This window comes from Prunus dulcis, chromosome 1 (genome assembly GCF_902201215.1).
Source record: "Prunus dulcis chromosome 1, ALMONDv2, whole genome shotgun sequence".
Classification (NCBI taxonomy): domain Eukaryota; kingdom Viridiplantae; phylum Streptophyta; class Magnoliopsida; order Rosales; family Rosaceae; genus Prunus; species Prunus dulcis.
This window is the reverse complement of record NC_047650.1, coordinates 21,853,730-21,967,948: the sequence shown is the minus strand read 5'-3', so window position 1 is coordinate 21,967,948 and position 114,219 is coordinate 21,853,730. Positions and strand designations below refer to the sequence as shown.

The 114,219-nt window shown below is 37.0% G+C and overlaps 10 protein-coding genes, 3 long non-coding RNA genes and 1 pseudogene across 23 annotated transcripts; 5 read left to right on the top strand and 9 right to left on the bottom strand.

Annotated features, from left to right (window-relative positions):
- Positions 1–4,606: 4,606 nt before the first annotated feature.
- Positions 4,607–6,901, bottom strand: LOC117614526 (very-long-chain 3-oxoacyl-CoA reductase-like protein At1g24470). The gene is made up of 2 exons (XM_034343366.1): positions 6,192–6,901; positions 4,607–5,027 (listed from the first exon to the last, which is right to left on the bottom strand). The coding sequence occupies exons 1-2, from the start codon at positions 6,836–6,838 to the stop codon at positions 4,709–4,711; spliced, it is 966 nt and encodes a 321-aa protein (XP_034199257.1). The 5' UTR covers positions 6,839–6,901; the 3' UTR covers positions 4,607–4,708.
- Positions 6,902–7,636: 735 nt separating this feature from the next.
- On the bottom strand, positions 7,637–11,339 carry LOC117616730 (regulator of G-protein signaling 1). 2 transcript variants are annotated; one of them, XM_034346128.1, is made up of 11 exons: positions 11,072–11,339; positions 10,363–10,483; positions 10,179–10,242; positions 9,985–10,069; positions 9,697–9,770; positions 9,425–9,616; positions 9,193–9,281; positions 8,854–9,092; positions 8,448–8,572; positions 8,179–8,300; positions 7,637–8,074 (listed from the first exon to the last, which is right to left on the bottom strand). In XM_034346128.1, the coding sequence occupies exons 1-11, from the start codon at positions 11,146–11,148 to the stop codon at positions 7,907–7,909; spliced, it is 1,356 nt and encodes a 451-aa protein (XP_034202019.1). In that variant the 5' UTR covers positions 11,149–11,339; the 3' UTR covers positions 7,637–7,906. The 2 variants fall into 2 exon arrangements, with proteins under 2 accessions (XP_034202019.1, XP_034202020.1); XM_034346129.1 differs by lacking the exon at positions 11,072–11,339 and having other exon boundaries at positions 10,179–10,256; positions 10,363–10,472.
- Positions 11,340–11,672: 333 nt separating this feature from the next.
- Positions 11,673–12,749, bottom strand: LOC117615109 (protein NOI4-like). Its single transcript, XM_034344113.1, has 3 exons — positions 12,553–12,749; positions 11,946–12,152; positions 11,673–11,849 (listed from the first exon to the last, which is right to left on the bottom strand). Exons 1-3 carry the CDS (start codon positions 12,559–12,561, stop codon positions 11,826–11,828), a joined length of 240 nt encoding a protein of 79 aa, XP_034200004.1. The 5' UTR covers positions 12,562–12,749; the 3' UTR covers positions 11,673–11,825.
- Positions 12,750–24,923: 12,174 nt separating this feature from the next.
- LOC117614190 lies at positions 24,924–28,170 on the bottom strand. Of its 3 annotated transcripts, none has more exons than XM_034342913.1 (9): positions 28,017–28,170; positions 27,773–27,917; positions 27,550–27,608; positions 27,182–27,439; positions 26,700–26,760; positions 26,115–26,239; positions 25,769–25,831; positions 25,552–25,676; positions 24,924–25,293 (listed from the first exon to the last, which is right to left on the bottom strand). In XM_034342913.1, exons 2-9 carry the CDS (start codon positions 27,861–27,863, stop codon positions 25,152–25,154), a joined length of 924 nt encoding a protein of 307 aa, XP_034198804.1. In that variant the 5' UTR covers positions 27,864–27,917; positions 28,017–28,170; the 3' UTR covers positions 24,924–25,151. The 3 variants fall into 3 exon arrangements, with proteins under 3 accessions (XP_034198804.1, XP_034198806.1, XP_034198805.1); XM_034342915.1 differs by having other exon boundaries at positions 27,773–27,907; XM_034342914.1 differs by having other exon boundaries at positions 27,773–27,890.
- Positions 28,171–28,496: 326 nt separating this feature from the next.
- On the bottom strand, positions 28,497–35,905 carry LOC117620941 (myosin-11). The gene is made up of 8 exons (XM_034351205.1): positions 35,349–35,905; positions 35,056–35,259; positions 31,797–34,961; positions 30,414–31,383; positions 29,641–30,293; positions 29,206–29,353; positions 29,033–29,114; positions 28,497–28,892 (listed from the first exon to the last, which is right to left on the bottom strand). The coding sequence occupies exons 1-8, from the start codon at positions 35,496–35,498 to the stop codon at positions 28,790–28,792; spliced, it is 5,475 nt and encodes a 1,824-aa protein (XP_034207096.1). The 5' UTR covers positions 35,499–35,905; the 3' UTR covers positions 28,497–28,789.
- A 1,117-nt stretch (positions 35,906–37,022) lies between these two features.
- LOC117620934 (E3 ubiquitin-protein ligase AIRP2-like) lies at positions 37,023–39,404 on the bottom strand. Its single transcript, XM_034351196.1, has 5 exons — positions 38,872–39,404; positions 38,290–38,452; positions 38,095–38,161; positions 37,750–37,984; positions 37,023–37,636 (listed from the first exon to the last, which is right to left on the bottom strand). The coding sequence occupies exons 1-5, from the start codon at positions 38,949–38,951 to the stop codon at positions 37,420–37,422; spliced, it is 762 nt and encodes a 253-aa protein (XP_034207087.1). The 5' UTR covers positions 38,952–39,404; the 3' UTR covers positions 37,023–37,419.
- A 1,463-nt stretch (positions 39,405–40,867) lies between these two features.
- Positions 40,868–42,068, top strand: LOC117615056. Its single transcript, XR_004583951.1, has 2 exons — positions 40,868–41,073; positions 41,336–42,068. It is a non-coding gene; the product is annotated as an uncharacterized LOC117615056 (long non-coding RNA).
- A 2,429-nt stretch (positions 42,069–44,497) lies between these two features.
- Positions 44,498–49,759, bottom strand: LOC117634432 (probable LRR receptor-like serine/threonine-protein kinase At1g67720). 2 transcript variants are annotated; one of them, XM_034368543.1, is made up of 14 exons: positions 49,460–49,759; positions 48,818–49,355; positions 48,197–48,708; positions 47,963–48,092; positions 47,232–47,303; positions 47,069–47,137; positions 46,897–46,968; positions 46,665–46,733; positions 46,287–46,459; positions 45,848–46,216; positions 45,697–45,762; positions 45,425–45,611; positions 45,201–45,333; positions 44,498–45,097 (listed from the first exon to the last, which is right to left on the bottom strand). In XM_034368543.1, exons 1-14 carry the CDS (start codon positions 49,539–49,541, stop codon positions 44,768–44,770), a joined length of 2,802 nt encoding a protein of 933 aa, XP_034224434.1. In that variant the 5' UTR covers positions 49,542–49,759; the 3' UTR covers positions 44,498–44,767. The 2 variants fall into 2 exon arrangements, with proteins under 2 accessions (XP_034224434.1, XP_034224441.1); XM_034368550.1 differs by lacking the exons at positions 46,897–46,968; positions 47,069–47,137; positions 47,232–47,303 and having other exon boundaries at positions 44,650–45,097.
- A 2,649-nt stretch (positions 49,760–52,408) lies between these two features.
- LOC117616787 (E3 ubiquitin-protein ligase AIRP2-like) lies at positions 52,409–54,705 on the top strand. Its single transcript, XM_034346202.1, has 5 exons — positions 52,409–52,815; positions 53,247–53,409; positions 53,514–53,580; positions 53,691–53,943; positions 54,060–54,705. Exons 1-5 carry the CDS (start codon positions 52,580–52,582, stop codon positions 54,265–54,267), a joined length of 927 nt encoding a protein of 308 aa, XP_034202093.1. The 5' UTR covers positions 52,409–52,579; the 3' UTR covers positions 54,268–54,705.
- A 3,001-nt stretch (positions 54,706–57,706) lies between these two features.
- Positions 57,707–62,388, top strand: LOC117613886 (two-component response regulator ARR11-like). Its single transcript, XM_034342496.1, has 5 exons — positions 57,707–58,082; positions 59,466–59,618; positions 59,716–60,102; positions 60,283–60,359; positions 60,895–62,388. The coding sequence occupies exons 1-5, from the start codon at positions 57,956–57,958 to the stop codon at positions 61,987–61,989; spliced, it is 1,839 nt and encodes a 612-aa protein (XP_034198387.1). The 5' UTR covers positions 57,707–57,955; the 3' UTR covers positions 61,990–62,388.
- A 338-nt stretch (positions 62,389–62,726) lies between these two features.
- LOC117614307 (protein WVD2-like 7) lies at positions 62,727–66,903 on the bottom strand. The gene is made up of 9 exons (XM_034343068.1): positions 66,498–66,903; positions 65,305–65,871; positions 64,845–65,216; positions 64,659–64,717; positions 64,463–64,534; positions 64,053–64,149; positions 63,870–63,947; positions 63,397–63,507; positions 62,727–63,218 (listed from the first exon to the last, which is right to left on the bottom strand). Exons 1-9 carry the CDS (start codon positions 66,564–66,566, stop codon positions 63,015–63,017), a joined length of 1,629 nt encoding a protein of 542 aa, XP_034198959.1. The 5' UTR covers positions 66,567–66,903; the 3' UTR covers positions 62,727–63,014.
- Positions 66,904–67,156: 253 nt separating this feature from the next.
- LOC117614273 lies at positions 67,157–69,605 on the top strand. Of its 7 annotated transcripts, none has more exons than XR_004583845.1 (5): positions 67,157–67,267; positions 67,355–67,528; positions 67,655–67,733; positions 68,138–69,002; positions 69,120–69,605. It is a non-coding gene; the product is annotated as an uncharacterized LOC117614273 (long non-coding RNA). The 7 variants fall into 7 exon arrangements; XR_004583844.1 differs by lacking the exon at positions 67,157–67,267 and having other exon boundaries at positions 67,291–67,528; positions 68,138–68,221; positions 68,952–69,002; XR_004583849.1 differs by lacking the exon at positions 67,157–67,267 and having other exon boundaries at positions 67,291–67,528; positions 68,073–68,221; positions 68,952–69,002.
- Positions 69,606–75,584: 5,979 nt separating this feature from the next.
- On the bottom strand, positions 75,585–77,001 carry LOC117615719. The gene is made up of 2 exons (XR_004584050.1): positions 76,920–77,001; positions 75,585–76,174 (listed from the first exon to the last, which is right to left on the bottom strand). It is a non-coding gene; the product is annotated as an uncharacterized LOC117615719 (long non-coding RNA).
- A 13,113-nt stretch (positions 77,002–90,114) lies between these two features.
- LOC117616478 lies at positions 90,115–90,708 on the top strand (annotated as a pseudogene).
- The last annotated feature ends 23,511 nt before the right edge of the window (positions 90,709–114,219 follow it).

Sequence of the window (114,219 nt, the reverse complement as noted above, 5' to 3'; positions counted from 1 at the left end):
CTTTAACCGCCTTTGCTGTAGTGTAGATGATTTCGTATTGATTGAGAAGTAACGTCCATTTGTCCAAACGCCCTGTCAAGATTGGTTTTGACATAACGTACCTCACTTGGTCAGCTTATGCAATTAGATGAACTGTGAACGCTTGCATGTAGTGCCTTAACTTTTGAATAGCAAAAACAAGTGCAATACATGTCTTTTCTATTGGCGTGCAGTTTAGTTCAGGACCAGTAAGAGTTCCGCTTAGATAGTAGAGTGCCTGCTCTTTATGTGACTCATTCTCTTGAGCCAAAAGTGTTTTGATTGATCAGTCTTGAGCTGCAATGTACATACGAGTGGCTTGCTGGGAATAGAAGCTCCTAATGGTGGTGAACTCGATAAGTACTTTTTTAAGCTTTCAAAGGCATTGTGACAAGCTTCATCCCAAATGAACATGACATCCTTTTTCATAAGACGATTGAACGGTTGACACCGCCTTGCTAAGTTTGAGATGAATCGTTGAATAAAAGAGAGACTGGGAATTCCTATTCAATCCAAAAATAAGAAGCATATATATGACACTTAGTCCTAGGGTTCCATGACCCAAAAAAAAGAAGAAAAAAAAAGACCTAGGGGTTCAAAAGAATACCTGCTGCTGCGTTCTACTTATGTTCTACTAAAAGAGAATTCCATCGTCAATACGCATAGTAAAGGTAAAGTCCTTAACCTAACTCTTCGCATTACTCAAAAAAGACTTATGAAACATGTTAAAACAGCTCTTCGCAACAAGATGGAGAATGAGTTTTTGGCAGATTCTATGATTGTCTACATTGAAAAAGAACTGGCTGACAGTATCGATTCAGATGTAATAACAAAAGATTTCAATTCTCTTAAGGATCGCAGGGCACAACTTGAATAGATACACTTTAAATTATGTTGTTGAACATATATTTATTTTGATCATATCAATTTTTTGTTATTGCATTTAATATGTATTTGTTTTATGCTAAATCTTATTGAAAATTAGTCATAGCTACGAATTAGCGTGGTTTACATGATTTAATGTCTATTTTTATTTTAGCTAGCCTACCTGTCGAAAAATTCCTAGTTCCGCCATTGCCTAAACTGTTGTTTGTCATGTTGGATTTTTGAACTTAATTCTATGATAATAGTTATTATCTTCAGTCAAAAAATTTCATTTATCTACACTAGCACCTGCCATTTTCCAAATTTGTACCAATAGAGTTAAAACCACTGCAGAGGACAAGAAAGAACATAAGCCACCTCCACAGCAAAGCCAGCAAGAGAAAGATCCCCTTCCAAAAGACATCAAGGCAGAAAAATCCCCTTCCACCACCCAATAGCATATATATAAAGACCTGTCCAAACTCTTTTGAACAATAAGCAGCTCAAAACTGCTAATATTTTGCTGTTTTGATTGGTGCTTGGTTTATTAAAATATGGTCAATATTTTAACATGACAATCAGCATATAAAACATGTTATGTAATAACCCAAAACAAAATATCTAAAAAGAAAGAAAATATCTCAAAAGTAAGGAAAATATCTTCTTGCAAAAAGACAAGTTTGACCTCGCATATTTTAATGGGGGAAAATTTGACTTTTTAATCAAGAAAGAATTTGGGAATTCCGCTTACGCCATTGCATAGAGCGCGGCAAAACGAGTTCGTAGACACGGAGTAGACCCAAATCGGAGCTGTAACGAAGAAGATATGGTCTAAAAATTGCGAAGGGCAAAATGGTAATTTGGCCAAAAGTCAGATTTTTATCCCTTTCTCTCTCCTCTCCCCCGTCACTTTCTCTCTCTTCTCTTTTTCTCTCCCGTCGCACCCGCGCAGTGCGACCGTTCACCTTCCACACGACGGCTCGGCCATCACAGGCCGAGCAGATCTCCGGCAAGGGTACCATCGGGTCCGCCTCCCAATCGCCTTCAAGACCTGACCGACCTCCGCCCTTGGGCCGCCCAGAGTTGATCGGAAAACCATGTTTTTCGACGGATGTTCGTCCGAATCCACCAGAACTTCCAGCTAGATTTTCTCCTTCAATTATCCACCAAATCGATCGAGTAAGGTATGGTTTCTCAGCTATTTTTCGTGTTCTAGCTGATGGATGTATGGGTTTCGATCGATTTTAGCTCTAAAGCGATCAATTTTCGACTTGAATTCTGGCCGAAACTTCGGCCGCCAAAAAATACTGTTTTTGGTCACTTTTTGGGGTATGTCTAAGAACAAAAGTGACTCCAAATGGGGTGTTTTACCTAGGATAGGAGTTTGGAGTCTTGGTTCCGAGATTTTTCGGCCACCCGAAATCGCTTAAGACACCCAAATCTGCCCGCGCGTGCTGGGGCGCGTGGGCGAGAGTGGTGAAGTAATTCTGTGCAGTTTTGTGACCCTTGTGTCGTCACGAGGGCGTAGGATTTCACGGATCTCAATTCGGAATCCGTTTGAGCCCCGAACGGATTTTTCATATCTCGCGATCCGTGGGTGCAGTGGCGTCAAATCTTCGGATCGTGCTGAATTTCTGATATGTTGGTCTACATGATGTCAGGATCATGCAGGATTCGACGGATTGCGAATCGGAGTCACGGATACTCCGGAATCGCGAACCCTGGGGCTAGGATTTAGATTTTAAGCGATAACGCGATTTTGGCCAATCCGACTATCCGTTTTGGACCAAACTCGCAGAACATGGTTCCCTCTCTGTAAGGAACTTTCAGGGAAGCCCAGATTGGCCATCGGAGATAGTGGACCCATGGGGTCCTGGGTCGGCCGATCTGGCAGTTTATCGCTTAGCTGAGTGTTGGACCTACCAAAATTGGTCCAAGTGTCTGAAAGGGCTAATGTGGGCATAGGAGTAACTTGGGATGAGATGCACGTATTTCTAGGAGCCGGGGGCAGGGTATTTAATTTAAATTCTTTTTGTCCAGCAGTTTATTAATTTATTCTTTATGGATAATCAGGCACCAGAGGTCCGGTCGAACCGCAGTCGGGACCTTCGAAGGGTCAAATTAGCTTGGACCATCTGTGAGTGGACTTTCTTTCATGAATTATTTTACATAAATGAGTTATATAGAGGATTTCTATAAACAAGATTTCATAAGTGATTTTATATTGATTTTATATAAATGAGTTTTATAAATGAGTTTATTTGAATAAATTTCCTTATTTGATATTGAGTAAGTTTTATTATGGTTCCGAACATGATTATTACAGTAATAGTTCTATAAGTCTGTGCTGCTTATTTACCAGTTATAGAAACAGAGTTTGAGGTTAGAATCAGTTGAAACCGCGGCACAATATGAGCTTTACAGTTATTAATCAGATATTTTTCTAAAGGAATTTATTTTAGAACCACCATGTACCCACTCTTTACTTGGTGATTACCCAGAGTTGGACCGATGTCTACGGACATCCAGTCCGATTTCACTTTATGTCAGTGCACTTGACTTTGCCTCACGAGTTTCGGGGACGCTCGGACCGTGAGTGCCAGGATTTGCGGCTCGGCAGACTTGGTGTCCCGAGACCTGCCAGGATTGCGGCTCGGCTGACTTTGTGTCCCCGAGACCTGCCAGGATTGCGGATCAGGCTGACTACGGTCCCCTGCATCCTGCCAGAGCGACTCGAGCTGACTTGGTGTCATCGAGGAATCTGCCGGCGGATCAGGCTGATCATAGTCCCCTGATTTCGCCAGTTTGAGGCTCAGGTTGACTGCGTGGCGCCCGAGACCTGACTGGGGAATTGACGGATATAACAGGGGTATAAATATGTGGTATTTTCAAAGGGTTTTGAGTTTTCTTTATTTAATTATGATTTTCAGTTATTTTATATCAGCTTCTCTGAATTTTCAGGCATTGATACCTTTATATATTTGTTCAGTTATGCAAGGTTTGAGTACAGAGCTTTTATACAAGTTGATTTCAGTGTTTTAGGCAATCTTTGATTTCAGTGCTTTTGTGCGAATCATAACTTCCGCGCCATCAAGTAAGGTAGAGTTTTGTAGAAAATCCTTGAAACCTTAAAAACTTTAGAGTATGCTCTGATATCTAGTATTAGTGGAAAAATGGAGTTGAGATCTGTTACTTGAGATATTCTGGCTGTTGGGATGAATTGACTGATTGTTTAACAGGTGAAAAGAATTTTGGGATTGGTCAAAATACAGGGGAGACTCTGCCGAAATTTCGGCAGTAAGTCTAAGGGAAGTCTGACAAGAATTTGAGGCGAGAAGGGTAAAAATGTCTTTTGTGCTCGACATTCGCCAGGTGTCGGACACGCACAGGACTTGGCTCGAATTCCAAAAGCGGAAATTGGGTCGGGTCCTGTCATGTTATTAGTCTATCTTTTGTAACTTAAACTTGTTGCCAAACAAAGCATGATGCCATTATTTAGATTTCTATGTCTATATAAGTAGTACTATCTTTTCTACATATTTTTATGACTTTGTATACATTTCACATGGTTTTAAAACTCGCAACATCACAAGAGCACCATTACTAATAACTACTATTTTATCACAAACCTCCCTTCCCTCACTCCAAATAACTAAAAACTAGCAAATAAACAAATACGGAGATTGGAAAATAGGCTTCCATAACAATTACAGGCAATACATAATTAAAAAGAGTTGCAATAATCTGATATTTTAATTTCAAATTTGGCCTTTATATATATATAAACAACATAGAAATTAGTAGTAATAGCTAGCTAGCTAGCTAGTTATGCATGGTGTAGCTTGGCCCTTCTTTTCAAGCCAATAGAGAGGCGCCAAGCGTCAAGAAGAGACTCGGGGACCAAGCTCCCCAAGCACCACTGAAGAGAGTGAGCCCAAAACGGTGTGCAGCGGGCCTCATACCCAATGCGCCGAATCGCTGCTTTGGCATACGCATGTGGCGTGGGTATGAATAGAGATGACCTCTCGATGGATGCCACCTTTGACACCAGCTTTGTTGCTACGTATAAAGGCACCTGACTCTGCACATCAATGCCATAACGCTTATATTCCACGTGGAGGGATCTTGACAATTGGTCCACATAACTGCATAGGGTTAAATAAACACGAAATTTAATTTACTTAAAATATTCACAATCATACTCTCTATTTTTTAGTTAAATTTTAATTAAAAATATATAAAAATTATTTTAAGAGTTTTTTTTTAAATCTTAACTCCAATTATGCTCTCTGGAAGTCATAAATATTATAACTCTTTTTTAATTGGTTCATCTCTATTATATTAAAGGTTTGAAATATTCATTAAATAAAGCAACATTAAATTATAGGGAGCCACTATGAGTCCTTTCTCTCTCCTCAAATTTAAAAGCTCCTAGAGGTCTCCCTATTTTATGAGGTGGATAGAGAGCATATTGGAGTTGTATTTTTCCAAATCCTCCTTAAAATTTATTTAAGGAGGTGGTTTAGGGAGCCTATTGTGGATGCTCTTAGAGGCATTTCCAAAGAATATGTTAACTTCAACATAACACCTTTAGCATGTAGAAAAAATAGATAAGACTCGCTCTAACCGAAATGTTAAATTCTAGGAGGAATAACATTTGTCTCTCATGCTGTTATTTTTGGCTCTTTGACTTGTGATGTTATTTTATTATTTTATTATTATTATCAATTAATGTGCCTAGAAAGTAATAAACCAATAAACACTATGTATCGCATTAAAAAAAAACTATGTAACATAGTAATATTTTAATTTGACATATCGGTGGAATGTAAAACTCTCTTGACATATAAGTCATCAAATTCAAATTTACAATGTTTGATATTAATTAACATATCCCTTAAAGACATGCTCTTATATGCGTTATTTTTTTTTTTGTTAAGTAAACTAGGAGAGTGACATTAAAATATAATAAAATATCTTTTTGGTTATTAAGTTTTTCACAAATTGGTTACTAAGAAAAAAAAAAAAAAAGGGAAGAAGCCAATTTTCACTTTATAACCAAACATTTCCATAGGACGGGACTTATTTAAAGAAAAATAACGATACGTCTATAAATTGTAAATGTTGAGTTATATACTAATTAAATGGTTAATTTTTTTTTTTCTAAGTGACCAAGTTGAAATTTTGTGTGAGGAAAGAAAATTTAACCCTTTAATAATAAAACCAATCCAATTAATTGATTATTTACACATACAAAACCCAATTAACCAATTAATTAATTATTTACCCCTATAATAATGTATGCTTACGCTTTGGTAGCGGCGTATACGGTGAAGAGAGGATGTGAGGGCACGACAATGCCTGCGCCGGACCCAATATTGACAACGGCACCTCTCTTCCTCTCAACCATTCCTCGTAAAACCGCCATGGTCACTCTGGTTGTGCCCTCCACATTCACCTTTACCACCTTCGTCCACACTTGCTCATCCACCTCATGCAAAAATCTAGCACTTGGGTACGTCACCCCAACGTTGTTTATCAAAACGCCGACGTCCAGCCCTCTGATCTCCTCCTCTAGCAGCTCACTCATCCCACCCAAGCTACCGACGGAGAAGTCGAAGGCGATGGTTTTTATTTGGGTGGTGGGATAATTTGCTTGGATTTCTTTCGAGACTGATTTGAGCCTGGTGGAGTTGCGGCTGACTAGGATTAAGTTGAGGCCTTTTTGGGCGAGTTGGTAGGCGAAGGCTTTTCCTATGCCATCGGTGGCGCCGGTGACCATAGCCCATGAGCCGTATTTTTTGAGGTTTTTAGGGGGTCTGAGGAGGATGATGAAAACCCAGTTGGCCAGAGAGGTGGCCTGTTTGAGAAAGATGAAGAAACCTAGAGATGAGAGAAGGAGAAGCCAGATGGGTTGGTTTGTTAGGTGATGAATGCATGAAGAAGAAGGTACCATATTTTTTTTGGAATTTTGGGTAGAAAGACGAGGACTTGTTGTGGGAGATTTAGAATGCTTTATTATGGGGAGTTTGGAAGGAGAAATAGAATAAGCGCTTAATTATTATGGAGTGATCATTTATGATGAGAGAGAGGGAGAGTATGTTTGTGTTATGTATAAAGTTTAAGAGTTTGATTCAGGAAATTTGGTCTTTTTATCAGTTAGTTTAACTGTTAATTTAAAGGGATGAAAGTGAGCAGAAGAATGGCAAGTTTTAATTACTGAGGTCTTGTGAATATTGTGAGGCCACGCTGCTGCTGAAAAGGGCATGGTTTGCATTTACTTGGGGCAATTTTGACGCAGTTCGATCCCAGTCACGTTGGGGAGATGAACACCATAAAGAGTATTGAATTGACAGCTAACAACTAATACAGTAGCAAGCTTTATTGTTGTCGTCTGGACAGGACAGAACCTGCTCTCTTCTCTTTTGGGACAGGGCTTTTAATTTCTTTTTCCGTCAAGTTAACGGGCTCTTTTCTAAAATTACAGTTAGGTGTTGGAGTTGTGTTATTTCCTTTTTAATTTCGGTTAGGTGCTTGGTGAATACTATTATTTAACAGCAGAAGTTGTTCCAACCCAACTGCTATAAATTAATCTCATTTACCATTTTGAGCTTTGATGTCAATTTTGCCTGGCATTTTTCTTATATTTAACATCTCCCTTATCCTGAAACTTGAACTTGGATATTTGGATATTTGGATAAAGTTCTCATGCTCTCTCTTCGTAACTTCTAGATGTGAAATGCAAAATGTTAAATACAAATCGAAAATGTCATGAATTAAAAAAGACTTCAAAAGATAGTGAAGCCCATCTATAAAAGTTTATGGGATGTCAGTTTTGAGACAATGCCCATGCCGCTTTAAATACGCTCGAGATTTTGAATGGTTGGAAATAGTGAGTTTACCTCTCTAATTCTTGTCATTTCAATAATATGTGAAAAAGTTCCCATGTACGCAAGTGACGCTAATTAAGCCCGTCTGTGAATCAAACACATTTTGATTTTGATATGGCGAGTAAAGGACAAAGTCATGGTTCTTGTTCTTGGTGAAATGGATCATCGACACCACGTACAGAACTCAACCTGGGAGTGGGAGAGTTCCAACTTGTCATCTGTTGTAGCTCATGAGATCTCAAACTGGCTTCGTCTTTGAACTTCATGAAGTAAGTGGATGACCAGTAATCGTTTGCCAAGTTCTTCAGCAAGAGGGTAAAAAACGAATGAAAACGAAGAGCTTAGAAATCAATCCAGTCAGTTAAAAAACAAATACAAGTTTGGGAACCAGAAAATTTCATCCTACCATTTTCATCAACTGTATCAGCTCATTCAATGCATCATTGAACAGATTTGGCTGTGCCAGATTGGAAGTAGTCAAAATCGCTTGCCTGCTTCGGTGAGAAATGTTCACCTCCATTGTTGCACCTGTATCATGAAAATTGAAAGACATGCCCAACACACTTACAAGACTTAACTCCTAGCTAGGGTGAGGCTAAGGTTGAAGGTAATGCATTATGCATATCCTTAAGCAACACACTTAAAATATAGGTTCTTATTGACGAAACCACAAACCTGCAGTTATGTACTTGTCGATGATATGTCGTGCCATGTAAATCCTTCTTACAGGGTCATCCACTGGTATCTTACCAAGTTCATGCACTTCCTCGTAAAAATGCACACTCTCCCCTGCCAAACAACTGTGATTAAGAAGAAAAAATAGAATAAAATAAATACATTATGTCGCACACAATCAATTATGTTATTTCTTATCTCAATAGTCCCTAAAGAAAAATAGATCCCACTGGAAGTTTGTGATAAATTAATAAACGATCTTTGAAGGTTCCATTTATCTGGATAAAAAGAATTTTCAGTTAGCTTCTGGAGAAAGTCTTCTTCTGTACTCAAGGGTAGTTTCTGCATAAAAGTTAACCTCGCAAATGTATTTTCAAAATATGAAACTCAGGGAAGAACAGAATACCTGTCTGCAAAGGACATGAAGGACTGACGGAATCTTTTGTTCATAAGCAGTTTATCAAGTGGCTCATTAGGGTCTATCACTGGTGCTGGTTCCCTTGGTAATAGTAGTCCACTGTTAGGTATACCCAGAGCCTGACCCATTGTCTCAAATGCTAGGGGTTCCCTTTTCCTCAAGCTGATTTGCGATAGAAGAGGTTGTGAACTTGATATCGAAAAGAAAGATAATACAAGAATGCTTGCCTGTAATATATACCTTATAAATGTTAGCAAAACACACAAGTTGGAAGACTTCTATACCAGTTCAAAATATGCAAAAGTACTACCAGAGGATAAATCATACCGTAACTAAGAGCGCAAATCTAGAGACAACTTGAAGCCATGAGATATCATCATGAATTTCATTCAAAATGTAAGCAGCAACCCATACTCCTGGAAGCAATAAGGAGAACCAATTAAAAGCAGGGTCAACAAGCTGTAGACCACAGTGGTGTAGAACCAATTACAGCCCTGTGATTGGAAAAATCAAAGTATATCATTTCTGAGTAAACCAAAAGAAGATCACAGTGGTGTACCAATAGAAGAGGCTGAGACAAGTATTCCCTGCCAGAGGTCTCTAAGTTCATCAAACCTGAACTCTATATGCCGAACAGCCCCTGTGAACCCAACCAAAATGGCAACATAGATTGCGTGAAGGGACACAACTGGGATGATCCACTGAGTCCCCATGTGGCATCGATAATTTAGAGGCTTCTTGATATGCATAACTATAAAACATACAAGAGACATTGGGTAACAGGCAATTGGAGTGGATATCCAAAGTATAAATTATTTCAGAGACTCTTACGTGCAGCCCCCGCAATCCATGGCAAGAGAATTAGTGGAAGGAAAATATAAGATCTGATTGGTGGTAGACACCTCCTGAAAGATTGATTGCACATAAATGGAGCACATAGGTTATCCACAATAGTCCAATACAAATGCAACCTAAATATCTTTCTGAATTGGTTTTAGTTAATATAGAGAATGTCCAGCAGCTTAAATGTCTGATATACTTGATGAGTTGCAGCCCAATTGTAATATTGAGATTTACAATCTAATTTTAAATTCTCAACTATGTAAAACGTTTGCTTACTTGACAAAAATGTAATACAGCTGGAAGGCCTGTGATATGCGACAGCTCAGTAATAAACCAAAGCCAAGTGGAGCTTCAATCCAGACTGAGAGCAAAAGATACTTTAAATAGTACACAAAACTAGAAGTATTCGCAAATAAGAAACTGGATGAGTAACTTTAAATGTACGAGTCATGATAAAGGCAGTGAACAACCTGCCCACGCATAGCAAGACTGCCACCAATGTCTCTTTTCGAATTTCAGAAAATTGACAGACATCTGCATAAAACATGCTGTGCTTTTAATGTTAACCATAGATCCCCATAACACAACTTATAGTGGTCTAAGTTATCAATAACATTATTTATGGACTATTGAACATATAAATCTATGATGTACCACAATTGACAACAGAAGGTTGAAGCTGGCAAAAATTTGAATAACTGGAATCCAAAAGCTACTGCGTTTCGGTAGAGGAATCTTGTGAATGGCAAAGGGCAAGATTAACCGTGAAAGAAGCCTGAAAGAAACAAAGCGACCAATAGGAAAGAATCAGAGTTAGTCTATTCAGAGAGGTTTTTCAGCGGAAAAGGATAATAATCAGAGAATAACTCAGACCAGATGAGAAAACAAATCAGCAGTAACTAGTACCTTAGTCTTAATTGGTTTGACATGGTTTTCCACATCAGAATAGTACAACTTAGGACGATATTTTAATACCTTTGAACATCATGTGGGAACAATGAGGTCAAAGAATTTTGCTTATCAAACTTTGAGAATCAAATTATAGTTCTTTCCAGACTTATTTATTCAGAGAAAGCTAAAGGATACAAGGACAGTGTGATTGCCCACAAATTTGGATACTCTACCAGTAAATTTCACATGGAAATTTTTAATCTTTTGTTTGAACTGAAATTCTCTCAGAGACATAAACTCAAACGGACACCCAGCAAGCAACATGTTATAAGATTTCCCATCATTAAAACCATCAGAACCTCAGAAGCCCAAAGAAAACTCATTTGCAAACAACCAAGAAAACCCATTAAACTGTGATGATTTAATCAGATGGAGACCCACTAGAACAAGAAAAAAAAAAAAAAAAACTTACAAAATGAAACAGACGGCAGATATAGCGATGGCTATGTAGTCGCTGGCACAGCCACCATCCACTGCACAGCTTGCCATTTTCTTTGCATTTGGGGAAATTTTGGGTTCACCCAGTACGTTTTAAGATCTGAAATTAGAAGAATTTAGGACGCCCGCCATCCCAAGGCATCAACTTCAAGGCGTGTCCTTTTCTGGGTCCAGAGGGGAGTTCAATCGAGAATGGCAGAATGGCATTCCCACATAATGTTTGACCAGAAGGGAACACAAGGTAACATCTGCGGTCTTTTGTTGACAAAATCGAAGACTTAAAAAGTGTGCAAGTGTACACGTGGCTTGTTAGAAATCCATCGGATCACTGTCTTAAAAGACGCACAGAACAGAAGAGAACGGACTGATAATAGTTTTTATTTCTTTTTCATTTTTCTCTGGTTATAGAAATCGTTGAATGGTGGTCTTGCGTGAAATTAATCGTGTGCTAATCAAACCATAGCTGCTACTGCTTCCAAGTAAGTGCAAATTAAGTTTAGATTAACCAATTTGAGCCCATATTGGCTATTTCAGATCATTCAGCCACACCCAATTTAAGTTGCATCAAGAAGAGATTGGGCAACCAAAAAATATATATTAGAATTTTATTACTCAATCTTCAATGTACATCATTCTCCTTGAAGGAAAAAACAGCCAAACAATCAATATTTAAAGGAAATAAATGGGGAAGGAGAAAAACAAGAACATCTCTCTCTCTCTTTCTTGTCTCAACCACAGCAAAGCCATTTGCTCTGCATCCAAAATGTAAATTACAGTTGAGATTCAATTCAATAGGTCAATTAGACCAACACATTGTTGACTAAAAACCTGTAATTAGGCATGCATACCTTTTTGGGGTACTTATATTTGTCCTCCTTTTTACGGGCATTATATTTGTCTGGTGCTGCCAGAATCAATGGAGTTCTAGCGCCAGACCTTCTGTCATCTCTGGCCTTGTTGAATATGACAGTATATCCTTCAGCTGAGGCAGGGTCGTTGACATCCCAGTCGCCAAATTTTGGTAGAGGGCGGCCTAGAGGCATGGCCTTCTCATACTGCAAATAAATAAACCAAACAAACTACCATTAACCATTGAACCATTGAGCCTAGAGGCATGGCCTTCTCAAGCAGCAGCAATGTCATTCCTTCCTGTCATGTGATAACAATTTCCTATACCACCAAAGCAATAATCTTTTTGCAATTTGCAAAATTATGCAGCAAATGTAATAATTATCAGCAAATTACATGATAGAACAAGTGGTGGTTGGTTGGCACATAAAAGTTAAGCCAAACAAAGCGAGGGAAAGTTTGCAACAGGGAGAGAAGAAAAGCAGAGCACCATTAATAAAAAAACATTGCAGAATGAAAAAAAAGGATCAATTTTTAACAAATGCAGTTGACCCAACAGAGAATATTAGGAAAGAAGAAGAAAAGAGGATAAAAAACAGAGCTTACAGAAGGCATGATTGGCAGAGAGAATACAATTGACAGAGATGGCAGAGAGAATCTGGGTAAGGAGAAAAAGATAAGTGAGAGATAAAGAGAGAGAATCCCCTCTCCTGGCTTCCATTATAAAGGCATAATAAATAAATAAACAGCGGAAGAGAACAAGGTCGAAAGACTCGGAATTCCCGAGACTGGTTCTCTCTAGTAGGTGCAATCGTCTCGGACGCGGGAACAAACCTTGCCGTTTGAAAAAGCGCGTTCTTGGTCAACGCGGCGTCTTTGTTTTCCTCATTTGATAGTTTCTAAGGTTGGTGGTGGTGCGTTGGAAAAACCGTGCGTAAGCGCGCAGCGGCTTTTGGAACTTCCAAAGTTGTATTGTAACAGAGTGTTGCTGACGGCGTCAAATTTTATATATTTATATAAATTTCATTCATTTTTCTGTGAATTTTTTACTTATTCTGCAATATTGCAGATGAATGCCATGTATGCTTCTTCATGAGCAATTATGGCACGTGTTGTGATATAAGTGAGCCAAAATTAGGATTTTCCCCCACCTCGCCATTTTTATATTCAACATTATAATTTCTTTCTCTTCTTCGTTGCTGGGGATTCTTTTTCCCTAACTTATGCCTTATTTTCATGAACATGGAGGAGGGGGAGAGAGAGATAGAGAGAGATGTTGAATGAAGGATAATTTATTAAGGCTTATTTGTTGAAATACTCTTTGTTATTTCTAAATCATTTCAGTTTGCTTCCTGAAGTTTTAAATGACTCAATCTCCTTTTTGAACTTTCATTTTTTAACCAAGATTGTCATATTCCGTTAGTTTTCAAATATAAATTGTTCAATCCGTTGAGGTGGCATTAGTATTTTAGTAATTTTAATTATTAAATATTAAAAATACTTGAAATTATTCAAAATCAAATATGTAAAATAATAAAATAACATAAAAATTAAATAAATAAAAAGAATTAACACAACCCCAAAGTTCTGCATCATCTTCTTCGGCTCTGTCGCACCACCACCCAACTGTACACCTCAACCACATCAGCAGCCTCCCACAATTAGCAAACTGATCTTCCCACACAAATCTAATCGTCACCTTTCTAATTCCAATCTCCAGCCGTCTTAACTCAACACTTTACCCCTGCTTTACGAGATCCAGTTGCCCCACCCTCTATTGAAACCCCAACCCAGCCACAGTCCCCTGTGAGATCCATTCAACCAATCTAACTAATATAAAAATGAACATTGATATGAAGAAAATGGATCTGAAAAAGATTTTGGCTTTTTCAATTGGGCTTTTGGGGGAGGTGGGAAGGTGGAGCAACTTGGTTGGTAGTAGATGCGTCAAATAGATTGGGCCGCCCCGAGCAAGACTAGCTTAAGTAAGGCCCGACAAGGCACAACTTGAATCTTTGGGCTGTGCCAAAAGGAGGTAATTAAGTTCAATGGGCCAGGACGGCCCCGTGGCCTGTATTGGGCCTTGCTGGCCTAAAATTCAACTGGTCGGCCCATTTAAAGCCTGTTTATTAAATTATATTTGTTTTAGAGAAAAATAATACATAATATTATTACATTTATATCTTAAATTCAAGTCTTTTTCTTTGATCTAATAATATGTATAAAAATTTCATGTTTTCTTTATATATAAAATAATGATTTTGGAAGTTTCAAATTTTAAAAGCCAAACAATAATCTAGTAATTTTCTATTTAAATGTACTTTAAATAAAGTTAGTAGCCTATGTTTTCAACAAATAATAAATCTTGTTAGTATATACATAATAGAAAATTAGTTAAATATCCATTTCTAGACATAAAACTATAAAAATACCCAATACTATTTAATGTATATAAACACACCCAAAATAAACCCAAAAATCAACAGCTGTATATTTTTTTAATTTAATTATTAAGATGAAATACCTTTATTACCCTTTTAACATAAAATTGGAATTCCTAATAAACACTAGATCAGAACTCATGACCTCCAGTCTCTCATCTTCATCTTCAACCCCAATTTTTAGTTTTTGTTCTTCCACCTCAGTTTTGACGATGAAATCATAAGCTCTGTTCTCAAGTATCTCTCTCTCTCTCTCTCTCTCTCTCTCTCTCTCTCTCAAAAAGAATAAGAATGATGAAGTCATATGATTATGATCTTTTGGATATAGGAAAACTAGGAGACCCTTTTCCAAGCCCGTGGATCAAAACTTTGCAGCCATCTCAATTTAGGGAACATCAAGCAGTAATGCTTTGGAAGATGGAGTTGACGAAGCCTCTGCCTTCAATCATGTTAGTCCAAATGGCACGACAGAAGCTGAAGTCAGAGGCACTGTCACTGGCAATGGCATGGCAATCCATTAGATGCTGGATCTGTGCAAATTTTGGAGGATTTGCAACATGAGCAAATGGACAATGACTTGGTGGATTCAGGGGATGAAATGGCTCATGGTGCATTGGTGACTTGGCTCAGTATAAAATCCTATTCGATCTGCAATCTTCGATTTTGAGGTATTTGATTTTTTTATTTGAATTCATATTCGATTTTATTGTAGGCTGATTTGGGTGATTTCATGTTCGATTAATTAAGTTGCTGGTTAAGATTTCATAATTTTTGCAGTTTTGTAGTTTATATTTGAAATGTAGATCCAATTCTTCTTGATTTTATATGTTTATTTTTGTTATTGTCGATTTGGAGATAAGCCATTGGATTTTCTGATTTCGTTCTAATTTGTATTTAGATATTCGTTTGAGTTTTAAATTGTGATTTTAATTTCTTTTTGTTTATAATTTGGATTGATTCCATATTCGGTTTGGTTGTAGATTTGCTTTTGTGTTTTGGTTTGAGCTGCGGTTACAAATTTGTGATATTTGATTCGGTTATCACATGAGGTATGTTTTTTCAATTGAATCTGAGTATATTCGTGTTTTTTCTGTTTATGCACTATTGGTTTTTGAGTCGACTATAATTTAATATTAGGTAGCAGTGTTATTACCTTATATTGGAACTTTACAGACATGCATTAGAAATAGGATTTCATAGGAAACAAACAGTGTTATTACCTTATACTGGAACTTTACAGTGGTAGACATGCATTAGAAATAGGATTTTATATGAAACTAGCAATGTTATTACCATATACTGGAACTTCACAAGGGGTAGACATGCATAAGAAATAGGATTTCAGAGGAATCAAGCAGTGGTATTACCCTATACTGGAACTTTACAAGAGTTAGACATGCATTAGAAATAGGATTTCAGAGGAATCTAGTAGTGTTATTACCCTATACTGGAACTTTACAAGGGGTAGACATGCATTAGAAATAGGATTTCAGAGGAATCTAATAGTGTTATTACCCTATACTGGAACTTTACAAGGAGTAGACATGCATTAGAAATAGGATTTCAGAAGAATATAGTAGTGTTATTACCCTATACTGGAACTTTATAATGGTAGACATGCCTTAGAAATAGGATTTCATAGGAAACAAGCAGTGTTATTACCCTGTACTGAAACTTTATAGTGGTAGACATGCATTCAAAACAGGATTTCATTGGAAACAAACAGTGTTATTACCCTATACTAGAACTTTACGGTGGTAGACATGCATTCGAAATAGGATTTTAGAGGAAACAATCAGTGTTATTACCCTATACTAGAACTTTACAGCCATTAATCAACATGAAAGTAAACTAGTAGTGTTATTACCTTATACTAGAACTTTACAGCCATTAATCAACATGACAGTAAACCAACAATGTTAAGAATCTGTATTTGACTAAATATCTCTTTCTTTTTTGAGTTGCTGAAAACTGACTATTTTATAGTCATATGCAGCTAGTCCAATAGTGAAAATTGAATATAGTTCCAAGATTTTGTCTTGGATTTGAATCTAAAATACTGTTATTACCATAGACTGGAACTTTACAGCAATTAATCAATATTACAATAAAGGTTTGGTTTTTAAATGTCTTACCTTTGAAGCCTTTTCTTGTTGAAATTGTTCTCTGAAATTTTGTCTTTGTTTTGTAGGTGGAGGTTAGTGTGTGGTGTTGGTTTTTAAAAGTAGATCAAGCTTGGTGGTAGTTATGGAGTTTTAGTTTGCATAAATGATGAAGACGGTGAAATGAAGAGACGTTTTGCAGAGATGGCTTAATGAAGATGCGTGCTTGAAGTTACGGTTTTCGAGACAGTTTTGTGTTATAATAAAATGTTTGGACTTTTTGTAACCCCAAAAAAAAAAAAAAAAGTTTGGGCTTTTTTATAAAACTGGGCTAGGCTTGTTTTGGGTGTTTTTTGAGTTTAATTTTTTTTTTTTTGGGCATCAGTGGCAGTCCTGTAATTTATAGGAACCTCAACACCAATTTCTTATAGAGTAAATGAATTTTGGGTGTGTTTCTAAAGTGCATTCCTGTGAGTTTTTTTTTTTTTTTAAATTTTAATTTCAGCTCATATTTTGGATATATTAGTGAAGCTCCCTATACATAATTGCAAAAAAAATTAAATGAAGTTATAAAAAAGTTACAAAAACAAAAATGCAATACATAAGTCAAATTTGGTGTGGGCCCATCTCAGTCTGTTTATTGGCCCAACATGAGCACGACCCAAGACCATATTGGCTTGGGCCATGGACCCGAACTGGGCGGCCTGGCTTGTTTGACACTTCTAGTTGGTAGACTGGAATGTGGAGTGGCGACTGTGGTTATGGAGTGGTGGGAGAGAGAGATAAGCAAGGATGGATCTAAAAAAGATCTTATCTTTTGCTTCCCTTTGTAGCAATTGGGTTGTCTTCTCTTTTCAATTTTTTATTTTCTTCTTCTTTTTTGAATTAAATGGCTGATTAGCGTTAGGGGTGGGCGCAGTCCGGTAAATTGGTGAAAAAAATTTATGAAACCAATCAGTCCGGTTTTTCTAGTTTTGGACCAAATTATATATATATATATATATATAATTTTTTAATTTACAAATTCAAACTAAAATTTTATTTTTTGGACTTAAAAATTTACAAATGACCAAATTTCATGCAAAAATAGATGATTGGGCCTAGAAAAGATAGGTGCTTTGAAGTTGGGCTTGGAAAAATATTAGTTATGAGATTAGAAATGTAGCATTATACTTAAATAATTTTTTTTTAAATTAAAAATAAACAACAAGTCCAGTCCGGTTTTGTAAGGTGTGAAACCAATATCGGAACCTATTTGAATCGGTTTGGTTTGGTTTGGTGCCGGTTTATTTACTTTTTAGTCAACACTTTTTTTTTCCAATTTTTTCCATCCGATGAGGCTTGGTATTCCCATTTTTCGGTCTTGATGCCCACCCATAATTAGCGTAAAGCGTAGGAAGATACATGTGGAGTGTGACAAAAGCACTTCGATTTTAGAACAAATTCTGATAATCAAGTGTTCTAAGAGTTGTTTGCCATTAAGAAGAGTGGGGGAAGGGGTGGGACGTTGGAGCAATGAATGGGGAGGGGAAGGTGGTTGTTGGCGGTTGGGAGGGGCTACTGGGTTTTTATGTTTTTTAAAAAGTTAATTTATTTTTAGACATTTAAAATAATTTCTCCAAAGAAATTTTTTTTTTTTTTTAAACTACTCATGCCACGTTAGCAGAATTGACACATCATCCTTAAAACAAAAAGATAATTTACTCCTAATTAAAACATTAAAAAAAGCACTAACTGAACTAATCGGAACTTAACTTACCATGATGTAGAAATTGGTTGTATTTTCTTCTTCCTTTCTCAGCAACTTCTCCCCAGAAATCTTACCTCTTCATAATAATATAATTGCATATTGATATTGCTTCCAAAACAAGGTTATATCTAGCTATCCCCATTGCTATTTTCTCTATTAATTTTGTCAACGGGTCAGCCATCTTTTTGGGGGCACAATTTACCTTTTAGAAGTCTACAAGCTCATGGGCGATATCTCCAGATTCTAGAACACCAAATATTGCGAAGATATGTGTTTACATAGGGCTTTGGGAAAGGAAAACTTGGTGAGAGTTATGACTTTAGAGGGAGACATTGCAACGAAAGGAGGAAGAAAAACAAATTTGAATATACAACCAACAGAACGTTAATACCTGCAAGTTTCTTGAACACAAAAAAAAAAAAAAAAAAAAAAAAAAACCCTGCAAGTTTGATGGGTAGGTCAGTGTCTTCCTCTTCTTTTTTTTTTTTTTTTTTTTCTTCTTCTTAAATCAATCATGCGCCTATACTACTTAAGTTTGAATCCCCATCCATGTAAATTAGGTTCATTTATCCATAAAAAATAAAAATAAAAACAGGCGAGCCCGTGTTTGGTTTTTAGAAACAATGTGTACGTTGATATTACTTGGGACATAATTAAGACAAATAGTTTATCCCTTCTCCATAAAAGATTGGGCAACTTATTTTGTTATGAAATTGGGGGTTTTTTTTTTTTTTTTGTTTGTTTGTTATTTCACTCTAGGCATGGTTGAGTTGCAAGTTTTTTGGTCATGTAAAGCTTGACAATTGGAAACTAGTTTTTTGGATAGATATGGGGTGGTTTTGGTAAATGTAATCGTGCAGATGGTTGATGTTATTCAACTTTTGATATTGAAATGCAAATTAAAACTTAAGAGTTTATGGTTGTCTCTCCACGTGAAAACTTTTATGTTGGCACTTTTGTAAAATCCTTAAGATGTAGACTTTATACTTTACTCTCATTTTCATCAACATTCAATACAAAAAAATAATTGCTCCAAACTTGCAAACTTCATACCAAAACATAGTTAACATATTACAACACCTATTACATTGCAAAATACATGTCGTCTTACATCCATAAACACAACCATATTACATCCATTAACACATCCATATACCAAAGCACAGTTAACATATTACAACACCTATTACATTGCAAAATACAATCATCTTACATCCATAAACACAGACATCCATTAACACATCCATATTCTCCTCTCAGTTTCGAATCATCTTCATGCCATGATAACAACACATGTCATCAACCATGATAGCACAAGAGTAGCAACCAGTATTCTTGATTTGAGTTGAATATTTGCATTCTCCTCTTCCAACCTATCAATTTTCCTTAGCAAACCCAATATCACTATCTTGGAACGATCACACATTTCATCATCAACCAACTCCCAAAAACAACATCCTTCTGTTAACTCCTCCCTGCATCAACCACCATGCACATTTTTAGTGGTCTAGCCCATTAACAACAAACCCTAGATTTGAATCAATCCAAGAATTTATAATTCTTAAATTTCACAATGGACAAACTTGAAATCGTCTTCCTAGGTTTGAATCAGTCCAAGAAGTTATAATTCTTGCCACCTTTTCACAGTAACATCGTGATGCCTACCTTGCTTCTCCCACTTCCATATCTTCTTCAACTTTTTCAATTGAAGTAAAAGACAGATTCGTCGAAAAACAGACAATTGCCAGCAATGAGAACCCCAATTTTGAGCAACGAAGACGCCAATTTTAGGGATCTCCAGTTACTTTGTTTCAAGGGGAACTAGGGTTGTGATTTTGGGAACAATTGGTGGAAAATTGGCGGGCTCGAACGGAATGAAATTTTCAAACCCCTAGCCTAATAAATATTACATAATCTCTCATGGGTCCCACTAATAGCCACGTTGGATGCCACTTTCTGATCAATTTTTGTCACGTGATTAATGGTATGGGGCAACCTTAGTAACGAAATGGAAGTTCAGGGGGGAATTTGAGCCATTATAAAAATCAGGAGGCAATCTGAGACAATTTGTAAATTACAAGGGGTATTTGAACAAATAAGCCTAATTATTATGTACAGTTGTTGGTAATTATGTACATATACATCTCACGTTCTACCTAATACACATGGTGATCTTGCTTGTGATGCAAATAAGGCATCTAGTGTTGAGTCTGGACATTGCATTTTCATTTGTTTTGATTATTATATTAAGGCTTATTTACATCAATGTCTCCTAAAATTATGGTCAAATCTTACTTTGCCCTCTTAAACTTAAAGTGACCCACTTAACCCACTTGATAGTGATTTGGTGACCCACTTTGCCCCATGCCGTCAACTCAATCCAAAAGTATGTTAATTATATGATGACGAGGCAAGGATTTTTTGTAATTTCTTACATATAAATCATTAACCACTCATTGAAGGGTGACGAGGCAAGTGGAGCCCACTTCCACATAGATAAAGATATAATTAAATATTATAATTATTAAAACTAATTAAAATAATTAAAATAAAATATTTAAAAAGGGTTTTAATTTCTCTCTCCCTCTATCTCTCTTCCTTTCTCTCTCTTCCCCCCTATCTTCAAACATCTCCACATCCCCATCAATATCATCGAAGGCTTCACAGCTTCGGGGAAATCCAATGGCTTAATCGGGTCACATACGCTGACCTATTTCAAAACCTGGTCATGGTGGTCGTCATCGCCGAAGCCAGAATTGAAATGCTCGTGCTTTCAACATAATTTGTAATCGGATGACCAATGACATATATTTTGATTGCCTTTCTCTACATGCTAGAAAGCAATGCACCATCTCATCCCAAAATGTCAAACTGATCCTGGAAAAAGAAAAAAAAAATCCACATCTCATAATTAATAGAAAAACATTGTGATGCGACACAAGCATAAAAAATTTGAATTTCCCACTTGAATTTAATAAGCATAACCACACTAATTGAAAGCATTTGAACAAAATTCCTACACAGTAGTTATCAAATTCAAAACCCAATAATTAAAGAGATATTTAGTCATATACCTAATTTTAGCATTAATAATATAGATAAACCCAACACCATTTAATTTCTATAAACAAACCCAAAAAAGGGCAGCTAACCCTATTGAATTTAATTTTGATTATTAAATTACTTTAATGCCTTATTGAGTGTTTTGGGTATTTTTATGAGGTTTTGAGGTTGAGTTTATTTTAAGAAATTGATACCAGTTTTATAATTTATAAGAAATTAAAAACCTCTTTGTTATGTTGTAAATGAATTTTGAGTGTGTTTCTAAAGTCCATTTCAAATAGTTTTTTTAAATAATTTGGGCCCCTATATTGAGTATAATAGTGAATCTCCAATAATTAAATGAGCATCATCAACTGCAAATCATGATTAAACCCAAAATATTGAAGAAAATAATACCATGGGGTGTCGTAAAGCTGATTTCTTATCGGTGAGGCGGGTCCAAGCGACAACCTTTCCAGAGGGAAGGTGCTTAATTTCAATGGGAAGACCGACGACGTCGATGATGTGCACCGTATTGCACAGCTTCTTCTTCCACTGAACCTCAGCCGATCTAGGGTATGCTACGGGCACTTGAATGTTGCTGCTGCCATTATTGTTGTACTAGTCTCTATTGTAATCCATCGAGCATTTGATATTGAAACGGCCATGCAAAGGCTAAGTGGTTGTGGCCGTTGTTGGAGGTTGTGGTTGGGAAAAATGAAGGAATTTTAGGGTTTGGTGGTGATACGACTCAAATTACAACCATGGTATAGGAGGCAAAGGAGAGGCAGAGGCAGAGGCAAAGAGAGAGGTTTGGTTTGTGGGTAAGAGATTTAGTTCATGGGAGTAATTGGAATATTAGTTAGAAAATGGGAGCAATTTTACCCACTATCTGGGTTGGTGGTTGTTTGGGCACGGAAAATGTGGCTTGAGGAGGGACAGTTATGGCTGCTAGGAGTGGGTTGGAAAGAGAGAGATTTTTTGTAGTTATAAATTTTTTAATGTTTTATTTTAATTTTAATTAGTTATAAATTATTAGAATATTTAATTATATTTTTATATGTGGAGGTGGACTCTACTTGCCACGTCACCCCTCAATTGGTGGATAATAATCCATGCGGACGAAATTACAAAAACACCTCTACCACGTCATCATAGTTAACAGACTTTTGGATTGAGTAGACGGCAAGGGGTAAAGGGGGTCACCAAACCATGATAAAGCCAGGTAAGTGGGTCACTTTAAGTTTGAGAGAGCAATGTGAGATTTGACTGTAGTTTCATAGAACATTAGTGTAAATAAGCCTTATATTAATTACCTTGTTGAGGTCAAGATAATGATGTTGAGAGTAGTTGGTCGCAAGATTGGGCTTCGCCGCTTGATTTTGCTGAATTTTTTTTATCCTTTCCTTCAGAAATATATTACATTAATATCTGACCTATTCACAGATTTTTTTTTTTCCTTTCCTATAGGTTCACTCTAATTCAAGCTCATTTCCGTATTTCTGTCAATCCATGTTTATTTTGTATATAATTTTATTGTGAAATGTTGACTTTAGTAGATATGCTATGGCTTTTTCTTCTTTTTATCGATTTTGCTATATGTTTGTTATCTGGGAAAATTGAGCAAAGTAGCTGGAAAGGGGGAGAAAATTTAGGTCCTGTTTGGTGTTGGATTTGAATCCAATTTTATAAACTCAAAAACATATTTAAGTTAAAAGCAAAAAAAAAAACCCGTTTGGTAGGCCCATTTTTAAAAACTCAAATCCAAAATAAACTAAAAAACACCAAGAAATTAGAAAACAGAAAAAGTCTATTTTTTCGAATTTTTTTTTCTACTTGTCTCATCGCTCGAACGACGGTTGCTCTAAACTCCTTCTGGTCGAGCTCAAGCTTCAAGCCTCCATAGCAGAAGCTTGAAGCTCTATTGCTCCATCTTTCTCTCCATCTCTCTCTTCGTCCTTCTCTCTCGTCAATAACTTTTAGGGCTGGGCATCTGAGCACCACCCTCGCCACCTCCTCTCGTCTATGTGATTCTGTCAGTTGAAGTCTTGACGTTGAACACCACCGAACAAGCGTGGACTATGATTCATCCCTATGCTTCGAAATTAATTTGTTCAATCTCTCTACAATTATCCCTATGCTTTTTTCTTTTTTCTTTTTTCTTTCCAGAAATCATTTTACCTGAGCTATACTATTCTGTAAATTATTTTTGCAAATCTTGACTAGGCCTACATATAAATATACGTACATTACTGTGTAAATCCTTAACAAAAAATATTAACAAAAAAGGTAAATAGATTGTAAAGTAATCAAATCTTGATTAGATATATACAGTCCCGATCTCTTGGACCACAGGAGTCCAAGAGATTGTGGTCACCCACCGTTGGATATTAATCCAATGGTTCAAAATGATATATATAAATGCAATATGACATAAATGATTATTACCCGATTCAAGTCAACCGTTGAATTTACATCCAACGGTGAGTGACCATAAATCTCTTGGACTACAGGGGTCCAAGAGATCAGGATATTGCATTATAAAATCAGTCTATAACCAACCAAATAACAGAGAAAAGAAAATGTCAATAAGTAATTAGAAACCAGGGTTTTTAGGTTCAATTGTCCTTAAATTTTGACTTGATTCGTATTTTGGTCTTTTAATTTCCAAAATTGCTTATGTGGTCCTTCAACTTCAGTTCGTTTGGACAAATGGTCCTACCATTAATTTTGTTAACCTTTTCTGTTAAATTTGAGCATGTGCATGGCATATAATGTACAGTTAAGGGTTAAAATTGAAAATTGCTTCACTCCTTGGGTACATGGGCAATTTCTGGCGTACCCAAACCCCACACCCACTCTCCCACTGCTGCAACTTAACTCTCCCCATCCATATATCTCCCTCCACTCCATTCCCAAGCAAAGCCCATTAAAACCCACCACCAATCGAGGAATGATATATCTCCTTTCCTCCAATCCAACAAAGCCATGAGTGGGATGGTGAAAGTGAGGGTGAGGAAGTCTTGGTGATTGTTGTGGGTTGTGTGTGTTTAGGTGGGGTTGGGTTGGAGGGGCGGCAAGGATAGGAAAAAGGCCGTTTAGTTTTTAGTTTTTTATTTTATTTTTTGAGTGATAGAAATATTCAAATAATGTAAATTAAAAATAATACAAAAATACTATTTTGCTCATGCATAAAATATAACAAAATTGACGGTGGGACCATTTGTCCTAACAAAACTGAAGTTGAAGGACCACATGAACGATTTTGAAAATTGAGGGACCGAAATGCAAATCGAATCAAAGTTCAAAGATCATTAGAGCTAAAATTGAACCAACCCTAAAATTGACTGTGGGGTTTGAAACCACTTCAATCAACGATAGAGTACGTACCACGCGGAGCACCATCAGCTGCCTGCAGCCAAATAATTGAACCAATCCTGTCGTTTGATAATTTTTAACCAGTCGTCTTGGAGGCGGGAGCAAACGGTGTCGTTTGATGAAAGTGCATAGTAATTGATTCTCGAGCTTGGCGTGGATAATTTTCAACTGTTGTTGAGGGATTTATTTGTCAAGCAAGAAGACATGTTCTTGCTCCTATAATTCTTGATCCCTATGTTTTTGTTAGAAATTAATTTACCTATATATTTTGCCTCTAGGTAAATTATTGAACTTGCAAATCTTGGTAACTTAATTTACAAATAAGTATAGGTAAGTTAATGTGTAAATTAGTGTAGTTTAGAATATTGTTTGTAAAAAGAAAAACATAAGGTTGATCAACTTCTACATTGACTTCACTAGTTTGAAGTTGTAGGCTTCCAAGTCACAAAAAAAATTATGTACACTTGTTGGCAAATGACAGTGGGAGTCTTCTCATAGCCGCCGCGGTGAACCTGATCGGTAGCGCCATGATATCCCTCCCACCAAATTGTTCACTGCATGAGCAGCCATTGGCACGATAAGGCTGGAGGAGACAATGGTTGCATAACCATACACAAGCCCAACAAAAGTTGCCCTGCAACACGGCAGAAAATCATCAATCACTAAGCAATATTTTCAACACACAACTTTCATGGAGAGTTCAACTCCATAAATTTATTTCCATAAGTTGCCATTATATGGCAAGCCTTTTTGCACTGTGATGTATTCGATATCAGAAATGGGAATTCAGATAGGTAAGGTTGAAAACTCATTTGGTGTTTAAGCTGTTCATATCTAACAATGGCCTGAATGGAGCATTTAAGTACTTGGATAGAGATACGAAGACAAGTACCAAATGGCAAAGGAATACTTTCGGCCACTCCCCAGGTGTAGAACACCAAAAATGATGGCGACGGCCAATGCACTCCTCCAATTAGATCCAAAAAGTGGTAGCAGTGCACCCCGGAAAAGAAGTTCCTGCCCAACCAATGCACCATGAATTAATGCAAAATGAGTTGAACAAACAAGAATGGTAAGCTACTACAATGTGACGAAATGTATTTGCTTACCTCGCTAATCCCAGGCAAAAACGCGACGATTATGTAATCTAAAGGTTGAAGTGAACTAAGGACCTAAGTTACAAGAAAAGATGTATGTCAGAGATGCAGAAGCAGCTATGGAATACTCTCACTTAAAGGGATGCTAACAAGCAGCAATGGGGAACGGAGTTACTATAATATCAACTAGGCTCTTTTGTGTCTGATTATACAAGTTTTAAATGCTGTAGAGACAGTTTCCTCAATATGTAATCCAGAAATCTAATTAGCTAGTGTTGTGGAGACAACTATTGACTGCGTATCATTTACGGCAAACTTTTCTGAGTCCCTGCAATGTGCTAGAGCAGAAAGTCGATACCTGCTGATTGGCAGCTTCGCTAGATTCTGCAAAATCTGGCCATGTCTTCAACAAGAGATATCGGCATAATGATATCACAATAACTAATCCTGTAATCAACTCAAGATACCACACCTCAAAATCAACTGCAGAAAAGGGGAGAAAAGAGTTATGCTCTTTAAACTAATGAACCAACTAATCCAGAGCCAATGACATAAAAAGCTGAAACTAAAAAGGTTAAAGAGAAGAAAGCAATGGAAAGTTGATCTTGCAGTGGGATGGGTTTTCCTCCATTATCCACGAAGTATTCAATTAATGTTTCTCATATCTACTTCTTTTTGGGGCCATAGTAATCTATATCCTGTTATAAAAAGCTTAGCCACCTATTGGTCACCTACGTTCAATATGACTTATCTATATGGCCTTTCCATGAAGTTATTTGTCCTTTAAAATAAGACTCGAGATTGAGACAACCCACTCTAGACAAATCTTGCTTATAGGCTATCTCTTTGCCAAAGATGCACGTGCTCCTTCTCATCAAAGAGAATGAAAATAAACTTTCCATTGACAATTCTTGCATCGAGAAGAGTAAGTGAAAGTTCATACATGATATGTCCAACGAGCAGTCAAAGACTGGCAATCCTTCAATTGATGCAACATGAGATGCCTGCAAGTTGCAGTTGCAGATAGGTCATGACTAGTCGATGGTCAGGGGAAAATGTTGATTTTATCAGACAATATAAACTTTAGTACATAAAATAACAGAAACAAGGACAATTGGGTCACAGGAAGAAGAGAAAGTGCAGTGCAATGTGTTCTATAAGGTCCAAAATGTATATCCAAGTCTATAAAAAACCTGGCCTATGATCCTGTTCTCTTCGTTTAAATAGTCCATCAAAATATACTGCCTAGTAGAAGAAGAAAGAAAATAAAAGAAGTTCTCAAAAAGGTAAAACAGGAAAACAAAAAGAGTTTGTTCACACATCACCATTAGAAACTAAAAAAGAGGCAAGAATGTAAAAACTATTAGGTGGACCTAAAAATTCAACAAAAAACATTGATCCAAGAAGACATTAAGTAAATCATACCTGTCGAATTATTATACCCAATGCCGCTATCAACCCAGAAGTAACAGTGCAAGCCTGAAGCACAGCACCTCTGGGAGGGAATACAACCAATTCCTCTGCAGCTAAATTATCAGAAGGGTCCACCTTCTTGTCAATTTGAACATAATCATCTTCAGAAGCAGTGCTCTTATCTGCTACTCTTTTCCGTGCTTCTCCGTCCCTCCTCAATTTCTTCACCGAATTCCGACTTGCAAAAGCTCTTGGGCTAATTGAAACTCCCTGCCAAGACAGAAACGCACAACTGTATCAATATTATAGTGAATGAAAAATCGAGTGTTTGTCTTAAGATTATAGTTATAGACCAAACAGTGTAGAAATGAAAGCCTCACACTGCATAATTTGGCAGGTAAAACCTTCTGCGCATCATAAAGGCCAATCAAATTCCCACCTGTCCAAATGTTTCAACTTTTGTACAATCAAGCAAGAAGCAAAATCATAAACGCCAACCAAGAACTAAGCAAAATGATGCACAAGATAGATAATAGTGGGTTAACTCTTAAAACCAGGAGAAATCCAGAAACATAGAAACAAAAGCAGTGTGAAAAGACTAACTGATGAAGATGGAGCTTCCCCAACTCAATGGGGTTGTAAAGGCAGCATTGTTTACTGTAGACCGCCAAAAGTTCACAGCGAGCGAACCCATTCGATAGTAGCAGGGAGGGGCAGAGTCCTGTTAAAACCAATTTCCTAAATTCAACTTCACCAGAAAACCAAGTCCATAAATTAAATTGAAGCTCGCTTAGATTATTCATTTGAACAACAGAAAAAATGGCAAGTGAAGATTAAACGAACGAACCTCTTTAGTTTTGGGTGGAATTATGCACCTCTTTGAGTGCTCCTTAAAGAGAAAAATCTATTAAAAATCCGGTGCTTAGAACTGGAAGCATGAGAACGACCGGAGCTGAAGACCCAAGATTGAACAACTAACGACTAACAGACTAACAGACCATGTAAAGCTTCGTGCTTTTTATGATTAATTTTGTTTGTTTGTTTGTTTGTTTTTTTTTTTTTCGTTTTAAGAATATACTGCTGCCACGTGGATCCTTGAAGGTAGCAGAAATGAGAGGCCATGGGTTTCTGGTGTACCCAGTGTGTTTTATGGTTTCTAAATCCAGTCATTTTGGTATGACCAAAATAAAAAAAAAAAAAATATCCACTCTCTTGGACTTATCAAAAGACAATATATTATAAAATCCAGTATTTTGGGAAGCAAATGGCAAGGCAAGGGCAGATTAAATAGAAGAGTTATGCTGGTTGGTAATTGGTGTTACCACTATAATGTAAAAAATATGCATAAAGATTGAAAGTACTGTATCGCTAGATTCACTACAAAGATTTCTGGTTCATCTGTCATATATCAAACTACGATTAAACAAAACAAATAACTGACAAAAGTGGAAAAAATAATTTCCACGGCCATAGAGCCATTTGATCCTCTGCAACCTAAAAATGTGATTGCAGAGAATTAACTTGGGGACGGGACATATATGCAAAGCGAAAGAGAGGAATGACAAAAAGGCTATGATACATTTTGCTTGCACACCCAAAATGAGAAACAATCAGACTTGGTTACAAAATGGTTCCCAGCAGCCACAGATGCAAGAAGAGCCAGTAGGCAATAAGGCCTAGCCTTGCCCTTGGCCGACTCATCAAAACTCGACCACCAGATACCCTGTATATATAGAGAATGAAGCACCTTAGTAAAGCTTTCCTGTAATGTACTTCTGAAAAAACTAAAAAAGATGACCTAGCAGGAATTGGTATTACCCATCCCTCTTCTTTATGTAATAAGTTTAAAGTTCAGCACTTTACCAAATCCCATCAATTCGATCTGCAATCGACTTTCCTTGTCTTGGAATGAGACCAGATGCATTGAGAGACGTGAATACATGACCTGGAAGAGGGCAATAAAAGAAAAATAAAAGAAATAAGTTTACCAGGCCTTAAAACTACTAGGAACGACAGACAAATCCTAAAGTGCAAACCTTTGTCCTCGTCAGTTTCAGCACTGTTGATTAAACGGGTAGATTCAGAACCAATATCAATTGAGAGATGGTCAGTTGAACCCTTCCGCATAGTTCGCACATGAGCTGCAGATGGGACGGGTGATATCGTGTTCTTCCCAACTGGCCCCTGAATATAATTGATTTACAAACAACTTCAGTTCTTACCTATGCAGGAAAATATTTTATAAAGATGTTGAAACAAAACTACTGTCACATTTCATCTTTAAAGCGCATATTCCTCAACACACAACTAACTCGATGAGCCTATACCTCAATCACCTACCGAAGTTTATATTGATTTTACCTTAAAACACATCAACTGGAAAAAAAAGGCATCACATATCAGCCGTTCAAAATAAATCAAGAGACAACTTTGCAGAAATGTATAGTGGAATCATATAAATCAATATTTACCACATCTTCAATTTCAGATATCTCGGAACCAGTAGGCAACGAAGGTGCTTCAAAGATGCCCCTTTCCTGAACAATCTCTTGCTGAGCAGGCCTTCCTTGATGTGAATCTTGAAGTACATTAACCTTGGTTGATAATTCCTCCACAAACTTTTGGCTCTCGACCAACTTAGTACCAAGTTCCTGGGCTTTTGATTTTGAATTTTCAGACTCCAATTGTAAAGCCATAACCTGCTTCTCTAATACTGATAGAAGTCCCATCACACCAGAAGATTTCTGATCTCCAACTAAATCATTACCTCCCGACATATCTATAATTTTTTCCAAACTATATATAAGCACAGACAGTTCGCTTTTCATCTTCTCTGTATCTTTTCTATCTCTGTCATAATGTTCAACCTCCTCCTTCAGTTGTCCAATTTCAAGCATCCTAGTCCCAAGAGTTGACTGCAGTTCTTCTTTTTCATGAGCCAAAAAGTTTATCTGATTCTGAAGGTTAATAATATTATCAAGAACATAAAAGAGCTTCTTTACATGAGCTGAATCATGCAGCTCCAAATTTCCTACTTCTGACTCTGGCATAGGGATTTCAATCCCTCTGATCTTGTCAAAGAGGGTTTTGACTTCAGATGCTGACAGGAGGGAGTCTTCAGCCTCTGAAACAAGAAAATGTGAACAAATGAGTCATTAAAGCACTTACAGTCATTAGAACAGCATAGTAGATATGTTCAGCAACATCGGGAAAAGGAAAAGAAAGAAAAGATTAAGATCTTTACCTTGTTCTTTCATTAGCAAAGTATTGTACAGGATTTGAGCTTCTGCCTCCTTTTCCTTAAACTTATCCTCTTTTGCTTGATAATCCTCTAGTCTAAGCGTCAGCTTGCTGCATGAATTCTGTAATGCTTCTATATCAGCATCCAACTTGGAAATCCTATTTTGTCCTAGCTCCCTTTCTTCCATGGCTTTTTCAGAAGTTGTCCTAGCTTTAGCCAGTTTATTCTGTAATGCTTCTATATCAGCATCCAACTTGGAAATCCTATTTTTTCCTAGATCCCTTTCTTCCATGGCTTTTTCAGAAGATGACCTAGCTTCGGTCAGTTTATTCTGCAAATCTTCAATTGTAGAGGCTGCCACTTCACTTGTTCTCTCAAACTGTTTAATCAAAGCTTTAACTTTTCTAATAGAAACTGACAACATTTCTGCTGTTTTTCCATATTTGCTTCCATCCAGAGCTTGCTCATGTATTTCTGTGCCCTCTCCAGCAATTACTCCTCTTTCTGGAGACAAATAATGTCTTATATCTTCAAGCTCAGGAACAGAGCTCAATTCAAGTAAATTGTTCTTGACTTCAAACTGAAGTTCTCTGGTAGCATCAGTACATGCAGAGAGTAGAGACTTGAGATCATTTTCTAAAATGGCTATTGTATTCTCTTGTTCCTGTTTATATATTTCCAGATTATTTGCCTTTTGTTTAAAAGATTCCGTGTGCTCAACCACAGTTACTATTTCATCCCTTATTGCCTTTAATTTTCTCAATAGAGTTGCAATAAACTCATCTGTAGAAAAAGAGAAGCGTTCAAAATTTTCTGCAAGAATATTGTTTCGCAACTGGAACCTTTCCACAGTCTTCTTCAAACATGAAGACACATCTTCGACATCTGTAACATTGTCCTCACCATTATCCTTTTCAACACTGGAAATACTGTCAAGACCTTCTGAGAAAGATTTTGTCACATATGAATCCTCCTGGAATAAGTAATAAAAGGAGCTCGTCAGAAAACAAAAAGAAGTCAAGTTCTTCTTGAGAACATCATCCGTTATGACAGAAAATAAGAGATCTTCACAAATATTTTGAGTCATTGGGGATAGTTCATCATATGACTTTCTAATTATAGAAGAATTTGATTTTATCAGAGCCAAAAAAAGAAAACTAATATCAAATTTGAGGACCATGTTCGATTGCCATGTCAAAGTATTGAGAACTATTACCAAACATATTCTTCCTGGGCATAAATATGAAATTGACAAAAAAAAAAAGAAAAAAGAACAGAAAACTAGAAAAAGGCGAGATCTAAATGCCGATGGATTCTGGTCCACCAATATAGAATGCACAAAAACAAAAATAAAGTGAGCACTAAAGAAGAAAACTTATTATATACCTCCAATACTTGGTGTCTTTGCAATTCTTCTAAACCCATGGAAACACAATGGTCCGATATATTTTTAAGAATCAGATCCATATCTTTCAGGCTCTCAAATTTCTTCCCAAAACATCTTTTCATAGTGGACAACAGAGTCTCATCCTTCATTAAGAGTTGAAGTTTATGAAGGTCACCACTGAACTCTATGGACCTGCTTTCTATGCTGCCATTTGTTCCAGACAACTCTTCCATGCATGCATTTAACTTGGAATTAAGTGTTAATATTTCCTCTTCAGCATTTTTCTTTCCACCTTCAAGTACAGTAATATCATTCCCTGCCTTCAGCAATGCATCTTCCAGTGATTTTATGGTTGCACGGGCATCTGCTAGCTTGTTCTCATGGAACCCAGCTTCCTCTTGGAGTTTCTTTAGCTCAACCTCTAAATCGGTTCGACCAATTTGAAAATCATTGTTTTGTTCAGTAAGTAAAGAAACATTGGCCTGTGCCTGCGATAGGGAATCTTCGAGTAACTTTATGGTCTTGTAGGCCTCTGTTAGTTTGCTGGTCTGAATATCAACTTCCTCTTTCACTTTCTCTAGCTCTGTTTCTGCAGTAGCTCTACTGACCAAAGCCCCTTCTTTTTCACTGACAAGCACAGATACATTATTTTCTGCAAGTGACAATGCCTCTTCCAGTGACTTTTTAGATGCACAAACCTCACCAAACTTGCTAGCCTGGGCCATAGCTTCTTCAATTGCTTTCTCTAACTCTTTTTCAACATTGGTCTTATCCACTTCCATTTCCCACTTTTCTTCAGCAAGTTGAGATACATCATTCTTTGCAACTGACAATTCATCTTCCAGAGACTTTATGGTTGAGTGGGCTTCTGCTAACTTAGCAGCCAGATTACTGGCTTCCTCTTTTACTATCCCCAACTCTCCTTGTGCATTTGCCTTGGCATCCTGACATTCATTCATGTACCCCGCAAGCCAGTTTACCTTCCCCACAGGCTCTTCAAAAACTGACTCAATAGGAAGAATAATGGCATCAATAGATTCAATTAGTCTCTGTAACATGTTATTGCTCTCCAGTAAGAACTGTTCAAGTTGATCCCGTTGTTCCTTCATAGAAACAAGATCAGCATCTAACTTTGTGATGCGGTCTACATCAGTAGACAAACTACTTATCTTATCCCTGGATTCAGCAAGTGCAGATTGTTTGTGCTGTAACTCAAGCCTTAACTTCTCAATTTCCGAGTTCTTTTCATCCAAAAGATGTTTCAAGTTTTCCCGGTCTTGAACCAGTCCCTTACCTTTCTTGACTGCCATGGACAACTTCTCCCTGAGCACAGTATTTTTCTCCTCTGATCGTTCAACATCTTTCTGCAGGGACCCTTTTTCCTCTTCCAATGCTACAAGTTTTTGAGATACTGCCTGGAACTCATTTGACAGATTATTCACCTCTGACCTCACCAGCATCTCCTCTTCTAGCATATTCTCATACAGCATCAACTTCTGATCCCTTACATACAGGTGGCTTTGAATTGTTTCAAACAACTCAGCATCAACCTTTGGAGAATCAAGTAAGGCACTACTCTGTTCCTTTATCTTGCCAATGCATCTGTCAATGAGCAAGGCATTGTCCAATGAAGGCTGATAAACCTCTTCATTGTCCACCACAACTCCAGAGGCATCAAGTAACATCCTGATCATCTCAGCCTTCTCTAAAGAAACCAGTTGCTCTTTCTTGACAATATCTTGGTATTCGGACGTCAGAGTGTCCAGCTCTGCTTGGAGATATTCCTTTGTCTGCAATTCAGCTGAAAGTGAATCAGTTAAGTGGTCGATATTTTTCCGTGCCACTTCCTTAGTTGCAGTAATTTCATTACGCAACATGATCACTTCATCTTTGGCCTGAGAAAATGATTCCCTAAGCCAATGTACTTGAGACTCTAAGTTAGAAAATGAAATAACTTCTGGTAGATCAATTGCATACATAGCCGCCTTCAAGCTTTGGAATTCCAGGGAAATGGCCTTGAGTTTACCATTTTCATCCATAAGCCATCGAAGTCTCTCTAGCACATCCGTAGATTGAAGTTCTTCAGGTACACCAGTCTGAGACAAAATTTCCTCGAAATTTTCAAGAATTACATTTTTTTGGGATAGTATTTCTTGCAGTGATGCAACCAAATTTTCATTTCTAAGTAATTCCTCCTTGCTTAATTCAGCAGCTTCAAGTGCACTTGATTTCTCTTGCAATTCAATGAAACACTTATCAAGCTCACTCATCTTTTCAGCAAGGGACTGCTTCAATGAGTCCCTTTGCTGTACCAATGCCTTTCCTTTCGTCACAGCCATAGTAAGCTTCTCTCTTGTATTAGCGCACCTATTCTTCTCCTGCTCCAGCTCCATTGTTGTTTTTCCTAGATCTGCACTCACTGTCTCAACAATCCCTTTTTGATTGTCAAGTTCTTCAATCAATTTCCTATTTTCATCTTCTAGATGGCTCAATCTTTCAACAAACTCTGCTTCCTTTCTTTTGAGCACAAGTAACTCATTACGGACAGTAGCAAAAATCCCCCCTAACTCCTGCGAACTAAGATCTTCCCTGGCCTCCGGCAAACACTGTCTAAGTTGTTCAATTTCAGAAAGCATCTGGGTGAACTTCTCAATTAGCATAGAAGTGCCTTCCTCAACATGTATTAATTTTCCACCAAAAGAACCATCCACCATTTTTTGTTGGTTAATTACACCCCTAAGGGAAGCCAACATCCTGTTTGTTACAACTTCAAAATGTGCATCCTTCTCAATCTGAGCCTCAGATGATACTTCCACAGACCTCTGAGCAGAATTCAAAAAAATTGCGACAACATCATTCAATACTGAAAATTCATTGACCTTCGCATTTAGTTCCTCAATTTCTTGATCCTTCTTAAACACAAATCCATCAAGCTCCCTTACCGTGGCCTCAGTCTGCAGTTGTTTTTCTAAAGCCGTTTTAACAAGCCCAAAACACTCGTTCATCAACTCACTCCACCGGGAACCAGTACCGTCATAATTTTCCCCACTTTCTGCCTCATGAATAAAATTACCACTTTCACCAAGCGATGCCTGTTGATCAGTGAGAGCCTTCAGCTGTAACCGAAGAGTAGCAACTTCTCTGGCAAAAGCCTCCCTTTCTTCCTTTAGTTAAACAAAAAACAGCAATTATTACCGAAAATACAAAAATTACTTGAAAAGCATCGATCTTTTTTTATTTAAAAAGAAAACTATCGACCTCGAATTGGCGCGCAAAACTTTCTTTCTCGTCAACTGTGCTTTCCAGCAAAGCACGCAGGCGTTCCACCTCATCCATGGCGTAATCGTCCGAGCAATCAACGAACTCCTCTTTCCCCGAGTCCTCTGTCACTTTTCCGTTATCTCCCGAAACACTGTTATCATCTTCTACCGGGACCGTTACCGGTGGCACGGGGCCTAATTCCTGCAATTAAAAAACGATACCCTAGCTTTATGCAACAGATCAAATTGAAACGAGACCGTCGCAAATTGCAATTCTCAGAATTCAATTACCTGATTCACTGGTCCAACGACGTCGTCCCGAATTGCTTTTGAATCTTCGGCTAGCCCATTTGCAATTTGGCTGCTTTGAATCCCTTGATCTCCCTGTGCCACAGCTGCAGAACCTTCCTGAACCTGCCCTGAACCACGGTTCTCAGGCATCGCAATGGCTCATACCCCAATCGATACCTTCTCCGCAAAATCCAACAAAAAACACGCTATGAATCCCTAAATCGGCAGAAATCAATCCAAGAGCTATAAATTTGTCCGGGACCGAAGTTAAAACCCTAGGAATGGAGGTTGAAGATTCGGGAACCGACACGGAATTATCAAATTTGACCCGTGGATTCCCTTAACAGTACAGAAGAAGTAGGTTTACGAATCGGATTGTGTTGGATTTGAAGAAGACGAACCACTTCCGGTCCGGTGGTGTATCTGATCTTGCAGGGACACTGCCTGAGGAGCTGACTAAAATTTCCCTGCTTTTACTCGCTCGCTCGCGCGCTCTCTCTCTTCGTCTGTCGGTCTCCTTTACTCTTCTCCGTTACTTCTTCCGTTATTTTTACTGTACAAGGACCACCGTTACTGTTTCATTCTAGCTTCCTCTCCTTTTACTTGATGCAAAATTAATGTTGGTACGGTGCGACTGTTATATTAAAAAATTTATCTTAAGATGCAATAGAATTTCTTTTTTGCTAATATTATTAATTAATCTTTTTTTTTTAAATCTATCTTTTTTTTTTTGGTTGGGAATTATTAAATAATCTTTAGTTATAGCATATTAGCATGTGTTGAATTTAAGTTATAGTTTGAATTTTATATCACAATTTACATGTGAAATATACTCATAAGTCAAGCAAAGAGGACAAGGTTACGCAAGGCAGATATCTATGCTGAGAAGACTTTCAACTTCGCTACATTTAAGTGTTCTAATATATTTACAAAAATGCTTCCTTTTTTGTTTGAGGACTTTTCTTATTGAGAATGACGATAATATACTAAACTGACACACATAACATCAGGGATGCTAGGACCCGACAAACTGCATACTTTTAAAAGGTTACAAAATTTGGAAGAAAGTCTCAAATTCAGAATTGTTTATAATTTAAAAATAAAACACATAAAAGAACTGGTGCAAACAGCCTGAAAATTTGTTCTTTTTTAATTGTCTGGTTGTAGTAGAGGAATCTTATAGACGGTACTATAATGCTGCTAACAGATAAAGGTCACGGGATTAGCTCAAGTGTTGGTTGGTATTAGTTTCCAACACAATAACGATGTTTTTGTGTTTTAAACGTTTCTGGCAGTGCTGATTCTCTTTTCTAGTATTATTATATCTTGCATTCCAAACAGACCTGGAAATTGTTTCAAATGTGTCAAGTGTTCTAGTAAGCAAATGTTAAAAAAATCTTAAACGATTCGATTCAATTTATAATTTTATATCTTGCATCACAAAGAAAGAAGATCAAACCCATTTTGCGAAATTGATGATGCCTCTTCTCCCTAATGAAAGTCAAGTGGTTCACGAAAAGCAGCACAGCTGCAGATACTTCACATGTAAAGAACTGATATATAAGAGCTTTTACCAAAAGCTATTTCAATATGGCTGCAAGTTTCATTACCTGATTCTATGGTGACTAGCTTCTGAGAATTTGCTACAGAAAAAGAACAATCATGTGCACAAACTGAAATCAAAATGGTGGCCACATTTATGACAAATCCACTCTGGCACAACTCAGATGTGAAGCCACACCATAATGAGTTTTACATGGGTTTTCTCCTCAGTAACTTTAGTCATTCAACAAGACTAAGTTACCGGATTGTATTCCCACATTAACAAGTGTATTTACATGTGCTTATTAATGGAATTTTAACAACTCAGTAAGGTAATAGAACTCAGTTCTGAAAATGAAAACTGTGATATTACTAATGATGAGGTAGTCTTACACTGACTTCTAAGTTTTAAATACGCATAGCACTGGGAACTGTTATTTTGTGTAAAAATCCAATAGAAGTTCCTTACCGGCTTCTATTTACATTTGACAGGAGGCTCTTTTCTATCTGTACACCATTCTTCGTTTTCTTAGAACAAATTAGAGTACTCATAATACACCAAGAAAAGGGCATCTGGGTAATCTTTTGGCAGGCTGTTGATATAGAGGTAGAAACGCAACAAATCCTCCTTAGAAACCGTTTCAGTATCAACCACATCTTCATTGCAAGTGAGCACCCATAAGTCTTGAGAATTAACTCTCTTTATATTACCACGACAAAAAGGGCAAGACTCTGACTTTCGATTCCTGCAATTTAGAAACAAAGCATTTCATGTGCAAAGAATAAATGAATCTTTAGAAAAACAAGCAGTCATGATAAAAGCAAAATATAAGGGATACATATGAAGGCTTGTACTTACCAATTGCGGTAGCATTTGATGCACATTGCATGACAGCAATTTGGCAAGACCACTTTGGTGCAAGGCTCCAGACAAATTCCACACTCCTCTTCTCTCTCCAACTCAGCATTGACAAGGCTACCATCTCCTCTAATCATCTTCTTTCCGGAGCTTTCCATGCTAGGATACCCTTCCTTAGCATCGTCTAACTCCCCCAAATCCCCATGAAGCCGCTGAAGAGATGGTAAGATAACGGCTGAAATTCAGACAAAGCAAATAAAGTTAGAATCAATTTAGTTGAGCACAACTAAGTGTGACATTCAAAGATATCAATTATGAATTAAAAAGTAGCCAAATTTAACATACAATAGAAATCTCTTATAGTTGCTTTCCTTCCATGGGTTGAAATTGTAGGCCTGCCATCTGTGTACACCTGTATGTATCAGATAAAAGAGCAAATAATGAAAAGGCATGCCCAAATTAGGTAGAGCAACAAAAGTAAATTCCTTTTTAGCAACCATCAAGAACTAATAGACTAGAGATTAGAGAAGAGGAAACCACCTTGTAGACCAGTATGTGGAAGAAATTTAGATATCTTGGGAGTAGACATGTGCATGAGCAATCAATCCACTGTAACAAAAACAGAAAGAGGGGAGCCAAGTGATTGTAAACCAATTTCATCTGAAAACGGGCACCGCCCTTGCCTCTTGGAATTGCAGCAGCTCTGTACATAATCCAAACCAAAATCAGAATTACTAGTATGGCACAAGTTGCCAACTTTACAATTCAATCAGATTACTCAACCATGACCAAGTCTGAACCAAAAAAAAAAAAAAAAAAAAAAAAAAAAACCAACTTCGTTCCTACACCAATGCTCTTTGGACTTGAAAAGGGAAAAAAAAAAATCCCAAATTGGCAAATAGACAAAGGGTATTACTTAGGTCTGAATATGTAATAGACAATCCCATATGGGTTTTGCTTTTTATTGCCTCAATTGACAAATTATGATGTTAATCATGAGGATCAAATTGCCTAAATAAAGAATTGTAAAATTAAAAGATAAAACTACCCACTTGGGGAAAAGGATATGCAAAGCAACTAAAACAGCAACCAGAGTAATTGAAACAAAAACAAAGAACTTACAGAGAATTGGCATGCTGTATATCAGCCTCCAGAACATTCAAGGATTCCTGGTAAGAAGGCTGGTAATATATCATCTCCATCACAAACTCTATCTCTTGGGTAACAAAGATACAAAGAACAGAGAGCAAAAACTCCCCTCTATTCTCAGACTATCAAGTAAACAAATGAACACCACAAAGAAAGTTCTCTCCTTTTCACCTTCAGAGAACTTTAAAACCAGCCCTCACCTCACCAGAAACAAACAAAGCAAAGAGAGGGACACAGAGGTTTCTTTCCCAAGGCTTTTCTCTTTATCCTTTTCTCAGAAGGGGCGGCTCTCTGAGAACGACTGTTTTCGGTGTTCTCTGCTATAGTTTATACGGTCAGAAATGGAATACGTAACAAGGAAAATGGTGTCTTTTGCTCTGAGGATGATGTTTTTTGACCCCAAAAAAAAAAAGTGATGAGGATGATGTTTTTATTAGGAATTTGGGATGCCCTCCATTGAATTTACGTTCTTATCATAATCTTTCCTTATATTTGGTGCTCTTTTTAATATTGCCAAGGTACCTTTTCTTAGCTTTCATCTGATTTTTTTAATGATATGCATCATTATTTTCATATGGTTATGATGTCTAATTTCATGTATTTTCAAATCAACCCTTGTTTATGTATATAATTTATTTGTGGTGGGTTTCTCTTGTGTGTATAAATGAATGGCTTCATCACGCAATCATCTGAACCACTCGATCAAAGGGTCCACTTTGGAAGCTTATCCATGGACTGAAACACATCAGGTGGAGAATCCCATAAGGAAGCAATATAAAATTTTGCATTATGAAAATATTATTGTGGTGGCGGGCTACACACACAAACAACAAATCCTTAAAATTTTGGTCAATTGCTTCTGTAACCTAAGAATGGGGTCTACTGTCCAATTTAAAATTAAAAAGAATGGGATCGAATCCCATTTTCTTCTTTTGGGGTTTTTTTTTTCTTTTCTTTTTGGTTTGTACCTTTTTATATCTTATTCTTTTGGCCTTCCTTCCTACCAACATTTTACATTTGTTTAATTAATTACATTGTTTTTCCCTTCCACAACATAATGAATATAATCCCTTTTTTTTTCTTTTTTTTCCGCGCCAATTATTATGGCATGGCTTAATTTAGTCAAAACTTTTTCACAAGAAAAGAGAAGACCTTTCTCTGTTTAAGAGAAAAAATATATGAAGTTGTGGAAAATTCCAAGTGAACGTCACTTTCGAAAGATACTTGGGGGCAAGTGGTGACAACACTAGACCAGTAGCTAGCCAACTCAACGGGTACAATTCTGCGAGATAACCCGCGCCACTCTGATGGACATAGGGCATTATATGGATAATACATTCACATGCCTTTTAAGCGTAGGTCTTTTTCCCATTGAAAAAAAATTAGAGATATTTAGTGATATACCCATTTTTAGCACTAATATTATAAATAAACCCTACACAATTGAATTCCTATAAACAAACCCAAAAAAAACCCAAAAAATGATAGCTAGCCTTATTGAATTTAATATTGATTATTAAATTACTTTGATGCCCTACTGAGTGCTTTGGGTATTTTTATGAGATTTTGGGGTTGGGCTTGGCAGTTTTGTAATTTATAAGAAGTTAAAAGCTTTTTTATTATGTTGTAAATGGGCTTTGGGTGTGTTTCTAAAGTCCATTTTATATAGGGTATTTTTATAATTTGGGCCCCCATATTGGGTATAATAGTGAATCTCCCAAAAAATTAAGGATTTCGCTAATGTTAATCGCCTAAGTTTGCATCACAGAGTAACCAATAGTACGGTAGCATAGCTCTTTAGTAGTATAGGATGTGATATGCATCAGAACAAGGCGGTCCCATTTTGTTTCGAGGCATTCATAGCTTTGACTTTTACACAAAAATGCGTACGCTTTTTAAATGAGGCGCGGGCTTTTGTAAACGACGTCATATTGAGTAAGGGTTTTAAAACCCCAACACGAACCCAGCCCCCAACGTGACATTCATTCATCACTTCTTACGACTCGTAGAGAAGCCGAACGTGATGCAGCTCCTTTCTGCTCCATCATCCAATCACTGGTTTTCATATTTCATCCAAGCCCATTCACTTAGCCACAAAGGAAAGCAATTTTCAGCATCTGTAGAAGAAGATTACCAACTTTCTTCAATATTTCTCTCAATTTTCGCATGCCCTAGGTAACCCACTTTTATTTATTTATTTTGGTTGTAAAATTGATGTTTTCCTTATTCCAAGTTGTAGTTTTAGTTGTTTAGTTCATATTTCCTTCCTATATTTGAGTATTTATAATGTTTATGTGATGATTGAGTTAATTTTAAAACTTGGGCAGATTTGAAATTATGAGTGGCAATAGGAAAGATTTTGTTTGGAAGTGGGTTAAGGTAATTGATGGAGAAAGATACATTAATTGTTGTTTCTGTGACAAAAAATGCACCGTAGGTAACTCTAGACTCAAACATCACTTGGCTCATACCCACCATAGCATGAAGCTTGCCGAAGTGTCCCACCAAATGTGAAACAACAATGTGTTGATCACTTGAAGACATAAAGAAACAAAAACTACGCAAAATGAAATGTTTTGTGAGATTGGGCAAGGAGATGTGAATATGGAAATGGAGTTTGAATCTCAATCGAAAGGTTATGGAATAAGTGGAAGTAGGGTTGGAAGTGTAAGTGCAGGTGGAAGTGGGAGTGCTAGTGGTAGTGGGGGTGTACCACATTCAAATGGTCCACCCCTAGGCCGAGAGGATCACTTGATAGGTTTGTAGCCAAGCAACAGTGAATTCCACATACAAAAAGGAAGAAAGGAAACAAGTGTGTCGAAAGGTTGGGAGCTTTTTTTACACTTGTGCAATTCCATTTACTGCCGTCAATAATCCTTATTAGTTGACTATAATGGATGGAATTGCCAATTTTGGTCCCGGGTTCAAACCTCTTAGTGCTCATGAGTGGAGAACTTGGATTCCCAAAGCAGAAGTTGAAGATGTTGAGAATAAAATTCCCACAATTTAGGAGATTGTATATACCATAATTGTTGTAATCCCATCACACATTGGCCAACCTTAATTCTAGCTTAGCAGTAACTTATTTCCTAGAATAGCACTTTGCTGTAGCCATATATACATATGTATCTGTACATTGAATCAATATCAATTATCGATTCATTCTCCAATTTTATTATGGTATCAGAGCACCCTCGTGGTGGCTCTTCATTTTCTGCTGCAACCTTTGTCTTCTTTCATCATGGGCAACAGCGATGAGTCTTCTCAAAGCTTTATCGTTGAGACCTCTAATCCTTTTGTTTTGATTTTTTTTTTTTTTTTATACACTCTTCATATCACCCAGGGCTCTTGCTTGTTACCAAGCGCCTTCATGGTGATAACTATCCCACATGGAAATGCTCCATGATCATTGCTCTTACAGCCAAGAACAAGATTGGCTTCGTCAACGACTCCATCAAAGCGCCTTCGCAAGCAAAGAAACTGGTTGACTTCGTGTCTCTGGGAAAGGTGTGACAACTTTCTCGACTACTCAATTTAATTGAACCCAAATTGGCAGAAGGGGTTGTTTATACTGCCTCAAATTATAAGAACGTAGGAAAGAAACTTATAGAAAAGAGAAAGAAATTGTAGTGGACTTCGTGTGCAGCCCATTGTATTGACTTGATGCTGGAAGATATCAGTAAGTTGAAAGATATCAACAACAAATGGTATTTATGTGGCTGTGGGGAAGACCACAATCCAGTAAATATGGTTAACATCATATTGCAGGTTGAGAAAGTATAAAACCCATATCATTAGCAAGGCCACCCAAATAACGAGCATGTAGGAGACATTGTAACTGACAATGGTGAGTGCACACCATAACAGTCATTCTGATGATGCTAAAGGAAAAAAGCACGAAACCCAAAGTGCCCCCAGATTTTGCTGGGTTTCCTAACAGCATTTCCATGGCATATGGCAAGGAGAAGCAAGGGTTGTTACTATCCATATGAATAGTGACCATCTTAGCAAATTTTTTTTTTCTTCGTTTTTCCTCTCATTTCCATGGAAAAAGACAATCACTATTCACATGAAATCAATTTTTGGTATTATACTTACAAGATTTATTTTCATAAGATTTTCAATTGTCATGTGTCTATATTCATTCTAAAATTCACATCTCATATTTCGAATAAAATATTCGGTTAAGATTTTCGGACACGTGTCCATATTTATTCACATCTTAGATTTCGGATATGATTTTCGGTTGCTACTATTATATTTCGGTTGCCACGTGTCATCTTTTTCTTCTAAATCCTACTATAAAACCATACCCTCAACTCACACCAATCATCCTTATCCTCTTTATTCTTTCATTTCTCAAATTTTACAAAACACATTCTGCTCTCAATGTCTAACATGAGGAGGTTGTTGGAGAGGGCCGAGTGAGAAAATGAAGAAAAATGCGTAAACGTGCTGAATAAGAAAAGAAGTGGGAAGCACATAACAATCAAGTTATTTTAGTAATGAGTATGGTCGATCAATCAAGCAAACACCACAGTGGTTCACAATCCAGCCATGGCCCAAAAGTGGACAGGCATAGACACTCTCGGGTAAGTAGCTCTTGGGAGATTACTTTATCCCAAATTCATTGTACTCTAATATTGGTTTTCGAGGGCGATATAGAATGCAGCCCCGTTTGTTCAGTAAAATAATACATGATGTTTGCAATTATGACTCATACTTCATTCATAAGTGCGATGCTGTTGGGGTTTTGGGTTTTCTTTTGGAGCAAAAACTTACAACTTCCTTACGAATGTTGACATATGGCGCATTTGCAGACTAGGTGGATGAGATTGCTAGGATGGGGAAATCCACTATCCTAGAGTGCTTAGTTAGATTCTGTGATGCAATTGAAACTCTCTACACGAGGGACTATATCCGCAAACCTACGCCTAGGGACTTCCAAAGGCTTATGCAAAAAGCCAAGGTTTGAGGTTTCCCAGACATGATTAGGAGCATCGACTATATGCACTGTCAGTGGAAGAATTGCCCAATTGCATGGCAAGGAGATTATAAGAATAGGAAGGGCAAAAAAAGTATCATTCTAGACCTGTAAAAATGATTTTTTTATTAAAAAAAAAAATATATATATATATATATATAGACCTGTAAAAATGAAACGTTAATATTATTACAAAAAATTCAAATGTTGTAAATCCATTTGATAGAAATCTTTAAAATCCATAAGTAAAAAGCAGTTTTGATAATTAAAAAAGAGGAGACACATGTCACGTTGTCGTTGAGTTACAATAGAAGGGAAGGATCCTCTCTTTTTTCGTCGAAGAAAAAAAATCCTTATAGGTCCTTAGGGCATCGTGCCTTGTTTAATAAATTACATTATTTTTCTCTTCCATGCCGGTGAATATATCCTTTTCCGTGCCATAATGAATATAACATTTTTTTTTGGCACGCCAATTATTATGGCATGGCTTAATATTAGTCAACCCTTTTTCATAAAGAAAAAGAAGACATTTTTCCGTTTAAGAGGAAAAAAAAAAAAAAAAATGTTACGGAAAATCTCAGTGAACGTCGCTTTAGAAAGACACTTTGGGGCAAGTGGTGACAACACTAAATCAATAGCTAGCCAACCCAAGGGGTACAATTTAGCGATAACCCACGCCTCAGTCCATAGTCTATCTCCATAGCTCTTTAGTATTACAGTATGTGATTGCAAAGCAATAGATAATTCGCAAGTGTAATGTAATTCTAAAACAACTTTTGGTAAAAGTTCGTTTTCTAACAGCAATATGACACGACCTGCATATACATATACATTGTGCAAAAAAGCAAGAGCATTACGATTTTCATTATGAAAAGAGATGAAAGGTCATCTGGCAGATGGGACAAGGCAACCGTTTGATATGTCAGGGCTCTCGATTTCAAGAAAGCTTGTTAGCAAAGTTTTCCTGGCGGATTGTGCTCTTGAGCTACTGCTGCTGGGAGATATTTTTTGGCTGGCTTCTGTGCCTTTCTCAATCTTCATAGCATCTTGGATGGCCAAGATTATTTCCTGCATTCTTGGCCTCGAAACTCCATGTTGCTCAACGCATTGGATTGCAACTTCCGCAATTCTCCAAATGGAATCAATTTTGACATTTCCTTGTAGAAAAGGATCTATGATGCTTACCACATCCCCTTTACGAATTAATGATCTTGCCTGGAAAAAGAAAACAATAGTTTTGAGTGATTAGTATGGTGTTTAACAACTAATCCTAGACTGCAAGAAGATTAATTAGCATTTAAGTGAATTAGAAGCAGACCCAATAAACAATGTTCAACTCATCACCAAAGTCTTCTGTTGACACAGCCTTTTTTCCTGAAATCAGTTCCAATAGAACAACGCCAAAACTGTATACATCACTTTTCTCAGTCAATTGCTGACTAGCATAATACCTGTTGGAGCATATAGACACTGTTGATTAAGTGCATACAGGAGAGAACTGTGAGCATAATGAACTATTCATATATGAGTAATGTGGCTTACTCAGGATCAAGGTAGCCCACTGTTCCTCGAGCTACACTTGATACGTGGGTTAAATCTTCTTCGGTTTGCCTAGACAATCCAAAATCTGAAACCTTCGCTCTCATGTTGATGTCTAGGAGAATGTTGCTTGTTTTTACGTCCCGGTGGATGATACTAGGGTTGCATCCAGTGTGTAAGTACTCAAGACCTATACATATGTAAATTTATGTCCTCAGCATGAACTTGAACAAAAGAAGTATGCATAAATAAGTAAGACGTTCTATTTTTTAAACCTTTAGCTGCATCTTCTGCAATACGAAGTCGAGTTTGCCAGTCCAAGTGCTTCTGGCTGGTAGAACCTGTCGTCAAGAAATCACTTCCATCACAACTACGAATAGAAATTCAAAGAACAGTTTTTTAACTAGTGTTGATGAGAGAGTAGACCGTGTATATGATCCCGTAAGGTTCCATTGTGCATATACTCGTAAACCAGAATGCATTGATGCTCTTCCTCACAGTATCCAATTAGAGGAACCAAGTTTCTATGATGAATTCTTGACAAGAGTGCTACCTCAGTTACAAACTGCTGATTCATGTGGGTAGATGAATCAGCCATCATTTTAACTGCTACCTCTTTTCCATCTTTCATCTTCCCATAATAGACTGATCCAAAGCTTCCTTTGCCAATTTTTTTCGAAAAGTTGTTAGTGGCTTCTTCCAGATCAGGGAGTGTAATGTAGCAAGCTATGCCTTCGTCCATTCGGGAAATTGAATGCCTAGTTGAAGGCTTTGTGCTGATGCGCATAGAATCACCTGATGCACAAGAAAAGATGTTGGATTGCAGAAATTGTGACAGCAGTCAACAGATTCTTGGTGTACAAACCTTTTTCATTACTTCTCTGATGAGATGATCTTCTTTGAAAATTGCGTAATAGCAATAGGCTCGCGATTAACAAAATTGATACAATCGCAAGTACTCCAACTGAAATTCCAATTATCAACTTAAAATGATTCTGTTTTTGTGCCCCCTTATGCAGCCTGAGATTATCTTCAAAACTGCAAGATAATTGTGTATCTGTCAATAAGTTTTCTGGGCTAAGACATATATCTTGGAATTCAAACTTTCTCTTATACTTGATGTTCTACTTGCAGAGCACAGATATGTATTCTATTCAGAGAAAGTATGTACACTATTGTTTTATAGTTCACTGTCTATTGCCATGTTTATAGCATTGCACACATTAGTGAAAAGAAAACTTACTTAAAAGTGACTTTCCCAGTTAACAGTCCTGCAGGAATTTGACCACTGAAAGAGTTGTTCTGTATGTACCTGACACATTTGAATTTCACATTTACTGCATCTTTGAAACATATGTCAGAGAAGAGATGCATTACGTTGGATTAAGGTAGATCATGGAAACTTCTGGAAAATGTTCAATGTTAATCCTAAAGATGTATGAAATAGCCTAACTCACAGTTCGATTGCTACTTACAGTTCTTGTAAGCTTGGCAAGCTACCCAGGTAAGAAGGTAGTGGACCAGTCAATTTGTTATTCTCCAGATGCCTTCCATGTTGAACAAAGATAAAAAGAAATGCATCATCGAAGCAAAAAGATGCTCTACAATTCAAATATGTAAATTTGAAGCAAGGTTTGAGGAGCTTACAGAATTTTCAAATTGATAAGACTACTAATGTCAGGAAATGGTCCAGTAAGGTAGTTACCATCCAACCACCTAAGTGCAAAGAAAAAACCAATTGCAAGGGAACTCGAAAAAAGGACGAAGCAATATAAAGGCACGCAGCTGTTTAGAAGATAATAGCACTTACAACTCTATCAACTCCTGCATGTTATTAAGCTCCAAGGGAATCTCACCCTTCACATTCTTTCCTGACAGGTCACTGCACCACAGGTCAGAGGGTTCCACAAACTTAAAATGCTGAATATCTTTTAAGACTTGTGATCAATATTTAAGTTTCTAGCTTAGTCATGACAAAATGTTTCACGGTGTCTGCTCATTTAGTTACAATAATCCACTGATGCAATAACCTTTACTGTTTGTAAAAAGGGATTTTAGAAGACGTCTATCAACGAACCTATAAGCAAGCAACTGTGCTGAATGCAATAACTAGTGAATGATTTCTTCCCGCATGATATTCAGAGGTGGAGATGAAGATCTGATATTTGAATGACGTGAAGCAATTCTGTCAATGAATTCAGCTTATGTATATCAGCACACCAAGAAAGGTGCATTTGATGAAGAGTGGAAGCTACCTATACGATGAATCTGACTTTGAACTGTTAGCTTGAAATCTACAAGTTTCCTTGGGATTTGTATATATCCTGTAGGATGGTTTTGCATGCATGTTTCAAGTTTCCTCTGGACTTGTATATATTCAGTAGGATTTTCAGAATCAATTAAAAAAACCCTTGGATATAGATTGTAAATGTCAGACTATAGCCTTTTATTATAGTTGGATTGAATCACTTGTATTAAATGGCAATGCAATAGAAATTGACATGAAGCAAAGTTATCAGGAGGAAGATATGAAGAACTCACATTTTTGTAATTCTCAATGGTGTTGTAGAGCTACAATTCACCCAATCCCAGTGAGTTGGAACACAAGGATCCCCTTCATCTACCGACAGACTTTCGGCAGACATGAAGCGAAGGGCATTGAGAACACTCACTACCAATTAAAAACCAAAAATTGTAATCAGCTCATCATAGTAAAGCACAGTCAATCTGATGCAAAAACTTTTAGTTATACAACCAATAAGATCATGGACTTACAATCTTGCCTATCAGTCTTTGTAGCAATTCGTACATATTTACTTATCTCCAGTGCATTTAGAAGAGGCCCTCGAGTAGAATCGGGGGTCTTCCTAAAGGAAAATGACAGAACAAACTCCAGGCTCGCATTCATGTAGCTCGGCTCGTAAAGAGTGTAGGCCCCATTTGCATTTTCAGCAATATTTACCACTGCACTGTTAGAGTCACCCAATGAAGGTTGCTCCAATTTGAATTTTCGACTTTCATCCGCACCCAAATCCTCAATTTCTGCAAAGTAAGCATAAGCTCGAGCATTGGCTGGGAAACCATCAAGATTCAGTCTGTAGGTCAACAGTCCTTTTGTGCCAACAACTGCAGTCTGCATTACTTTAACAGGTGGATATTCTCTACTATTTGTGTTTACATCCCTTGATGTATTGATTCTTTGTGTTCCTGGGGCCACCCCTACCAGATAATTTTGCCTTTTCACAAGATCAGAATCCCAAATTCTGTCATATGGATCATCTGGGTACCTGAGCAAAACAATATAATTTCACTGAAATGTATCGAATGACTAGATTTATAACAAGCATTCAAACAAACTTACTCAAAAACTTAATAATTGCTCAGCTATGGTGTTACCTTATGACATCTATGCTTGGAGCACCAAAATTCACTCTAGCTGCCACTGTCAAGAAGAAACGATCCTCATAATCTGTAGCATACATGGAAAGATTCAAAGGCCTCAGCTCCAGAGTGGATATAAATGGAAACCCAGTTGTTGCACAGCATATGCACACATCAACCGAACCGGACGATGCCCTGATGATCATTTCGTTCACATATGTTCTTGAAGCATTAAAAATGGTCACAGTAGACCACTGAGTAGCATCCAAGTAAAGCTCAAACTTGGGGTAAGTGTCTTCACTTTTCAGGCTGCCATATTGAAATGTTGCTCTGATTAGATACCTCCTCCTCTCTTCTGTGCTCAAAGTGTAGCAATACTTCTTGCTGTCTATGGGAAAATCTCTGCGCCACTGATACTGCATCAAGTTTCCATTTGGGTTTTCTACTGGTACTGATTTTCCCTGGCTCATGAGCCCCAAGTCTGAAATCCATGCTAGCCCAGTACTTGGGTCAGTGTAATTTCTTGTCCCTCCACAATCTATACTTACAAACTCTGCACGTTCAATTGAAGCAGAACTAAATTTAATTGCAACTTGCATATTCAACTAAAAAACTCTTCAAAATTCTATAAATAAAAAAAACCAGAGAATCACATACCTTTAACTTGGCACACAACAGATGATGCAAAGTAAAGAAAAAGGACCAGGCAGTTGAAGGATGAACTCATTGAACATGGCATGAGAAAGACAAAATAATTCTTTTGAAGTTTACCAGTGTTCAGAATTTGAGGTTTATTGATGGAGGAGGTTGAAACTGTTTGTTAAGCTCCACATGGTCCAATCTGTGGTACACCACTTACCTTTCACTTTTTTGATTGATGAGTTTGTGGAATGTTCATTCACGTTCGTTTCCTTTTGCCATTTTGGAATCTTCTTTTTCCCAATCAAAATAATGATTTCTGGTTCATTTTTAAGTTCGGGTTTCCTTTTACTTCGAAAAAGAGTGACACAAAACTTCACTATGACGTGTAGATATTCTCTTTTTATTTTGTTCTATCTCTAATTATACGATAAGTTTATAAGAGTGTAAAGAGTGATTGTATATCCCAGTCTCATGTAAATTATTTCCACTCCATACAGAATTCATTGTGCAAGTAAAAACAACTTTTAGCATTGTTTTGTGCATTTTTCTCTTTTTTTAAATTCAAACACCAAAAAAATCAAGATGGCCCGTAATTTGAGATTTGAGCAAAAGATATGACAGGCGGCAGAATTTATCTCATCTCAACCAAAAAAAAAGAACTATTTGTGATATTTTGGCACCTAAATTGAAGATACTCCTTAATTAGGGTTTCTTGAAGATTTGGAGGTGAGTTATCAGTACAAGCAGGGGCGTCTTGAAGGTGTGCAAGTGGTGCCACCGCACAAGGCCCCAAATTTTTAAGGGCGTCCAAAATTTTTTACGTGTATATTAAGTATATTAATATTATAGGTATTACATATATACTTGAGTGTGTAGGAACGTAACACAAGTGTGTATTTGGTTGAGTTGGAACTCATCCCCTTAATTTTAGTAGGCAAGTTGGACTTGAGTCCATATTGTGTCATTCAGTAATTGTATTTTTACATTTTAGTAGTTGTCCAAGACCTTGATACAAGCAATTAATTAATTAATTCAACGGCATGTGTAACTGTCTTGTAATAAGCATAATAAAACAGTAAAAATGTAACTTTGGTGCGAATATATAGTCTAATTATGTAAGTTCACAAACAACAAAAGGCTCGTGTCCATTGATTGAAGAGAAAATACATATTACCTCAAACAAAACAAAGAAGTGAGAAAATACACGGGTCTAAACCGAAGAAGAAAAAAACAAACAAAATGACTGGATAGATTACTTATTCCCTTCTTCTTCTTCTTCTTCTTCGTCTTCTTCTTCGTATTCAAAAAGGTAAAATAGGAAAATGAAAAAAGTTAGAGATATTTAGTCATATACTCATTCTTAGCACTAATAATATAGATAAACTTTACACCATTTAATTTCTATAAACAAACAAACAAAAAATTCAAAAAATGACAGTTTGCCATATTGAATTTAATTTTGATTATAAATTACTTTTATACCCTATTGAGTTTTTTGAGTTTTTTTAATGAGTTTTTGAGGTTGAGCTTGTTTTAAGAAATTGATGGCAATTTTGTAATTTATAATAAGTTAAAAGTCTCTTTGTTATGTTGTAAATGAGCTTTAAGTGTGTTTCTAAAATCCATTTTATATATGATATTTTTATAATTTAGACTCCTATGTTGGATATGATAATGAATCTCCTATATAATTAAACATTAAAAAAATGATATTAGAAACTATAATTTGGATGAAAATAATAATAGTGTCACGGGAGGGAAGAATGATGAAGATGACTGAAAACCTTGACGATGCTAAAAGCATCTTTAATCTTTAATGAAAGAAAAGGGAGCAACATTACAAGGACTTTGCTTTAAAATTGGCTTTTGCTTTTGTTCACAACGAAATCTCTTTTCTCATTTCCCCTTTGGACCAACTTGTCTTAAGCTTTTACTTTGAAAAAGTATGAAGATGATGCGTTCATGCACCCCTTTTTTATCTTGGTCTTGGACACAATCGCCGGTGGTCCCCCCCATCTCTATCATCACCAATAATAACCCAAAACAACCTTAGCCAATTGTTTTATTAAAAAAACCCCCAAAATAAATTCATCCATTTCTAATAGATGGGTATGGGCAATTAGGATCATATGTCTCAGGTTCGAATCTCCATTGTATAGTAGTTGTGTTATGTGTGCGTGCGAGGAATTCTTTACTCTGTAGTTTAGATTATCGTTTGTATTAAAAAAGGTAGATGGATGTCTTAATCAAATATTTATTGTGTACTTGGCTGTTGCAGATTCACAGGGGCCATCAAAGCAGAAGATGCTACATATCTCTCTATTTGGGCTCAGATCTTGACTGTGAAGGATGGACAGAGAGTAGAAACAAACAACCAAGCTCAAAGTAAATGATGGGCTGAAGTCCATTCTGAGGGTCCACTACATCAAACCTTGTTCACTGGTGGTTACTGATTTCATTAATAGTAAAGTTGGTTCCTTGAAGTCTCCTGGCCCCACACGGTAGACATATAGCAATCAATCGGTCATGTCGAAGTTTCTCTTCCAGCAAAAGCAAATTCGATCACAGCAATGTTAAGATCAGTCATGCACACACGGATGCATTGATGCTAACCAAAATATCTTTCAATTTATTATGGTTGTGTTGTGCATAGCACAAATAACCTTAGAAGCATCAACGGCCAGAATTAACGGATGCTCTAGAAGCCCATATGGGAAGTCATATTTGTTGGAAAGTGGAGATGTGGTACGGCTCAAATGTGCAAAACAAAACAAACAAACAATGGGGTTTCGGTCATTTGGGCTACTAACGGCCCAAATACTTTTACTAATATATTTCTTTTTTATTTTTTTATTTTGTTTTTTTTTTAATAGAACTGGTAGGACCCAACAAATTTATTTTTAATAATTTCCTTCCAAAGTATCAATTATCATCAAAAGTAAGAGTTGGTCTTGGAGGGAAGGGAGGGTAGCGAGCCCAAACTGCAGTTGATAAAATAATGAAGGCAACATGAGAAAGAGAAGGCATCCCTTTCTTTCCTTCAAATGTGAAAGGTTTGAACACTAAGCAAGGCTTGGCTCTCTCTCTCTCTCTCTCTCTCTCTCTCTCTCCCTCCTTTTTTAAACCCACCATCTAATGTCTCCCACCCCAAACATTCATCAACAAAAACAAAACCAAACCAACTCCAACCCAAAAAGGTCACTCTTTTCATCTTATCCCTCACCCTCTTTCCGCTTTCGTCTTTCTGTTCCGTCTCTTTTCTCCGTCCTAACTCAAAAGGTAGAACATATGTGGCAAGCACAGGCCAGCAAATCTTCTTATGGAGAATCTATCAAAGCTCTTGAAGCTGACATACAACATGCCAATAGCTTGTGAGTCATTTTTTTTCTTTCAAAAAATCTATTTTTGGTTGTGTATTTATGATCAAGTTTGGTTCTTTATTGTTGATCAGTCTAAAAACTGTGGAATTCATATGCATTTGCGTTAGTTGTTTGTTTTCCTCTTCTGGGTAGTTTGTTGTGGTGTTAATTTAACTCAATTGTGGTTGTTGGATGGTATTTCTCATTTAAGAGGGAAGGTAAAGTTGGTTGTTTGTGCCAAATTGCCAATTTACTTGCTTCTCTGGAAAAAGAAAATCCCCACTTTCGTGTCATAGGCTGCTCTTGTTTCTCCCTGATAATTGTCGTGTGAACTTTTGTTGTTATAGGCTTAATTCCTCAGGTTCAAATACATTTTGATCTTTGTTGGCAAAAAAAAAAAAAAAGATCCTTTCTTCCTTGGTTTTTGAGATGGGTTTTTGCAGGGCAGCTGCTCTTCCCAAAGATTATGGTGGGAACTGCATCCAAATGAGATTATCTTATAGCCCCTTTGCCCCCATTTTCCTGTACTTCATTGAATGGATGGATTATAGTTGCACTGATATACTCCCCAATTATTTAGGCCTTCTCCACATAATTGTATACAAGGTGGGCTGCTGTTCTTTCTTTTATGCTTTTTTACTTATTTTTGGTTGCCCTTTCTTTTCTTTCTTTTTTTTTGGGTCCAAATTAAGCTTTACATAATTGTGCAGGTTTATATGGATGGAATGCCTTCAATGTCCTCCAAAGAACAGAAGGTCACTTTAAGGGAATTTTATGGTATGCTATTCTCTAGTTAGCTTCTTATTAAATACATAGCCCTTCTTGGGAAATAAAAAATAAAAAATTTGTTTTGACGTCTGAGTGCATTCTGCTGGAAATCATTGCAGCTGTGATATACCCTTATCTTAGACAACTTGAAGGCGAGTTTAACGAACTGGAAGATAATAATAATCATAATTACAATAATAAGAAAAGCCGATGCACAGATGTTTTGAGCCGAAAGAAGATGGAAGGCTGGAGGAAGCTGTCGGATAAAGATCAAGATAGAGATGATGAATGTGGAATATGCATGGAAAACTGTACAAAGATGGTGTTGCCCAACTGTGGGCATTCCATGTGCATCACCTGCTTCCATAATTGGTACCGTCAATTGCCCTTTTCACTTGTTCTTGTTTAAGAAAATTGGAAAGCATTTTACATACTGGGGATAACCTGTGAAAATATTTGTTCTGTAATGTACTTGAATTGAATTGCAGGAATGCACGATCGCAATCCTGCCCTTTTTGCCGTGACAGCCTAAAGAGAGTCGGCTCTAGAGATTTGTGGGTTCTCACTAGCAACAGTGATGTGATTGATACAGTTACGCTTGCCAGGGAGAACCTAAGACGTTTCTATCTTTATATTGAAAATCTACCTGTAGTTGTGCCTGCAACACATGTTGTGGTATATGATTACATGCTCTGACCTACAGAGGAAGAATGAAGTTGCAAGCTACGCAAAATGCTGAATTCCCTACTGTATATAGTATAATATAGGGAAGTTCAATGTAAACTTCCATGGCAGGTTGAGCTGGTGTTTCATGGTAGCTGTATATAGTCAACCGAAATACTGAATGCCTGTTTTCGGGCAATGAGAAGGTAGGCTTTGGAGATTCTTGAGTTACAGCAAGGAGTAGCCTGCCCGCCTCCAATGACAAAGGCACCTTCAAGTCTCTGGCAACAGCACTGAAAATACTAAGATTGATATGTATAATTGGTATGCCTGGCATTCAACTCAGCTTTTTGGACCTGAGTGTTGGAATGGAAGGCAAGTAATTTCTTACTATTAATGGTTTCTGGCCATTACTCCATGATATGTTAGAACGTAATGAGAAAACTTACAATCTTCAACACTTTTTTTTTACTGGCAGGAATCTGTTTATTAAAGAGCCATCATATCCTTAATTCTTGTCTTTCTTTTCATCGATGGGGGTGGGGAGATTCGAACATGGGAAATCTTCCAACATTTGGAAGAGAGAGGATAATAGTTTTCACATTGGTATGAAACTGTGGCCTTAGGAAACTGTAATCTGACAACCATCCTGAGCTTGATTGTGCTCCAATCCAGCCCTTGAAATCACCACTGCCGAGAATCGGTAAATGTAGGAAAGGCAGGTCCCATAAACCCTGAGGATAGCCAAATGCTCAAAGAGGTGGGTTAGCTTTGTGCCTACCTTGTGATGATGAACAAACACATATCCTCCCCTCCACAGGAAGCAAACTAGTATGCTTTCATGTTAAATCCTGCTGCCTAACTTCACTGGAGGGCTTAAATTATCTTGACTGCATCGTTAAGCAACCCGCATACTTATTGACGTGCAATAATATCACAATATTTTGTCCCACAAAATTACCAAAAAAGAAAAAAAGATTAAACAGAAAAATCAGTAGTATAATTGTGTATTTACCTGTTAAATACAAGAGCAAAGTAGGTCCCAAATTCCAATGTCCTAAATCTTCTTAGAAACGAACAGGGAAATTGCCAAGTTGCCAACTTGGTCCATTATCATCATAGCATGCATGTTGCTAGGTGGCAGCATAACAAAGAACAGAAATAAGAAATAATTCATAATTCATGATAAAACTTGGGTTCAGTGATTGATCATTGTATTATTCAGCATCATTGTAACAGTTAAAAAAGAGATGGTGTAAAACAAAACTATAAAATAATATAAAAAAAAGTTAAGGGGAAAAAAAAAAGAATAAACAGGTAAGAACAGGGGAAGCATCATAGGAGAGCATAAGGGCAGAGCCATATTCTAACTTTTAAATAAACAAATAAAAAGGCACTCCACTTATGAGAAGTTGCATGGAGTTCATCCTGCTAATTTGTTAGTCACCAATCATGCCCACCCTCTTTTTAAGTAAATTATTGTCTTTGGAGATAAAGAATTTCTAAGTGGGCATTTCCTTTTAGAGCCATTGAGTTTTTATTTCTCAAACTCCTTTTCTACCCCACTCTCCGAAAGTATGTCTTTAAGCCTTTAAACCCCCCCAAAGTTTTTCCTGAGAGTTGAAGGATTAAAAAAAAATATTGAGGGTTAATGGCTCAGCCACTAATGGAGAGAAACTCTCATGCAACAAAGATAATACTTTTTGCTATTTACGGTCAATAACGTAATAACACGTAGAATAACTTTTTCACATGTTATTGTATTATTAATCGGAGATAGCAAAACAGTGCTATTCTCGTTACAAGTAAGTTTTTTCATCACTAATGAGACTCACTCACACCACATGGAAAACTCTTAGCATCTTGTGCAGCACAAAGTGCTCCAAGCAAACTTGTTCTTGCTGAGTTTGCCAAGAAACTTAATTAAGTGATCATTGGCAGCAAATAAAATAATTCTTTTAATTTAAATGGAGTTTCAAAAAAGATGCCACTATCCTTCCTAGCTCCAATCTTTTTCTGCTTAGGGGAATCGTGGCCTCAATTAACGATGATGATTGATTAGCCAGCCGATCTCACTCATCCTTCCAATGGCTTATTCTCAACTCATAAATATTTCAAGAAATCTGCCAACTTTGTAAAAATTATTATTATTATTATTTTTTTTTTTTTCACGCACGAACCCTTATGTCACTGAGTGCATGTCATCTTTCTAGAGGCCTGCTTGCTATTGGAGTAATTAGAAAGTAGTTTAAGGACTAATTCTTTGTTAAAAAGTTAATGTTCCTTCCGGATTAGCATCAAGCACCTCAATTCCTTTCTAATGCAAAACTTAATGTTGTTTTGGAATATCTCTAATTCCACTTCAATTTCATGTTTAAAAGATGACAAAAATCAAAGACTGATATGCACGCACTAATTACATGGAGACAGAACACACTGTGTCATTTGATTGCTGATGTTTTTTTTTCTTCCTTTTTTGCTGAACAGCTGATTAATAATGTCAATGTAAACCAACAAGGATGTTTTGTCCTTCTGCTATTGGATAGTGTTCTTAAAATTCTCTGTTGTGTTTTGCTTCTCACAATGTGCCAAGCATTTGCCTAAAATATTTAGTGCAACTTTACCGTAAGTACATAAAGATGCTTTAAACTATATGAATTTTTTTTTCTTGCCGGGGAATGGCATTATTAAACAAGTAAATGAAAAGGGTTCTTCATGCTTCCACTTTCATTGATGGATTTGGATAATGTGTTATGAGACTGGTCCTGAGATCATGCATGCCTTACAAAGCATTGGTTGAAGATAATAAAAGGTCAAATTTGTGAGTTTGGTACCAATTGAATTTCAGCTGGTTTTCAAGTTCAGATAGTCTTGGCTTTGTCCAACCACTACAAATCTGCTTCCAACGACATTTTTTTTTTCAGCTTTGTCTCTCAAATGCATTCCACGTGCCCTCAAACCCTTCTTTATTGTTTATCCAACATGAACTTCAAATTGTTTCATCTTCCTCTCAAGGTCTGCAAGAATAAACAATACATCTTTAACCCAACAAAGCAGGGGCTGCAACATTGAAGTGTTATTTTGTCTTTCTGGTTAGTATAGTTCATCATCCTTCCTTTTACACCCGAGTTTGATTTTCAACTAATTTAGAATATCGCTTCAAAAAAGAAAAACTCGGGAAATAATAATATGGTTAAATCAAACTTTGTGTCTAATTGAAATTGCTGAATTAAGCTACCTATATATCATTTATAAGATGCCTTATTCATTCAAACATTCTTTCACAAATCACACACCCCAACCCCACCCCCACCTTCAGATTCTACCTCTTTAAGATTCTACACCCAATTTCTCAAAGTTGCCATTTTGTTTCACTTTCCCATATTCTTTTTCAACACCAAAGGTAAAAATTTTGTGGCTTTTTCTTCTTTTAATCATACCCACAACACAATTTCCTTTTTTTTTTTGGTTTAGCAAAATGTAAATGCGATTAAAGCCTAACGTGAACCACGGGGACCGTTAGATATCCGGCGCCAAATATTCGTTGGTTCTCTCTCTCTCTCTCTCTCTCTCTCTCTAAAAAGCTTCCCATAAAATCCAAAGAAAGCCATTTTTTAAAATTTGGAGACACTCCTAAGCTATATAGTCTCATTTGAGCTGTAAGTCCCACTCTACCCTCCTCCACTTCAATCTTAACTCTTCCATCTTTAACTTTTTCCTAATGGAGAGTAGCTTCTCTTCTCCTCGAAACGATTCGTTTCCGGCTGGCCTCCGAGTTCTCGTCGTCGATGATGATCCAACTTGGCTTAAGATCTTAGAGAAGATGCTCAAGAAGTGCTCCTATGAAGGTTATTTTACGCTATCTCATTTTGTCACTGTTCCTCTGTTTCAATCATAATTTAAAGCTTTAGTCTTTCTCTCTCTCTGTTTTCTGAATTATTTCTTATGTTTGGTTGGTTTCTCTGATTGTATTTGGTGATTTTCAGAGATGGGTTTTTTGAGTTATGGTTTAATTTGGACAACAAGGGTAACGGGAGCTTGGTTAAATGTTTATCTAGGGACTCAACTCCAGTATATGGAATTCAAGATTCATGCTTTATGTGTAGGTATTAAGGCAATATTCCTTGCATAACAGAGAAAATGGGGTAGAACTTAGAAGTTGGTCTAATTGTCTAAGGCTGGCTGATGATGCTTTTGTGAATTACTCCATATGGGTTTCTTGAAACCGATGATTATTATTATCTTTTTCTAGAAGCAAAAACTTAGTTGGCAGTTTCCTTTTAATTAAATTGATTATCAGAAATGATCACGGTTTAGTTGAGAAGAGTGTTTGATTGTCTTTGCCTTCATCAACCTGCTGCTTTGGCCCTTCTACAGGCTGCTTTGCAGGAGGATAATGATAATGTGATAGCAGTGCAATTAGGCACAAAGTGTTTCCTTTATTAGCTAGTTTAATCGAGTTTTGAACATTGATTTCTCTATCCAATATAAATGCTTAAAGTTGGTCTATTTCGGATAACTGGAGTGTTCAGCATTCTTTGGTACCTCGGGTAGTGTACTTGTATAATTGTTACCCAGATGAGTTGTATGGACAAATGGCCACAATTAATTACTCCCCAAATCCTGCATTCATTCTTGGATTTCTGATTTCAAGCCTCCTTTAGCACATTTTCCTTTATATCCTTGTTTCAACTATGTCCATGAAAGGCTTTTTTCTAGCAACATTTACCCTTTGTCTATTATGACTTTCATCATTACCTATGTCTGTTATATTATATTCCTGGTCTTGTTATGTTGATTTAAAGACGGCGTTTTAATATTCTTACATTCTTGTATGTTCTATCATCTTTGTTCAATCGAATTTTCGAAGTATTTCACAGGAAACTGAAGTACTCTTACAGTCACTGCTCAAGACACATGGCTTTACAATAGTTCCTTTGATTATGTTTGGATATTCTCATGTATGCTTTCTTTTAAACGATCTGAGCAAGATAGAGAAGGCTTCCATTTAGAATGCTGGACAACTGATTTTACTTTTCAAGTTCTTAGTCCCACTCATTTAAAAAAGGATTTCTGTCAGTCTTACAGGATTTTATTTTTGTCTGATCAGTATACAGGATGACTTTGGCCAGTCTGACTATATATTCAACTTTCCAACCCAGTCTATGATAATATCGTCAAATTTTCATCAATTCTGACTAGTTTTTTCTTTCCCCTTCTATGTGTTTCAGTGACTACATGTGGTTTGGCAAGAGATGCTTTAAACTTGCTTCGTGAAAAGAAAGATGGATATGACATTGTAGTCAGTGATGTAAACATGCCTGACATGGATGGTTTTAAACTTCTCGAGCATGTTGGACTTGAGATGGATCTTCCTGTTATCAGTCAGTACTCTGCCATCTGACATAACCTTCATCTTCAATTGAAAATTTTCCTTTACTATTTAGTTCCTGACAAATCATATTTTTTGTACCTGTGCAGTGATGTCTGTTGATGGAGAAACGAGTAGGGTAATGAAAGGTGTTCAGCACGGAGCATGTGATTATCTTCTTAAGCCAATAAGAATGAAAGAACTGCGTAATATATGGCAGCATGTATTCAGAAAGAAGATACATGAGATCAGAGACATTGAGAGTCATGAAAGCATCGAAGGTATTCAGCTGATAAGAAATGGATCAGATCAGTATGATGAGGGATACTTTTTTAGTGCAGAAGACCTTACTTCATCGAGAAAAAGAAAGGATGTTGATAACAAATATGATGACAAAGACTTTTCTGATTGTTCATCCGCAAAAAAAGCTAGAGTTGTTTGGTCTGTAGACCTTCATCAGAAATTTGTAAAAGCAGTACATCAGATTGGATTTGACAGTAAGTAACTTCGTTTCTTATAAAGCTTGGTTTTTGGATCAGCATCATTAACTATAAATCTTAATAAATTTTATGTTATTTCTCAAAAGTCTGTTTCACATTTTTGTTGTTTTTCAATGATATAGCCACCAACTTTATTATGTTTCCACAGAGCGATGATGTGTAATGTCTGTTTGGCAGAAGTTGGTCCGAAGAAGATACTTGACCTGATGAACGTGCCTTGGTTGACAAGAGAAAATGTTGCTAGCCACTTGCAGGTAGATATCTCACTTCTTAATTCTTTCTCCTGATAAGATCTGAAATTCCTATCTAGTAGGATTTGTGCACTGCAGCACTTTCATTATGGTACTTTGGTAGCCAGAATACCCTGCAATGGATAATTTCCTTGTGCAATAATATATCCCATTTGTTTGGTCTCAGTCGGGTTTGTCACATTTTTTGACAGCATATGAAGAAGTTACTGTAATAATCCCTAGCATTCGTCAATAGAAATTCTCGCTCTTTTAATAGCAGTCTTCTGTTTATGGTTCTCTTTCCTGATATTACTCATGCTGATATGTCACCTGAAGGTTTGAACAGCTAGTTGCCCCAAATATTTGAGGAAGGACAATGATCGTTAAGACTATGATTTCTTTATTTATTTTATTTTCTGTTATTTTATAGAATGAATTATATGTAGCTACTTTCCCATCACCCAAATAATGGAACATTCAGTCTTGCATGTAAACTAACGGTTAATTAATTTAATAGATAATATGCTTGCATATTCTCACTGAGAATTTTCATGTGCAGAAGTACCGGCTCTACTTGAGTAGGCTGCAAAAAGAAAATGATATTAAATCTTCTTTTGGTGGGACAAAGCATTCTGATTATTCCTCAAAAGATCTTCAAGGAATTCTTAGCGTTCAGAACTCGATCAACATCCAACAAAATGATGTTGCACATGGAAGCTACAGATTTTCTGGCAATAATTTGGTTGCTCAGAATGCGGATCCAAAGAGCAATGAAGGAGATATAAAGGGGATTGTTTCAGAGCCTGTAGCAGAACCTAAGAAAGGAACGACTGGCAATATTCCTGATTCTCAGAAGACAAGGAGTTCACAAATGGACTTCAATAGTTCTTATGCAGAAACCCAAAAAGGTTTGGTTGGAAACGTTCCCGATTCCCAGAAGATCAGGAGTTCACAGATGCGCGTCAATCATTCTTTTGCATCAGTGGAATCTGAAGTAAACTTGACAGCATTTGATTCCACCATCCCAGCGACGTATTCTTGGAATCAAATTCAATTGGAAAAAGAGCACAAGCCACTTATTCAGTTAAACAATGGCTTCAGCAAGCCTCCACTGCCTGGTCCACAGCACCATTTCCAAGCTGATCAACTACAATCAATTCCTTCCATTAGCTCAAGACCTTCAATCCCAGGGGGAGATGTAACTGGCTCCAGTAAGAGTAAGCCTTCGTATTCGGAGTACACAAACCATCATGGTAGCCATGTAAGTCCAACAATAAGTGCAACAGACTCTTTTCCTGGTCAAACCAAGAGCTGTGTGGTAGACCATCAACTTTCTGAGACCATTTCCACTAGTACATCAAACATGAAAAATCAGGGCATCAACCTGAGTACTGATTTGGAATCTGCCCAAAGAAACCTAATCTTGGGAAGTACATCACCTTTTGCTTCTTTGGACGATGAGTTTCAGATTTGCTGGTATCAAGGTGATTGTTATGGTATGAATCTTGAACTTCAAAATGTAGAGTTCTCGGAGTATACTGATCCTATTCATGTTACTGAAGTTCCTGCTCACCTGTATGATGCACTGAGATTTGAATATCCATGTGACCCATCAGAATATTCTGTCCTAGATCAAGGTCTGTTCATTGCATGACATGCTCCTGCTCCAGCCTTGCTCTTTTGCATTTGCACATCTTCAACGATGAATGATCCTCCACTATTTTGTGTTTGGTAAGCTAATATAGTTTTGAGTGTCCCAACTTAATGAATCTGGATACTATCTCTCTGACCAGTTTGGATTTGAACGTCGGGAATGTGTATAATAGGAGTCATGGCAAACACTAGCAAAATAAGTTTTCTTCTTTACCTGGATGTGATGTGCATTAGCTTTCTTGTAACTATATGCATGTAGAGCAAAATGCCTGCCAGAATGTTTTGATGGCTGTAAAAGCGCACAAAACTCATGATCCTCACAACTCATGAAACCAGAAATAATTGTAATTAACAACTGAGCCAAACATAATGTCTTTGTACTTTGTCAAAACAATCAAGTACTTTAAAAGACATCGTTTTTTAGCTGGTGATAAACTTCTTGTGGAATATGGTTCAGCCCAATAAGGGCTTCTAGGGATAAAAATGCTTGTGAGACAAGTCTTGGCCCAGAATATCATGTGTACAATCCTTTTGTATGATCCCAAGTTAAGTAAGAACTGGATAAGAAACAAACTCAGTGTGCTAAGACTTTTTATTTATGTTTTGTAGGAAAATTGATAATCTGAAAACTATCAAATGGAAAAGAAAAAAAAAAAAAAAAAGAAATGGGAAAAACATGGAGAAATAATTTTTTTTAAAAAAGGTATGAAGAAGAAGCTGTCTGTGGAACAACCAAAATATGCAATCATCCTAACTTTATATATTAATCATGACCAGTACGGTTAAAAGCTATTTACAACAATCGCCAAAAGAACAAAGAACAAAGAATCAAACATAAAAATGAATGATAAACCCTACAAAATTTCTAATTGACAGACCTCACAAATACACCCCCTGCTTACAAATAGTAGTTCTGGCCCTTCTGGGCAGGTAATTTTTTTATTTTCCTTTTCCTTTCTTCTTGGTTAGAGAGTGGTAACCGTCGGAGTCAATCAATCTCCATGCACTTTCCTAAGCTAGACACCCTCAACTCTGGATATTGGGAGGAGAATTCTCATGAGCATTCTTCTTCAAAAGAGAAGGCACTGATCTATTTGTGCTCACTTTATATTTTTTTGTGGCATAGTTGGAGCGGTGAGAATTGACTGAAGGCCTAGAGCTTGGGTCCAGGGCCTTGCTGAGAGTAGACTGCCTTCCAAGTTTTGGTGACCGAGGCTGTGCCAGAGGTATCTGCAAAAATAAATGTCCTCTATTCATCAAAAGACATTAGGGGATAAAATAAGACTAGCTAAGCAGAGAGTAGTAGTAGTAGTCTTCATTGCTCCACACTCTAAAATTTCAGTAGAAACTTTCCAAGTACAGTTGAAAGCACTTTACATAAACAAACTTTGGAAGAAAATGTGTATACCTTGTTCAAGTGGTTACTTGGAAATTGTGATCCTGAAGACAGATCTTGGTTTAGTTTGGCTTTTAAGCCAGTGCACTGACGCAGTTTATTAACATCCCCTCCAGCTTTTTCCTGCATCAGATTTTTTATTTTATTTTGAAAAGTAAACTTTTTAAAGGCTTGACAAAGGAAATAAAAATAAAAAGAGAACAGCATTCAACTTGCACTAGTTTCTGCTCAGAAGTTAATAATCAGGTCATTCCACATAGCATATTGCCCCATCACCAGTGTACTATCCTCTAATCATCTAGGGCAACTTCTGTAAATAATCCTTCAATCAACACAATCATTTGATTCGTGAACACTAATTTGTATTTATCACCCTTCCTGAACTCTGTTTTGTATTTTTCACCCTTATAAATTAACCGAGACCCAAGATGTAAATAGTAAATGAAAAGTTATTATGTCAAAATATTTTATTATAAGAAACTAACCTTTTTATTAGATCTCAGTTGCAGCTGCTTCTTTTCAGCCTCCTTGGCATTTTTCTTCTCTTCCAGCCTCTGAAAGAACTGGCACAGCAAAAGAAGACAGCTTTTTTAATAAAGAAACCCACAAATATTTAATGAACCATGGCATGATAAAAAGGGAACTTAAAACACAATATCAATTCTTGCCTCTTTACGCTTTTCTGCTCTTTCTTGACTCTTGAAGATAAAAGGACATGATGCAATAGGGGGTCGTGGTTTACTTCCATTTGCAGTAGAAGATTGTCTGCCAAATAATCAGTTATTTAGATTCATAGTAATCCATTATCCCAAGTTTATGAGAATGCTGGCAGTTCCTTTGTCATCTAGTACACTAACTACTTTGGTCCATTCAGAATACAATCTAGAACATTATATGAATAAAAGTAATTAATTAAGCCTGTTAAGTAATTAATTCCACAACAAATAAAACAAAAGATGTTGGTTTCGGGGGAAAAAAGTGTAACTTAGAAAGTGCAAAATCAATTTAGATAAGCACCCCAGAGCCAAGATAAAGTAAATAAAAAAACTCACAGGCATGTAAGTAGCAAAGTCCTTACTCTTTTGAGGAGGATGTCCATATCCCATCTGCAATTGCACCAGCCACCGACTTATTAAGTAATGTTTTTTCCCTGCAAACAATATAATTGATCGCTTGAATTAGAGTACTCAATGCATTTAGAAATAGCACAATGGAAAGGGAGTATGTAATGGACTGAGATATTGCGTGGACATGTGAAGTAGAAAGCAAGATACCTTCTATCTATGGACCATAGGTCTGCTGAAGACTGCTTTAATACCCCATTAACAGATGCCTGAAGTTGGCAAATAAAACTCTTATTAGATGTGTCATGTTTGTGCAGAGTGCAGACAGATGGACCCATGAATATGATGAATAAAGAATTTTTTTTATTTATAAACAATGGCAAGAAAAGTGCATACCCTAGCTGTACTTTGTCGAGAAGCCGGCTTATTCATGGAGATATTAAACATAGTAGTGTTACTTCTTGAATTTTTGGTCTTCTCCACAACTGGTGAAGTTATTTTACTGGTTTCACTTTCACCAGCATGAGAACTGAAATGGATTGACATGTGGAGAGATTTTCCAGTCAATCTCCTGTTGTCAACTAAGTCTGACGAAAATTTCTTACACTTTTGAGTGACATTTTTCCCATTTATGGTTTGCACACGAGTTGCTTGTTTGGCAGGAGACATTGGGGCCTTGGATGCTCTACCTTTAGTGGATAACCTTGGGGAAGAGTTTATCAATCTTTTCTTGTTCGTTGAAGCTAGATTCTCCTCACCAGCTGCTTCCTGGAAGATCACAGTTGGCATGGTGAGGAAACATGATCAAGCAATTTCAATGTAAAGAGTAAAAACAGGACAATATTCAACAGTTTACCTTATTTGGAATCTTCTCTTCTTGGGTGGCAACAATCTCATCTTGGTCTTTGTCATTTTCAAACTTGTTTGAGATTTCAACCTGAATAGGATTCGCCAAATTAACACTTTCTTGAACCACTGCTTCTGCTCCGTCCACCATGGAAACATCCAATTGATTCCCTTCAACATTTGGATTAGGGCCACTCATATCAGCTGGGCATACTACTACCTCCGAATTTGTTACAAGATTTTCCTGTTGTTTATCGACAACCATATGGCTCTCTCCATTCGCTGACTCTATGTTGGAGAAGCTGTCACAATTTTTGTACATATTTACTGACTCTGAGACATTACTGGCACTTGCATTTGTTACCTCAAGCAAGGCTGCTGCTTTCTCAGCAGCTTTTCTCTTGTAGTGAGCTTCAAAATAAGCCTTCTTCTCAGCAACAGAGCCGGGTTTGGAAAACTTTTCGACTTCTTCTAAGTAGCGATTGTGGGAAAATGCTGACCATTTCTCCCAAGCAAGGGGTTCTGACATATACCTGCCGAAGGAGATTGATTCTCCTAGGCAACGAAGGGGGTCCCCCTGCAATTAAAATCACATCTCAATTTCCTCAGTGAATTCTAGAAACTTGTGAAAAGGAAACGAAACCATCAAAGTACATCCATAGAAGAAAAAACAATTGCAGAATTTTAACAAAGAGATACCCATAACATTTAATCCACCATGAAGAAGCTCACTGCCTAAATCCAAAAGAATGCCATGCAGAATTAGGGAAGCTAGAGAACTTTAATAGAGGAAACGAAACTGGTTAAAAATTGCTGTTTTTTTCATAGGTCTAAAAGGCTCTGTCACTCACTCTCTCTCTCTCTCTCATCGAGGAGAAGCAATAACGCAAGATTTGGAACAACCCGAACGAAATCATGGACCGAAGACATCCAATGGAAACCCACGAACCGCCTAAACTATAACACTACGCGCACTTTGGTCGCTAAACAACAAACAGAACAATAGCCATCTTTATCCAATACCCATTTACCCAAATTCTCATTTCCCCACGATTTCTGAGCAGCTAAACAAACCACAAGGCGAGAAAAACAGAGCAATTGGATAAAGACCCATTAAAGATTACGACAAAATATGAAAAACCCATCAATTGCAAAACTTTAAACACCAAAGAATCAAAGACGTGAAATTTTGCAAGGACTAACCTCTTTGACTTCACTGGAACACTTAGAAGGGCTAGAGAACGATCTCATTAGACAGGCTGATTCACCCATTTTCTCGAATATGAAAACAATGCCACTTACACTTCCACTCTCTCTGTATCTCTCGAGCCCTGTTTCAGCGTTTCTTGGTGTTCCTCACAGACACGGACACTCTTGTTTTATCGTATCGTATGAAATCCCTCCAAGATTTTCATCCAATATATGGCTAGAAATTTGAATTGTGAATCAAAATTCACGCAAGGCGCCTTCTTGGGTCAATTCCATGTTTGGTTTGTGGCCAAAAATGTGCATAAAAAAGGAAGCTTTTTTGTGAGAGAGTGGATTTTTTGTTTGCCTTTAAAGCGTGGGTTTTAGTTTCCTTCTTTATTTTCTTGGATGGAGATGTCGCTCCCCCTCTCAGGCTCTTCCTATCTTTTCTAGGAATTTTTTTTTCTTCATTTAATTGGATCAACAACTCAACGGTCATTTGAAAGCACTGCGTGCGTATTGGGCCCCATTAGTTGGAAAATTACAACGTCTAGTTTCGCTTTTGTTAATTTGACAATGTACATGAACCTTTTTATTTTATTTTATTTTTGGAACACACTTTTAAATTCATAGGCTGTGTAAGCTATTGCGGATGAAGTTCCTTCGTTTGTACCATAATTCACAGGGCACCTTCTACAGTGAACCTGGCGCATGGGTGCACTATTTGTCCTTTATGAAATTGATTTGTAAAGAAAATAAAAGAGAACCTGCTATAACAGGTCAAGGTAAGAGGTTTTCTCTTGGGCCTTTTTACGCTGTAGCATCTCTCCCTCTCAACCCTAATTCCTCATCTCATTTGAGATTTTTTTCAGAAACAGAAAGCTCCCACTCTTCTATCACTTGCTTTCTCAGTCAGAGACATTTCAAATTTACTTAGGGTTGGATTTCTCATCTCTCTCTTTGAGTTCGATTCCTTCCACAACAGCTCCTCTCCTTCTCCTGTAACGAAGAGACGATGCCGGCAACCACATCTCCTTTCCTCACAGGTAAGTCATGCTCCTTCTTCTTCTTCTTCTTCTTCTTCTTCATTTCGTTCTCCTTTCTAGGGCTTTTGGTCTGGGTATTTTACTCGCTGCTGCTTCATCGTTGGTTTCTTTATTTTGGTTTTTTAGGTTTTCACAGTTATGATTCCTTTGTCTCACTCTCATCTGGATCTCTGTGGCTGGCTTTATCTCAACCTCTCTATGGCAGGTAAGAACTCTTGGTTTTCCCTCTCTTTCTAACTGTGCGATTCAAATGATTCGCATCATAGCAGAAAGTATTTCAACTTTGAATTATGGTCTAGGCTTTCTAGCGAAATGATTTATATGTCCTATTTTAATTTAGGTTTAATGATTTGGGTATTGAATCGCAAGTCCATTTTTTTTGGATTTATATAGGATTTGGATTTATATAGGTTTTGGTAATTTTTTCAACTTATAATTCGATTTTTTTGTTTCTTTCGAATTGTTCTCTCTCCCACCTCTCCCCTTTCTCTTTCTCAGATAGATCGTTGCTACTTTCTTACTTTTTTTATTATTTGAATTTGAGGGTTGGAAGCTTGTGAGTTGTTCATTCTTGATAATGATACGGGACTTTAAATTGATGGCCTTCAGACTGCATATCGTTCAAACATTGGGTTCTTGAAGGAAGATGCTAGATGATGGAGCATCCATTTCAGCCTTGAAGAGATATTGCAGGTTTCTGTTTTGTAAGCTGTGTGTATTCTATGTTTGATAACTTGAAATTTTGTGTAGTATGTTTACTTGAGATCTTAATGTTAAAATAATGATCTAGAACTTGAGATAGGATTGAGACATTTATTGTCCTCCATGACAATGGAGCAAATTGGTGTACATTACAACCCATTAGATCCATGACTTCTTATAATGGATTATTTTTGTGCTTGAGATAATTTAGTCCGAATTGTAGAGTAATATCTTTAGTTTATAATCTAAATTAGTTCTGATTTTTCAGTGAACAATTCAAAATTTGGTATGGATGTCCTTCTTGGTGGGTTTTCTAACATTTCTTTAAATACAATTGCATACGAATGACGTTGCTGTGAAAAAAGTGAAAAAAGTAACATGTTGATACAATGTTGTTTCGTGATGAACTGGAAATACACAAAGATTTGATTCACTCTAGTAGGCTTAGTTGCGTAGATATTTGAAGAATTAAGTCAGCATGCTAGTAATTGCTATTGGCTCATGGCTGATTGTGTCTTGGTGTGACTTTTTCTATCATCCAAAGTTGGAGGTCCTATCCTTGCTAGTTGTTTGGGAACACAGAGACGTGAAGATGAATATGCACTTTGGGTTTCCCTTGTCCGATGGTTCGCTGATCATCACAAGTGTTTTGATTTGCTTTCTGGTTCGTTCAATGTATAGTAAAATATCGCTATATAATTTATTTCCTCTTCTTTTGCAGCGGGAGTAGCTATTTTCATTTTACTGATATCATTTTACTCAACTCGTGAAGGTGAGGACTTCACTAGCAAGATACATATATAATGCTACAAATTTTTTTGTGAAATTATACTGTGATTCCCTTCTTTGTTTTCTTCTCATTGTATTTTTTTCTTGAAACATTTGACAGTACAAGGAGTCACAGAGGCAGAAAAATTCGGCGATTCATATCTTTTGTGGCTAATGAGTTGGTGATGTGTGTTTTATTGTGAATGGTAGTTTGAGTATGTCATGTCAAGTTGGCTACATAAGAAATACACAAATTCCTGGGAAGAATACGATTTCTTGAATTGTTTATTAGGAGTAGGATGTGTTTACTTGATTGTCGACATTATATTTAGTTTTTCATAAATGCATTAGAATGGTTAAAAGCACTACAAATTCTATTGTTTTTACTTTTAGGTACTGAAAGCATGGAAGAGAAGAAAAATGAAATGACAGAGGTCGTTTGGCAATTACCATTCAGACGATTGGCTTTCACAAATTAGAATGGCAATTACATAGTGCCTATTTGTCAATTGCCAACATGACTTGGCTGTGTTGTAACAAAATAAAGGAATTTTATATGAGTTTGGTGACGTAAGGCATGGGTTGAATTGAAGATGGGAGTTTAGTAGAATGTAGTTCAAATTTTTTTTTTTTTTCTATTTCTACTGTTGTTTTTAGCCTTCAGATCTTTGATTGTAGTTCAGTTTTTTTTTTTCCTTCTTGAATTTGGCATTTAGTTTTTTTTTTAATTTGTGTAAAATACAATATATGATTTGCCAATGCAATTGACATAGGTAGTGTCATTTCCATTTACGTCTTGTAATTAAAAAACAAAGCAGTCTCATGTGCATTCCAATCGTGCAATTACAATCTTGTAACTTACAATTTTTGGGATATTGTTTACGACATTATGGGAACATAATATCTAAAACCTTGTAACCTCTATCATAATAAATAAAAATCATAATAAAACCTTGTAACCTCCGTCTAAAATCTTGTAATCTTTAACTTCTAAAAATCATAATAAATAAATTCAAAAATTCAAAAAAAAAAAATACTGAAAATTCCTATGAACTCCTTGTGATCTGACATTCTCTACGCTCTCATGCTACAAAAATATAATTTTTATATGCTAAGTCATGTCTCACTTTTCAATAATGAAGGAATGCACAAATGATTTTCAAATTTAAGAATGTCAATACAGTATGTGATTTGTAAATTCAATTGACAAACAGGAAGTGTCATTTGCATTTGTGTCTTGCAATTGACAAGCCAAGCAATCTCATTTACAATCCAATTGCGCAATTACAAGCTATAATGGACAAACATAAATGAAGTTACAAAGTATTATAGTTATCACATGTTAAGCTTTTTTTCTTCTTAAAACTATTTTTTTGTTAAAATTATTTGGATTTATATAAAGATACCCAAGTTTTATTATTTTGAATTTGAACATTTTGTAGCAAAATAAGGAAATGTACACGAGATTGCAAGTTGGCATGATGGATGTTGAGACATTGGAGTGCAAGCTGGCGTGAGGGTGTTTCCAAGTGGCTTTATGAGTTTAATAAGGACTTCTTGTCCAAGTCCAAATATAAAATATTAGTTTAATTTTTTACGAGTTTTTATAACATTTGAATTGTACCATATAGTTGGACAAGTTATAACATTTCAATTGTACCATACATTTGGACAAGTTTATTTCCCCTAAAAAATAATTGAATTAATTAAGGGTAAAATAAATACAAGTTATAACAAATAGAAAGTATTAGGTCATACGGATCGACATAAATAAGTAACAAATAGAAAATATTAGTTTAATCATTTACGAACTTTTATTTTAAGTAACTACTTGTAGTTATTATTATCAATATTATGGCGATTTCAGTCATTAACAAACAGAGACTATGTAATTGACAACCAGGAAGCAACCAATTGCATGCCAATATGCAATTGCATTTTAAGTACAAGGAGAATGCCTATGTCCATAATAGGTACATGTTTACCTTATTCTTATACAAAGGTTCCTCATATCTTTGTAAATTACGATATTACAAGATTAAGTATGGATTTTACAAATATATGGAACATAAATATCTAAAAAAGCATAATCCGAGACCTTAATATTGTAAACAATTGTGTTTACAAGTATAAGGACCCAATTTACTTTCCTAATGTCCCTCGTTACCTTAATATTGTACTAGAAGTCATTCTCTTTGTAAATTACAATATTACAACATTAAGGATGTGTTTTACAATCTTCTGGAACATAACTATCCATAAAAGAGTAATACGAGACATTAATCTTGTAAACATCCGAGTTTACAAGTATAAGGACCTAGTTTACCTTTCGAAGGTTCCCCTTTACCCTAATATTATACTACATGCCTTTATCTTTGTAAATTATGATATTACAAGAGTAATGATAACTTTTACAATCTTGTGGAACATGACTGTCCTAAACAGAGTAATCTAAGACCTTAAAATTGTAATTTACTTTCCTAATGTCCCTAGTTACCTTAATATTGTACTAGAAGTCATTCTCTTTGTAAATTACAATATTACAACATTAAGGATGTGTTTTACAATCTTCTGGAACATAACTATCCATAAAAGAGTAATATGAGACCTTAATCTTGTAAACATCCGAGTTTACAAGTATAAGGACCTAGTTTACCTTTCGAAGGTTCCCCTTTACCCTAATATTATACTACATGTATTATACTACATGCCTTTATCTTTGTAAATTATGATATTACAAGAGTAAGGATAACTTTTACAATCTTGTGGAACATGACTGTCCTAAACAGAGTAATCTAAGACCTTAAAATTGTAAACATTTGTGTTTACATTTATAAGGACCCAATTTACTTTCCTAATGTCCCTAGTTACCTTAATATTGTAATAGACGTCATTCTCTTTGTAAATGACAATATTACAACATTAAGGATGTGTTTTACAATCTTCTAGAACATAACTATCCATAAAAGAGTAATACGAGACCTTAATATTGTAAACATGCGTGTTTACAAGTATAGAGACCCAATTTAACTTTTGAATGTTCCACTTTACCTTACACATGTCCTTTTTTTTTTGTAAATTACGATATTACACGATTAAGAATTGATTTTATAATATAATGGAACACAAATGTCCAATACTGTAATACGAGTCATTCCTATTGTAAACTCATTTGTTTTCAAAGATAAGGACGTAATTTACTTCTCTACTATCCCACCTTAGCTTTATACATTTATTTTTTTCTTTAATTATAAATGAAAGATATGTTTACAAAATATTAACAGAGGACAAAAATTACATTTTTTGAACCTAAAAAAAAGATAAACTTTGGGGTTACAAAACTATTTCGAATGGGAAGTGAAATCCGGTGGAAAACCAAGCCAAAAGTTAATAAAATAGGCATAGATGGACGTTTGCAATTTCAAACAGACGGTTTGTCAATTGTATTATTGTGGTTCAATTTCCGTCACACTGTTTGTCAATTGCATTATTCTTATTCAATTTCCATGACACTTTGTCAATTGCATTCTTCATGTTCAATTTCCATCACACTGTTTGTCAATTTCATTATTCATGTTCAATTTCCAACAAGTTCCATCACACTTTGTCAATTGCATTGTTCTTATTCAATTTCCATGACACTGTTTGTCAATTGCATTCTTCATGTTCAATTTCCATCACGCTGTTTGTCAATTTCATTATTCATGTTCAATTTCCAACAAGTTCCATCACACTTTGTCAATTGCATTATTTTGGATCAATTTCCATGACACTGTTTGTCAATTGCATTATTCTTTTTCAATTTCCATGACACTGTTTGTAAACACAAAGGTTTACAATATTAAGGACCCTTTTTATAATGTTTTGGACTTCAATGTTCCATAAACTTGTAAAGTATATTCATAATCTTGTAAACACAAGCTCTACAAGTCTACAACATTTGAGATGTTGACGTACAAAACATTGTAAAAGAGGTCCTTAATATTGTAAACCTTATATTTACAAGAATAAGAACCAAATTTACTTCTCCAAGGTTCACCATTACCTTAACATTGTAAGATAGATCATTTCTAACGTAAATAGTAACATTACAAGATTATGGATTATAAAGAACCTTAAAGTTGTAATCATGGTGGAAAAACTTGTAAATAGGAATCAAAATATTGTAATCTACGAGATTAAGGATCCATTTTACAAGTTTATAGAACGCTTATGTCCAAACCATTGTAATAAAAGTCCTCAGTGTTGTAAACCGTTGCGTTTACAAGAATATGAACCACGTTTACATTTCCAAGGTCCACCATTACCTCAACTTTGTAATAGAGATCCTTTTATTGTAATTTATGATATCACAAATTTATGGATACACGTTACAAGTTTATGGAACATGGAGGTCCAAAATATTGTAAAAGAGGTCCGTAATACTGTAAACCCTTGTGTTTACAAGAATAAGGACAACATTTACAACGTTAAAGTCTACCCTTACCTTATCATTGTAAGAGGGATCATTTCAATTGTAAATCAGGATATTACAACGCTATGGATAAGGAAGAACCTCAAACTTGTAATCATGGTACAAAAAATCATAAATGAGAACCCAAATTTTGTAATGTACGAGATTAAGGATCTGCATTACGAGTCTATGGAGAGCTTACGTCCAAAGCAATGTAATATGAGTCCTTAATGTTATAAATCATTGCATTTACAAGAATAAGTACCAATTTAACATCTCCAAGGTCCACCATTACCTTAACCATGTAATAGAGATCCTTTCTATTGTAATTTATGATATTACAAGTTTATGGATACACTTTACAAGTTTATGGAACATCGAGGTCCAAAACATTGTAAAAGAGGTCTTTAATACTGTAAACCCTTGTGTTTACATGAATAAGGACAACATTTACAACGTTAAAGTCTACCCTTACCTTATCATTGTAAGAGGGATCATTTCAATTGTAAATCAGGATATTACAACGCTATGGATAAGGAAGAACCTCAAACTTGTAATCATGGTGCAAAAAATCATAAATGAGAACCCAAATCTTGTAATGTACGAGATTAAGGATCTGCGTTACGAGTTTATGGAGAGCTTACGTCCAAAGCACTGTAATATGAGTCCTTAATGTTATAAACCATTGCATTTACAAGAATAAGTACCAATTTTACATCTCCAAGGTCCACAATTACCTTAACCATGTAATAGAGATCCTTTCTATTGTAATTTATGATATTACAAGTTTATGGATACACTTTACAAGTTTATGGAACATCGAGGTCCAAAACATTGTAAAAGAGGTCTTTAATACTGTAAAGCCTTGTGTTTACAAGAATAATGACAAAATTTATTCCACCAAGGTCCACTGTTACCCTATTCTTATACAAGGGTTCCTTGTTGTTGTAAATTATGGTATTACGAGATTAAGGATGGCTTTTACAATGTAATGGAACGACTATGTCCATTTTAGTATAATACAAATCCTTAATGTTGTAATCACGTACTTGTTTACAAGGATAATGACTCAATTTACTACTCCAAGGGTCATTCTTACCTTAACATTGTATTGGGGGTCATTTCCTTTGTAAATTACGATATTACAAGATTAAGGATCTCTTTTATAACTTTATGGAACCCCTCTGTCCATAACAATATAACAGAAGTCCTATATGTTGTAAATTCCCTTGTTTACAGTGGCAAAGACCAAATTTATTCCACCAAGTACCCTATTCTTATACAAGTACAAGGACTCAATTTACTTTCCTAATGTCCCAAGTTACCTTAACTAGATGTCTTTATCTTTGTAAATTACGATATTACAATATTAAGGATGGGTTTTATACTCTTATGGAACACACCTGTTTAACGTAGAGTAATACGAGACCTTAATATTTTAAACGTTTGTGTTTATAAGTATAATGACCTAATTTACCTTCCAAATGTTCCACTTTACTGTTTGTCAATTGTAATTTTGAACTTACTATTTGTCAATTGCATTATTCAGTTTCAATTTCCCACTAACTGTTTGTCAATTGCATACGAGTCCTTACTATTGTAAACCCTTTGGTTTACAAGGATAAGGACCGAATTTACTTATCTAATGTCCCACCTTCCCTTTATAAATTTATTTTCTTAATTTTAATATATTTTAAATACATGTTTACAACATATTTACAAAGGCCAAAAATCGCATTTTTTTGACCCAAAAAAAAAACTTCTTCACTTTGGGGTTACAAAAGCATTAGGAATGGGGAATGGGAAGTGAAATCATGTGGAAAACGAAGTCAAAAGTGAAGAAAATAGGCACGCATGATAACTGCATGTTTACAATTTCCAACTTATTGTTTGTCAATTGCATTATTCAGTTTCAATTTCCCACTAACTGTTTGTCAATTACAAGATTACGGATGGATTTTACAATTTTATGAAACACAGCTGTCCAAAACAGATGGGTTTTACAATTTTATGGAACACTCAATTACAAGATTACGGATGGGTATTGCAATTTCGAACTTACGATTGCATTATTCTTGTTCAATTTCCAACTCACTGTCTCTCTCAATCACTTCATTGTCCTTTTTTTTTTTGTAATAAGAAACATAATTTCATTAAGAAGAGAACATAACAATACAAGGGACAAGTTGTCCACTGGTCTAGCTATACTAGGTAAACAACTTAACAAAGATACATGGCACTAGACGAACAAAACTTGTAGTTGACAGCAGAATTCTAATAATACAATATACCTTGAAAGGAACAATCCTTAACTTCTGAAGATACCAACGGCCAAAGGGAATCCCAAAAACGAAGCCTATCCCAAATAAGATCCACCTCCACATCCCTTGCTCCGCTCCAAAATTTTCAACATATGCCTACATATTGAAATATGAACTAAGCACTTTTTCAACCACAATCTGGGTCATTACTTCCACTATCTGTTCATCAACAAAAATAATTACAGACCCATGTACCTATACATAGTTCGCAATAAACAACTCGGGGAGGCATTTCCCAGAAGCAGTGGATGAAAGCTTCTAATGGTTATTAAATATTTGTTAACAGGTTCTATTGACCTTGTTGCCAAGCTAATACTAATGAATGTAATAAAGGAAAAGGATAACACAATTGAGTTGAATGATAGGATGGATTCTAAGCTGTGACTGAAAGATTGGTCAATCCTACAAAAGAAAAAAATAAAAACCAAACCATGACATATGTTATTATATGAGCAAAAATGAACTCTCAGATTACAATAATTGAAAGAAGATAAGGAAATCAATAGCAAAATCTCAGACTTTGCATGCAGTTTAACAGCATAAATAGACTTTCCTAGATTCAATATACACAAATCAATACTCATTCTAGCAACTTCAGTCCTAAAATGGTCATTCCAACTTTATTCCTAAATCGTTCCAGCTCAAGTTCTTCTATGGATAGCATAAAGACCCGAATCAAACAAATATTAATCCTTTCCCCAAGATAATCCACGGTCCACATCATATTTTTTTCCAGTGCAATAAAGTTACATTGTGTCTATTTTTCGTTGATAAAGGGGTAATGTGAACCACCACTTACAATACGATAGTACCCCTAATCATCCTTTGACACTAACTCCCACTTCACCAACTGCACTTATTTCCCTCTCCTTGGCCTTGCCATAAAAATTCTCATATGAGCTTCTCAACCTTTCATCTATTGGGACTACTTATCCTAATTAATCACAAATTCACAATAATAGATCTATGCCAGTCATAAAATTTGAGTTTCTGGAACAACAAGGTCACAAAACAAGAACAGGGGAATCAAAAGAAACCCATTATCAAATTTAAACAAAAAATCACATTACCAACAAATAAAACCCAACTATCCAAAAAAAAAAAACCAGAAACCAAAAGACAAAAGGAATAGAAAAAGCAAACTGACCTTTGATATTGGAAAAATCCCCAATTTTCTAGGGTTTGAACTGATGACTGAGAGGAGCAGAGAGGTAGACAGAGAGAGGGGGACGAAGAGAGATACGGACGAAGAGAGAGATGGACAGAGAGAGAGAGAGAGGGACCAAGAGATTTAAGATCTTCTCAATTTCATCCACAGAATCAAGCGATTCACAGGTAGGGGAAGAGAGGGAGAGATGAAAGAGAGAGTTGGTGGGATTGCTTCAGTAGTTCAACATCGTCTTTGCCCTTTCTCCCTTTGTATCGTTCTATTTTTCTTTTCTTGTTTTGTTTTTATTTTTTTGTTCAATTTTTATTTTATTCACTTTTACCTACAGCAACCCTTTTAACCGGTTACAGCATTCAATGGTGTGGATTTAACCCACATCTCAACTTACTTATCCAATGGTTGATAATTTGGCCAAAAATGGTACGGGGTGTTCTTGAATAAAAAATGTACAAACAGCAAAGGACCCATTAGTGTAGTGGTTTGGAGTATTTACTCCCTCAGGCAAGGTCCTGAGTTCGAGTCCTAGCATCCGTGTTGTGTGTGTGAGTTTAATATGCTATCGCCCCTTTCAATCGGAAAGGTCCTAAAAAAAAAAAAAAGGGGGAGGGGGGGATTACTGGGTTTTGTTTTTATAAATAAATAATTTTTTAGTTTAAATTAATTTAGTTGAGTGTATGTCACTGTGGGCAGCTTTATTCTGTTCGTTGGGTAAGAGTTTTGATTGTCTATTTGCTGCCATGGATGCAATTGTAGACAAACTTACCATGCAACTCGATCTCACTGAGAATGAAAACATGCCTATAGTAGTTGAGCGGCCTATTGGAAACAACAGGCAAGCTCGACGTTTCTTCTTAGTTGGGAGGCTTCTCACGTTGAAGGATTTTAAGATACAATTCTTTATGAGGACTGTGAAGAAGCTTTGGTCACTAAGAGCTTGTGTAGAGATCTACTAGTTGGAGCATGGGTGATTTTTGTTTTCTTTTATGTCCAGTGACAGAAATTGTGTGGTTAAAGGTAGTCCTTGGACTTTTGAGAATGCTCTTTTGATATTGGATGAAACTTATGGTTTAGAAGACCCCTATCGGGTCCCCTCACTACACAAACTTTTTGGGTTAGAGGGAAGGGTGTCCCTCTAGCATATATGGAGAGGATACTTGGCAACTCATTGGTGATATCTTAGGGAGGTTTATTGATACTAATTCTAGGAGAGGAGGTACTTGTTTGGGAAGTTTTCTGAGAAGTAAGGTTATTATTGATATTACTCAACCCCTGAAATGATGTTTGCGTTTTACTTTTCCAGAGGTTGGGAGTCGTCTTATTTTGACTAAATAAGAAAAGCTTCCAAATTATTGTTGTATGTGTTGCATTTGTAATATTGTTATGAATCAGTGTTCGCTTCGGGATTCTGTTATTAACCATAGGGATTTCAAACCCTTTGGCTCATGGCTCAGAGTAGAGGTCAAAGAATGGTTAGATGAATTTGAGATGAAACCACCAAGACCACTACGGCCGAGATGGGTGACGAAAGCACAAAGCTCAAACGAGTTGGGCCTTGCCGACGAAGTCCAGCGCTGGGAAGAGGATCAAGATGAAGAAGATAAGTTACGGCAGGGCACCATTGATGAGAATAATGGCTCCATTAAGGCTAACCATCATAAGAGGCATAAATTATGTAATGAGACTATTCAAGTAGATTTAAATCATGAGCTGATTTTGGGGGCTGATTCTTTGGCATTTAACTCGCCAGTGACTGTTGAGAAAGGAAAGAATACCATTGACAATAGTGGTGTTTTCTCTCCAATATTATGGGCGGTCATAGTTCCAATATTTTGGGCCCAGCCCATCCTGTCTTCAAAAAAGGGGTTTGCAAGTTAGTGGGCCGACTAAAAGTGTTCACCCAAAACAAGGTGGGCGACAAGGCCTATCTTGGAAGGCTAAGGCTCGAGCAACCCAACCTATATCTCAAGGCCCTTGGTTTTACATGCTGAAATTCATGCTCCTGCCCCAAATTTTCGAAACAAGTGTTTTCATTTTGAAGCCATGTGGGCTAACGAAGAGGGTTGCTGTGGGAGCAAATTTCCCCACGAGAATATTTGTTTTGAAAGATTCAATTTTCTTCTTCGCCGCCTCTTTCTCCCTGCAAAATAGAACAAATAAGAGGACCACACCCGGGGGGTGTTGGCCAAAGGCCCTCCGATGCCTAAATTAGTTCAAGTATTTATAAGAAAAACACTAGCTAACTAGGGTACGGAGATGTGTTTAAGGGTAAACTGGGCGGCCGAAGTCTTATGTAAAAGAGAGAGAGAGAAGAGGTGGCTAGGGTTTGAGAGGAATTTTCTGTAGAGATTTTAGTAGTAATTCTGACGTACCTCCACCCTTGTGTGTGGCCATGCTTTTATAGTGGTCTCGGAGGCTAGGGTTTCAGAGGAATAATTCCGTAGATGGAAGGGAATTATTCCTTCCCTTTTTGGGATTGATTTGATTAATTAGGGATTTGATTTATTAGGGTAAATCAAATCCCTAATTGTGGTAGGCATCAAATCAAATCCCGATTCAATTAGGTAACTCCTCATTTAATTGGATCGTGGTAATTAACCAAATCAAATCTCAACCTAATTAGGTAACGTTCAATTTAATTGGATAATTCCCAATTAAATTGAGTAACTCCCAATTAGGTTGATCAATTCCCAATTTGGTCAAATAATCCCCAAATGGTAGGAATTATTTGACCTAGGGTTTGATTTAATTAGGTTCCCACAAATGCCCCCCAGCTTCTGCATGGCGCGTGGTGTCATGTAGGAGATGTAGATTATCCGTTGGGCTGTCCAGCTGTAACTGGGCTTCCTTCGTAGACTTGGGCTCCCGCGTAGAGGAGGTGTTTGACTTGCTAATTTTATGAACTCCCAAGTTGGAAAGAGTTTGCGATTCCTTGTATGCGATTGACGATGTAGACATCGTGATGCTCTGTCCCGACTCACCCCCTATGGAAGGGGAAATTGAAGAGCAGGTAACCGGAGAGGATGAAGCAGAGGTGGACGCAGTAGACGAGATGATGGCAGATGTCATGATTCAGGCAGATGGAGTTGCTGAAGGCGTAGCTAGTCAGGTGGATGCCAAAGAGGCTGCAGCTTAAAGGTCTTCTGCTGGCGTCTCCAAGTAGACGAAGACTCTTTTTTGTTTCTTTTCAGCTTTTGTAGTTTGCTTTTTGTTTAGAATAACTGGTCTTTATTTGACCATCTTGTTTTTGTTGAACTTGGCCAGTTGGTTTGTTTGTTATGGAAATTTCAGTTACATTTTCCAACTTCAATTTGCATATTTGACTGGTGAACTCTTTGAGTAACCAGCCTATGTTTTGATTGCACGTCATCCTTTAGAGATTTGTGAGTACCAGGGTCCCCCATGAAGGACTCCGGGCATGCACTGCATATCCAGTAGGATGATTCCCCTTAGGAAGTTGGCGAGCACCAAGGTCCCCCTTGAGAGACTCCGGGTGTGTTCTGCACATCCCATAGGATGATTTTCCTTAGGAAGTTGGCGAGCACCAGGGTCCCCCTTGAGAGACTCCGGGTGTGTTCTGCACATCCCATAGAATGATTTCCCTTAGGAAGTTGGCGAGCACCGGGGTCCCTCTTGAGGGACTCCGGGTGTGTTCTGCACATCCCGTAGAATGATTCCCCTTAGGAAGTTGGCGAGCACCAGGGTCCCCCTTGAGAGACTCCGGGTGTGTTCTGCACATCCCATAAGATTTTTTTCTCAGGTCAGAGCATGTTTAGCCTATGTTCGGAGACTCGTCGATGAGAGCGGCCCGTTTGACCTACGTCCGGAGATGTGTCGATGAGTGTGACCCGTTTGGCCTACGTCTAGAGACGTGTCATGAGTATGGCCCGTTTGGCCTACTTCCGGAGAAATGTCGATGAGTGTGGCTCGTTTGAGCTACGTCCGGAGATGTGTCGATGTGTGTGGCCCATTTGGCCTACGTCCGAAGACGTGTCGATGAGATGAGAGTGACCCATTTGGCCTACGTCCAAAGACGTGTCGATGTGTGTTGCCCGTTTGGCCTACGTCCGGAGACGTGTCGATGAGTGTGGTCCGTTTGGCCTACGTCCAGAGACGTGTCGATGAGAGGGGCCCGTTTGGCCTACGTCCGGAGACGTGTCGATGAGTGCGGCCCGTTTGGCCTACGTCCGGAGACGTGTCGATGAGAGCGGCCCGTTTGGCCTACGTCCGGAGACGTGTCGATGAGAGGGGCCTATTTGGCCTACGTCCGGAGACGTGTCGATTGCATTTGTGAACACTCCATTGGAAAGAAAAGCTTGAACATGTATTGATGCTACGTGACTACATTGCTTTATTGAACAAAAGAGATGAGTTGCAGAGGTAACATCAAAAGTAACTTGTCTTCAATGGAGGTGAGGAGGCCTGGCCGCCTGCTTGGAGCGAGCTGATAGGCGAGGAGCTTCGTGGATAGCACATTCGGAGGTGATGGGCATTCCGTTGTCTTGGAACTTCCTTCCCTTAAAAGGTGATGTCGGGATCGTCTTCCATGACTGGGTAGCAAGTGACAGCTTGGGAGACCTTCGCTTGTCGCTTACATGATCTTTCTCTTCTGCTCCTCGGTGGTCAGCTCGGGCTCTTAAAGTCGGCTAAGATCGTGCTGATCCGTATGAATTTTTTCGTGGAGGTTCGTTGGCAGCCGCGTCATGATCTTTGATTTGCTGGATAACCCCCTTGCAATGAATTCCGTGCAATAGCCATCTCCGACCAGTTCTTCGAGATGAATTCCGTGCAATGGCCGTCTCCGACCAGTTCTTCGAGGTGCTTTTTCCAGCGAAGCAGTCATTTGTGTAATGACCGTGCCCTTCATGGAATTCGCAGTATCTACTGGTATCCTTCTTGGCTGGGTTTCCCTTCAAAGGCGATGGTTTCTTCAACCAAGGCATGTTCTTTACTTGGGCTAGGATCTGCTGTATTGGAATAGTAAACTTGGTGTAGGTCTCAGTTGTTGGAGCACCTCCCTGAGGCTGTAATTCGCGCTTGCCCCCATCCTTGTCTTTTATCATGTCGTTTCTTTGGCTTGCCGGCTCAACCGGTTGATCGGCTTGCTTGGCAGCTTTCTTTGCGGCGGTCAGGTCATCGTCCCAAAGCGCATAGCGCTCTGCTGTCGCGAAGACTTCTACTAGTGTTTGGCAGGGAGAGATGGTCAGCTCGCGATACAGCTCACACTCAATTGGCAAGCCCATCTTGAAGGCCGATGAGCGATTCGGTCGTCACATCCAATGATGTTCGCCCTTTCTGCTTTGAACCTCTTGATGTAATCTCGAAGGGATTCTTCGTACTTCTTTTGCAGGTTGAACAGGTGGTCAGGATTCTTCTTGATCATCCGGTAAGAAGTGTATTCTTTGGTGAAGACATAAGCTAGCTCCTTGAAACTGCTGATCGACCCAGATGGCAGGGTGTAAAACCAGTCTTGGGCTGCTCCTAGCAAAGTCATTGCAAACACCTTGCACATCAGTGCATCGTTAGCCTTGTAGAAGATCATGATACTTTTGAAGTGCTTTAGATTGCTATCGGGATCGGAATCCCCTTTGAAATGCGTGAATGAAGGCGTTGAGAATCTTTTTGGGGGGGCAGTTTGCTCGATCTCGGCAGTGAAAGGCGTAGAGTTTGCTTGGTCCACCTCCCTACGTAGAGCATGTTCGAAATTTCCACCAATCTTTAAGTTACGAAGTCGGTCGTTTACGAGCTTCTCGACATCCTCCGCGCGCATGGCTTGCCGATCATGTTGGCGACCCTCGTGATTCAGGCGGGGATGGTTGACTTCCTCGTCGACTTGAAGAAGTTGACCTCCTCGGTTGCCCTGCCCGTGAGGCAGATTGGTGGATTGAGCTTGCGAAGATTCCTCCACGAGTTGTTGTCGCAAGTTGGTTCTCGAGCGGGTTAGTGAACTTCGGTCGTTGCGTTCGTCACGCAATCGTTCACGGACTCGTGCCCCCTGTGTGCCTAGTCTTGAATGGATCGTCGATCGGCTCAGAGTACGGCTTGCAGATGTTTGCGTCTCGCCAGCTCAATCTCATTCTCTCCCATGCCAGTTTGTCTCTGACTGACTAGTCTGGGATCCCTCAAAATGCTCGCCAGTATAATCGCGGATCCTTCTCTCATTGTCATGGGCTCCAAGGTTTTGACCGAAGTTGATCTGCCTGAGGAGCTGGCCAATTAAATGGTTTTGGTCGTCAACCCTTTGTGTAAGCTGATCTACTCGTGAGTTAAGGCTCACTTGACTGCGCGGGTCGGGAATAGAGGTGTGGATCGGGCCCAATGGCAGATGGGCTAAAGTTCCATTAGATGTGTACACGGGTGCATACGTCAAGTGTGGTTGCAAAGGAGCAAGTGAATGGATTTGCTCCAAGACTAGGGAATGGCCCGAGATGACATTGAGATGGTCACGAATGGCGGCACTATCATAGGTGGCAGCACTGGCACCTAGGCCTTGCAGTTGCACGACTAAGGAGGCCACGGGACTGCGTGGCTGAGCTGCAATTTCAGCAGCCACATGGCACAGCTGCTGCTGCATTCCGGTTGCTATAGCAGTTGTTTGGAGAGGTTGCGTAGCTGCCGGAGGTGGCTGGACAGCATGGGCAGCCACGAGAGGCTGCTGGAACCCCCCGGGAAGCTGCTGGAACTCGCTGGCAGCCATGGGAGGCTGCTGGAAATCTCCGGGAAGCTGTTGGAACGCCCTGGCAGCCATGGGAGGCTGCTGGAACTCGCTGGGAAGCTGCTGAAATGCGCTGGCAGCCATGCGAGGCTGCTGAAACTGGCCGGGGAGCTGCTGGAACGCACTGGCAGCCATGGGATGTTGCTGGATCTGGCTGGGAAGCTGCTGGAATGTGCTGGCAGCGATGGGAGGTTGCTGCAAAACGATGGCAACAGCTGTACCTCGTGGTGGCAGCGAGGCTTCAGCCGTTCCAGAGTGCGCCATCGCGGTGGTTTTGCCCCTAAGGCGTTTGCTTCCAACCATGGTTGTTTGGAAGTCTTCGATGGATTGAAAAAATAGGTTTGGAGCACGCTTTGAGTATATCTCGTGCTCTCAATGAAAGCACCAATTTGTGGGAGCAAATTTTCCCACGAGAATATTTGGTTCGAAAGATTCCATTTTCTTCTTCGCCGCCTCTTTCTCCCTGCAAAATAGAACAAATAAGAGGACCACACCCGGGGGGTGTTGGCCAAAGGCCCTCCGATGCCTAAATTAGTTCAAGTATTTATAAGAAAAACACTAGCTAACTAGGGTACGGAGATGTGTTTAAGGGTAAACCGGACGGCCGGAGCCTTATGTAAAAGAGAGAGAGAGAAGAGGTGGCTAGGGTTTGAGAGGAATTTTCTGTAGAGATTTTAGTAGTAATTCTGACGTACCTCCACCCTTGTGTGTGGCTATGCTTTTATAGTGGTCTCGGAGGCTAGGGTTTCAGAGGAATAATTCCGTAGATGGAAGGGAATTATTCCTCCCCTTTTTGGGATTGATTTGATTAATTAGGGATTTGATTTATTAGGGTAAATCAAATCCCTAATTGTGGTAGGCATCAAATCAAATCCCGATTCAATTAGGTAACTCCTCATTTAATTGGGGATCGTGGTAATTAACCAAATCAAATCTCAACCTAATTAGTTTAATTCGATAATTCTCAATTAAATTGAGTAACTCCCAATTATGTTGATCAATTCCCAATTTGGTCAAATAATCACCAAATGGTAGGAATTATTTGACTTAGGGTTTGATTTAATTAGGTTCCCACAGTTGCCATAATACTACTCTTGAATAATGGGGTCCTTGATGACAACAGATGCTGGTTTGATGAATGCCTATGAATGTAGCTAATATTATGGATGTTGGTGAAACTAAGGTAACGTTTGAGATGAATGCCCAGCTTGCTCGCCCTTTTGATTTGTCAGAAATTAGTCACGCACTTTCCCAAATCGGACCTTTGGAAGCCCCTGGTTCAGATGGCTTGTCTGCTTTGTTTTTTCAAAAATACTGGGATATTATTGGGGAAGATATTGCTTTTATTTGTTTGCAGATCTTGAATAATGGCAAGAGTATTAAGGAGTTTAACCATATGTTGGTGGCACTAATTCCGAAGATAAAGAATGCAAAGCATGTGAAGGATTTCTGACCTATAAGTCTATGTAACGTCATCTACAAAATTATTGCAAACTATTTGAAGATCATTTTGCCTGATAATGTCATTAATAATGTCACTCTTGATTTTGTGCTTATGCATTCAGTCAAAAACACAAAGACGAATTACGGAGCCAAAAGTTGTTGTGAAGCGTGATGTCCATATGGCATATGATCGAGCTAAGTGGAATTTCCTTCAAAAAATTATAGAAAATCTTGGCCAAGTTTTCTCCTCAAGAGACAGAATCCCAAGTCCACGCCCAAGTTAAGAGACAGTGTTGAGTTTTATTTAAAAACCAAAAAGAAAGAAATAGTTAGGATGGAGTCATTCTCTAAAACATAGGAAAAGAGGATAGAGCACAGAGAGTATAGAGAAAGATTGGGTAGAAGGGAGAGAAGGAATGGGAGAGATGAAGGGGAACGGGAGGAGAGATGGAGTTGCAAGTTTTCTTTTTTCTTCTAAAGAACTTATTATTATTATTTTTAACTATCAACAGTCCTATTTACCCTTAAAAATATAGAATGTGCTGCTCAAATGACTAAATTTAGCATAAAATATAACGGTAGGACCAATGCGACGATTCATAAAGAGTTGGTGGACCATGACCAAAATGCAACTCGGATATAAATTTGAGGACCATTTGAGTAAATAACCCTTTAAGAAGTGAGTGTTGGTTTTTAGTTTTGCTTTTGTTTCAGAAAAGCCCAATTCATCATCTTCTTCTTCTTTCAATGTTGGGATTTATTGTTGGGTTTAAGAATTTATTTTTATGTTGTTTTGGTTTGATTGGAAAGACAGAAATTGGAAGAGGAGAGAGGAGGGAGGGTGGCTGGGTTAGTGATGTAGAGAGAGATAATGGTGGGTGTATTGTCTTGAGAAGTTTTGGATGGGAGAGGTGGCTGGGCAAGATGGTTTGTTAGGGTGGGTATGGAGGATGGGATTGCAAAGAGAGAGAGAGAGAGAGAGAGATATATATATATATATATATATAGGTTTTTATTTTTATTTAAGTTTTTTAATATTTGAGTACACTTATTCCCCTATTTTCAGAGACAAAGGGTTTTTCCTATTTGTCTTAGTTTTGTTATGATTTTCATCCAACCATTATTGGCGGCTGCGGTTCAGCGTCGGATCTTCACCTGCATTTCAGCTTCAGATCTCCACCACCATCTTTTTTGCAATTTCTTTATGTTTGGAATAAGTTGCAGAGACTCTTTGGATTCTCTGTGTAGTTTTTACCTCTCCTTTTGTGAGAGTTTTTCATCTCTCATTTGTGAGAGCTTTTCATCTCTCCTTGATGAGAGTTTTATTTGTATTGTTATGGCTTGTTTTTTTCAAGCTTTATCTCTTTTTTATTATTCTAAGTTTGAATTCTTAGTTGGGATGCCTATGCCAAAGTTTCTTCGATCTTGCCTGATCGTTGGTGGAGACATACCTAATTTTCTTAATTTTGATATTAGACCGCTCCGTTATTGTAATGGCCCTTTTGTGGCTAGTTTGTATTAGCCCTTTGTGGCTAGTGGTTTTTTTGGCTGAATTATGAATGCAATCATAGAATTTCTCCAAAAAAAAAAAAAAAAGCTAAAAAAGGGGAGCTCGCATCTGCCACGTCATCACTTAACAAAAGACCAAATGGTCAAACCGACGGAAACGTGTAAATTGGTCGAATTTTAAAATGTTAATAGGTAAATTGATAGAATTAAAATCCCTAGACTCACATCAAGAATGACCCCAAAACTTTAGGGTCTAAAATGACGTTAAGCCCTATAATTTGTTATAACAAACGATTGGAATCGATCATCTTCAGAGCAGCGCGCACAGCCAATTATAATATGTTGCACATATCAATATACCCAAAAAAAAAAAAAAAAAAACACACTTATTATGATATTCTATATAAATTTATGATGTTTTAACCATCCCATTGCTAAACTGACCTTGAATTGTAAAAATCATCGTAACCCCTCTTTTGTAGATGAAGAGCAACCTTGGGGAGTCTCCATGGTGTGTATATCCAATAACAGAAGCTTGCAAGCAAGGACTTGTTTTACTACCATGAAAAATTAAAGCTTACTAAACAGAGGAAATTAAGTTACTAATTATAATTTTAAAAAGGTTAATTACTCACTTGGCATGAACCATGGTATCGTGACATAAGCTAGTGTCTACAAAACCATCTATTTTTTAGGTCTTCATTCATAGATCATCTTTACAAAAAATTAGACAAATTGGAAACCGTTTCGACATCCAATTGTGTCCTACAAAATCAATGAATACGGTGCTTCAAGAAAGTACTAAAATTTCAATAAATCAAAATGGTCAAATGATATCGGATTCAAGTGATTTTTTGTAGAGATGATCTTTGAATGTGTATCTACAAAATAAACGGTTTGGATTAGTGAAATACAATCCGGAGTGGGCCCTACAAGGGGGTGTCCCTCAATGAAAGCTCTGTGTGTGTGTATATATATATATATTATAAAATTCATATATACACGACATAATATATCTATTTATACATATAAACATATATACATATACAGTCCCGATCTCTTGGACCACAGGAGTCCAAGAAATTGTGGTCACCCACCGTTGGATATTAATTCAATGGTTCAAAAAAGTTTTTTAAAATGAGTGCAAGAATGAGTAAACCGTTGAATTTACATTCAACGGTGAGTGACCACAAATCTCTTGGACCCCTGTAGTCCAAGAGATCAGGACTGTATACATATATATATATATACACATATATACATATACATATACACACACACACACACACACACACACACAGATATATATATATATAACATATATGTGTATATACATGTATATATATGTATTATAATACATACACACATACACACACACATATGTTATATATACAGTCCCGATCTCTTGGACCACATGAGTCCAAGAGATTGTGGTCACCCACCGTTGGATATTAATCCAATGGTTCAAAATGATATATATAAATGCAATATGACATAAATGATTATTACCCGATTCAAGTCATAAATAAGTGAACCGTTGAATTTACATCTAACGGTGAGTGACCATAAATCTCTTGGACTACAGGGGTCCAAGAGATCAGGACTGGTTATATATATATAATATATATATGTGTACCCTTCTATTAATATTATTTGAGGGACACTCTGTAGGGTACCCTACAAATTTTTTTTCAATGATCCAAATCATCTGTTTTTAAGTCTTAATTCATAGATCATCTTTGCAAAAATTTAGACAAATCGGAAATTGTTTAGATATCTAATTGTGTCATACAAAATCAAATGAACACAGTGCTTCAAGAAAATACTAAAATTTCAATATTGAGTGATCAAATGATATTGAATGCAAGTGATTTTTATATTGAGATGATCTTTCAATGAATATCTATAAAATAGACGGTTTGGATTAGTGAAATACAATGCGGAGTATGCCCTACAAGGGTGTCCCTCCAATAAGCTTATTTGAGGGATCCCTTAATAGAAGCTCACTGTATAAATTTATATATGTATATTATAATATATACATGGGTGTGATACACACACACATATGTATATTATAATATAATATATACATTATGGGTATGTTATAATAATAACATACATGTATATATGTATATTATAATATATATATATACACACTACATAATATATATAATATATATTTGTATATACGTGTATGTACATTATAATATTAATATGTATATGTGTACAATGTATATGAGTATATTATAATAATAATATATGTGTATATATGTATATATATATATTATATATATTATATTATATTATATTTATATTACCAATTCATTGTCCGCCATTGCGCCTTAATAGGTCCACTACTACTTCAAACTTTATGATATTACCAATTCATTGTCCCTAGAGGTCCAGCTCAACATATTTCAATGTGGAGGCTTACAATTGGTCAATGCATTTCTCACAATATTACACAAGTTTCCAAAACTAACTCCACGTAAACACAACATGTCTCCCCATGCGATGAATTGGGTGGCAAAGTATTTGTTGTTGACAACTAGTTTGAAATATCGATGCGCGGTCTTTTCTAATCAATCAACCAGCTTGATATATTTATATATTTCTAAGTACTGGCATGAGTCATGAGCTACGTAGTTTGGGCTACAAGAAATGGAGGCCTGTGTTAGCTTGGAGGAGGATGTCGTGGCCAAATTTCGTGAACCTAATTCGATTTTAAAAAAATTATTGGCTGATAAAAGTATATTATTAACAACTAGCTAGTTTGATAAAAACAAATTAAAATCATTATAAATCTCATACTATTCTATTTTCTTTGTAGGCCACGTATGCATATACTTTTTCAGTACAATTTGAGAGAAAAATATTATGTTATTAGGGTATATGTACAATTATTATCTCATGTTTTAATCTTTCCAGCTCTTCGGAAAATTAAAAAAAGACACGGGATATACCTGTGTCACTCTAGAGATGGACGCAAAAAAAAATGCATAACTGGTATTCTTTTGGCGGAGGAATGCAATGGAACAGATAGTCTTACTTGAAGAAGCAAAATTCCTATTAAGCAAATTTAGAGTAGCTTTATGTCAATGGTCTCCAAGGAGTTGTAATAAGGTGACACACACCTTGGCTCAATTTGCAATCAACTGTAATGATTTTGGTTCTTAGATTGAGGAAGCACCTACATGATTTCTCCCATTTCTTTCTGCAGATGTACTTTCTTCTTGAGTTTTTGAATGAAATCTTGATTCCAAAATAAAAAACAAAAACAAAACGAAAGCAAAAACAAAACCGAAGACGCGCTTTATCTACCCAAAAAAAAAACAAAGCCTTCATTTGTTTCTGGTGATTAATTAAAGACTTCCTACAGTGTACAAGCTTGATCACAATACAAGGGCAAAATAACACCATTGATTGAACCACATAATCAACAAGCAGATTCAAGTCTTCAAATTTTTGGCACAAGTCGATCAAGTTTTATCATTAGGAGAGAAAATTAGAATGAAAGTTGAAGTTGAATTGATCTCCAAGGAGATTATCAAACCATCTTCTCCAACCCCTCACCATCTCCGCCACTACCAATTTTCCTTCCTTGAAAAATTAGCTCCCCAGTCTACAACCCTTTGCTCCTCTTCTATGAATACAATGCCAAGACACAATCCAAAATTACTGAAATATCCAGCCACCTTAAAAACTCTTTAGCCGAGGTCTTTACCCTTTTCTACCCACATGCGGGCCGATTACTCAAACACAAAAACTTGGTAGATCGCAATAACGAGGGCATTCCCTTTCTTGGAGCACAAGTCAAGTGTAAACTTTTTGATGTCCCCAACAATCCAATTCCTGATGAGCTTCCTCCCATTTGAATTTGATGATATTACTAATGAGTTTGCCCTAGGTGTCCAGCTCAACATATTTCAATGCAAAGGGTTTGCAATCGGTCAATGCATTTCTCACAAGCTTACGGATTGATTGTCCTATCTCAAGTTCAGCAAAACTTGGGCTGCCACTGCTAGTGGAGATCGAGTCAACATAGAGGGTCCTAAATATGTCACATCCACACTCTTCCCACCAAAGGAGTTCACCGGATGCTAGAAAGAAAGAAGAAAAAAAGAGTTATGGGTGATTATATTTGCCCCTATTACTTCAAATAGGGGCGGAATAGTAGGTAAACGTAAATCCGCCACTAATCATAGGAGGGGCAGATAATGGAAAGGCCACTAAAAAGCAATAGGGGCGGAAAGGTTATTAAAACCGCTCCTGCAGTTTCAGCTGCCACGTTGGCAGTCTATCGTAGAAAACATATTGGGGGCGTATATTTATGTACCTCTTACAATTTTTTAAACATTAGGGGCGTTTATTTGCGCCACTACCTCTGCTTTCGCACTAAATAATAATTAGTTGTAGGGACATGTACATGTCCCCCTAATACATTTCAAACTCATTAATTCACAGTAGCAGATTTATTTAATTATTTTTTAATTTGTTATACGTGGTATATAAATGATTCTTCAAATAAATAAAAATTAATTAATTGTATAATATAAAATGCACAGAACATCAAAAATATATTTATATAGTTCCAAACATTTGAATACTTCCAAAGTCACTGAAAACGTATGTAGCAAAATATTAAAGTAGTCAAGTCCAAATCCAGCCAAACAATACTAGTTAGCAATAAGTACTAGTCATTAAAACTTAACCCAAAAATATGAAGATAATAGGCAAATATCCTAACTCGATTCAGGACGATGAGCCTTCTGATTTGAAGACATGAAATCCTGCAAAATTAAGTATCCCAATATCCCTTACACCATCTTTCAATCCTTATTAGGTTGATGTTTCCATATCCTCCATGTAGCAATTAAATGTAACAATCCAAACTTATGTATGATAACAGTTATATCTAACTATATATTTAAAGATAATTCCATAAAGCATCAGTTGCTTTATTCACAACAGAAAAGAGATTACACAGATATATACATAATAGATCAATACCCTATCTCCAAGATTGAAAAGAGGCGACACATAAATTATTAATTTTTAAAAGCTAATTGAGTGCATATGACATTCTAATCATATAAACTATGAGAGTCCCATTCATACATCATATATGACAGGACCCGATCCAAATTTCGCTTTGGAATCCGAACCAGACCCTGTGCGTATCTGACACCTGGCGAATGTCGAGCACAAATGACCTATTTGCCCTTCTATACAAAACATGATAAAATAACAAGGTTGACGTCTACCGAAAAACCGGCAGAGTTTCCCTTGTAACTGGCTCAATACCAAATCATTTACACCTGCCAAAATAAGTGTATATATATATATAACCAACTGCCAGCATACATATATATACATTCCAACAGTTCAAGTCTCAGTCTAGGGCAAAACATCAGAGCAACTACTAAGAATTTACAAAGGAATCAATCCTTTTACAAAACAAAAATCCTACATCAAAAGAAAGGCGCGGAAGATGGGAAACGGCCCGGTGGTGGATTCCTGTGCACGTCTACTGCCTGGGGGCGCAAAACAACAAAAAGGGTGAGTGGACCCAAAACAAAGTTTAGAAAATAGCATATGAACATACTAACCCCACTGTAAAAACAGTTATACAAATTAAATTATTCTTTTTATTTCTGAATTCAATGCACGTATATAATTATACATATATATAAGCCAAGCATACTCATGGTCAACAAACATTAATTTCTTAAGGCATTGAAAACAGTTTAAAACTATCACCTAGGTGTACCCTTATTTCCGTCAATTCCTTATATCCGTCAATTCCTTGCATCACCATGGGTGACACATACTCGCAGGTCTCAGTGACACGAGGTCAGTCCGAGCCGCAACTCGCAGGATTTAGGGGACCGTAGTCCACCTGATCCGCATTACTCGCTCCACACGAGTTCGAGTACCAAAGAACTCGTGGGGCAACTGTCAAGCATGCTGACTAAACCGAAGGCAACCAATATGATCCGAAGGCAACATGTAATATCTGGGTACAAGGTGGTTTAAGAAAATATAAAGTTTCTGAAGCAAAGCTGTTGAATAATTAACTTTCTGTAACCTTTAAAATTCTGCTGCCATTTATCTGATAATTAACGAGAATATCTTTTCTTATATTCTTTAAAGGAGATTTCACTCGGCAGCATGCAACATAAAATATTTAACAGAATAAAACAGCTTATAACTGAAACTGAACTGCTTAAATTCATTTATTAAAACAAAGAGTCCACTCACTAATAGTCCGAGCTCACTGGACCTCTTGAAGGTCCCTCCTGCGGGTCAACAGGTGCCCGGGTGCCTGATTCAATGACCATAATATTCTATTAATACCATATAGTATTAAATTAAAAATCCTGACCCCCGGCCCCTAATAGTACGTGCGTCAAGTTAAAGTTTTCCCTATGCCCATAAAAGCTTTCCTTCCAGTTTAGCAGTATCTTGGGACTCAAAAAGCGTTAAAGTCCCAAAAATCAATCTAGGACCCCACGGGTCCATGACCTCACAATATGATCCGGAAGCCACTAGAAGGTCCAATATATCTAGGACACATGTCCCGAGGGTATTGGTGTCGATCGGACAGTCGGATTGATCACGATCGTGTAATAGCATAATTTCTAAACCCTAGCCATAGGGTTCGAGATTTCGGAGTATCCGGGACTCCGATTCACAATCCGTTGAATCCTACACGATTCTAAAATTATCTAGAGTAACATATCTGAAAAAGATCACGATCCAATGGCTCAACAGTATTGAACCCGAAAATCACACAATATGGAAAATCCGTTCGAGGCTCAAACGGTATCCAAATTGAGATCCACGAATTCCTATGCGCTCCTGACAACCTAAGGATTGCATCAAGACACAGTGCCACTACACTATCCTCGCCCACGCGCCGCCGCACGCGCCAGCAGCGCTGGCTGTCCAAAGCGATTACGCATCGCAGGAAAATCTCAAAACCACGGCTCCAAACTCCTACCCTAGGTATAACACCATATTTGGAACCACTTTTGTTCTTGGACCTACCCCAAAAACTGACCGGAAGTGGCCGAACACGAAGGCCGAAAATCAGCCGAATTTCAATTTGAAAACCGAGCTATCTACGGTCAAAATCGATGCAAACCTATCCAAGCATCAGCTAGAGCATGGAAAATAGCTAGAAAACCATACCTCACCCGTCCGATTTGGTGGCCGAATGATAGAGATTAAAGGGTAGGAAGTTCTGTCAAATCCGGCGACTTCCCTTCGATTTTTCCGGCAATTTCACGGCGGCTGGAGTCGGAGAGTGGTCGGGGCTTGAAGACGGAACCGAGCTGGTCCTGTTGGCACCGACGGCAGGGGCAGAGGTGGTCGGTGGCGGAAGTTTTGGTGATCGGAAGGTGACGGGAAGGAGTTCCAGCGGGAGAGGGAGGGAGGGAGAGAGAGAGAGAGAGAGAGAGAGAGAGAGAGAGAGAGAGAGAGAGAGAGAAAACTGAGGGAAGAGAGAGAATGAGGGTTTAATAATCTGATTTTTCAAATTACCATTTTGCCCCTCATAATATTTTAACCATATTTTCTTCATTAAAACTCCGATTCGAGTCCACTTCGTGTCTACGAACTCGTTTCGTCATGCTCTACGCAACAATGTATGTCGAATTGTCAAATTCCTTTTCGGTCAAAAATTCAACTTTTCGTTAATAAATTATTCCAAGGGCAAAATTGTCTTTCCTCATAATAAATTACTAATTAAATATGAATTTTAAGTTTAGGTCATTACAATATATTTACCAATGAGTGTAGAATCAGGAAGCCCTCGTCACAAAAACATAATTGCAAGTTGTGAGAACCTGTAAATATATATATATATAATTATTCGTACTACATATTAATTATTTATTAATATGAAATTTTCTTATTTAAATATTTATTGTGAAGACTGATATATTATTAAATCTTAAGCCTAGTATGAGATTATCCTTTTAGTTGAAAGATGACACCATTCTTGTTTTCCACATGTAGAGACTTAGAATTGGTTTCAATCAAATCATCATTGCCATGCCACCTTGCATGCTAGTAACAAGTGGTGTTGTGATATCATTGGCCAAAGGTGGATGACTCACATTATTCCCTTACTTTTCTATCTTATCTTTTAGTGGTTTAAAATATTGTATATATAAATATCATTTGGTTGCATCCGTAGCCTCTCCTATAAGTATCATGTTTCACACTATATATATTATTTGGAGTTTTTGTGAAGTATATATTATTCATGGAACATGAGAACTTCAGTGACGGGGTATCCGAAGGATAAATGTACCAGACGGGGACATAGGGTAGTGAGGCCGATAGGAGTCGCGTACTGGGTACAATTTGTGAAGGATAACTAAGATATGAACTAATGATGTGATATGATTTGGATTGTGTATCTTTTTATTATATTTTTTTAGAGTGCGTAAAATGACATTGCTTGACTGGCATATTACATAATCTACTCACTGAGCGATGGTTTGCTCATCCCTCACCTGTTTTGTTTTTCATATTAATTAGTGGGCAAGACAAAGCCGAAACCAGAGAAGTTGGATTAGTTTAGAGTGATAAACTTTTATTTATATCTTGTACACTTATAAGATTATTATAATTTTTTTAAAATATATAATGGTAATGTATTTTAACCAATTTTTCAATCTTTTTATTTATTTCTTTTACTTCACGCACCCATATTCTAGAATATTCTTTATTTTCGAATTGGGTCGTGACACAAGTACACCAAAAACATAGATAGAATATGTCATTTCAATAACCTATATATAAATAAGAGAAGCAAAAAGATAAATTTTCCATACCTTGAAGTGCCAATTACCCACAAATTAAATTAGAACCCCAACCTTTAAAAGCCAATACCACAAAGGCCCTGCAAATAGAGCCAAAATAAATAGTATAAAGAATAGAAATATGAAATTTTTAAAAAAAGGCAAGAAGAGAAAATTAAAAACGTAGAACTCCCACCTTCAAAGGCCAATATAACACAACCCCTGCAAATAAAACCGTAAGCCAACATTAACCAAAATTGATACTATAAACAAGAAGAGAGATTAAAAAACAAAAACTTACTTACCCACTTGAGAGAAAAGGAAAAGTAAGACCGCTTGTGTTATAAGAGAGGAAGAGAGATAATTCTTAGGTTTTGAGGCATTAAAAACTGATGTAAAATAAGAAAATAATACAGTATTAATATTAGGTGCGGAAAGAAAAATTAATAAATATGAGATAAATTTTAGGGGTGCTAGTTTTGAGCCTCTCTTTATTTTAAGTTACATCAGCCAAAAAAATTTGGCAAATCTTCCCTCCTTAATCCGCCTATTTAATAGGGGCATGTTTATCCGCCCCAAATATCACTAATAGGGCCTTATCGGTTTTCTGCCATAAACGCCCAATATCGCATGTTGAGGCAATATTGGCTTTCATATGGAGTCAGTTCCAAAGATGATCAAGGACCCGAAAAATTATACATGGTTCTCCATGCTGTGAACCTACATCCAAGATTTGATTGGGAATTTGTACCGTGTAGTCATGACATCTCCGATTTTAGGAGCTGGAAAAGAAAATTGTTATGGCATGATGAGGTGGGTACGAGAAGAAATAAGCAACATTGGCAAAGATTATGTCAAAAGACTACAAGTGGAGGTGATGAGCACTTGAGTTTCATGAGTGAACGTACTGATGGGGCTATAAGAGGAGAGGTGGTTGCATTTAGCTTGAGCAGTTATTGTAGATTACCATTACGACAATACTTCCCTACTTACCATAGGAAAGAACTTCTCCTTATATACCTAGGGAATCTTTTATTATTCATAACTGAATCTTGAAAAAAAAAAAAAAAAATTTGCTTTCATCTATCCCACTGACCACCTCTTTAGTTTTTCATAACTAGGCAATGAGATATTATAGATGTAGTTTAATTTGGTATTCTATAGTCTCTACAACTCAAAGTTTGCTTGATTAAAAGATTTCTATATCCTCTTTTTTTTTAAATATAAAAAAAGACCTCTATGAAGAAACTATGCCTACCAAAATTGTAAATGGTAATTTGGCTGACGGTGAATTATTGGGGTTGGAGTTAGAAAAGTCCACAACAGACTTAAAATTTAACTGAGGTATGAAGTAAAAAAAGGAAATTAGTTATGCTAATGAAAGATAAAGAAAAAAAACATTTTTGAGACTTTAAAAAAAAAAAAAAAGGACACATGTCAATTTGTGGTTGAGCCACATTACTAAATAAGGAGGAGTTCCTCTTTATGGGTAAGGAGGGAAGTAAGCCTTATCCTTTTATATCAGAATAATTTTGGTTGGGGGAGGCCTACATGGGTGGGCTCCAAAAGTGATAACAAGTTTGTTGCCTATGTTTCTCCAACTGATCGGGTGCAAAGTTAAGGGAATTAATTTCCCTTTGTATGTTTTTTTTTTTTTTTGGGTAACAGAGGGGGCTAAAGCCCAAGAGAACAAGCTAGCCAACTAGAAGCAGAGAAGACGAGGCCTAGAGTCTCCCCTTGAATTAGCAGCCAGGATGTCAGTAATGCAAGCTGGCATCTCCTCAAAGATATGCAGACCTGGATTAAAATCAAAACTAATAGCAGCCAAAGCATCAGCTGCACAGTTTTGTTCACGAAGGATATATGTTTTTCCTTGATCAAGTAACCAAATCTAAACTCATCCACTTTTTTAATTTATACTAACCTCTTGGCACGCGATTAAGCGCATGCAAATTGACTTTTTCTTTCCTTTGAAAAAAATCATATATATTTTAAAATTATATTTGTTTTTTTTCCTTTTTTAGTATTAATTTTTAATGAAACTTTAGAAGATGTTAATTTAGTCCATTATATATTAAGCATGACTTGGCTCCTTAAAATTGAGAAGGAGCTCAATTTTAACACAAAAGAATTAAAAGAAATATATTACATAGTGAGTTTGAGTGATTTAATTGAGTATATAGCAAGTTGATAAAGAATTGTACTTCATATGATGCATACTAATTAATGAAAGAGTATTAAAACCATATATAGAACATAAATAAATATGGGAGCCTTTTGAAAAATTAGCCAGAATTTTGGTTGTCTCTCACATTCTCAACTAAGGAAGGCCATCGACACATGTTGTTGGTTACAAAAGTGGCTTTCAGAAATAGTTTCAATTTTTAGGGTAAGTTTAGGGGTCATCATTAGGCCCGTGAGCCCATGGGCTTATCAGAGCCTGCCTGGCCCATCGAAAAAAAATCCGACTTGGTCCGTTATGGGCTATGGGCCAACCTGGCCCGTTATTGAGTGGGTCGGGCTTGGACTTAGGTGTCTAAAACCCGGCTTGGCACATAGGGCCTCCCATTTGAGCCCGACCCAACTCGCCCATAAAAACCCTGCCCAAGCACTCACATACAAATATATATATATATATAGGGACATTTTCAAAAAGGCCAAAGGAGAGAGAAATATTTTTAAAAGAAGCCAAAATCGACAAAAATGCCCTTATTATTTTTGAATTTCCTAAGAAATCATTTACATTTACATGTCTTTGGTTTGAAAGTTGAGGGGTTTTTCTGTCTTTTTCAAAAAAATTTTGGCTATTTCCAAAAATGAAAGGTTTATTTTGTGGCTAAAACCTAAATTTACAAGTTAAACGAAAGATGGAGAAAATTATTATCTATTATCATCGTAAGAACTAAAATAAAATGAAGTATGGGATAAAATATGAGTTTATTAATATGGCGGTTGTATAACTATATCTTTATATTTATGAAGAAAAAAAGAAAAAGAACTATGAAGTTATGAACAAAGAAAAAAATGGAGACATAAACATATAGACAAATGTAAATAGAGAACTATGAAAAAAATAGAAACATAAAAACACACCAAAACATAGAAAAATAAATAAATAATTGACAAAAAAAAATTCATATAAAAAAAGACAAGATAAAGTAGGTCCATTTAGGCCCGCCCCGGCCCGATGGGCTTTTTCAAGCCCGGCTTATGAGATGGGCTTGGACTTTGAATTTTCTAAAATAACCCAGCCTGGCCCGTTATTTTCTCTCTCCTATTTGAAGCTCAACCCGGTCCATTGACGAGGTGAGCTGGATATGATCTTTTGGGCTGGAAAAAAAAAAGTTTATAGCCCAGGTTAGTAAAAGGGTTCCACTTAATAGGATATGGAAACAAGGTGTGTTTTGTATTGGCCTTCTGCCTGCCCTTGTGGTTAAGTGTGCTTGACAACGTAGATTTTTAACTCTCAAGTTTTGGTTGCCTCAAAAAACCATAAAGGCCCAATATTGCGTGTTGAGGCAATATCGGCTTTCATATGGAGTCAGTTTAGAGGTGTCAAACGGGACGGGCCGCGCTAGCACGACACGAGCCTATCCTGTTTAAATGGGTATAGCACGGCATGGCTCGAGCACAGCACAAAAGCTTGGGCCGAGATGAGATCAAAAAATGAGGTCCAATGGACCGAGCTTGGCCCGAGCCTGGCCCACTTAACCTTTTCTTCTTTTTTTGTGGTCCCAAAAGTCAAAATGCTGTATTTTAACATCTAATGCCATTGTTTACATGGTTTTTTTAATTTTATTTTAATCATAAATAAACAACTTATTATTTTATATGTGAAGAAACATATGAACTGATTAAAGCAAATTGACACATGAACATAATCACTTCAAGTGATTTTAGGTAGAAACCGATAATAACGTTCCCAAGACCATGAGTGAGTCAACCGCACTTAACCTAAAATTGGAGCTGTCATGACGACACAGTACAAATTCCCAAAATAACGTTCCGATAGTGATGGATCAAATCATGGATGAAGATTCACAACATGGAGAACCTTGTACAGTTTTTCGGGTCCTTGATCATCTTTAGAATTGACTTAGAAGTGTCAAATGGGTCGAGCTGGGCCAGCCCATTTAATTTATCAGCTTGTGTCGTGCTGGCCCATTTAGTAACATATATAAAATTCTGACAGCCATAGTCACTCAGCCAAAGTCAAACACTCTTCATCGTTTTCCATAATTCTTCTTTTATAAGAAAATTGGTAATCTGAAAACTATAAAATGGAAAAGAAAAAAAGAAATCAGAAAAAAGAATGGAATAATCCCTTCCAAACTCACTCACTCTTCCATCCAGCGTTTTCATGAATTTCATAAAAAAAACAAAACGAGAAAAAAAGTGGAGCCTATAAAAAAAGCAAAAGGAAATTGGTTTACATATTCTACGCGTTGTTATTTATTCACTAGGATACCAAATTGGTTAATTCATGGATAGACTTACTGGGATTGGATTTCTAAATTGGTTTATGAAACAAGCTGTAATTTTGTCTCAATTGGTTTAATTGCAGTAAAATTTTATCTAGAGAGCCATTTGCGTGATCAAGGCCATGGGTGAGTTCATACATAGACTTGGCTTGCTTGAACGAAGAGAGAGAAAATAACGGGTTGGGTCGGGCTGGACTTTTTCATATAATTCAAAACTCAGGCTTGCCTTATGGGCTGGACTTGAAAAAGTCTATCGGGCCAGGCCGCATTTGACCCACTGGGCCGGGCTAAAACGGGTCTACTTTGTATATCTCTTTTTCTCCCCTATATTTTGCTATGTTTCTATATTTGTCACCCCTTTTTTTTATGTGCATAGTTCTCTTTTCTTTTCTTATATGTTCATGGTTCTCTTTTTTTTTTTCCCTACAAATATGCATATATAATTATTTTTAATAGAATAAATATGCATATATAGTTATACAAATCATATTTTATCCCCTTCTCTATTATTTAGTTCTTACAATCATTATTCCTTCTTTTTTTGTTTATTTATTTAATGCGACCTTCAGTACCTGTTCAAAGAGAAAGCAATAAGAAAATCCACTCAAGCAATGCAATAAGAATCAAAAGATACATGGTCTGTTTAAGATATAAAGACCAACATCAATAAGCTTCATATCAGCATCTTTACTTCTATTAAGGTGAGAAGAGTGTTGCCAGAGGAGAGAAGGAGAGGAGAGAGAGAAGGAAATGGAGAGAGAAGAGAATGCGACTAGGTTAGAATTTATTAATGGCATTGATCTGTAATGCCTCATTTTATAAAAAAGGGTATTGTGTTTTTTTATTTTTTTATTTTCTCGACTGTTCTTATCGTTCTTGCTCTTGTTCTTGTGTTCTTACTTGGTTCAATTTTATTTTGCAGGAAGGAAGGCTGAAATAGCTTGTTCGAAGAGGCGATCAAGTCTAAGGCCGCACGGAAGGAAGACTTCAAAGAGTCATCCCGTGACATATAGCTACCCATCATGAATGAACAACCACACCTCGAAGGATAAATCAGTAGGAAATCTATACAAATAGCATACTTCCCCAAGTGAGGAAGATAAATGGCAAGTAAAAGCTTACCACAATGAGCTCCCATAACAACAACACTAGGCTAAGGGTTGTAATCAACAAGAATAGTAGATGAGGGGGACACATCAGTAAAGCACGTGTGAGCATGCACAATCCATAAGCAGCTCTACCGGTGGCTGAATATACGTTCGGATGTTTGTTGCCAAGTTGAAGAGGACCGCAGCCAGGGCAAGTATGATGGTCACGGTTGGCATGACGTGCTGTGAATTTTGAGGGTTCTCTTGTTGGTTTCATTTTTTGCTGCGTTCTCATGTTGGGTGTGAGTATGGGTGTGTGTGTGGGTTTTCTCGAGTGTGTTTTCATGGAGAGCTTTAGCTTGGGATATAATTTCTATAATTGTAGCTTCGGGTGGAGGTCTGAGTGAATCTCCATGAAGAAAATTATGTGATTTACAGGTTTTGTTATGGTATGAATTTACAAGAAGTCGAGGAAGAAGAAGAATATTTTTGGCAAGGCTTAAGCAACTCAACTGTATTTGCATGTGTCACCATTACCAAGTTATAATTTATAGGACGTTTGGTGGGCCAATTTGGTTTAGGGTAGGAAATTAATGTCCAATTATCCAATTTACTTGGGCTTGTCAATTAGTCTAATTTAAACCAAAACTCAAATTGAAAAAGGAAAAAAAAAAGTCCATTCCAATATGAGTGAAATACACAAACGTGTCGCACTTTACAAGAAACTGGATATTTATACTGCCATCAAAGTCCATGTAGAAAGTCATTTTGTTATCGTTCGAATTAGGTGAGAACAGCTATATGAGAACCTTATATGAGAATCAATCTCAGCCGTTGAAATGCATTTAAATATTTTAGGAGAAAAAGCAAGCTTACGGTACAAACGAGTGAGCAGCAATTTCCTTTTAGCCCATGTGTCAAGTCGTGCCTCTCTTTCAAAAAAAATAAACACGCCTAAGTTCTTCATTAATTTTCTTATTCTTTACAATCGCGCCTTTCTTCTTAATTAATTTATGAATGAACCCTAATCATAACACCTAAAATTTCACATATCAGACATAATTTTGTGTATTCCTTTTTTTTTTTTTTTTTTGTGTGCAGAAACTCCATCGTCTAGTCTTTCTCTTTCACTTCCTCGGAACCTCCCCCAACTATTCTTTCTCTTTCACTTCCTCTTCTTTTGTCGAAGAACCTGCTTCATCTAATCTTTCTATTTCCCACATATCCAAAGTCATTTGAGAAGGGACACACCAGGTAAGGAAGATAAATGGCAAGTGAAAGCTTACCATAATGAGCTCCCAGGTAAGGAAGATTAATTTATGAATGAACTCTAATCATAACACCTAAAATTTCAACTATAAGACAGAATTTTGTGTATTCCTATATTCTTTTTGGAAAAACTCCATCATTTAGTCTTTTTCTTTCACTTTCTCGGAACCTCCCCTGTCTATTCTTTCTCTTTCACTTCCTCTTCTTTTGTCACAGAACCTACCTCATCTAGTCTTTCTATTTCCCAACTATCCAAAATCATTTGAGATGGGACACACCAGGTGAGGAAGGTAAATGACAAGTAAAAACTTGTCACAAGGAGCCCCTATAACAACCAAAATTGAAATTGAAAAAAAGAAAACAGAGATAAATGACAAGTAAAAACTTGTCACAAGGAGCCCTATAACAACCAAAATTGAAATTGAAAAAAAGAAAACAGAGATAAATGACAAGTAAAAACTCAGCTGTTGAAATGCATCTAACCGGTTTATGAGGAAAAAAAAAAAACAAGCTTATGGTATAAACAAGCGAGCAGCAATTTCTTTTTAGCCCATGTGTCAAGTCGTGCCTCTCTTTAAAATTAAAAAAAAAAACAAACGCGCCTTTGTTCTTCATTAATTTTCTTATTCCTTACAATCGCGCCTTTCTTCTTAATTAATTTATGAATGAACCCAAATCATAACACCTAAAATTTCACCTGTAAGATATAATTTTGTGTATTCCTCTTTACTTTTTGTCGAAACTCCATTGTCCAGTCTTTCTCTTTCACTTCCTCTTCTTTTGTCGCAGAACCTACCTCATCTAGTCTTTCTATTTCCTAACTATCCAAAGTCATTTGAGGGGAGACACACCAGATGAGGAAGATAAATGGCAAGTAAAAGCTTACCACAATAAGCTTCCATAACAACAGCACTAGGCAAAGGGTTGTAATCAACAAGAAGTAGTAGATGAGGGGGGACACACCAACAAAGCATGTGTGAGCATGCACAATCCACAAGCAGCTCTACCGGTGGCTGAATATATGTTCAGGTGTTCTTTGCAAAGTTGAAGAAGAGGACCGTAGCCAGGGCAAGTATGATGGTCAAGGCTGGCATGACGTGCTGTGGATTTTGAGGGCTCTTTTGTTGGTTTCGTTTTTTGCCGCGCTTTCGTGGTGGGTGTGGGTATGGGTGTGCATGTGGGTTTTCTCGAGTGTGTTTTCATGGAGAGCTTTAGCTTGGGGCATAATTTCTATAATTGAAGCTTCGGATGGAGGTCTGGGTGAATCTCCATGTAGAAAATTATGTGATTTACAGGTTTAGTTATCGTATGAATTTACAAGAAGTCGAGGAAGAAGAAGAATATATTTGGCAAGGATTAGGCAACTCATTTGTATTTGCATGTGTTACCAATACCAAGTTTTAATTTATAGGACGTTTGGTGGGCCGATTTGGTTTGAGGTAAGAAATTCATGTCCAATTGTCTAATTTAATTGGGCTTGTAAATTACTCCAATTTAAACCAAAATTCAAATTGAAAAATTAAAAAGTAAAGTCCATTCCAATGTAGGTGAAGTACACAAACGTGTCACACTTTACAAGAAATTGGATATCTATACTGCCATCAAAGTCAATGTAGAAAGTCATTTTATTACCGCTCGAATCAGGTGAGAACAACTATACGATAACCTCATATGAGAATCAATCTCAGCTGTTGAAATGCATCTAAATGTTTTAGGAGAAAAAACAAGCTTATGGCACAAACGAGTGAGCAGCAATTTCCTCTTAGCCCATGTGTCAAGTCGTGCCTCTCTTTAAAAAAAAATGCATCTAAATGTTTTAGGTAGAAACCGATAATAACGTTCCCAAGACCATGAGTGAGTCAACCGCACTTAACCTAAAATTGGAGCTGTCATGACAACACAGGACAAATTCCCAAAATAATGTTCCGGTAGTGGTGGTTCAAATCATGGATGAAGATTCACAACATGGAGAACCATGTCCAGTTTTTCGGGTCCTTGATCATCTTTAGAATTGACTTAGAAGTGTCAAATGGGCCAAGCCGGGCCAGCCCATTTAATTTATCAGCTTGTGTCGTGCTGGCCCATTTAGTAACATATATAAAATTATGACAGCCATAGTCACTCAGCCAAAGTCAAACACTCTTCATCGTTTTCCATAATTCTTCTTTCATAAGAAAATTGGTAATCTGAAAACTATAAAATGGAAAAGAAAAAAAGAAATCAGAAAAAAGAATGGAATAATCCCTTCCAAACTCACTCACTCTTCCATCCAGCGTTTTCATGAATTTCATAAAAAAAACAAAACGAGAAAAAAAGTGGAGCCTATAAAAAAAGCAAAAGGAAATTGGTTTACATATTCTACGCGTTGTTATTTATTCACTAGGATACCAAATTGGTTAATTCATGGATAGACTTACTGGGATTGGATTTCTAAATTGGTTTATGAAACAAGCTGTAATTTTGTCTCAATTGGTTTAATTGCAGTAAAATTTTATCTAGAGAGCCATTTGGGTGATCAAGGCCATGGGTGAGTTAATACATAGACTTGGCTTGCTTGAACGAAGAGAGAGAAAATAACGGGTTGGGTCGGGCTTGACTTTTTCAGATAATTCAAAACTCAGGCTTGCCTTATGGGCTGGACTTGAAAAAGTCTATCGGGCCAGGCCGCATTTGACCCACTAGGCCGGGCTAAAATGGGCCTACTTTGTATATCTCTTTTTCTCCCCTATATTTTGCTATGTTTCTATATTTGTCACCCTTTTTTTTATGTGCATAGTTCTCTTTTCTTTTCTTATATGTTCATGGTTCTCTTTTTTTTTTTTTCCCTACAAATATGCATATATAATTATTTTTAATAGAATAAATATGCATATATAGTTATACAAATCATTTTATAAATAAGGGTATTGGGTTTTTTATTTTTTTTATTTTCTTGACTGTTCTTATCGTTCTTGCTCTTGATTTTGTGTTCTTACTTGGTTCAATTTTATTTTGCAGGAAGGAAGGCTGAAATAGCTTGTTCGAAGAGGCGATCGAGTCTAAGGCCGCACGAAAGGAAGACTTCAAAGAGTCATCCCGTGACATATAGCTACCCATCATGAATGAACAGCCACCCCTCGAAGGATAAATCAGTAGGAAATCTAGACAAATAGCATACTTCCCTAAGTGAGGAAGATAAATGGCAAGTAAAAGCTTACCACAATGAGCTCCCATAACAACAGCACTAGACTAAGGGTTGTAATCAACAAGAAGTAGTAGATGAGGGGGACACATCAATAAAGCACGTGTGAGCTTGCACAATCCATAAGCAGCTCTACCGGTGGCTGAATATACGTTCGGATGTTCGTTGCGAAGTTGAAGAGGACCGCAGCCAGGGCAAGTATGATGGTCACGGTTGGCATGACGTGCTGTGAATTTTGAGGGTTCTCTTGTTGGTTTCGTTTTTTGCTGCGCTCTCATGTTGGGTGTGAGTATGGGTGTGTGTGTGGGTTTTCTCGAGTGTGTTTTCATGGAGAGCTTTAGCTTGGGATATAATTTCTATAATTGTAGCTTCGGGTGGAGGTCTGAGTGAATCTCCATGAAGAAAATTATGTGATTTACAGGTTTTGTTATGGTATGAATTTACAAGAAGTCGAGGAAGAAGAAGAATATTTTTGGCAAGGCTTAAGCAACTCAATTGTATTTGCATGTGTCACCATTACCAAGTTATAATTTATAGGACGTTTGGTGGGCCAATTTGGTTTGGGGTAGTAAATTAATGTCCAATTGTCCAATTTAATTGGGCTTGTCAATTAGTCTAATTTAAACCAAGACTCAAATTGAAAAAGGAAAAAAAAAAGTCTATTCCAATGTGGGTGAAATACACAAACGTGTCGCACTTTACAAGAAACTGGATATTTATACTACCATCAAAGTCCATGTAGAAAGTAATTTTATTACCATTCGAATTAGGTGAGAACAGCTATATGAGAACCTTATATGAGAATCAATCTCAGCCGTTGAAATGCATCTAAATGGTTTAGGAGAAAAAGCAAGCTTACGGTACAAACGAGCGAGCAGCAATTTCCTTTTAGCCCATGTGTCAAGTGTTGCCTCTCTTTCAAAAAAAATAAACGCGCCAAAGTTCTTCATTAATTTTCTTATTCTTTACAATCGCGCCTTTCTTCTTAATTAATTTATGAATGAACCCTAATTATAACACCTAAAATTTCACATATCAGACATAATTTTGTGTATTCCTTTTTTTTTTTTTTTTTGGTGCAGAAACTCCATCATCTAGTCTTTCTCTTTCACTTCCTCGGAACCTCCCCCAACTGTTCTTTCTCTTTCACTTCCTCTTCTTTTGTCGAAGAACCTACCTCATCTAATCTTTCTATTTCCCACATATCCAAAGTCATTTGAGAAGGGACACACCAGGTAAGGAAGATAAATGGCAAGTGGAAGCTTACCATAATGAGCTCCCATAATCACAGCATTAGGCCAAGGGTTGTAATCAACAAAAAATAGCATATGAGGGGTACACACCAACAAAGCACGTGTGAGCATGCACAATCCACAAGCAGCTCTACCGGTGGCTGAATATACGTTCGGGTGTTCGTTGCCAAGTTGAAGAGGAGCGCAGCCAGGGTAAGTATGATGGTCACTGCTGGCATGACGTGGTGTGGATTCCGAGGGTTTTCTTTGTTGGTTTCATTTTTTTTGCGCTCTCATGGTGGGTGTGGGTATGGATGTGCATGTAGGTTTTCTCGATGTGTTTTCATGGAGAGCTTTAGCTTAAGTTATAATTTCTAGAATTGTAGCTTGGGGTGGATGTCTGGGTGAATCTCCATGAAGAAAATTATATGATTTACAGATTTTGTTATGGTATGAATTTACAAGAAGTCGAGGAAGAAGAAGAATATATTTGGTAAGGCTTAAGCAACTCAACTGTATTTGCATGTGTTACCATTAAAAAGTTTTAATTTATAGGACGTTTGGTGGGCCAATTTGGTTTAGGGTAGGAAATTAATCTCTAATTGTCCAATTTAATTGGGTCTTGTCAATTAGTCCAATTTAAACCAAAATTCAAATTGAAAAAAAAAATGAAAAAAAATCCATTCCAATGTGGGTGAAGTACACAAACGTGTCGCACTTTATAAGAAACTGGATATTTATATTGTCATCAAAGTCCATGTAGAAAGTCATTTTATTACCTCTCGAATCAGGTGAGAACAACTATACGATAACCTTATATGAGAATCAATCTCAGCCGTTGAAATGCATCAAACGGTTTAGGAGAAAAAGCAAGCTTACGGTACAAACGAGCGAGCAACAATTTCCTCTTAGCCCATGTGTCAAGTCGTGCCTCACTTTCAAAAAAAATAAACGCGCCTTTGTTCTTCATTAATTTTCTTATTTCTTACAATCGCGCCTTTCTTCTTAATTAATTTATGAATGAACTCTAATCATAACACCGAAAATTTCACCTATAAGACATAATTTTGTGTATTCCTATTTTCTTTTTGAAAAACTCCAGCATTTAGTCTGTTTCTTTCACTTTCTCGGAACCTACCCTGTCTATTCTTTCCCTTTCACTTCCTCTTCTTTTGTCGCAGAACCTACCTCATCTAGTCTTTCTATTTCCTAACTATCCAAAATCATTTGAGATGAGACACACCAGGTAAGGAAGATAAATGACAAGTAAAAACTTGTCACAAGGAGCCCCTATAACAACCAAAATTGAAATTGAAAAAGTGAAAAAAGAGATAAATGACAAGTAAAAAACTCAGCTTTTGAAATGCATCTAAACGGTCTATGAGGAAAAAAAAAAAAAAACAAGCTTATGGTATAAACAAGCGAGCATCAATTTCCTCTTAGCCCATGTGTCAAGTCGTGCCTCTCTTTAAAATAAAATAAAAACAAACGCGCCTTTATTGTTCATTAATTTTCTTATTCCTTACAATCGCGTCTTTCTTCTTAATTAATTTATGAATGAACCCAAATTATAACACCTAAAATTTCACCTGTAAGATATAATTTTGTGTATTCCTCTTTTCTTTTTGTCGAAACTCCATTGTCTAGTCTTTCTCTTTCACTTCCTCTTCTTTTGTCGTAGAACCTGCCTCATCTAGTCTTTCTATTTCCTAACTATCCAAAGTCATTTGAGGGGAGACACACCAGATGAGGAAGATAAATGGTAAGTAAAAGCTTACCACAATAAGCTTCCATAACAACAGCACTAGGCCAAGGGTTGTAATCAACAAGAAGTAGTAGATGAGGAGGGACATACCAGCAAAGCACGTGTGAGCATGCACAATTCACAAGCAGCTCTACCGGTGGCTGAATATATGTTCAAGTGTTCTTTGCAAAGTTGAAGAAGAGGGCCGTAACCAGGGCAAGTATGATGGTCAAGGCTGGCATGACGTGCTGTGGATTTTGAGGGCTCTCTTGTTGGTTTCATTTTTTGCCGCACTTTCGTGGTGGGTGTGGGTATGGGTGTGCATGTGGGTTTTCTCGAGTGTGTTTTCATAGAGAGCTTTAGCTTGGGGCATAATTTCTATAATTGAAGCTTTGGATGGAGGTCTGGGTGAATCTCCATGAAGAAAATTATGTGATTTACAGGTTTAGTTATGGTATAAATTTACAAGAAGTCGAGGAAGAAGAAGAATATATTTGGCAAGGATTAGGCAACTCATTTGTATTTGCATGTGTTACCAATACCAAGTTTTAATTTATAGGACGTTTGGTGGGCCAATTTGGTTTGAGGTAAGAAATTAATGTCCAATTGTCCAATTTAATTGGGCTTGTAAATTAGTCCAAGTTAAACCAAAATTCAAATTGAAAAACAAAAAAAAGTAAAGTCCATTCCAATGTAGGTGAAGTACACAAACGTGTCACACTTTACAAGAAATTGGATATCTATACTGCCATCAAAGTCAATATAGAAAGTCATTTTATTACCGCTCGAATCAGGTGAGAACAACTATACGAGAACGTCATATGAGAATCAATCTCAGCTGTTGAAATGCATCTAAATGTTTTAGGAGAAAAAACAAGCTTATGGCACAAACGAGTGAGCAGCAATTTCCTCTTAGCCCATGTGTCAAGTCGTGCCTCTCTTTAAAAAAAAAATAAACGCGCCGTTGTTCTTCATTAATTTTCTTATTCCTTATAATTGTGCATTTCTTCTTAATTAATTTATGATTAAACCCTAATTATAATACCTAAAATTTCACCTATCAGACATAATTTTGTGTATTCCTTTTTTTTTTTTTTTTTTTTTCAGAAACTCCATCATCTAGTCTTTCTCTTTAACTTCCTCGAAACCTCCCCTGTCTGTTCTTTATCTTTCATTTCCTCTTCTTTTGTCGCAGAACCTAACTCATCTAGTCTTTCTATTTCCCAACTATCCAAAGCCATTTGAGGGGGGACACATTAGGTGAGGAAGATAAATGGTAAGTAAAAGCTTACCACAAGAAGCTCTCATAGCAATAGCACTAGGCCAAGGGTTGTAATCAACAAGAAGTAGTAGATGAGGGGGACACACCAGCAAAGCACGTGTTAGCATGCACAATCCACAAACAGCTCTACCGGTGGTCGCATATACGTTCGGGCGTTGGTTGCCAAGTTGAAGAGGACCGCAGCCAGGACAAGTATAATGGTCACGGCTGGCATGACGTGCTGTGGATTCCGAGGGTTCTCTTGTTGGTTTCGTTTTTTTGCTGTGCTCTCATGGTGGGTGTGGGTATGGTTTGTATGTGGGTTTTCTTGAGTGTGTTTTCATGGGGAGCTTTAGCTTGGGGCATAATTTCTGTAATTGTAGGTTCGGGTGGTGGTCTGGATGAATCTCCATGAAAAAAAATTATGTGATTTACAGGTTTTGTTATGGTATTAATTTATAAGAAGTCGAGGAAGAAGAAGAATATCTTTGGCAAAGCTTAGGCAACTGAACTGTATGTGAATGTGTTATCATTACCAAATTTTAATTTATAGGACGTTTGGTGGGCCAATTTAGTTTGGGGTGAGAAATTAATGTCCAATTGTCCAATTTAATTGGGCTTGTAAATTAGTCCAATTTAAACCAAAATTCAAAAGGAAAAAGAAAAAATAAAATCCATTCCAATGTGGATGAAGTACACAAAAATGTCGCATTTTACAAGAAATTGGATATTTATACTGCTATCAAACTCCATGTAGAAAGTCGTTTTATTACCACTTGAATCATGTGAGAACAACTATACGAGAACCTTATATGAGAATCAATCTCAGCCGTTAAAAAGCAAGCTTACGGTACAAACGAGCGAGGAGCAATTCCTTATTAACTTATGTGCGCTCATGAAGTTGGAAAAATTGTGCTTTGGACACTTAATACAGTATCTTATATGTATTCAAGCTATAAGATGTGAAGAAAAATCAGAAAAATATGGGGAAAATGGTTTTGGTTTATTATGAGTACCTTTCTCATGAGCGATATTCCCCAATTGGTGTGCATCAACTTTTCGTTTGAATACCCCTTATGTATTTTGCACATTTCCGAAAAATATTCTCAAATACCGGGTTTTTCGGTAAACTTATTCAAAATATGACATATGCAATATCTATGGAAGGTTGTCGAGAAAGTTACAGCAATTGCCTTTGACATAGCTACATCTTGATCAGTGATGATAATTTTGGGTGGCTCACCTGGCATGGTTTTCTTGAATTCCTTGAACAACCACACAAATGAATCCGTGGTTTCACTAGTTTAGAATACACAATCAAACAACACTGTCTGCCGATGGTTATTAAAGCCTAACAAATGAGAAAAGACCATCTCATAGTTGTTCATGTTGAACGTCATATCAAATACCACCACATCTCCAAAAAAAACCCATAAGCTTGTCTTGACCTTGCATCAAACCAGAAAACATTACCCATCGTTCCTTCCGAATCTACCTCCATCATGATTCATTTTTTTCTTGCTCAGCCTAAAAATTCTCATTAAGCAGCTTTGCATCATACCCAATCAACTCCCACGCACATCCCTTACATAATTATAGACATTTCTCTTAACAAATCCAACATTTTCCAATCCCTTACTTGCACCTCAAGAAGGCTTACCTGTTTATATATAGGGATATTAACTTTGCTCATATGTGCACTATATACCTTTGTAGACTTTGTAAAGTTACGGTGAGATCTCAATAGATGGACTTTATCAATTGTGGTCATGTCATGGTTGTGTACCTCATTGAATCCTACAACAATATACTTATTCTTGTCTTGTACCTTCAAAATTGCAAGTTTAGCCTTGCAACTAGTTCGAGTACAACGTCGTTGTCTTTTCTTATGATAACATTGTTTGTCAATGAATATCCTTGTTTACAACATACATATTCTTTCCTTGTTACCTCTCTTATCAATGTGCACGTTCTCGTTGTAGAACGCCGAATGCTGAATCCGACTTTTTGCGGCATACATATTATAAAACTTGAACACATCCTCACATCAATCAAATTAAAGTCCCAATTTTGGTTTGAACTCCGAACTGACTTCTGGTGTCACCTGTCCTTCACACTCCATTTCATAATTCTTGTAATTTAACCTTGAATATCACATCACCACCATCATACCAACATTGGCATATGCTTTCAAAGAGCTTTCAAATATATATTAACCAAAATACGATATGCAAATGAGTCTCTGGTGAAATATTAAAGAACTTACATACAAACCAACGTAACTCATGCTGATGCCCAATATTATTGACAAATATAGTATATCACTACATTGTAAGTGATTTTGAACTTCAAAATTTCAACAAATATGACAATGTCGCCCTTTTAGATCTAGACGTCAACTCAACCCTTGTTTCAATCGTGTTCAAGGATTTCAAAACCAAGAGAACAGAACTACAAGGGTCGTTGTCACCAGTTTCCAACTCAAAGCCAGTTTCGACGTTGCTCAAGGATTGACGAATGTTTCTACCAGAAAGACCAAACCACAATGATGAATATAAAATAGAATATTGCTTTGTTTCACCTGAATGAGAAAGCCAAAATAAAATAAGGGCACCCTTAGATGTTCTTCCTCAAAGCGAGTAAGAAATTACAGGGGATGCTCTTTCTTCAGTGTTAGTGTCCTTCCTCAAATAGAATATCAAAGAAGGTAAAAGACAATTGGCCTCTTAATTGAACAAAGTGAACAGTTGTTTAGGAGGGGACGTCTGTTTTAGAGGAAGGAGAGAGAAGAAGGCCTTGTTCTAATACAAAAGTGTCACTTTACAATTGCTTTTCATGCAGCCGTTAGATTAGATCCAACAGTGTTCTCATGTAATGTTCTCATATAGGTGTTCTCACTAGATAACCGCCCATTTTATTAAGCACTGTCTTAAACATTTTGGTCCTTATGTCTTAAAGAGACCATGTATCTGGAAGGATGGAAGAAACATCATGTTTATTTTTCAGCAAGAAAACCCAAGTGAGTCGGGTACAATCATCAATAAATGTGACAAACCAACGAAATCCGTTCGAAGTAAAGCAAGCCGGACCCCACACATCATAATGCACTAAATCAAAAAGCTTTGCAGCTTTACTATTACTCACAGGAACACAGTACGATGGCTCTTGGCCAAAATGCATGTTTCACACTTAAAATTGGACTTATCACAAAAGCGAAATAAAGATGGAAATATATGCTTAAGGTAGCCAAACGACGGTGTCCTAAGGCACGATGCTATAACCAAATTTGTTGTTTGTCTTTGACATTGCGACTTTGAATAATATTAACTTCATGATCAAGAACTGGTGCAGCAGGCAATGTCAAATAATATGAGTAACTTCCCAGTGGGTCACCCATCTTGGGATTGCTTTAGCTCAAACTCGCTTAACTTCGGAGTTCCCATGACTCCGAAGTCAATGAGTTCCCAAAAGGCCTCGTGCTAGATGGAGGCAGGCATGTACATATAAGGCACATCACCCCCTCTCCGTTGGTCGATGTGAGATGTTACATTTCTTATGCTTTTACCTTGCCCAATCGTCTCTTCAGTCTTGAGATTCCGAAAAGAGCAATGTGTAGGATAGAAAATAGCATAAGCATTAAGTTCGTCAAGTTGCTAGACAACTCATCAAAAAATTTAACATAATAAGTCATATGATCAGAAGCATTAGTTTCAATTATCCAAGTATTGGAGCCAATACTTGGAATAGAGTCAGAAACACACAAATTTGCAAAAGCAGCAGTAACAGCACCAACAATGGAGTTGTCACCCATGATTGCAGCAAAAACTTAACAGATCACTGCAGAGTACACATCAGAACACAGCAGAGGCACAAATATGGCAGATGCACAAAGACAAGAACGACACGAACACAGCAGAGGCACGAACACTACAATACAATACACAAACCCAGGAGGGCACACACGCACATGTAGAAAAAATATGGGGTTTGAACATGGATGGGCACAACATACAGGTCACCAAAAAGTTGGCTCTGATGCCAAGTCAAACAATATGGGGTATAATATTTTTTGATATATTTTCATTCTCCAAAATGAGGTACTTATAATACTAATATGTAAATCCTAGTAGGGTTATATAAGGAGACAAATAAACTCATAATTACACAAAATTTGTACAAAAGAGAAAGAAATTAAATCCTAATATAATAGAAAATAAATCTCCTAATAAAATTAGTACCTCGCCAACACAATACACATATATATGCCATGCATATCTAGTTTCAGTTGCTACAACATTGAATCATTGATGGCTCAACTTCAAAAATATTATAGCCTTGTGCTTCATTTTGGGCTAAACATTTTTTTTTTTCTTTAGTCAATAATATTCCTAAGATTGAGCAAACAAATTTCAGTCAACTTCATTGATTCGAGTGGCAAATTTCTGGAATAATTTAAGGAAATTTGTTTTGATGATTGGTTGACTATCTTCAAGTGGGGATATATATATATATAAGGTTGAATCGGGAATTTTTTAACGGCTAGTTA

Bases quoted from the DNA above. Each gene is read 5' to 3' on its own strand.
- LOC117615109 (XM_034344113.1), bottom strand. The intron at 11,850-11,945 runs GTATGCATGCCT...TTTTGGATGCAG, and splicing joins AATATAAGTACCCCAAAAAG to AGCAAATGGCTTTGCTGTGG.
- LOC117616730 (XM_034346128.1), bottom strand. From the start codon at position 11,148: ATGGCAAGCTGTGCAGTGGATGGTGGCTGTGCCAGCGACTACATAGCC. The intron at 10,070-10,178 runs GTTGTTCACTGC...TTTTGCTCTCAG, and splicing joins GTCTTGCTATGCGTGGGCAG to TCTGGATTGAAGCTCCACTT. The intron at 8,573-8,853 runs GTATTCTGTTCT...TCTTAATCACAG, and splicing joins TTCATGTCCTTTGCAGACAG to TTGTTTGGCAGGGGAGAGTG.
- LOC117614526 (XM_034343366.1), bottom strand. From the start codon at position 6,838: ATGGTACCTTCTTCTTCATGCATTCATCACCTAACAAACCAACCCATC. The intron at 5,028-6,191 runs GTAAGCATACAT...AACCCTATGCAG, and splicing joins GTATACGCCGCTACCAAAGC to TTATGTGGACCAATTGTCAA.
- LOC117620934 (XM_034351196.1), bottom strand. From the start codon at position 38,951: ATGGAGATGATATATTACCAGCCTTCTTACCAGGAATCCTTGAATGTT. The intron at 38,162-38,289 runs GTGGTTTCCTCT...TGATACATACAG, and splicing joins TCCACATACTGGTCTACAAG to GTGTACACAGATGGCAGGCC. The intron at 37,637-37,749 runs GTAAGTACAAGC...TCTAAATTGCAG, and splicing joins ATCAAATGCTACCGCAATTG to GAATCGAAAGTCAGAGTCTT.
- LOC117634432 (XM_034368543.1), bottom strand. From the start codon at position 49,541: ATGCCATGTTCAATGAGTTCATCCTTCAACTGCCTGGTCCTTTTTCTT. The intron at 48,093-48,196 runs GTAAGTCCATGA...TTTAATTGGTAG, and splicing joins AAAGACTGATAGGCAAGATT to TGAGTGTTCTCAATGCCCTT. The intron at 45,098-45,200 runs GTCTGCTTCTAA...TTCTTTTTCCAG, and splicing joins AGTTGAACATTGTTTATTGG to GCAAGATCATTAATTCGTAA.
- LOC117614190 (XM_034342913.1), bottom strand. From the start codon at position 27,863: ATGGGTTCGCTCGCTGTGAACTTTTGGCGGTCTACAGTAAACAATGCT. The intron at 25,832-26,114 runs GTATCGACTTTC...CTTGTAACTTAG, and splicing joins GCGAAGCTGCCAATCAGCAG to GTCCTTAGTTCACTTCAACC. The intron at 25,677-25,768 runs GTAAGCAAATAC...TTGGTTGGGCAG, and splicing joins TTTTGCCTGGGATTAGCGAG to GAACTTCTTTTCCGGGGTGC.
- LOC117614307 (XM_034343068.1), bottom strand. From the start codon at position 66,566: ATGGGTGAATCAGCCTGTCTAATGAGATCGTTCTCTAGCCCTTCTAAG. The intron at 64,150-64,462 runs GTAAGGACTTTG...ATTATTTGGCAG, and splicing joins TGGACATCCTCCTCAAAAGA to ACAATCTTCTACTGCAAATG. The intron at 63,219-63,396 runs GTATACACATTT...TTATTTTTGCAG, and splicing joins CAAGTAACCACTTGAACAAG to ATACCTCTGGCACAGCCTCG.
- LOC117620941 (XM_034351205.1), bottom strand. From the start codon at position 35,498: ATGCCTGAGAACCGTGGTTCAGGGCAGGTTCAGGAAGGTTCTGCAGCT. The intron at 31,384-31,796 runs GTATATAATAAG...TACTTATTCCAG, and splicing joins AAAGACACCAAGTATTGGAG to GAGGATTCATATGTGACAAA. The intron at 29,354-29,640 runs GTAAATATTGAT...AATTATATTCAG, and splicing joins TATCTGAAATTGAAGATGTG to GGGCCAGTTGGGAAGAACAC.
- LOC117613886 (XM_034342496.1), top strand. From the start codon at position 57,956: ATGGAGAGTAGCTTCTCTTCTCCTCGAAACGATTCGTTTCCGGCTGGC. The intron at 58,083-59,465 runs GTTATTTTACGC...TATGTGTTTCAG, and splicing joins CAAGAAGTGCTCCTATGAAG to TGACTACATGTGGTTTGGCA. The intron at 60,360-60,894 runs GTAGATATCTCA...TTTCATGTGCAG, and splicing joins ATGTTGCTAGCCACTTGCAG to AAGTACCGGCTCTACTTGAG.
- LOC117616787 (XM_034346202.1), top strand. From the start codon at position 52,580: ATGTCTCCCACCCCAAACATTCATCAACAAAAACAAAACCAAACCAAC. The intron at 53,410-53,513 runs GTGGGCTGCTGT...ATAATTGTGCAG, and splicing joins TCCACATAATTGTATACAAG to GTTTATATGGATGGAATGCC. The intron at 53,581-53,690 runs GTATGCTATTCT...AAATCATTGCAG, and splicing joins CACTTTAAGGGAATTTTATG to CTGTGATATACCCTTATCTT.